The 119768-nt window shown below is 36.2% G+C and overlaps 15 protein-coding genes and 1 non-coding gene across 20 annotated transcripts; 8 read left to right on the top strand and 8 right to left on the bottom strand.

Moving 5' to 3' along the window:
* The first annotated feature begins 9009 nt into the window (after positions 1-9009).
* LOC132189787 (alpha/beta-Hydrolases superfamily protein) lies at positions 9010-10508 on the top strand. The gene is made up of 2 exons (XM_059604577.2): positions 9010-9691; positions 9792-10508. Exons 1-2 carry the CDS (start codon positions 9321-9323, stop codon positions 10219-10221), a joined length of 801 nt encoding a protein of 266 aa, XP_059460560.1. The 5' UTR covers positions 9010-9320; the 3' UTR covers positions 10222-10508.
* A 13297-nt stretch (positions 10509-23805) lies between these two features.
* Positions 23806-25963, bottom strand: LOC132189491 (ARM repeat superfamily protein). Its single transcript, XM_059604234.2, has 2 exons — positions 24730-25963; positions 23806-24178 (listed from the first exon to the last, which is right to left on the bottom strand). The coding sequence occupies exons 1-2, from the start codon at positions 25708-25710 to the stop codon at positions 24101-24103; spliced, it is 1059 nt and encodes a 352-aa protein (XP_059460217.1). The 5' UTR covers positions 25711-25963; the 3' UTR covers positions 23806-24100.
* A 6129-nt stretch (positions 25964-32092) lies between these two features.
* Positions 32093-32166, top strand: TRNAT-AGU (transfer RNA threonine (anticodon AGU)). Its single transcript has one exon. It is a non-coding gene; the product is annotated as a tRNA-Thr (tRNA).
* Positions 32167-32221: 55 nt separating this feature from the next.
* Positions 32222-36390, top strand: LOC132190468 (mitochondrial outer membrane protein porin 2). The gene is made up of 6 exons (XM_059605467.2): positions 32222-32454; positions 32547-32614; positions 34946-35056; positions 35138-35224; positions 35311-35519; positions 35977-36390. Exons 1-6 carry the CDS (start codon positions 32403-32405, stop codon positions 36281-36283), a joined length of 834 nt encoding a protein of 277 aa, XP_059461450.2. The 5' UTR covers positions 32222-32402; the 3' UTR covers positions 36284-36390.
* Positions 36391-39201: 2811 nt separating this feature from the next.
* Positions 39202-40614, bottom strand: LOC132190467 (F-box/kelch-repeat protein At5g43190). The gene has a single exon (XM_059605466.2). The coding sequence runs from the start codon at positions 40477-40479 to the stop codon at positions 39310-39312; it is 1170 nt and encodes a 389-aa protein (XP_059461449.2). The 5' UTR covers positions 40480-40614; the 3' UTR covers positions 39202-39309.
* Positions 40615-51197: 10583 nt separating this feature from the next.
* Positions 51198-53807, top strand: LOC132191038 (increased DNA methylation 1-like; the record flags this gene model as incomplete). Its single annotated transcript, XM_088510819.1, has 3 exons — positions 51198-51792; positions 51946-52514; positions 52599-53807. Coding segments are annotated over 3 exons (2358 nt in total), but the record flags the coding sequence as incomplete, so codon positions are not given.
* A 236-nt stretch (positions 53808-54043) lies between these two features.
* Positions 54044-61229, bottom strand: ATCSA-1 (Transducin/WD40 repeat-like superfamily protein). Of its 2 annotated transcripts, XM_059605355.2 has the most exons (10): positions 60940-61229; positions 59318-59578; positions 59053-59212; positions 57657-57835; positions 56595-56817; positions 55606-55760; positions 55413-55502; positions 54763-54834; positions 54583-54646; positions 54044-54279 (listed from the first exon to the last, which is right to left on the bottom strand). In XM_059605355.2, the coding sequence occupies exons 1-9, from the start codon at positions 61087-61089 to the stop codon at positions 54605-54607; spliced, it is 1332 nt and encodes a 443-aa protein (XP_059461338.1). In that variant the 5' UTR covers positions 61090-61229; the 3' UTR covers positions 54044-54279; positions 54583-54604. The 2 variants fall into 2 exon arrangements, with proteins under 2 accessions (XP_059461338.1, XP_059461337.1); XM_059605354.2 differs by lacking the exon at positions 54044-54279 and having other exon boundaries at positions 54318-54646; positions 60940-61228.
* Positions 61230-70434: 9205 nt separating this feature from the next.
* NPGR1 (no pollen germination related 1) lies at positions 70435-73949 on the top strand. Its single transcript, XM_059605639.2, has 5 exons — positions 70435-70855; positions 70961-71219; positions 71662-72893; positions 73002-73149; positions 73373-73949. The coding sequence occupies exons 1-5, from the start codon at positions 70664-70666 to the stop codon at positions 73681-73683; spliced, it is 2142 nt and encodes a 713-aa protein (XP_059461622.1). The 5' UTR covers positions 70435-70663; the 3' UTR covers positions 73684-73949.
* Positions 73950-74873: 924 nt separating this feature from the next.
* Positions 74874-78207, bottom strand: LOC132189706 (uncharacterized). 2 transcript variants are annotated; one of them, XM_059604479.2, is made up of 4 exons: positions 78006-78207; positions 76130-76235; positions 75828-75886; positions 74874-75418 (listed from the first exon to the last, which is right to left on the bottom strand). In XM_059604479.2, the coding sequence occupies exons 1-3, from the start codon at positions 78113-78115 to the stop codon at positions 75872-75874; spliced, it is 231 nt and encodes a 76-aa protein (XP_059460462.1). In that variant the 5' UTR covers positions 78116-78207; the 3' UTR covers positions 74874-75418; positions 75828-75871. The 2 variants fall into 2 exon arrangements, with proteins under 2 accessions (XP_059460462.1, XP_059460463.1); XM_059604480.1 differs by lacking the exon at positions 74874-75418 and adding an exon at positions 75542-75632.
* Positions 78208-78318: 111 nt separating this feature from the next.
* Positions 78319-82225, top strand: ZCW7. Of its 2 annotated transcripts, XM_059604477.2 has the most exons (6): positions 78319-78960; positions 79049-79190; positions 79854-80010; positions 81603-81800; positions 81879-81947; positions 82044-82225. In XM_059604477.2, the coding sequence occupies exons 1-6, from the start codon at positions 78432-78434 to the stop codon at positions 82047-82049; spliced, it is 1101 nt and encodes a 366-aa protein (XP_059460460.1). In that variant the 5' UTR covers positions 78319-78431; the 3' UTR covers positions 82050-82225. The 2 variants fall into 2 exon arrangements, with proteins under 2 accessions (XP_059460460.1, XP_059460461.1); XM_059604478.2 differs by lacking the exon at positions 81879-81947.
* Positions 82226-85982: 3757 nt separating this feature from the next.
* LOC132190300 (uncharacterized) lies at positions 85983-87250 on the bottom strand. Its single transcript, XM_059605247.2, has one exon. The coding sequence runs from the start codon at positions 87028-87030 to the stop codon at positions 86266-86268; it is 765 nt and encodes a 254-aa protein (XP_059461230.1). The 5' UTR covers positions 87031-87250; the 3' UTR covers positions 85983-86265.
* A 3346-nt stretch (positions 87251-90596) lies between these two features.
* Positions 90597-99538, bottom strand: QQT1 (P-loop containing nucleoside triphosphate hydrolases superfamily protein). The gene is made up of 11 exons (XM_059604254.2): positions 98947-99538; positions 98776-98820; positions 98603-98682; positions 98305-98379; positions 97961-98064; positions 97671-97827; positions 97477-97564; positions 91661-91733; positions 91448-91578; positions 90941-91020; positions 90597-90855 (listed from the first exon to the last, which is right to left on the bottom strand). Exons 1-10 carry the CDS (start codon positions 99036-99038, stop codon positions 90969-90971), a joined length of 897 nt encoding a protein of 298 aa, XP_059460237.2. The 5' UTR covers positions 99039-99538; the 3' UTR covers positions 90597-90855; positions 90941-90968.
* Positions 99539-102731: 3193 nt separating this feature from the next.
* Positions 102732-104669, top strand: LOC132189343 (LIM domain-containing protein WLIM1). Its single transcript, XM_059604049.2, has 5 exons — positions 102732-103069; positions 103567-103663; positions 103811-103854; positions 103923-104012; positions 104096-104669. The coding sequence occupies exons 1-5, from the start codon at positions 102935-102937 to the stop codon at positions 104321-104323; spliced, it is 594 nt and encodes a 197-aa protein (XP_059460032.1). The 5' UTR covers positions 102732-102934; the 3' UTR covers positions 104324-104669.
* Positions 104670-105379: 710 nt separating this feature from the next.
* LOC132189606 (F-box family protein) lies at positions 105380-107846 on the bottom strand. Its single transcript, XM_059604353.2, has 2 exons — positions 106678-107846; positions 105380-105981 (listed from the first exon to the last, which is right to left on the bottom strand). Exons 1-2 carry the CDS (start codon positions 107599-107601, stop codon positions 105505-105507), a joined length of 1401 nt encoding a protein of 466 aa, XP_059460336.2. The 5' UTR covers positions 107602-107846; the 3' UTR covers positions 105380-105504.
* Positions 107847-108903: 1057 nt separating this feature from the next.
* On the bottom strand, positions 108904-112126 carry LOC132190527 (exocyst complex component EXO70I-like). The gene is made up of 3 exons (XM_059605546.2): positions 111315-112126; positions 109552-110330; positions 108904-109486 (listed from the first exon to the last, which is right to left on the bottom strand). The coding sequence occupies exons 1-3, from the start codon at positions 112089-112091 to the stop codon at positions 108937-108939; spliced, it is 2106 nt and encodes a 701-aa protein (XP_059461529.2). The 5' UTR covers positions 112092-112126; the 3' UTR covers positions 108904-108936.
* Positions 112127-114117: 1991 nt separating this feature from the next.
* Positions 114118-119180, top strand: LOC132190707 (NADH dehydrogenase [ubiquinone] iron-sulfur protein 4, mitochondrial). 2 transcript variants are annotated; one of them, XM_059605752.2, is made up of 5 exons: positions 114118-114322; positions 115258-115346; positions 115980-116109; positions 118062-118091; positions 118797-119180. In XM_059605752.2, exons 1-5 carry the CDS (start codon positions 114173-114175, stop codon positions 118854-118856), a joined length of 459 nt encoding a protein of 152 aa, XP_059461735.2. In that variant the 5' UTR covers positions 114118-114172; the 3' UTR covers positions 118857-119180. The 2 variants fall into 2 exon arrangements, with proteins under 2 accessions (XP_059461735.2, XP_059461736.2); XM_059605753.2 differs by lacking the exons at positions 118062-118091; positions 118797-119180 and adding an exon at positions 117563-117764.
* The last annotated feature ends 588 nt before the right edge of the window (positions 119181-119768 follow it).

Here is a 119768-nt window from a genome sequence, read left to right as displayed (position 1 = left end):
TTTTAGAGTTGTAGGGATGATCAGCCGCCCTCATTTGTATTTTTTTGAGATGATTGAGCCATTCTATTGACTTGACCAGGTGATTTGATTACCTTTAAAACCTTATCTATACATTATTATGATCTTAATGATTTCAAAGTCAATGACTCAATCTACGTTTTATCTATACTCCCTTCAAGTTTTAAACAACTACTACAAAAATCTATTGTTCCTTGAATTGATAGGTCATTTGTAAATAGCTCTCAAAACTAATTTTTGTGATTTTTTTTTTTTAAAAAAAAAATTATTGATAACCAGTGTATCTAGAGTTTCAAAGACACCATGTAAATACCTTTCTCCACACAGGTTAGGTAAAGTTGAGGTTTCTGCTCGCAGGCGTGTCCCAATAAATTGTTTGTACTTAAAAATGGTTGAACCTTATACCCGATACTTCATAAGATACCAACGTCAAGTAATTTACCAATCAAACCAGCTCTAGCTTCTTGACGTTATCATTTATGATACTTAATTCTCTTAAATTATCATTTCTTTTCCATGGACACACTTTATTAGTGTTTAGCATTAAAATAAATGGAAACTTATGCATTGACGTTAACGTACAAATATTTTACTCGAAATATTTAAAAAGAAAAAAAGTTGAGGTGGTAGTTCGGCCACCTCGAGATCCTTCGTAAGATTCACTTTGTCAATGATAAGCAGGTTCCACGATGAATTTGTGGAATGCCACCTGTGTGCAGGAGAGGAGAAGAAGCTGGTCACATGTATAATTAAATATCCCACTCCCACCTTATCCAAGTAGGGCAAATCTAGGCAAAAATCGAATATGTGCAAAAAGGTCACCTCCTAACATAAGACCCCACATTGGAGTGGGGAGTTAGCTTCTACGCGCATGCATGGAAAAAGAAAACCTACACTTTCTTTATCTAAATCTATCATCTCCTCATGGAAATGATAACGAGAGGAAAAATAATTATTTTCGGTTTAAATGAATTAGAAAATATTCAGTTAGTTATAATAAAAGTGTATTTTTATTATTTTTATTTTTTGAAATGACAAAAATACTCTTTCAGTACAATTATCATCCATTGAAATGATAAAAATATCCTTACACTACAGGATATTCTCCAGTTCAAATAAAATGGAAATGATCTTTATTCCTACGAGATGAGGATATATTTTGACAATATGAGAAAATTAAATCTGATTTTTTATTATATATATATATATAATTAATTAATAGTGGAGATGATTATGTCGAAAACGATCAAAAATAATCTCCCAGGTAATGATACAAGGGAAATCATTCCTCCTCTCCCCCCTTCCTTTTCAGGTGGGTTGGGATTCAATAAAAACCATATTTTAATACGAAAAGTAAACGCACTCCTTTAACATTTGCTCAGTTTATAACAATAGCCACGTTTTTTTTTTCTTCCTTTTTTTTTTTTTTTTTTTTTTTTTTTTTTGCCCTTTTCCAGAAATGTGGAAAAATCTCAAGAACTTGGACCATAATTTCCTTCAAATAAATAGATAACATGTTTCTTCCACTTTTTTTCCAAAAAAAAATATTTTAAGCAAGTACAAGGAACAAGGAAGGGGAATAAAAACATCAAAGACAACCGCAAGATGGGTGGGAAAGCCCAACAAAGTTTCTAGCTCAACAATTAAATGAATGGGTTCTGAACCTATTCATTTACTTGGAATAGGTTAAATGAATAGGCCAACACATTTGATTACTGACTCATTGACCAATAAATAGTTGCCTAAAATACCTGTTTGTAGGGACAATTCAAAGACGAATATGTCTTAAATAATCTTTACTGTAATAATTAATAAGCAAACTTGAGAACCACGACAACTACAAGGAAGCGAGCACTTGTAGTGGCTAGACCGAAGTGGCCAAATAGGAAAGCACCATTGTGATGTCTGATAAACGACGTACTCGATCAGTGATGAAAGGGTAGAGGAGTGAGGACACTGGATTTGGATCTATAACTAGATTAGGATGTCTCCATATACAAAAGTAAGGTACCAACCATGCATGGAGATCAATAAGAGAATGAGTAGAGGAGCCAAGAAATTGTCATGAGAAAAAAAAAAAAAAAAAAAAAAAGGCGGGGGACGATGCTTGCAAAACACACTCGGTGTTGGATGAGGTTGACTACAAGTGGAGGAAAGGCCAATGAAGACAATGAGGTGGTGCTTTGGTGGCGGAGGAAGCAAATATATACAAGGTAGATTTGCTTTCAAGTTGCAAAACTCTTCCCTTCTCTCCGATTGGCGCTCACTATGAGTAATCAATGCACTCATAAGGAGATAAAACTCACTAGAGAGGGGGAGATCGAGAGACGAGCATTTTGGAAACTCTTATCTTCTTTCTTATACTGGAGCGGACCTAGGTGGTCTCCCAAAATTTTAAAACCCTCACCTAATTTTTTTTTTTTTTTTTAAATATACCCTTAAAATCATGTTTTTTTGCGCCCCCCCCCCCCCCCCCCCGCCCAATTTAAAAAATATATATATATAGTTTTGCCCCTCCCCCAAAACTAAAAGTCTAATTCCGCCCCTGTTCTTATATATATATTAATTATGGTTCAATCATAAGAAAAAAATGGAACAAATTTAGGAAATGACACCATATGACAGAATTTGATTTGAGCATCCCATATATATTTGGAAACACATGAATGCATTCACACATTAGGTCTTACTTATGATTAACTAAATTGGAAACCTAGATTCTCTATGGAATCTATCAAAATTAATGCTCAATTAAGTCAACCAACTGTAAACTGAGTTAATTACCACATATATAATATGATGTAATTAACTTTTGTTTTCAACTAATGAATTTGGTTTGCTCCATATTTCTTTTTAAGAGTTACCATTAATTCACTCCAATCAAACTTTTGTTTTAATCAAATAACCAGTACAATTAATATAATCAAGTTTACAGCATGTAAAATCCATATTAGTTGCCCAGGAAAAAAAAAAAAAAGGCCATATATATTAGTTTTACGTCTCTCTCTCTCTGTCTCCGTCTCTGTCTGTGTCTCTCTGTCAGCTACCACTATAATCTAGACAACGTTGAGAATATGGGTGCTAAACTACATGGAGCATAAAGAAAGAATCAAAAAGTGTAGATAAGATAAGACCAATGACTCATCAAACCAATTAAAGCCCTATACAAACCTTTGCCTCCACAAGCAATTGTAGTGTACGAATATATATATATATATATATATATATATATATATATAATGAAAACCTTTCTTTCTCAAAGGGTTGTTTTCACAATGAATATGCCATGGCTGGCAGGGGGGGGGGGGGGGGGGGGGGGCCGGTGGCCCAGTCTCTGACTTATCTGCAAACTGTCTAAAATGGCATCCGCACAAGTCTTTTTATCTCTCATTAACAAGACCCTATCAGGTATAGGAGTTATGAAGACAAACAAAGTTGGGTTGATTTAATCTGTCCAAATATCTCGTCAGTAGTACTACTCATGTCCGGGTCCCGGCACAAAGGTTCTCTCACTAGGTTTTTTTCCCCATAATTTTCGGAAACAAGTCCACGAAGACAAGTGCTAGCTACAATATATGTCATTTGGGGTTTTGATCTAATACTCATCCAAATTCGACACTTCCCGACTCTTTACATCATTCTTAAAACCTTATTAAAAAAAAAAAAATAGAAGAAATATGGTATTAATTAATTAATTAATTATATTTTGTTGTATTGTCTTATGAATGTTTTCACTAGATTTTCCTAGGGATGGTACTTGTAAATCTCTGTGCCATTATCCATATACATGTCACGACTTGGAAAGCCACCCTTTTATTAAATCTCTTTGCTATGTATTTTTTCTTGCCATCTTTGATGTATATACTTAACGAGCGACAGGTAATAGTGGCATATATTATATATATGGCCTTTGCCTAGCTAGCAATATATATACCAAAAATAGTTGTTAGTTTAGCTTTTGAAAAAGTACAACTTTATCTATTGCTTTTTTACTATACACTTCAACGGATTTTATAGTTTACAGTTTACTTCCTTTTAAATATTATTTATCATTTTTTTTATTATATATTTTTGCCAACACTCAATCAAAGTGAAAATAAACATATATATGAAATCAATCATAAAATCTAAAAGTTTACCAAAGCAATAAAAATGTCAAACGAAATGAAAATTTCTTAAAAAAAAAAAAAAAAAAAAAACTAAAACATACATTTAGACTAATTAATTTCCCAGAGAGTACTGCTTCCAGAGTTTCAAAGACAAAGGTATCCCTCGAGAATGACAGAGAAGAGAGAAGAAGAGAAAGTGGGAGAGAAAGAGAAGAAGAGGAAAAAATATTTTGGATGCTAAGAATGGTGTTTAATTCGGTGGAGTCTTGGAGATGAACCAAAGAGAAAGAAAACGAGGGAGAGAGAAAGAAGAGAGTAAAATAAGAAAATGAAACCCTTGGAAATGATATTATATTACTTAGAGTTGCTACAGTAAACTTTCAACTGTAGCAATTATAGAGAAAAATGCTATTTTACAATGACTGTTGGAGCAATTGTAGATGCTCTAAAGAAGCTAAGGCTACACAAAAATTTAAAAAATAATAATAATAATAATAAAAAATAAAAAAGGTTTGTAGGAGCTGTTGTTTAGCAGCTTTTAATTGCATGCACCAACAAGAAAAAGGAAAAAGAAAGAAAGAAAATGGAGATTAAAGCATAAACTGTAGAGCTTTTGCTCTTTAATTAGTATTGATTAATAAAAGTAGAAATCATGAAGAATTGTTCATGAAAACCCGCACATAACATTGTCCCATTGGCTTTAACTAAAAAAAAAAAGTAGTGAAAAGTTTGGAGCTAGCTAGCTAGCTAGCGTGAAGAGAGAGAGGCGTGGGGATGCAGTCTTTGTCAAAGATAGGGAAAAATAGAAAAGAGATGAGGAGCAATGTGTCGGGGTTGTCAATGGTGTGGCCAATGAGTAAGCATGGATGCGGCAACAGGAAAAAAAAAATGGGCCATGCAGTATATTTAATTTCCGGAGTGTGAAGGCAACCTCCATTGAATCAGATTCCTCTCTGACCCTACTCACTACTCAATTAGCAGTAGATCGATCGATATCGATGGAGAGAGAGAGAGATTCCATGTGAAACAAACCTTCACGCCCACCTACAGTATCCACCATTCCCAAACAAACAAACACACGCAATTTGATCATCTTCGACAGGGACATTCACATATTACTATGATTCTCCCATTGAACTGCGATGCATGGCGCCCGCCGGCCCCTAGCCTCTATCTGCTGCTCGTGCATGCATTTTTTGTTTTTGGAGTGTAATCATCAATGTATATATATATATATTCCTGCTCCGCACTATAATATGTCATTCTTTTAGCATCATCTTCTACGTCGGCGCTGCCATCATGGCCAAGCCACCCGATAACACCACCGTCCTCGTCGCCGTCATCATCATCATCATCCAACTTTTTTTTTTTTTTTCATCATCCACTTCGTGCGCTAACAATAATGATGATCACCTTGTCCATGCTCAGAAGAAAAAAGGAAAGAAAAAAAAGGCCATCTACTTTTTTTTTTTTTTTTTACATGTCCACACAAGAGGGGGGATTTGAACTAGTGACTTCCGCTTCATAAGGCGTGGTCCCCAGCCGATTAAGCTACCCCTTGGGGACAAGGCAATCTACTTTTCAACGGCTTTAGAATTTTCCCAAAGAAATCCCATTAATTGGTATGAATTAATTACGTGTTATTTTTATAATTTTTTTTTCACATGTTTTTCTCCATTTGTTACGTTTATCTACTTTAATTCTAAACTGACAATAATGCCAATGATTTTATAAAAGAAAATAGAAGGTTTTGTAGGGAAAATTACACTTACTCCTATGCAGCAGGGGCTGAACTCGGTAAGGCTTTAGTCCCTCCAAAATTTTTAAAATTACCCCTAAATTTTATGCTTTTTATGTAATAAGTCCCTCCAAAATTTTAAAATTACTCTTGAATTTTAAACTTTTTTTAATTATGTCCCCCACACTACAGTCCGCCCCTGCTCTTCTAAATTCAATCTATTATTAAATTTGCTATGTTTTTTCAAATTTTTTAATTTGGCTAATGTACTCCTATACCCTTGGGGTTTGCAATATCTCCTTGTTGCCACCAAAAATAGCAAAAATACCATGCATAAGATAATTTTATTTTTTTTAAAAAAAAAAAAAAAAAGGAAAAAAAAAATCTAGGGAAAAGAAGGCATAACTTAGGTCTATTCTGTGTTTTTTTTTTATTTCATTTTTTTTGTCGTTTCTATGCATAATATTTTTGTTATTTTGGGTGTAGATTGAGATGTTGCAATTCCAGTAGAGGATTGGTAATTTGGTAGGATATATTAACCAAAATGAATGATTTGGGGGACATTGTACATTGGGTAGTAAATTGAAGGGATACATGTAGTTTTTTTCTTATTTTTACTTTAAATAATTTAGATTTTACGACCTTAAGAGTTGTACAAAGAACATTTTTCTTATGAATTGAATCCCCCAAAACTATTTTATGGTGTTCAATGATAATTGTACATTGTATTTGTAAGTCTTACTATAGCCTCACTAAACCCGGAACCCATACTTCACACCTCTCTCAACAAGGACCGGTTGAGTCATGGGCTTCGTCTAAGAGATTGGTCCCAAAAGACAGTTTGCACTTAATGGGTTTCAAATTTGAGACTATAAAGAACAGTCAAAGTCCCAGAATTCCACCAACTGGGCCAACCCCTTAAGGTTAAATGTTAGTTTTTTTTTTTTTTACTAAAAGTAATTCAAATTATTCCTTTTTACAACCACAAAAACAAAAAAACAAAAGGAAAGAAAATCCAATTATTCCTTTATTTGAAATGAGGGTCCCGACTCCCAAGTACAACAAATTAATGGCATCACTGTCAAGGGTGTCACTCTTATAAGCCTGTAAAAATACATACTTTGCTAGAAAAGAAAAGGGAATGTTATGCTTTTTCTCAGGTGCATGGATGGAGGTCGGCAACATTGCAATTTGCAAAGTGGGTGATATTTCTTTCATCTTTGTTTTGTATCAAAAGAAGGTGGCTACGGGGGATCGTAGGGAATAGATAGCGATGTACAAGATTTCCAATTAAAGGAGGCCGTGCAAAATTGTTGGATGACACTATTCTCTACAGTCTACAATTCTGTCTTTTTTTACCTTTACTTTTTGACAGTGTCTACAATTCAGATACCTATTGTGCTTTTTCTCTAAAAAAATGTTTTTTTTTTTTTTTTTTAACATGTTTCGTACAAGGAAAAGGAAAAAATGAGAGATATTTAAACTACTGATATCCGCTTCATGAGGCGTGGTTTGTAACTGATTTTTTTTATTTGACATGTCCGCACAAGAGGGGGAAGGGAGATTCGAACTAGTGATCTCAGCTTTATGAGGCGTAGTCCTAGCCGATTGAACTACATCTTGGAGACGGTTTGTAATTGATTAATCTACCACTTTTGTACTTAAAAAGGGGGAAGGGGGGGGGGGGGGGGGGAGGGAGGTTGAATATGTTAGAAAATTGCAAATTTCATTCTAAACGTTTTTATGCAAATCCTGCCCAATTGTTATAAGTGTACTTGTAAATATTGAGTCTCACATAAATAAAATATAAAAAAAAAGAATAGTTAATATATCTAAGTGGATCCAAACCCATTAGCTTAGGCTTTTGGACTAGTGTGGTATTCAAATTGCAAATTTCATTCTAAACGTTTTTATGCAAATCCTGCCCAATTGTTATAAGTGTACTTGTAAATATTGAGTCTCACATAAATAAAATATAAAAAAAAAAGAATAGTTAATATATCTAAGTGGATCCAAACCCATTAGCTTAGGCTTTTGGACTAGTGTGGTATTCAAATTTATATATTAATGTACTTTAAGTAAAAACTCAATAGTAGTTAATATATTTAAGTGGACCAAAACCCATTAGCTTAGGCTTTTTTTTTTTTTTTTACATGTCCGCACAAGAGGGGAGAGGGGGATTCGAACTAGTAACATCCGCTGCATTAGGCGTGGTCTTAGTCGATTGATCTACCTCTTGAGGACCATTAGCTTAGGCTTTTGGACTAATGTGATGTTCAAATTTATATATTAATATACTTTTGAAGTAAAAACTCATTTATCTCCCTAACGCTAACAGACCCAATTTTAGTGTTATATCTTGACCACATATTTGAAGTATATGCATTAATGAATGGGGTTCATGGAGGAAGTTTTTTGTTGCTGTTGCAGATAACGTACATCAATTCCCTTATAGTTTAATGATACTTTTACTCTATTAAAGGTTGTGAATAATGGCCAAAAAAAAAAAAAAAAAAAAAGGAAGTTAAATGTTGGGCTTGAATTTGGCTCGTATGCCAAACAAAAGAGGGCTTAATCACCCAAGTATGTACATAGTCTATGACTTTCAAAACACAACAAGTCTTTTAAAAGCCAGCATTTGTCAACATAAAAAACCCTATTCTTTTGTTTATTTATCAGTGACATTATCATTGAATTTTGACGGCAACAATTATTGTTAAAAGAGATTTTTTAACAATGAACAGGAGATTTAATTTACATAATATTCAATACTATTAACAATGAAGAAATCATGCAACAATTTCAAAATATAAAAAATTTGCCAAGGATAACTTAATAAATTAACGCTAGGCATGAAAAAATAAATTGTAAATTGCTCTATATTGTTAAGTAAACATTGACTCTCGTGATGAGAATCCTTGTACGTAATTAGTGTTAAACATATTGGATTCTACTAATATTTTGATGATCAGGTCCGAAGAAGTGTCTACCGTTTCGACTGTCTTTTTTATTCTTTTTTTTTAAAAAAAAAGAAACAAGGAGTTGCGAAGAGTAGAGCCAGCGTGACAGCCATCGTAGTTGAAGGGGTGACGGGCAATAGTGATCACATTCCAATACTACCATCCCAGTGGACCCTGTCCTCTGAATACGACCTCTTTTTATAAGATGAAGAGTGCGAACTCGACTGTCACTCACACAAAGTGAAAGACAGGTAAGAATAGAAGATTATACAGCCCAAGAAAAATCAAATACACTCTCCCTCGTAGCAGTATAAATAGAGCCACAAATCTACGAAGACTTTTTAACAAGGGAAGCTCCAGAGAGAGAGAGAGAGAGAGAGAGATAACATAAACAACACCTACCCACCTATTTCGCTAGCTTTTCTTAAATCAATCGAAAACAGAAACCTCAAAACCCCCATTTTCATTTCCCCTGTTTCCAACTGTATCCACCAAATGGGAAGCACCCTTCTAGAAGCTCTCAACGTCCGCGTGGAAGGCTCAGGCCAGAAGGTCCTCGTCCTCGCCCACGGCTTCGGCACCGACCAGTCGGTCTGGCAGCGCATTCTCTCCTCCTTCACGCCCTACTACCGCGTCATTCTCTACGACCTGGTGTGCGCCGGCAGCGTCAACCCCGATTACTTCGATTTCCGCCGCTACACCACTCTCGACGCTTATGTCGATGACTTGCTCACCATCCTCGACACCCTCGGAGTCGATCGCTGCGCCTACGTCGGCCACTCCGTCTCCGCCATGATTGGGATTTTGGCTTCCATTCGCCGCCCTGAGCTCTTCACCAAGCTCATCCTCGTCGGCGCTTCTCCAAGGTAATAAATAATTTGAAAAAAAAAATGAAACCGGCTTATTAATTAGCTTAAAATTACTGGAAAAAACATTAATGGGTCTTGGGAATTTGTGCATTTTAAGATTCTTAAACGACAGAGATTACCACGGCGGATTCGAGCGAGGCGAAATTGAGACAGTGTTGTCCGCAATGGAGGCCAATTACGCGGCGTGGGTCAGCGGGTTCGCCCCATTGTCCGTCGGCGCCGACGTCCCGGACGCGGTCCGCGAATTCAGCCGTACCCTTTTCAACATGAGGCCGGACATCTCCCTATTCGTCTGTCGCACCATTTTCAACAGCGATCTGAGGGGCGTGCTGGGCCTGGTCAAGGCTCCCTGTTGCATAATCCAGACCGCCAAGGACGCGTCGGTCCCGGCCTCGGTCGCCACCTATTTGAAGGACCATTTGGGCGGGCGCAACACCATAGAGGAGCTGCTCACCGACGGCCACCTTCCCCATTTGAGCGCACCGACGCTTTTCGCCGCCAAGCTCCGGCGAGCCCTCTCGCGCTAGCTAGGCGCGCACCGCAGAATTAGGTACTGACTAGTGGGGTCCTGAAAACTGTAATAAGGGTGGAGATCTCGGCACCTGGCGAATAATATGTGGACTTCGGATTATATGATGTACAAGAGGATAAGAGTCTCCACGTGATAATCACGTGCTGACGTATCCCTTTTTTTGGCTTCTTTTTTTTTTTTTTTTTTTTCCGAATTTTTGGAGTGTTCTTGTGTTGATCTTTATTTTGGGAAATCAATGGGATTGAAAAGAAACGAAAGAAAATGATTTCGGCTTTGTACTCCCTCACTCTGGTCAGGTGTACCTTAACTTCCAATTTTGCTCTTCTTGTTATATATCCTAACGTGTATATTTTCTGAATAGGGGTTGTATGCAAAATATGGGTGTGGCCCACCCATTGATGGGCCTTGGCCGGGGGCCAGAGATTCTCTGTCCTTCCCACTTCTCCATCGGACTTTCTTGAACCACCCAATTTGTTTTCTACCTGCAATTCAAAACTAAAAACAAAATTCATTTTATACGGAAAAAGGAAAAGTGGGATTCTTGTTGCTCCTTTTTTCCACTTCAGGCATTTCGTTATCGTCATTCGCGACAAAAGTTGTTTCGGATATTTTCAATAAGTTTTGTTTTTTTTTTTTAATTTTAAATATTTTAGACTTATAAACTTTTTATAACTTATTGATACGTCATTATATGATTGAAGAGTGTTAATGTTTTTTTAAGAAGATAACGTGACTTTAATTATATATTTATACATGCCAATAAAGCATAAAAGAATTGTAGGTGTAATATTACTTCTTTTTTTTTTTTTTTTTTTTTTGCCATTGGCCCATTAGTAATTATGACCAAAAGTTCGAAAAATTACGAAAGGGGGCAAAGCATTCATGGTGTGAGGGACCTAGTAAAAAATGGGGTGATATGGAGAATCGGGAATGGAGCTAGTGTGGAAATGTGGGGAGATAGATGGGTTAATCTACCACATATGTACCAGGTTTACTCTCCACCAACAATATTATCGGCTGAGGCTAGAGTGAATCAACTTATTGACCAAGACACTAAGTGGTGGGACACATCCTTAATAATATTTTTAGCCCTGGGAAGGTAAGGGCCATTCTCTCGTTAATGGTGAGTCTCACTAACGAACCAAGCAGACAAGCACATATGGAGAGGAACTGAAAAGGGCATTTTTTCTGTGCGAAGTGCCTACCATCTAACAAAGGAGATGGAGAATTTACTGAAAGTGGAAGGATCAAAACAGAAGCACCATAATAATGTGTGGCGACAAAGTCTGTGGAAGATGAATTTGCCCAATGCAGAAAAAACTTTTATGTGTCGTGCTTGCCATAATTTACTTGCCACGAAGGAAAACATTCTTAAGAGGAAAGTAGCAACGGACCCATATTGTCCAATCTGTGAGAATACAGAGGAAACTGTCTACCATATATTGTGGTCTTCCCCTTCAGCCATGGATGTGTGGGGTATGAGTAAGAGAATTTTTTAGAAATCTGGGGTGCCTGGTCCTAATTTCTTCCAAGTGGTGAAGGTATTCTTTGAAAAATGCACGGAAGAAGAGTTGATTTTGTTTGTGCATACTACCAGGAAGCTTTGGCCAAGGAGAAATGAGTATGTCTTTAATGGGCTGTTCACACACCCAGGGGACTTACTAAGGGCGGCACAAAAGTCAGCAGATGAATTCCTTAATATCACAGGGGACGACCACGAGAAGGAGAAGAGAAGTGACGAGATTCTGCTAGAAAAATGGAAGGCGCCGGCAGCTGGATGGCATAAAACAAATTGGGATGCATCATTGGACCTTTCAAGCGGTCACCTGGGTGTGTGCATTCTAATTCGTGACTAGGTGGGTGTAGTAAAGGCAGCCAAATGCATGCACATGCCGAGACTATTGGAACAGCCGCGGCAGAGGCAATGGCAGCATATCACGCAGTCACGTTCAGTAAGGAGGTAGGTGTCACTCATCTCATCTTGGAAGAGGACGCTAAATCTATAGTTGATGTGTAAATGCCACAGAATCCTCATCATTAATGTATGGACAGCTGGTTGAAGATATTAAGATGGCTCTGAAATTTATTCCCAAATGGGAATGTTGTCACGTTAGTCTTACTTTCAATACGGTTACACATGGGCCAAGAGGCTTGTAAACGATTCATACAAAAAACCTGAAGATTTATTACCAAATTTTGCTTAACTATCCTTAAATGTACATAATAATTAATAATTGCTCAACGTTTAAATAACTTAAACATAAAATTATATTCTTTGAATTGCATTAAACACTAAGTTAATAGTAATTAATGCTAAAAATAAAAAAATGGTGAGTTTCGGTAATGGCTAATTAAGGATTTGTATTTAAATCATCTAAATTCTCGTGAAAACGCACGGAACCATTCAATTTTTTTTTTTTATTAAATGTGAGCCGTTGATGTGTAATGATTTTTTTTTTTTTTTGACATGTCCGCACAAAAGGGGGAGATGGATTCGAACTAGTGACCTCCACTTTATTAATGGTAGGATACGCATAAACTCAAAAGGCAATAATCTTATGTCCCGCATGTCCATCACCGCATAAAGATCCAACGATTTCATTTAATCATCAACTAAGATCTTTTATTCTACGGTTCGGATCAATCATTGGGCGATGTGGAGCGTAATTGCGTGCGGAGAAACTCATAGTTAATAATTTCTTTGTGCCTGATACTCACACTGACCGAGGCCAAAACTCGCACCGTTGATTTTTAATATGAGCAGTTAGATTATTTTCTGTTTAATCTGAACCGTTGGTGAAGGGAAAATGGGATCGAGCTGTAGGCCACCTCATGCTCTACAAATTATATGGTGCTTTAAATAACCATGAGCTCAATCTTATAAATTTGATCAAACGATTTAAGTTAACTCTTGAAATTGATTATCATAATTAACGCTCAGGATCACAACATCCACTCATTTAAGCTATACACGGCCATATTGAATCATTAATATTTAGGGACATCATATATAAAATCCTTAGGTCAACGCGTTTTTTTAAAAAACTCTCTGGGTATTTTTTTTTGAAAATTTAGTTCATGGTTAACTCGAAACTACTAGAAAACTCCCTACCGTCAATTTTTGTTAAGTGTCGTTAGTCCACTCAAAACTCTCCGTTTTATCTTATTAAAATATTCATTTTTTATTAATTTAATTTAAAAAATTAAATCTTAAAAAAAAAATAAAAAATTGAAGGGTGGCCGGTGCCACCCCTGGCCACCCCCCCAACCCCTATGGGGTGGCCGTAAGCCACCCCGGGGGTGGTTTGCCCACCCCATGGGTGGAGGGGTGGCCTGCGGGCCACCCTTCAAATTTTTTTTTTTTTTTAAGATTTAATTTTTTTAATTAAATTAATAAAAAATGAATATTTTAATCAGATAATACAAGGAGTTTTGAGTGGACTAACGGCAGTTAACAAAAATTGACGGTAGAAAGTTTTTTAGTAGTTTCGAGTTACCCAAAGACTAAATTTCCAAAAAAAAAATACTTAGGGAGTTTTTAAAAAAAACGCGTTGACCTAAGGATTTTATATATGATTTCCCTAATATTTAAGCTATTCCCAAAAATTAAGTTTTCTCTCTCCACTTTGCCCTTCCCAAAATGCCCTTTAATTTTAAACCTTGTTTTTTTTTTTTTTTTTTTTTGGATGAATAAGCAACTTCATTAAAGCACAAAAACAAAACACCAAGTATATATATATATATATATACACTTGTGCTTCAAAATCGCTCAATCCAAAATGCATTTCACTTCAGTTCCAATACACTAAGTTTTGAGGATTCAAAAATTCAGGTGAAAATTTTACTTTATATATAAGCCAACCCCTGTCATTAGGCCACGTTCACATCCCACCTCCACATACTAGAACAATCGATGTTCTAAGTAACTTAGTGCAAGAATTTGATACACACACCATATGTTGTTAACATGTTGTTTTGAAAGACAGCATACCAACCCAATAAACGTAAGATCCTTCTCATCGGCAAAGGAAAGAGTTTATTGACCCATAGACATACATTTAAAGGCAAGAGTCAGGCATCTCAATGTCTCTTTTCCTATAGAATAGAAATGCACTTCGCTTTCAAATTTATGCTCGATGTATGGCTTCATATATTTTTTTTTCCTAGTCAAATCCTAGCTAATTTCGTGTTTGTCATTAGCAATCTCAGTTCTATTTCGTAAATGAGAAAAAACCAACGAAAATTGAAGAAATGTTCTATCTTGTAAATGAAAAAAAAAAAAAAAGAATACAAAAAGAAAATAGAAGAAATGAAATCGTTCAACATATCAAGTAGTGCTCTTAACAAATGAATAATTGTTCCCAAGAGGTAGTTCAATCAGCTGGAACCATGCTTTATGAAGCGGAGGTCACTAGTTCGAATCCCCCTCCCCCCTCTTGTGCAAACATGTCAAAAAAGAAAAAACAAATGAACAACTGAAACATAAACCGTATAAACGAATTGCTATCGACTAATTAATTGAATCGATCACCGATTTTGCCATTCCCACATAGATGGCTAACACTGGAGGACTGTCGTCAAAGTTGCAATTTGCAAGAATTGATTGAAGCTTGCCACGTGCTTTCACGAATTTCTTAAATAGTGTCAGTCTTATCTTCTCATAATCATCAAGATTGTCGTCATTGGCACTAAAAAGAAACACAACATGATTGGAATTTATAGAGAAATGGGCGTGAACATTATTTTTGAAATTTTGGGGATCCAAAATGGTCATCAGTGCACATACAGCAATGCAGAGGCGAACATCACGTTCACCTTTTACACGTTCCAGGAGCGGCACAGCGGCCATAAACATTGCGCAAAGCCATTCATGGCCAACGACGAAATTTCGCTCATCAATCAACGTCTTCGCCAGGGAAACGTGAACGGCTTCAACATGCACGTGATGTGTTTCAAACAGTATTTGAAGGTGTTGAAGCACAGTTTTTCTGCTGGTGACATGGCACACCTGCCGAAACTCGCCACATGCTTTCATGAATTTCTTAAATAGTGTCAGTCTTATTTTCTCATAATCATCAAGATTATTGTCATTTGTGCTAAAAAGATACACAGCATGACTGAAATTTATAGAGAAATGGGCGCGAACGTTATTTTTGAAATTTTGGGGTCCAAAATGGTCATCAGAAGTGCACATACAACAATGCAGAGGCCAACATCACGTTCACCTTTTGCATGTTCCAGGAGCGGCACAGCGGCCGTAAACATTGCCCAAAGCCATTCATGGCTGACGACGAAATTTCGCTCATCAATTAACGTCTTCGCCAGGGAAACGTGAACGGCTTCAACATGCACGTGATGTGTTTCGAACAGTATTCGAAGGTGTTGAAGCATAGTTTTTCTGCTGGTGGCATGGCACACTTGCCGAGTCCAAGTCGACTAACACTCAAGAGATTTGAGTGCACAACAAAGAAAAAGAGAAGGATCGAAGAGAAAAAGAGAAGGATCGAAGAGACCAAGTCAGAATTTGAGAGAAAGTATAAGCAACAAAGGAAACTTTAAGAGCCAAGGTTGCGCTTACCCAAATATGAAGAAATAATCTGTCTTTTATAGGCATGAAGTAGTGAAAGTCCCCTAACCAATGACTTTCTCTTCCCAAAGTTTATGCGATGCAGTTACTAACAAGGGATTTGAGTGCTTATCCTTACCGAGATCTTAGGAGATTAAGATCGTAGGATTTGGTGGTTACATGTATCACTTAATTTGAATATTTGTATGCGATCATTGGATAATACATATGATTTGTATTTTAATTAGATGTGATAGCTTTTGTATAAATAAGTGATCTTATCTATTAACAGTTGTATCTTCCAAGATATCCGAGTTATCCTTGCTACTGAGACCTGTGTGTCCTGAGTTAGTCTCGGACTTAACGATCTTGGCTTAAAGGGTCTCGGACCTCATGGGTCTCGAATCTAAGGGTCTTGGACTTATAGGTCTCGGATCTTGAGGTTTCGGGCCTGGTTATCCAAAACCTTACTGGGCTTGGACCTTTCCAGCAAAGAATGAGGAAAATCACACAAGCCGAAGGGGGAGGGATGAGGCAACGGAGCTAGGGGCATAAAGTAAATATGCTAGCTCACCATGCGGAGAGGGCAAGGGGAGGAGGGATGGCCATGGCCACCTCCTCCAAACCAGGGTTTCATTCGCGACCAAAGTTGTTTGGGCTATTTTCCAATATGTTTTTTTTTGGTTTTTTTTTTTTTTTTTTTTTTTTAATTTTAAATATTTTAGACTTACAAGTTTTTTATAACTTAATGACACATGTCATTATGTAATTGAAGAGTGTTAATGTTTTTTTAAGAAGGTGACGTGACTCTAATTATATATTGATACTCTAATTATATATTGATGCATGCCAATAAAGCATAAAATAATTGTAAGGGGTAGTATTACTTTTTCTTCTTTTTTTTTTTTCGCCATTGGCCCATTAGTAATTACGACCAAAAGTTTGAAAATTGAACTTTAAAATATTAGTAGAAAATAAAAACCTCAAATATTATAAAAATGTAGATAGAGGCTAGAAAATTAAAATTGGGTCTTGGTATTCAGTTTCGATCATTAAGTTCAGGAGGCATTCCGAATTTGGGTTTTCAGCTCGAAATAAGGTGATTTCTGGCTGAAAAGAAAAAGAAGAATAAAAACAAGGAAATTTTATTATAGATTTATCATATTATGTGTGAGATTTTAATTTCGTCGTTGAATTATTATTTTTTTCAATCTAATTATTTAAGTTTAAAATTGTTTTGTTATATTTATCTCTTTTATTTACTATTATTATGTGAATAAGAATTGTTGACGTGGTAAACATTTTTTATACATACATCATTATAAACATTTTTCAATTGGGCCATATGTTAGTAGGATTAGCCTACAACACCTATGTTGTACTTCCTTTAACGGCTTTGATTCAATTTCAATATTTTATAAAATAGAGAGAGAAAGTAAAATTGAATCCAGGCCCTTAAAAGAGCTACAAGATAGGCGCTGTAGAAAAATTTACAGCACTTAAGCCAAATCCATGTTAATATTATAAAATTAGAGCATATGAGGATGTGTGTTAGCCTCATATAGCCCTTAATCAGCCATCGGCCCATCACTCGTAGTTAAATGAAAGATTTTGCCAATCATTTCTCACATTCATGCTCCATTCAAGTCTTTTCTTTTTGGGAAGCTAAAAAGGTTTACAGAAATCCTAACCATTGCACCTACTTTGCGGCAAAATCGACCATCTCCTGATCCTTTTCAAGAAGCATTCCTATCATCTTCCTCATGTTTCGTTTATCAATTTGGCTAGATAGTGGAAATGACCCTTTGTTGACTTCTCTTTGTTCTCTGTTCTTGAACTCTTATTTATTATTAAAAAAAGAAAGAAAAAAAGAACCCTTAATATTTGGGATTTGTGGTGACTTATTTATTGCTTGAGCATATATCTTAGGTGTAGCCTGACTCTTTTCGGCCCAGCCCTTCACAATCACTTTTATTTATATCCTCAACCTTTCTTTTACTTTCATCTCTCCCCTTCACGAATCTACTGGGCTGCAAGGTGGAAGCGGGAGCCCAGCACTAGACCCTTCGACCCAGAAAAACCATCCTCGCCAAATCCACTTCATTCCAAGGAAATAATTTATTTTGGGCCTAAAAGAGAAGAATTAAAAAAAAATACTAAATAAAAAGGCTGTAGAAGCTATGACTATTGGGGAAGATTGAAGAGCAATCATATTTTTATCTTACAACTATTTCATAATGCTAATATCTATTTCAACCAACTACTAGATCAGTCATTATATATATATATATATATATATATATTCAACAATTGGTTGAGATTATTACATTAACATTATTTGAAAGTTGTAAGATAAAAATGTAGTATATGACATTGCTTTACAGGAAAAATGCTAAATTTTTTCCCTCTAGTTTGGGGTGTTGACAATACTTCTATGAGTCTTAAAAACTGACTAAACATTGCTTTGGGTAAGCAAGAAAAACAAATAGTTGGTGGACCTTGAAGAGCAAAACATCAAACAATTACAATTCACAAACTCTCATGGGGTGGTTTGACCACCCTTATTTGACTAAAGGGGTGGCTCGACCACCCCCCTTCACTCTTTCTCTTTCTATTCAAAACATGTCACAATATGATCATATTGATATTAATATGGCACATTAACAATTATATCAACTTTTTTAACAACAGTTAACTTTTTTTTCTTCCTTACACAAGAGAGTATTTAGTCTCTTTTTAAACTCTAAAGAGCTATTTGTCACAATCTCAAACCACAATGACCAACTTAACATTTTTCCCTAATTATAAAGCAGGCAACTTTCTCTTACATATAGAAACCAGAACTTAGGGTGACTTGGCTCATTTGTAATGATCTCAAACCCTAAAACTTTCACATCTTCGCCATCATATATAAACCCTACTCATTTTCTTAAACACGAAAAGTGAGAAGTGGATTCCTCCACATATACAAATACAACATTGAAAATTCTTTTACCAAAAATTTAGAAAAACTCTTGTTAACTTCCGATCAATCTTTTCTATAAGATTTTGATGGCTTCATTCCTCCCATGCTTTGCTTCCACTTTGTGAAAGGGGAAATTTTTAAACCTCTAACACAATAGGGTACCATAAAAGCCTCAAGGACAGATGGTATAACAACCTTCTTTTATAAAACATTATGGGAGATGACTTTCTTTTCAAGGAGTTGAACCATGCCAACATCATCCTCATCCCAGAAACTAGTGTGCCCACAAATGTTTTTTTCTTTTTTTCCTTTTTTTGTACGTAATGAGCCCACAAATGTTAATTACTCACTGTCTTCCCATTAACATTTGTAATGTCATCGAGAAGAGAAAATCTTCTCCTAAATTATGGCAAACCAATTGAAATCAACTTTTTATAACATTATTTTTTCAGTCTCTAAATGGTAGATCAATCGGGTGGAGATCATTCTTCATGAATCGAAGGTCATTAGATCAAATCCTCATTTTTCTTTTCATTCTGTTATGTGAACATGTAAAAATAAAATAAAAAATAAAAAAAATCTCCAATGCAATCTATTTTATTCCTATAGTAGACTGATCCAAGATGATACAATCATGAGGTCTTCCATTTCATGAAGAACAAGAGTGGGAAAGTAGTGTTAAAATATTGATTAGGTGATTAAATTTATCTTTTCCTATCAGTTTAAGCTTTTAGGATAACTGATGATTTAACAAGGAGGACTCATGAGTCATGGCCATCAAGGTGGACATGACAAAGATTTGGCATCCATCGAAATAGAGCAATTGGATGCAAGGAATTTTTTAATCATCCTTTAACCATCATAATAAATGGATGAATCCACCATTAAATTCATGTGGAGTTCACATGAGTCTATAAATATAATAGTTGATCTATTGAATTTGTAAAAAAATATTGTTGAAATACCTTCGTCCCATTGAACTGATATGACAGTGTCCATCAATTTAGATTAATACTTGTGAGATGTGGTGCAGTATATTAGTATATATCATTTATCTTAATTAATTTATTTACTTGTCTTGAGTTAAATAAACTTAAATTTGTTAAGATAAATACTGATTTAACGTAGTATTAAAACAAAATTTAAGAGTTGAAAGGTTCAATGCCCTTTTTTCAATTTGATTAATGGGAACTAGAGGATGTGACGTTAGACAATTATGGCTAAAATAAGATGGAATATTCCTAGTAATTATGATTATTAATATTTGGAAATCTTTGAGCACTTTTTGTGGTGAAGCACCCATCCGGTGAATGATTGGCCACTTGTCCCGTTATCCATAATTTTCCCCCTCCTCAAACCCTATCAAGAAAGAAACCAAACATCCTAGTGTGAACGAAGGTTTGTTTAAAAATTGCGTGTGGAAACTAAACAGCTGGTGCCTAATGGAGGCTTTTACTCTTCGACGACCGGGTCATGTTCATGGGCATGTGGGTCTATGACTGACTCCGCTTCAGCCTTGAGAAGTAGTTGATGACGCAACTAACTAACTCACCGACGCCCCCCCAAGAGATCACATTTGTCTTTCCCCCAGTAGAAAAGAGAAATGATAAATACAAGATTATATTTTTCTTCATAAGAATGTCATTTTTTTGAAAAAAAAAAATATTATTTTCATTTTAAAAAAAATACCATATAGAAGAAGGATAAAAAATAGATATTATTGCTTCAGACATTTTTTTCATTTGCTATTTAGTTTTTTTGTTTAAAATAAAAAAATAAGGCAAAAGTTGGACTTAAGTTGGGCAAATTGTAAGTTAGGACTCAATCATTTTCTTAACATCCTATGCTGTCCTTTTTTTATTTGGTATTTTTTTTTTTAAATGTCTTTTTCTTCATAATAATGACAATTTTTTTTTAAATACCAAATTAAAAAAAAAAAAAAAAGACCACATAGGATGTTATTACTTTATAAATTTTTTTTTTTTAAATGACTACATAAAAAAAAATTATTACTTATTTTAAAAGCTTAATTGAAATAGAAAGTAAATGACGAAATTAGGATTCGAACTCATCAGATTTGACTCCGATATATTGTTAAATCACTACTTACCTAAAAGCTTAAGCAAATTCTATTAAAAAAAAAAAAGTTCAAGCAAAAAAAAAAAAAAAGTAAATTTAATAATTTAGTCAAAACTTTAACAGTAAGGTGCAACACGTTAAATATTTAATTAAAATAAAGTTTCAAAGTGAGAACATCTGCTCCAACAACATGTTAAATTATATAATGCCCTAATATATAGAATAAATGGTTTTAATAATCACTAATTATATTTTAAAAAATAAAACCGACAGTCGACAGAAAAAAACGTTGTAATACTAAATACTAATGGACCCAAAAGCAAAGAAAGTAGGACGAACAATTCTAAAGTAGGTGAGAGATAAGATAATGACATAAAGTCTATGGGATTAATCCATCTCTCGCTTTCCATGTGTGTGTTTTTTTTCCTCCATTTGGTCGCAATTATTGACTTTTCATTTCGAATATATATATATATATATATAGCGCTATATTTGCTATTTATTTTACTTATTTGCGGAGAAGCCCTTGAAACAAAGACTGAATCAGCGGGATGAAATGGAATATAATTGACGACTTTATTACGCAGAAGCCGTCTGTCTACTTCAACTACCGAATGTATATGTGGGACCAGTTCACCCTACAAATGATTGAAAAATTAAATGAAAAATTGGAAGCATGAAAAGTGTGTACTACTTTCGCATCATTTTTATTTTTTATTTTAAAGAAAAATGTTATTTGTAATTTCTAATACTTACTTGTTACGTGCTAGTAAAAATTACTATCGATTTTTTTTTTTAATGATGTGGATTGAGTAAGACTCTCGCTTCGCGAGCGAGCGTGGCCTTAAAGAATTTGAACCTTAGACTTGATAGGAATGCTATCAAGACCAAGGTTTTTACTTTTTATTTTTACCACTTAAACTAACCCCATACTTGAGCCAACCCTAGACTAACCAAAATTTCTTAAGGGTAGCACTTTTGCTTCCCTTTGAAGAGTGGCGGAGCCACGACACCCTCAAAGCTTTTTCTTTAAAAAAATTTTTTGCTGTTTTTCTACCCAAGTTCCACACCACACTCCAAAAAAAATATATATATTTTTTTTCTCTCCTATTTACGCAAATTACCACTTGGCACTCTCAAAAAATTTTTAGTAGCACTCCCAATATCAATTGTTTGGCTCTGCCACTGCCTTTAAACACCAAGAGAACGCCAAGAGAGTCTCTTTTATGTGATTTTGTTAAGGGTTTTTCTTCATTTAGGGGGAAAAAAAAAAAAGAGAGAAGAGATTTAGGAAAGGTACTCTTTGGTGTTCTAAGACCATAATAAAGGTGCAACATCGACTTCCAATAAAGAGCAAGGCTGTAAGGCTTTATATATATATATAGGCAAAGTAAATATTATTAAAAAAAAAAAAAAAGAAGCCAGGAGAAGTATGTGGCACTTGTTTCCTGAACAAAAAGACATCCAATTATAAGAAGCAGCCAACTGCACCAATTTTACTAATTTAGTTAGTATAGGTTCATGATTTGAAGAGCAGAAATCCTTAACCTTTAGAATTGAACACACATGATACAAAGTTTCTTTTTTAAAGCAACATATGCTACAAATGTTATTGTAGGATTGCCTACCCCTTTTGTTATGTTTTTTTATACGTTATAATGGTTCTCTTCTCCTTTTCCATGTTCTTTGCTTAGAAAAAGCATAAAACATATGATACCAAAGGTTATTGATTACATTTGATAACAAATTAAATAATCAGGGCCCACTCAATTAAAGATTTCTAATGGTCTAAAGTTACTTGCCCATTAAGCTTCCAAATATCTTGAATAAGAAGGTTCACAAAACTCCAAATATATATATATATATATATAGCTTAAAAACTTTTTTGAGGCTCTTTTTCTCTCAAAAAAATTATTTGGTTTAACAATTCGAGACTTTCCTATCGGTTCTACTTTGGCATCACTCTAATGGTCCATTTACTTGTTTTGCCCGTCGCTCAATCCAACCATATGAAAAATCCAAATCAACAACATATTATAGATCAAAGCATGTGAAAGTGTTGGGGAAAAAAAAAAAAAAAATATCATTTGTCCATAAATTAAACTTAGTTTAGTTAATTATTTAATTAATATCCAAAGTTGTACAAGGAAAAACAAGCCTAAAGGCTACAAGGAGAGCAAGCCTCCATCGCACATCACAGAAGATACTCTTTCTTGATATGTAACGAAGCTTTCTGTCATAGATTTTGACACGTGTGGGTAGGGATTACTTGTTAATCGCACATGCCGAAAATAGGAACCCATTCCTCCAAACCAATGTTTATTTTTATTATAAATGAAATTAACGAAGTTAAACTTATGTAGTTTCCGACAAGATAAAAGAGAAATTTGGAGTCTATTTTTGTTTCTAGCAGTTTTTCAGTTAATTAGACAAAAAGAAGAAGGAGAAGAAGAGAGAAAGAGAGATATTTCGGTAATTTTGTCTGAATTTTATGATAGAGGTAAATACAGAATATGGAATAAGCATCGAAATACTCTTGGCCAAGAGAAAGTGAAGAAAAGATACCACAATAGCCGTCAACACAGGGACCCATCGGTTGTTGTACTGAACGACTAACGGCAATCAATAACGGATTTTTTGGGTGAGGTGGCAAGCGAGGAGAGGGTTTTTTTTTTTTTTCTATCGTCCTTGAAAAATCAATGTTGTTGTACGTCACAAATCACAATCAACGGCAACGCCTATTCATGTTGTCTTTTGCACGCGACTCTCGTGCACTCTAAAAGATTCTTTTTTTTAAAAAAAAAAAAAATCAAAGTGAAGGACTAGTTCCCGGCTGCTTCCATTTGATTTATAATTCAATCATTTCTTCTTTTTCTTCTTCTAAATTCAATTTTTAAATGACTAATACTATATATATATATATATATATATATTCAATCTCATAATAATGAAAGCTTATAAAGAACATGTACTTCAAGAACTCTTATATAAGAAGAAAGTGTGTTCAAAGGGGGAAATGGAACTGGTACGGAGAGATTATCCATTCTCAAAGGGTAAATTAAAAAAAGAAAAAAAAGGAAAACAGAAAAACAAAACAAACTCGGATCACTTTTATCACAAATTTTACAAACTTCGCTACATAGATATTTACAAGTTATCTTTTGTTTTCTGTTTTTTTTTTGTTTTTTTTTTTTTCTTCACTCTTTCTCATTGTGGGCTAGAGCTACTGGCTACATCGCAACTCGCAAGCACGGGTGGGGTATATTATACTGACACCTCTGACGCTCTGGCAGCGACGTTGCCGGATCTTGGTTGCCGTAGAAGCTCTATGAGTGTCTCCGCCTGTCGCCATAAAGCAACACACAAAACGACAAAAAACCACTCCTCCGTCAGATTTCAGACACGCCACAATATTTAAAAAAAAAAAAAAAAAAAAAACTAAGAATTAAAAAGTGAAGAAAAATCAGAACTAATTTTTTAAAAGTAATCCAAAAGATATGATGGTTGGGCGCGGCGCAATGAGCGGTGCCCTCCCGCTGAAAGACATTTCTGTCCCCAAGGGGGCACTGTCATGTTCCATATCAGAATGATATGTACAGAATCGTCGTTTTTACGCTTTGCGAACAAAAGTGCGCCGCCCGTATAAAAATTATTGCATTTCAGAAATCACTAGAATATGTATTTACATAAAAAGAAAATAAATAATAATAAAAAAAGCGTGTGATTAACTTCGGGAGGAGATTGACGTGGCAAAACTGCGGCCTCTCTTCCACGAACAAATGACAAATGGCGAAAATAGCCCATTGACATGAGGTGGTAGAGTTTTAAACAAAAAAAAATGTCATGCCACGTCATCCCCCAACCCTGATCACCGGAATCTGTGCTTCTCTTACCTTTTGCTTGGCGCGATTGGTGCCGGACTGGGACAAAGCCACCAAGGGAGGAATCGCTCCTTCGCGGGCCACCATAGAGCGGTAGGACACGCTATCCTCGCAAATCTGAAGCAAGATGGCCACCGCGATCTCCTTCTGTCTCTGCGACCCCACCTCGATTATCTCCACCACCACCGGAATACCCCCTTCGTCCACCAACGCTGCCCTCGCGTCCGGCACCGATACCAGCAGGCCCATCACGTACGCTGACTTATCCACCATGTTTGAGCTGAAGTCCGCCATCAATTCAACCAGCGGTTTCATAATCCCCGCCTGGACGGCCCTGATCTTGTTCTCCTTCACTGAACACAGCAAGTACAGAGCCGTTGACGCATCCTTTTTCCCGCGGAAACCTCCGGTCTCCAGAAGGTTCACCAGCAGCGGAATCGCTCCCGACCGTCCGATTGCGATCTTGTTCTCCTCTAATTGCGAGAGCCGGAGCAGAGCACACGCTGCGTTCTCTTTGGCCGTCCAAGTCCCCGTTCTGAGGGCTCGAACCAGAGGCTTAATCGCTCCCGCCGCAGCTATGTGCTCCTTGTTCTCGTCGCACAGCGAGAGATTCAAAATCGCCGTGACGCCATTTTCTTGGAGCTGAGGATCAGAGGAAGAGACCAACGAAATCAACGGCTTCAGCGCACCGGCTTTGGCAATTTTAAGCCTATTTTCCGGCTTGTTCTTGGCGAGGAGTCTGATCTCCATGACCGCTTGCTTTTGCTCCTCAATCGAACAGGACTCTAGGTCCAATACGAGTTGACGGATCAGCTCGTCCGAGTTCTCCGCCGCGCAGGCGAGGAGGAGTCGCCTGCTCTCCGAAGACGCCGTCGGAAACTCACCGGATCTGTCGCTATTACACTCGCTAAAAGCTGTGGAGTCGCCGTTGATACTCAGATCACTGAAGTTCCGCCCCATGTATGTGTAATTCGCCCCATTTTCCTCCTCCATGGCCTCAAATTTGTATTCTCACAGCATCCAACCTCGCCAGAGGGCAAACCGGTATGTCTATTTCCGGTAATTGTCGAATTCGGGTTGGCTTGCCGTGAGGGTGAGATAGACTCAGAGACACAGAGGAGATGATATAAAAAGGGCTGTGGAGAGAGAGAGAGGACTAGTTAGCGTTGGGCCTTGAGCTGACACGTGCAAAGTTACTCGCCATACTACCAAATCCCAGTCGTCCGAGCACGTGCGAGAGGTCTCTTGACTCTCTCTCTCTTTAAACGCGTGCATAGAAGGTTCGCTCTACGATAAAAAGTTGTCGTTTTTCTCTTTCTCCAGTTCATAGATGAAGCATTAGGTTTTTGACTCCATTGTCGGACTTGGTACATACAGGATACAGCTATTATAATTTTTGTTTCTTATCACAAATTTGATATCAATCCATGTTATAAAACCTAATTCGTTTAAATAAATAAATCATATTCAAGTTTTCTTACGTTCATGCATCGACACGACACAATCTAACACGCGACATTTAAAGTTGATAATTTTTAACACGACTCACGAACTCAAAACATAATTAATAGGTTAGTATTAAAGAGTCTAACTCGTTTAATTAAATTATTCAAATTATAATTAACCTACAATACACATACTTTAACACGTAAATATAAATTGTCACCCCTAAATATGCTTAACCACTCATTCACCTTTACTTTTGCCATGTGTCTAAGTATATGTTACTTTTTATTTATGGAAAGTTAATATATTATTTTGTTGTATTCAACTATATGTTTTCACCTTCTTTAAAAATTTTAAACGACTTAATATTCTGAATAAAATAAAATAAAATTTTAATCACGAAATTTATTTGGCTTGTGTGCTGTATCTCCTTCTTAAAAAAAAATTAAAATTAAAATTTCAACCAATAAAAAAACTACAACACATATATACCTGACCAAATCCGTTAGTGAGAAATGGCTGATGACCATGCTGCACGTGGTTGGATTAATGATGAGCATCTATACAGGTCAGGCCACGCCCGGTGCAGATGATCAGACAAGATTAGGCCGCTCAATAATTTGTCCACTTTTAAAGCAAAAATTAAAAATTAAAAAGATTAAAAAAAAAATCGTTTTTAAATTTTAATTAAGGCTTCTAGTCAGACAGAGTTTTCTTTCAAATTGGATTTGAAGAATTTTCTTCAACCCAATTTTTAAAAATGACATGTGTTTATTTTTTTAATAACATGTGAGATGCACATGAATTTTTAATATTATTTATTTCAACTTTATTTCTACTATTAAAAAACATGTGCATCTAACATGTTCAAATAACACGTGTCTTGAAGGAAATTTCTCTAATCCAATTTAAAGGAAAACTCTGTCCATTCTAGTCGATGTAGGGGGCAATGAAATAAACGAAAGAAACGAGTTAAATTAATTTCGGTTGCATAAAGTAAAAGGCGGTTCAAAAGAAATAATTATATTCCCGTTTTTTAGCGTTAGCTTTTTTATTTTTTTCTCTTGGTTGGAATGATTCGTTGGGTGGGGGGAGGGGGTTTGTTTGAAATAATGAGAGAATTGGAAGCATTGCTTGATTAGGAGGACACGGTCAAAGGTGTTGTCCGATTCAAATTTTTCCTCTTTCTTTCTGCTTATATTCAACTTCTCCATCATTCTTACTCACATCAAATTTCAACTTTTAACAAAGAATATTCTTTCCCAAACAAAAATAGAGAATGTGTAATACCTTTTACCTTGGGTAATAATGTAAACAGTGAAGTTGAAATCCGTTTGAAAATGCTTTGTAATTTTTGAGGCTGCTCCTGCAGCCGCCTTTAGTGGAGGGGCGGCTCCTGCAGCCAACTTCAGGCCTAATAGTTACCTTTTCAATTGGGGCAGCCGCACAAACCCACTCTTTCACCGGGTAGTCGAGCCACCTATTTTTATTCGTTTTTAAATCTAATTTTTTTTTTAATAAAATAAAATTTTATGTGACGTTGCAAAATTGATCAGGAGGCATTAATCCCATTAGTACCGTGTAAGTATATTTAAGTATATTTAAATTACTTGAAGAAATAGTTCAATCGGCTCGGACCACGTCTAATGAAACGGATGTCATTAGTTCAAATTTCTCTCCTCCTCTTGTGGGGACATGTTAAAAAAAAAAAAAAAAAAAAAAAATTATATTTTCTCTTAAAGTTTTGACTGTGAAGATGAATATACATGTATGAAAGTCAGTAACCTACCGATATTATAAAAATATCCTGAGTGAATAAAAAGATATTTTCATGAACAGGATGGGAATAAGGGTAGATGTTAAGGAAATACAAATTCCACCTAATCCTCCCACGTGGTAATTTAATCAGTCGGTTTTATCGGTAGCGTGAATAACGCTACTAATAGTACATAATCTTGAATCATGTAATTAAGAAAAAAAAGAATACACTTTTTGCTTTAAAGGAAAGAAAAAACACACACACAAGACTTTTCTTCTATCTGGTGGTGGGGTTAACAAGCCGTTGATTATTTATTTATTCTTTTAATAAGATTTGATTTATTGACATTTGTAACGTTAGCATGCAGGTAAAATAATGATGAGATACAAATATTATTTTTAATATTATTTTAAGGCATATATACTAAATTTAATAGTTGATTAAGGGTCTGTTTGGGATTGCATTTGAGAGGCCTAAAAGTGTTTTTAACACTCAAAAAGTTCGTTTGAAGAAAAAATGAGTGTTTGGTAAAAAAATTAAAAGCGCTTTTAATGATCCAAAAAACCTAAAAATAGCAACAAAAAAAAAAAAAAAAAAAAACACTTTTGACATACTTAAAAATGAATTTTTTTGACTTAAAAGCTTTATTTTTCAAACGTAATCCCAAACAGGCTCTTAGAGTCTAGTTGAGATTGCATTTAAGAAATAGAGCTTTTAAGTCAAAAAGAGCTTTTGGACAAAAGCTTCATTTTTTAAGTTTTTGCCATTTTTTTTTTGTGGCAATTTTTAGGTTTTTTGGACATTTAAGAGCGCTTTTAATTTTTGTACTAAACAAGTACTATTTTTTCAAACAGACTTTTTGAGTGTTAAAAGTATTTTTAGGCTCTTCAAGCGCAATCCCTAACAGACCCTAATACTAGTCATATTAATAGGCCAACATGGCAAAATAAAAGTGTGGCTTCTAGTATAACATTACTCGTTTTATATATATTTTTTGTAGCGTATATGCATGCTTGTTATATACAAATACTTGCCATGATACCGTCTTTTTCGGTCATTAGGTTGTAATTTTTTTTTTTTGGGTCCATTCTTGGATAATAATAATACAGTACAAATTGCTGTTTTTAATCACAGAAATTGTAGCTCCACCAAATAATGTGAAGTATTAAATAACCATAAAGAAAACGAGTTCTATCAAATATCATAGTGCAAATTTATTTGTGTGAAGTATTAAATAACCATAAAGAAAACGAGTTCTATCATAGTGCAAATTTAATTGTGAACTTCAGCCTAACCAGCAAATGATTGGCTAACAACTATATGGTGTAGTGTATAATGAGGGTCTTTTTGTCCCTCTAATTTTAATATGTGCATTTTGAAAATGTGATTTTTAAAAACATAGTTGAGCGTTTGACAAAATTGCAATTTAACAATTTATTTTTTACAATTTGGTTTAAAATCACATTATTTATCTATAAAATCGCTATGTCAAACGCACCCTAAGTGAAAAATAGGGTTTTAAATAAAATTGTAGACAATGAAATGCGTTTTTAAAAGCACACAGTTTTAAAGGCCGAATCACAATTTGACCAAACGCTTAACTGCATTCTTAAAAAAAATATGTTTTTATTAATTGCATTTTGATTTTTTTGTTTTTGTTTTTAAATCACGCACTTTGAAACCGCTAAACCAAACACATTCAAGTTTAAAAAAGGCTATTTTTTAAAAAGAAAAATTAAATGAAAAAGCCAAGACAATATATATATAGAGAGAGTTGGTTTGTACCAACTCATAAACAAGTGAATACTAGGCTTACTTTACTTCCCATCCACTTGGGAGGATACAAGGATATAAATAATGAAAGAACAAAAGAGCCATACTTAATTATAAAATTAAGTAGTGGACACTTAGACCAGACCAAGGAGGTTGGCCTTTTCTATTTAAAATTTCTGTCTCCATGGTTACCTTTGCTGCAGTGATGAGCATGTGTGGAACAGTGGAAGCCCAGTTTTGGACGGCGAACTTTTGTTCTTTCTAGACAACATAATTTATAAACCTCGAAACTAATATCTACCCATCTATAATTATAGTATGTCTTGATGGAGACAAAGGAATAAATACATAAGTTTTCATCAAAATCCATGAAATCTTTGAATAATATGTTCACCCATAAAACTAGCTGTGGATATCGTCGGCAGCTTCCAACCAACCCCCTCCCCTCCATAAAAAAGCCCCTAGCTTAAAAATTCAAAACTTTGAAGTTTTATTCAAAAAGAGAGAAAATGATAGATTGAGAGAAATGAATAAAAATCTTTCAGGGCAAGCTACAAGGCTTTTTCCAAATTTGGGGAAGGACTATAGCTCAATGTTAGTTTAGATTGAGAATAGATAAGCCAATGCGTACAAGTTTTTTATCCAAATTTTAAATAAAAATGGAGACTAAGAAAGCCAATGCCAGTGACGAGACTCCTACAAAACAAAGGAAAAATTACCCGAGTGATGTATTCCTGAGAAGGGATTAATAGGAAACTATGATACTTAAGTCAGTAAGTTGTCTTAGAGCATACTGAAATAGAATAGTATAAGAGAAAAAACGTGTGTACCTGACTTTGGAGACAATGATAACTTTTATGGGAGATGCTCATTGTCCAATATAATAACGTTGATATCAGTAAGATGTGATTTTTCTTGTAGAGTATGATGTTCCTTATAGGTTGATTAATAACCACTTGGGGAGTGATGAGGGTGTATAGTTTCCATATGGAGAAGATTTTAAGAACTAGGCGATTAAGCTTTATTGTGAAGGCGATTGTGAAATATGTTACTAATTGTCCCAATTCCCATGATCGGCTTATTTTGCTGATGAGTGTTGATTGTTGAGAATGTAGTCTTTACTTGTAATTGGGTTTGTATCTGGCCTTTAATATTGAGGGATCTGGAGTTTTGGGAATGCCAGGCCATAGCATAGCATATGCTTTTGTCTCCCTAGCTTGTGGTTTGGTATATGTCGAATCATTGTTCCTAGTTGGGTCGTGTAAGAGGCAAGGTTTTTGTTTAAGTGTGCGGATTGAGGGTGTGTCTTTGGAATCCCAATTTGGAATTTGAGTTTGTTGGTTAGTTTAAATATAGGTAGATCAATTTAGAGATTAGCACATAAAATACTAACAATTAATTGATGTAGAAAAAATTATATGCACAAAGGAGAAGAGAAAACAATTGCTTATTAAAGCTAAATGAGTGCAATTGTCCCAAAAGACGTATCCAGTATTGAAGATTGTTTGAGGTCTTGAATGCTTTTAGAGAGTATCGATCAAGGTCTTTGAGATCTCGTTGGTGGCGTGACCGAGTGAGGTGCCCTACTGAGAGGATACTGAGAGAGATATTGGGTGCCTTGAGAGCGTATCAATCAAGGTCTTTGAGGTCATGTTGATGACATCACTTAGCAAAGTTTTGGCGGTATCAATCAAGGTCTTTGAGGTCCCGTTAGTGACGTGACTAAACGAGATGCCTTATCAAGAGAGTATTGAGTAAGATTTTGGGTACCTTAAAAATATATCTATCAAAGTTATTAAGGCCTTGTTGGTAGCATGAGCGATCGAAGGTACTGAGCGAAGTCTTGAATGCTTTGAGAGCATATTGATGTTGGTGGTGTTATTGAGCTAGGTGCCCTATCATGGGGTCATGTCAAAATTAAACTAGTTGAAAGTCCCTGTTTTCTCCATGTGCAAGATCATCCCAAATTATAGGAAAATTAACAAAGATGGCAAAGTAGAATTAACAAATATGTATACCGGGCGACACACAACAACCATAGGAGCTTTCCTTGCTGGTAATTTGGAATGGTTGGGATGAGTCACATGCTGGGTCGGGGATTTTTTGATATCCGGGAATATTATGACTTACGTGGCAACAAATCCAGATGCTGCCTCTCATCAAATAATTAGAAAAAACATAAAAAAATAAAACTACTCGATCTCCACCTCCACCTAATTTGATTAAAGTATATTTGTTATATGCTGCAATAGCTGCATGTTGCGGTCTATGTTCATGAGTTTAAAAAGGTTAGGTGGGGAATCCCTCGGCAGCCTTGTAATTTTTTTATCTCTGGAAGGTGGAACTACTCGATAAACTGTGTATTTGATGGTAAAACTCCGTAGTGTTACCAAAAGCGCTCTCGTAGCTCAGTTGGTTAGAGCACCCGTTTAGTAAGCGGGAGGTCTTGAGTTCGACTCTCAACGAGAGCAAGGTTAAATATTTTTTGGCAATCTTCCTAAAAGACGGTACCGTTCTAGGTTGGAAGATGAGTTACAGAAGCAATCTGAACGTCATGTCGTTTGCGATGCCATCTTGGTTAAACCCCAGCAAAACCCAAAATTAAAAATAAGGGTTTATATAAATTTCCAGCCCTCTCTTTTCCCGAAGCTTACAAAACCCTCCATTTCTTTCGTCTCCGCAAAGCTCTTGGTCTCTCTCTGCAAATATGGCGTCCAAAGGACCTGCACTCTTCTCCGAAATTGGCAAGAAAGCCAAAGGTTAATCTCTCTCGCTCTCTCTCGTAGTTACGGCTTTTTTTTTTTTTGCAATTAATGTCGTTTACGAGTCTGATATCTGCTTCGATTTGCAGACTTGCTCAACAAGGACTATAGTTGCGACCAGAAGTTCACCATCACCACTGAATCCGACACGGGAGTGGTACGGTCAATTCCTCCTCTGTTCCTTTCATTTGCTATTTTAAAATCTTTCAATGTGTTTATTACTATTGTTCTTGATCGCTGACGTTCTTGATCGCTGTGAATTTTTTTGTTTGATTTTAGCTCGATTACATTTTTTTTTTCTTTTTTTTCACTTGAGTGCTTCTCAATATGGAAAAACTTTTCCAGATAAAAATATTAATTTTGATATATCTCCGTATTGTCGTTACAGTATTTGTTCAATATTGTTCTGCTTGATCTATCAATTGTGTGTCTCTCGGATTTGTTTCTTTGTTTAAGGTTATGATTGTTTGGTTCATACAACAGCCCTGGATTTATGTTTATCAGAATGTAATTGCAGTCTTTGTCCTGAATGCTTGTTTTGATCACCCAGAGCGTACTTGTCTCCTACCGCTTAACCTTAACGTAATAAAAAAAATTGATTTTTCAATTCGAATGGTTCAAAGGGTCAAAGAAAAAAAGAAAAAGAAGAATGAGAGAAAAGTGAACTTGGAAATGAAGATAAATTTTTAGTGTCAAGAACTCTGTTCTTCCCAATTTTCCAATGAAGATCTACAGGGTATCTCCATATAAAAACAACCATATATGAATTACTTACCGTGTATTTTCAATATAAAAACAACCACATATTTTCGAATGAAGATCTACAGGATATCTCCATTAATGGCAATCATAAAACTGAAAGGGGATAATGCTTTTCGCAAAAGCAACTCACAAACTTAGGGCACATTTAGTATGCAGAAATGGAATAGCTATTCCATTATTTGGTTGCGACATCATTACTAGGAATAACTTTCCCCTAAAATGAGAAATAGTTATTCCTCTAAACAAGGTGGGGAGTAGGAATAGGTCTAAAAATCATTTCTCCAACAAGCCAATATTTTTTCTAGGCACCCCAAAAAAAGTATTCGTCCTCCATAGGTGGCCAACCACCCCCGGTTAGTCACCCCAACAAAACCTCCGAGGGTGGTCGTGGCCACTCCTGATGCCATCGGGCCCTTGGGAGTGGTCGACCACCATGGGGGATGAACACTTTTCTCTCTTTTTTCGGGTGCCCAGAAAAAAAAAAGGTTTTTTCGGAAAACGATTTTTAGAGCTAGGGTATTTTAGCAAATTTGGTTTGTTGTCACTAAACGAATGAACATGAATAGTCATTTCATTCTAGCTTCTTATATTCCTAGTAATACTTAGTCTTATTCATATTCATGTTCCTAGCCTCCTAGGTAATCGTCATTCCAATGTACCAAACATACCCTTAGTGTCTACCTATTACAACACTGAATATGAATTATTTGTTTTAAACTAAATGAGCAGTAGGGAGAAGATGAGGTCCCCAAAAGAGAGAGAGAGAGAGAGAGAGAGAGAGAGAGCAATGGATATGGCTCTAGATATAATAGAATGGATAAAACTTGTGTGCTGAAGTCGTACTAGGTAAGCTAGGGTTTGTGAATAGAGTCAAGTTGATGATTGACTAATGAGTTGAGGTACTGGCTCATTTCTTGCTTTCATCTGCATGATTCTTGACAAACGTAGCATTGAAGGATGTGGTGGCCGTCGGTTTGATTCTGTGCGTATGATGATTAGGTCTCCGACAAGAAGTATGATTGATCTTGGATGCATTGAGAGAGAGCCAATTTAGAAAGGGTAAGAATATAGGGTTTGGAATTTTACTGTTAGTGTGGAATACGAGGAAAATAGAATAATACAGTGCCAAACTGTGTCAGTTACACAACAAAGAAGTTGATCTCCTACTCACTTTGATTTGGTTTGATCAACGATGTTTTAGTCTAGCATATATATGTTCTCTAGCAACAATGAATGGGTTCGATAAACTGACCTGCTTGTTGAAAAGAATAGTGATTCCATTTGACATTTTCTTATCATTGACGTTGTTCTAAAATCATCATTGGCTGGTTTCTGGAAATTACATGTCCAACATCTTCTATACTGATTGTGCTTACATCTTGTACTCAGATAACATATTTTAGTGAGTTCCTATATCCAAGTCACCTTTTTGCTGAGGTTTGCCATGTCAATGCCTAGTTAGAACTGTCTTGCCTAGAGGCAAAGCCAGGCCTGACTGTTCTCGATTGACAAGGCTTCTGCCTCTGTGTTACATGTTATTTTTCTTGAGCTTATAGTGTATATATATATATTGATGAATACTTATAGTACACATATATACACACATATGTATACATGTATGTATGTATGGATGCCACTGACTAGAGTCATATTGTGGATGCTTTATTTTTCAAAAGCACCTTTTGTATGATATCAGTTGACAGTTATCTTATTTCTTTAACTTCAGGTCCTTAGTTCAACGGTGGCAAAGAAGGGAGGTCTCTCTGCTGGTGATGTCGCAGCACTATACAAACACAAGAATGCTGTAGTTGATGTCAAAGTTGATACAGAGTCAAATGTAGCTTCTTGCCTTTTTTCGCTTTTCAAAATTTGAATTACGATTTTTGTTCTTTCTGATAATAGTTTCATTTTTAAGCAGGTCTGGACAACCTTCACTGTCACAGATATCTTGCCAGCCACAAAAACTGTTGCTTCATTTAAAATACCCGATTACAAATCTGGCAAGGTACCAGTTCTCTTGCTAAATGGATATGTAAATCCAAATTTCTGCAACAGTAAAATTTTTATAGCTATACATTCTTTCTATTGCAGTTGGAGGTTCAGTATCTCCATGAACATGCAACTTTCACTGCAGCTCTTGGTCTGAACCAATCCCCTGCTTTTGACTTTTCGGCAACCATTGGTACCCCCAGCATTGCCTTTGGAGCAGAAGCTAGTTACTTCACAACTTCTGGCAAATTTGCCAAGTATAATGCTGGTGTGAGCTTGACAAAGCCAGATTCCAGCGCTTCAGTGATTTTGTAAGTTCCCGCTGTTAATGAGCCAGATTAGATGCTTGAGTGATCTTGTTGTCCCTTCCGTGAGGTAGTTAACAGAAAAGTTACCAAAATCAGTTAACCCTTAGATGTGTCGTGAAGTGTTCCATTAGCACAAATTTGTATCTTCTGTATTGTTGTTTTACTGAAGAGAATAATTTGAGAACAATTATATTCAGTTTCTTTTGGTTCATATTCATTTCAGAAGTTGAAATTATTCCTGCAAGGGAACTTGGGTTACAGTATAGGACTTAGGAAACAAACTTTAGATAGGGTATTTTGTATTTGTACATTGCAGGATTAAATTGTGTTGTAAGCATAGCGACACCAAACGGTTTTACATTTACACTTGTTTCAAATGTAAAATATAGTAGAGCAGCACAACATAGGCACAAGTCAGGTTTTATAGTTGGTAGTTGATTGCTCTCATATCTTTTTGTAGGGCTGACAAAGGAGACTCACTGAGGGCGTCGTACTTACACCATCTAAGTCGGCTAAATGGAGGGGCCGTCGTGGGAGAGGTGAGTAGAAGGTTCTCCACAAATGAAAACACTTTAACAGTTGGATGTTTGTATGTGGTTGATCCTCACACAGTTGTGAAGGCAAACCTCAACAACCACGGGAATCTTGCGGCTCTTTTACAGCATCAGCTTGTGCCCAAGTCCTTCCTGACAATTTCTGGAGCCTTTGACACCAAGGCCTTAGAGAAGAATCCCAAGTTTGGGTTGGCGCTCTCTCTGAAGCCTTGAAAACTGGTATATTTATTTAAGATAGGGATAATGCAATTTGATTCATTTCAGACGGCTTAGTTTTGTTCACATGTTTCAGAATGAGAATGTTCAAACTGCTAGTTTTACAGTTTTTTTTTTTTTTTTTTTTTATACGCATAATTCTTGATGGATTAATTGGATTGCTTGAGACTCAGCCTTCCCAAGCAACTCAATTACTTCTTTCACCATCATCAAATTGCTGATATACTGAATGGCTGTTTGGATTCTATCAAAGGTTTCATTGTGATTATTTTAGTTTATTGCTTTTAGAGTTTCATGCAGATCAGCTTGATCAATTGGAATGTCTCTGGTTAGTTTTCTCATTATCAAACTCCTTGAGCGATTTGTTGGGTCTCAAATATCCGGTTGGAAGAAGCCCTAAGTTTGCGGTTTCTCTTAATCTGAACACCTTTATCCTTCAAGGAGACTTCTCTAATGTTAAGGCTTTATCCTCTGGAGTTATCTATTGTTGGAATATTTCTCCACATAGTTTTTTCTCTTTCTTTTTTCCTGGGGAGAGAGTATTGTCCGGGAAAATTTCCCCCCCAATAGATAAGATTGGGGGGTTGATGTGAACTGTCAAGAGTGTGACGTCGAAAAAGCACCGCGTATCTCATTAAAAGGATTGACACCAAGTCCTCCGTCGTCTATTTTTGATACTATTGTCGGTAGTACAATTGCTGTTATTGTCGTGGTCGTCTTTATTTGAAGTCAATCCCTGAAGTGCTGGTGGTTGTACTTTAGTGGGCAGCCTCTATGGTGCATTATAAGCACCTTTGTCCGCCGACTACCGCATCTCTTGTTTGCACCACCCCCCCAGCTATCATTGAGATCCCTCTAATTTTTATCATTTTAGTTTTTGGTGAGCGAGTAAGGTTTTTATTGTATTAATTAAGAGCTTAAATGTTTTTTTTTTTTAACCACGTTTTGTATTTTATATTTTATTAGTTAATTTAGTCTCCACCTATGTACATAGGCCATTACCCCATGAAAAATTATAGACAAGAAAATCAATAGCTACCGGATAGTCTTCTAGAAAACCAAGCAAATAACGTTTAAAGATATACAAATGTGGTAAGCCAGAGAAAGGTCAAACAAATAAAATTTCTTCATACCAATTTTATTTATTTATTTATTTATTTTAAAATAAGGTATAGCTTTTGAGAAAAGAAAATGGCATAAGCCCAGTCCCAAATATCATAAGCTCAATCTCGTATTGTGTTATGTCATAAGCCTACTACAAAGAAAGTCATAAATTTTTTCATATGGTGAAATTAGAATGACATGTCCTATTTTTGATATTTAATTTAAAAAATATTTATCTACTACAAAGAAAGACAAAAGAGTTGATTTTTATAACAACTTAGAATAATGGGAGTATCTTTTGAGGAGAAGTCTACTTAGATTATTTTAAAGTGTTTCTTTTCCGGTTGGATAATTCGGAACTTGCTTCAATGGTTCTAATGCATGAGACAAATCAATTTGTTTTAGCATCAAATGAGTACGACGTAGAGTGCAAGTGGCCTAGTGGTTTTTTTTTTTTTGGTTGACTTTTTTTTTTTTTTTTTTTATTATGTCGGAAAACCTCTCTAAAGTAGGGCCCTTCGGACCCACTCCTGTAGAGCAAACCCTGGTCCCGTGCACCGCACTCTCAAAAGTTTCTCTACACGAAACTGGTTAAATCGCTGATTTTTCACCAGTGAGTGTGGCTCCAAGAGATTGCTTGCACTCATTAAGTGTTGAACTTGGACCTTGAAGGAATATTCAACAGGAGTAAGTAAGCTTCATTGTTTCTCATAAATTGAAAAGTCTTCTGTTTATAATTTTCTTGATGATGATGGCACATGCAATTTTCTGTCTCTTAAATGATTTGGATGGCGCATTTTTCTGGGTGTTCCATTTAAAATTCGCAAAATACTAATAAACAGGTTTACATATGAAGATAATTATCTACCCAAAAGAGTAGTGGCTGAGCCACAAAATTATTGTTGTAAGGCCCAACTAAAATATAATAAATACAGTTTAAAGTAGAAATGAAGTAATTGCTCATTCATTATATACTATTTATTCATCGGAACCACCAAACAATAATATTTTAAAAACTTGAAAGAAAAAACACGCAGTATGAGTTCATTAAGAATGACAAAAGCTTACCTAAATCTTTGTTTTCAACTTGGTTAATTATAAGTCTCTTTATGAGTAATGCTAAGAACCATTATTTTATCCTCCTAAAGTTAATGTGATTTTCAAAATCATCATTGGATCAAAATTCAAGTATGATTCATATAAAATTTAATGGTGATTTTAAAAAGTACATCAGTTTTAGGAAGATAAAAAGATAGTTCTCTAATATTACTCTTCATTTATTAATCAGGTCTGTTTTGATTAGGCAATCTAATATTGTGAATTATGACATGAAAACAATTTAAATAAGATTATAAAAGGGGTTAAATTACCTTTAGAGAGATTAGGCCATTATTCATTAGAAATTAGTCAATTGTTTTGTTTCAACTTTTCATTTGAAGTACGGAACAAGATTTCGTGTAGGGCCATTTTGAAATAGTCAAAGTAGGCCTCCAAACATTCCAACACTGCAAAGAAGATGGATAAGGGAATTGTAGCCTTCTCTGAGAGAGGACTCCTTGCCGGAGTAAGTTGATCGGACAGTGGCCCCCTTAGCCTGAGTGATGGGATGCGAAGTTCATTGAGTTTGTCAAATTTCTGTTAGTTTACTGCAATATGACGATCATATTTGAACTGTTCATTTGAAAATTATCATTGTATTTGACCATCGCGGTCTCAGGAAACAGATTCATTTGATATGAAATTCCAGTGAGACTTGACAAAAACTTACAGGTCCAGAATCATAGAAATATGTTTCTGTAAAACAGAACCCAAATCTCAAACAAACCTTCATTGAAATCTCCATCATATTTACATAAAAAAAACAGCGAAAACAAAGCACCAACAAGCGTCAATTCAAGAAATTCAAGGAGAAAACAGAGTTAGACAGGAGCATACAGCTCTGGAACAAAAGAAAACCACTTGATCCCGCAGCTCCATTCATCGGGCAAGTGAGGGCATTTGGGCAGCCAATGCCAGGTCCTCCTTGAAACCTTGTAATACAGAATCTCCGGCCATGTATAGCAGCAAACACAGATCCTCCCCTGATGCCAAAAGCAATAAACATGCTCGTAGTTGTGGTAACAAACCGACACAAATTTCCGACACATCATCTCCGGCAATCTCTCCACCTCCACCCAATTCCCTGCTTCAGTCAATTGCCACAATCTCAGGCTCCGTGAAATCCCATCAACCCCGACTCCGCCGATCATATACAATTTACCTTCGCCGGTCACCAACCGGACAAATGTGAGCTCGCCGGGCAATTCAGTATCGGACCTCTCCCATCTCCCACTCTCCAAATCAAAGCACACGATTGAAAATGGCTCTGGCGTCGTGAAGTACAAACACCCATTATAGCAGGCGCCCTCCTGCTGATGATTGTCGATCAGAATCGGATCCAAACCGTCGTATTTCCGCCAGAGGAGAGCGTTGGAATCGTAAACAAAAGCGGAAGTCGAAGAAGACCCAGTACGGATCGCGAAGAGCTTGTACCCAACAGGGGAACAAACCAAAGTGAACGCCTCAAAATCAAAAGGGTAAACCGGGAAATCAACGAGTCTTGAGGTTCCGGCCAAGAGGTTGCGCACAAGAAAGGAGGATGAACAGGGGAGGGAGAAGCAAAAGAGTCCATTGGAGGTGGAGAGAAGAGAGAAAGACGGCGGTTTCCGGGGTAGTAAATCAGAGAGGGGAAGAAAGTTGCGCCAAGTGGAAAGGACAGAGTCGTACAAAGGGAAGTGGTGGAAACACAGAGGGTGATACAGCAAGAGAAACGAAGATAAAGGGGAAGAAGCAGAGGAGTGTTTGGATATGAACGGGGGAGAGAATACAAGGGACTTGAAGTGCTTACAGGTTGATCTCAAATTCAACAAGGTCTTGAGAGGGAGAAAAGAGAGGATTTGCTCCAGAAGTTCCTTCGGCAGCCGGCTCCAGATTTTCGGATCCATTTCCGGGAAAGCGGGTTTAGGCTTCGCCTTGGCGGTGCCGGTGATGTGTTGCAATTGGTCGTTGCTTCTCTGCCCACCCACAATTGGTGAATTCTTCTTCTTCATCGGAAATCCAGAGCCAGAGAGAAGGCAAACTGGCCTGATCGTCTTGCCTGCCTTCAGCACCTGCTAAAATGGCCCCCAAAGTAATCTGGTAGCGGAAAAAACATTGACTTGCATTTGCACCGGTTGTTTTAAGTTGTTACTTATTAGGTTTTAATTCTATTTTTTCTTGTGACAGAATTTCTTCCATCATTATCGATTCATCTTTAATTTACTATTATTATTATTTTTCACTATTTTTTTCTTTCAAAATTGGGTTAGAAATTTGACAGACTAGATTGTCCATTTTTATTCATGTTGATTTCTAATGGATAACAACTTTGGGCATGGATTGTATGTAAATATAGAAATTGCTATTTTTTTTTTTCTTGGTTCTTCTCTTATCTTTTTACTTTTTAAAATTATCATTAGACCTGTCAAGCCATATGCATCCTATACATAGATTCAAAAATTTAATAATAATTTTGAAAAGTAAAAGAATGAGAGAAGAACCCGTAGAGAATTTATAACCCATTATATAAATTTATATATATGATAAATGTAAAAAGTTATATATTGAGATTGATGTAAGAGTGTCTATTAACTCTTGGATTTTTTTTTTTTTTTTTTTATTAAAAAAAAAAAAAACATTTTAAGGGATGACAATCATGACATTACTCATAATAGATGGTTGGTTTTAGCAACAAGTGCAAGAGCCAATACTAGAGCAGCTAGAATCTCACTAAAGATTTTTTTTTTTTAAAGAAGGAATGAAGCAAGATGTGATGAAATTGAATAACATCTTAATTACATTTGTCAAACTTTTCTTTGGTTTATATATATATATATATGGTATTACTTAATAGACGTTATGTCCATTTAGATTACTATGTTGCATCTATATGTATTAATTAATTGCAATAAACACAAAAGTAACTTATAGGAGACCTTTCATATAACCTACTCCAATTCTCTTATAAATAGAAGTATTTTGTTTTGTAAATTTAATCAAGTATAATAAGAGCAACAACGTAGCCCTTACGAATTTATCATATGGATATAAGTTATAGACCGAACCACATAAATTCTTTTTTTTTTCTTCTCATATATATATATATATATATATAATAAAAAATAAAAAATAAATAAAAAACCTAAAACACAAAAGACTTAAAATTATTTTGGACATCAACTTCAATAAGTGCCAAGTGTTATCTCTCACGTATTTTTTTTAATATTCTTAACAATCATTTATTGTCATTCTATTAACTTAGGAACCCAAATATTAATTTTTAAAAAATCTAAAGATGTTAAATGACACTTGACACTTATGTTTAAGAAAATTTCCTCCAAATGTCCAATTATTTTTACATTTATATTCATAACTCTTTTTTTAAAAAAAAAAAAAAAAAAATACAAAATACAAAAACAAACAGAGCAAGGTGTTCTACTTAGTTTTTTTTGTCCGTTGGAAACTTTATAAATATAGAAATGAAAATAAAAGAAGCGTCTAGTTATGGAATTTATGTCCTTTGCATTTTATTGATGCTTTTAATCAAATAATTAAATAGAGATTAAAACGTGATTTCAGGTCGAGTAATGATGAAGATATACACCGTCAAAAAGTGGACAGCATGGAACGCTTCATTCACTCCCACGTGCACTTGCTCGCTTTCCTTCCTTTCAAACCATCTTTCATCTATCTTTATATAGTGAACAAGTGAATTTATTATTCCTAGCAGAGCTTAAGGAAGTGCCACACAACTTAGGAGGAGGGGTTTCTCCCCCTCCCCCCATCCTCTCTTTCCCCCTCTCTTTCCTTGATCTGTTCCCCTCTCTCTTCCCCATTTTCCTTCCCCCCCTCTTTTCTCCGATCTGTGTTTCTTTTCTTTTTTGTTTTTGTTTTGGATTTCGCTTTCTTTTCCCTATTGTTGCTCTTTGTTTATTTGTTTATTTTTTCTTGCTAGATGTTTGTTTGGGCACACTTTGTGGGTGCCGCTCATGGGGGATTCACTCAAACTTCCTCCCAATTTCTTTGAGTGCGCCGCTGATCTCCTCCGCGCCAGCTTTGCCGTTTACTGTCTTCTGCTGGGTCTTTTCACGCGTCCCCACCGCGATGTGCTTCCAACGCCATCTACGCATCGGTTTCCGGCAAGCACGTGATCGGCTTTTCTTTCGGCTGCTGTTATCCGCCTAGTGTGCTTCTATTTTTAAATTTTTAGTTGTATTGCTTTGATTGTCCCTGTATTTTTTGTTGTTTTTCTTGCTGCTTATAATAAGGTCATGTCCTCTTTCTTGATCTCCTCGCTTGTTATTTTGGTCCAGACCCCTAGGGTTGTGAATGTGAACAATATCCTGGCTTTTTGGTTCAGGAGGATGTGTGTCGGCATGGGATCCTTTTAATCCTAGGGTCGAGGAATAAGAGCTATCTATGCATTAGTTTGTGTCTGCCTAGCGCAGATCTGTTATTCTAGCTGCAGATTAGTTATTGGTTAGCAGATGTTTGGCGTCTATGATGTGTAATCTTTTAGTTACGACTTTGATCTTTTAGCTTCGGCTAGGATCTTTCAGAACGTTATGTTCTGTGATTGTAAGAGTTTTAATGCTCTTGATTCCTCTATTAATGAGATAAGAATGATTTTCCTTCAAAAAAAAAAAAAAAGTGAATTTATTATTAATTTTTTTTTTTTTAAACTCACATGAATTTATAAATTCAATGGTGAATTCATTAGATTTGTAAAAAAAACAGTTGAGAAAATAATATATAGGGTAAATTCTACTTAACCACTTCAAACTATCACCCTAATGATAATTTACCCCTCCTCTCAAAACTATCAAAACAATGACAATGTACCTCTAATTTTTAAAAAATAACAAAATTACCCTTACTAAAATAAAAATACTAATACTAATACTAATTTTTTTTTTCTTTCAAAATTTCAAGGGTATTTTTGTCTTATTGACAATTTTATAAGGGTATTTTTGTCATTTTGCTAGCATCGGGGATACATTGTCTTGTTTTGGTAGTTTGGGAGATAAATTATTACTAGGGTAGTAGTTTGAGAGGATTAAGTGGACTTTATCCTAATATATAACATGTCTCTAAATATTATTAAAAAATTTAGCTCAAAATTTGATTATGTTTCCTTTTGAAGTAAAAATAGTGCGGACCAAATACTTCTCCATGCAAATGAAGGCAAACCTCCCGATCTGGCTTCAAGAATAGTTCCATTTGGGAAATACTGTGGTCTGAGAAGCTTAAAACATGATACATCTCAGCAGCCCAATCCACTCATCCAGTGTATCTTAGTATCCTTCTCCATATTGTGTCTTTTCCCAATTTTTTATGTTTTTGAAAGCTATATATATAGAAATCGATATTCTACACAGAAATAAAATCTATTTTTTAATATTATAATATATTATATTTTTTATTATTAATATTTTTTTTAAAGAAAAAATTTGCATTCTCTCTTTAAACTACTATTCAATTGACAATGTACACCTTAAACTTTTAATTGAGACAATTTTTTTTCACAAAGTACCAAACATTTGTCAATATTCCTCCTAAGGCTAGAAAAAAGACTGAAATAATTCAATAATTTTTTTAATAAGACAAAAATATTTTTATAAATTTGAAAAAAAATAAAACAGTTTAATAGATTTTTTTTTTCTTAGCTTTTTTTTAAAGATTTTTATTGTAGTATTATTTTATTTTTACTAAGAAAGACATTGACAAATGTTTTGTAGTTTGTAGGGATATTGTCTCAATTTAGATATTGTCAATTGAGTAGTAGTTTAAAGTATGAGTAAAAAAACGGTTACAATTAGCGGTTAGTGCGGACAACTGTTACGATTAGTGTGGTTAATCTCCTGCCTTTTCACCCTTAGTTTGAAGGGATATATGCACTTTTTCATTTATTTATTATAATCTAATATTATTATAGTTAAGTTATATAATAGTTTGGTTTAAGACAACCTTTTGGTAGGGGAAACAAGCTTTCCTTCTTGGGAAGCTTCTAAAGTAAATAGAAAAGCCATAATCATCGATCGAGCTCATTTAACCGTAAAATGGGCGGCTTCTCATCTGTTTTTTTGGGTTGTTTCTTAGTTATTTTTATTTGTTTTTTAATCTTTCTCTTGTTGATGTTTCTTTCTGATGAATGTTACAGTTTTTCTTTGCGTTCTCCGATCCTATGTGGATAATATTAACCTAGGATCAGAAAAACACATATCATTTCTCTTCCTTCCCTCTCCTTTTTATTTTTCTTGTGTGGCTTAGAAAAAATTAAAAAAAAAAAAAAAAAAAGGCTAGATTATATATAGTGAATAGTTATATTCCAATTCAAAAAATAATAATAATAATAATTGCTTGAATATTCGTGCGCGATAATGAGATCTTTTGAATGTGGTTGGATTTATAGTTGAGCTTTAAAAAAAAAAAAAAAATTATGAACGAGCATCTTTTTCATTAATTAACAACCGAAAGAAAACTGGCATATATATATATATACTCCGGATAAATTTCAAAAAATCCATGTCAGCCGTGTCAAAGCTTTGGCACTTCTATAATTTACGTGGGCCCACCCCCCATACATCCTGATCCGCCGGACACTGCCAAATTACGTGACTGCAGGCGAGGATTAATTGTGTGTATGTATACTATATATATATATATATAGTCTAGAATATTATTACTAAAAATCACAATGTTATTTTTTAATGACATTGAATAGTTTAATTATCATTACAATATGATAAATATATCAAATGGAAAGCTTTATATGTATAGTGCAGTAACTTGAATAATTTGTACTTGAGCAACAATTGGATCGATCTCTTCTTAACTACCAAAACTAAATAAATCATTATGAAATATAACAAAATTATTATGAAAACTAAATAAATCATTTTAGTATATATTATGGAATTACGAAGAGATATTATTAGTATAAATAATATTAATGGAATTAATTATTTGGACAAAAAATTAGTAATGTGTCAGTTTCACACGTTACCAATTCGTAACGTGTTAAAATGACACGTTACAAATTGGTAACGTGTGAAACTGACACGTTACCAATTGGTAACGTGGCAGTTTAACACGTTACTAATCAGTAACGTGTTGCATTTCACACGTTACTAAAATATTTAGTAACGTGTCACAAATTGGTAATGTGCCAAAAAGTGATGAACTTTAGACACGTTACTAATTAGTATGTTTTTTGTAGTGACGTATGTGTAAAATTACTCAAGATTTTCCAACATTGTTTAGCTAGCTAGCAACACCTTATTAAAACATACCAAACTTTAAAAGCCACTTAGTATCTTGCTTGATATTGTGTCTTTTCCCAATATTCTATGATTTTAAAAGTCATATATATAGAAATCGTTATACTAAACGGTAATAAATTATATATTTTTTTAATATTATTAATATTATAAATCCTAAATTTTTTTTGCAGGAAAATGTCTAAATACTCTTTTCCAAGTACCATTAAATTTACAATGTTTCCCTAAACTTTTAGTTCATATAGTATTATTATAGTTTGAAGGGGTATGTGAATTTTTTTATTTATTTTCTATTATAGTTTAATATTGTTATAGTTAGGTTATATAATAGTTTGGTTTTTTTTTTTTCTAATTATATAATAGTTTGGTTTAAGACAACCTTTCGGTGGAGGAAAGGAGCTTCCCTTCTTAGGAAGCTCATTATAAAGTCAATAGAAAAGTTAATCATCGAGCTCATTTAACTTCTAAATGGGCCACTTCTCATCATTTTTTTTGGTTGTTTCTTAGTTCTCTTCTTATCTGTTTTTTTTTTTTAAGTATTTTCATCTTGTTGATGTTTCTTCCTTGCCCCTTTCTCCCAACTGGGATTGAATATCCATGAGGATGCAAAAATAAAAACTTTTTAGGATGCATATATTTTATAGGACGCCAAAAAAAATTTAACGGCACCCTCAATAAGAATTGTTTAGCTCCGCCACTGCACATGAAAGAAACTAATGAAAAGTTAAGGGTAGAGCGATATATGGAGCCAACCCAAGCGAAGATCTGCACTCGAACGTTTGAGGAGAAACCCTCAAAGGGAAAGTGGTGGAGACGATAAACTTCGAACCTTTTGAAACAAATTGGGGCTTCTGGCTCGGACTCACTCTCAAATAGCGAACAAGACAGCTTGGAGTGAGAATTCTATTTTGATGGGGTTTCCAACTCAAGCAAGGTGGCGGTGGACGTGTCCACCTCTCAAGGCCAGGGGTGAGAATCGAACCGAATGTTAACATTAATGGGTGGGCCACCAATAGGCTGAGGTGGAAGCCCTTTAGCCTAGCGCTGACTCACCAACTCAACCTAAGAAGTAGGGTTGTAAGGGCGATTATCCTATTTTAATAATTGTCACCGCTTCGTTAGGCAATTAACGTTATTTAATTGCTTTTTATTTTCTGTTTTGTGTTTTGAGCCTTCTGGGACCTATTTTTTTTTTTTTGCCTCTTTTTAAGGTCTTAAGGTCTTTTTTGGCTTGACTTATATATATATATATATATATATATATATATATTCCATGAATCATAACAAATTTGATTGTTATAACAAATGAAATGAGGAGAAAAAACAAAAAAAAAAAAGATGTGTCTTAAAATATATATTATATATAGGGTATCGCTAACCGCTTCCGCTTAATCCTAAAATCGTTAATTGCATTGTCTTAGGCAATTAGCAGGTAAATAATTAATAACCTCCTGCTTTTACACTCCTACTTAGGGAAGTGTATATATATATCTTTTGAATGTGGTTGGATTTATAGTAGAGCTTCTTTTTTTTTTAATAATAAAAAATAAAATAAAATAAAATTATGAATGAGGAATGACAAACTAACACCAATACAGACAAGCTCAACATCGAAGCCCGCTGAGAACAAGAAAAGGGCTACACCAAGGACCGTAATATATATATATATATATATATTTATATTTTACACACGGCATGCCTGTGCTCTTTTACTTCACCCCTACACCAGTAGCCTTGGCTGTTGGCCAATTTCATGGAATATTTGGGGTCATTGTCATCAATGACTATGAGCAAAGGAAATGGGCAAATGTCAGATATATTAAAAAAGGTTGATTAAACGTACGATTGAAGGAAAATATCAATATATATATAACGAAATATATGATTCCCATATATTTTGGTGACATATACACAAATCCTTGCCGGCCTGCAGCTTTTGTTACATCTGTAGAGGCATATACACTTAAAAAATATGGTTATGATTCCCATTTCCCATCAACCACAATCTTGTAATTTGATGGGTGATTATGTGTCTTTCCAATCAAATTAATGAAAAGCTTTATTTTATATACAAATGAAATCTATATATAGATAGAGCTGTCTATGGTACTTCTCCAAGTATTTCCCTATTTTCTTTTTCTTTTTTATCACCGGCATAAGTGAGGAAGCTTATGGCTAAGACTCCAAGGAAAATCATTGTTAAAACTTCTAAGTTTGTTTCCTTCTCCACAATCCTTATTGCCATTCTTCTTTTGAATGTGGGTACGTGATTTTACACCCTAACTATATACACAAAGCTATATATATATATAAATTCCTATATGTAAACATGGACTTTTGATATAGAATTTGCACTTTTAAGACAACTATCTTTACACTAAACGCATTCCAATGTATATATATTGATCTCTTTCTTGTCATTTACAATTTGTTTATATGATGATGAGATAGCAACCGTAGGAGGAAAATGTAAGTTTTTAAGCAAAAGGTGGCACGGGAGATGCAGGAACAGCTTCAAATGTCTGAAGGTTTGCAGGGAGCAGGACGCTGCATCTTGGGGAGCATGTCAGGGGATTTTGCATGCTAAATGCTACTGCCACAGAAAAGGATCATGTTTACATAATTGAGTCCAACCAATCCCAAAGCGTATGCCATTGGGTTTTGTACAAGATTGTTGTCTTTGCTGCTTGTATGATTCTCCACGGAATTTTGGATGTTTGACGAATGAGTAATGCTAGAAGTTCTTTTTGTGTCACTTTAACAATGATGTGGCTTTTAAAATTATCATTGAGCTTGTGATTGATCATTATTGAATTTTGATCAAATAGTAATTTTAAAAGACACTTCATGTTTAGAGGAACTTTTAGAATTATTCTTGACAAATATAATATACTATGTTTGTGTTTTTGGGATGTTGATTGTATAAATTTCGCAATACTTTTTTTTTTTTTTTTTCTTTTTTTGCCGGGTACTTTCCATATACAATGTTTGGCCAGTTTGGGTTGTCCTTTCTTCTTCGATGCCATGCTATACTATATTTTGGCTTTGGTTTATGTCACGTATCGGTGTGTATACACGACGGAAGCCGAGGGTGTGGGAGTGCTATGCATTCCTAATTATTAATGTGGTAGGTAGCCCTACTTTTATTGGGAATTGATTTTTTCAATCTATGCCGGGTCAAGATTAATTGAAGGGTATCATACATGTTTTGATTGATGATGTAAGTGATGATCACACCATAATAAGTGTGTTCATCTCCACTCCAAATCATCTTCATGAAAGATGATAACTTCTATATAGGTTACAAAAAGAAAAACAATGCATTATGCAACACTAGGTCAAAAGTTGCATTGCATTCTATATCGTACATGTTTTTATATAAAAGACTTGTACTTTTTTTAAACCCCATAATCATAGCTAAGAGCCTAATTATGATTAATGGGCTTGTCTACAAGTATAGTCACCAATGTCCCCCCTCACCTCCCTCCCTCCCCCCCTCCCTCACAAACTACCAATTGTGTCAAGTCTACTCTAAACTACTAAAAGTTAATGTCTTTCCAAGGTCAGCAAAAAGACACAAAAAAAAAAAAAAAAAAAAAAAAAACCAAGGGGTAACTCAGCCACCCCCTTTGCTTGCGAGGGGTTGGTCCTCTCAAAAAAAAAAAAATTTTATCAAAAATGATGGGGTGGCCGAACTACCCCATTTGGTCAAGGAGGTGGCTATGTTATTCTTCTCCTTTTTTTTTATTATATATTTAAAAAAATATAATTTTAAGAATAATTTTTAAATTTTTTTTTTGAAGGGTATATTTGTCCTTAGGGGGTATTGATATTTTGTTGGTAGTTTATGGGAGATATTGAGATAATTGATAGTTTGGGAAGACATTGACAATAAAGTGGTAGTTTGAGTGAGGTATTTGTACTTTTTTCCTTTATTATTATTATTTTGGCAATTTTCTTTCTCAAGGATATTAATAGAATTTTACATAAACGTTGCTAGAAAAATAAAGGAAAAAAGTGGAGTAAACGATCAAGCAAATCTCATGAAGCCAACTGAAAAATGTAGTAGGAGCTTGTGTCCAATAATGAGTTTATCTTCCTTCAACCGCTTGTGATATTTTCTATTTATCACAAATCTAATGATAATTTTAAACCAAAGAATATTAAATATGTGATCACCTTGATAGGCAAGATTACAAGCCGTTGAGGGTAGATAAAAGTCCTTATTGGACACAGGCTCCTACTACAGTTGAGGAGATTAACTCCTTATTGAAACGAAATTCCAAACTCCTATTAGATAAACCTTAAATAGATAAACTTTAGCATTACTCCTCTTAAATAGATAAACTTTTCATTTTATTAGATAAACCCTGCGCCGTGTACTGTCATAATAACTATGAACGTGTATTAGTGGATATATATGTATTGCAAATATGCTTGGATAACTATTATTTGTTAATTTGTTTTAGAGGGTGTCTTTTTTTAAAAAACAGAAAAAAAAAAAGTGTTTTAATGTGATATAAAGACAACAAATATTTTTAAAAGTGTTTTCTATTAAATCATTAGTTGTCCCAAAAGCAACTGCTTCCGATAGATCGAATAGGTGGAAGGTTTATCAAATAGGTGAGGCCCAACACGTGAAATATTTAATTTAAATTGGGTGATTTGACGAAGTCAAAGTTCGATTACAGGACATTTGGCTCTGATATCATGTTAAATTATTAGGGTACATTTAATCTCTTAATCATATCATTACTTTAACACCCCCTTACTAGAATATTTAATTTAAATGAGGGTGATTTGACGGGGTCAAAATTCGATCCCAGAACCTTTGACTCTGATACCATGTTAAATTACCAGTTATTCCAAAATAATAAATTTAATTTTAATCATTTAATCATTACTTTAACATTTTTTGCATGGTCCACATATGACGAAATGTCTTTTATAGAATACATTTTGCTTATTTTGAAAAATCCAAACTGACGTAGTCATAATTGTAAAAAAATATTGAAAATTAAAAAAAAAAAAAAAAAATTAAGAAGAGAGAGAAAAAAAAAATGCTAGTTAGGGTGGCGGCACGGCCACCCTAATTTTTTAAACAATAAATTAGCACTTGTCTCTACAAAAATTAAGCACTTGGGTTCTCAAAATATTCTTATATATAAGAGAAGAATATAAATTTGTAAAAAGTATTATATATTTGAGAATTATTTTCTATTTTGAATTGTTTGTTAGTGTGTTTCTTTTAAGAACCAAAAAACAAAGTCAATTAACAAACATGAGATTTTGGACTGTAATTCTCATCTTATTAAAAAACAATAATTGAATGGGACTCTTTTATTCTCCAACGCTTTCCGGGTTTTATCGCTCCAAAACGCGGGTGGAGTGGGTCCCACGGGCGTTTGAGTTTAAATTGGTGACTAGCCGTTGGGACGTCTCCCTATTAAAATCTCATCTCCAAACCCTACACGCATAATCTCATTCTCATCACAGCATTACTTGTTCTGCCCTCCACCGACTTTCGCCGAAACCCTAGAAATCCTTCTTCTCCCTCCTCGCTCAATGCAACGATGGAGAAGAACCCTGTGACTGGTATTTGTCATTCACCTTCCGATCTGCTCGTTGTTGAATCCGAGTATTGCCCCCAGGCCGTTGTGGATTGGTACATGTTGGGTGAAGACGAGGGTTATAAGAGTAGTTTCAAGAAGAAAGATGGGACAGAAAAGGCAAGAAAGCATCTTGCGGCGATGGGGTGGGTGATCTGGTACGGCCAGAAGGGACTAAGGCGTGAGTTGCGCTACACTTCGCCCACTGGAAGATCTTTTTACTCGCTTCGAACGGCTTGCAAAGGCTGTATTGATCAAGGAGGGGTTTCTGGGATTGCTGGGTCGTCTGATCCTGTTTCCAAAACAGAGTCCGTTGCTTCTACTTCTGTTTCCCAAACAGAGACCCTTGTAATTTCCTCCGTTTCTGAAACGGTTGATCATAATCGTAAGCCTGTTGAATGCATTCATCTCGGCGATGATAAGACAGAGACCCTTGGTTCTGTTTGCCAAAGGGTTCCCTCTAGCTCTGTTTCTCAAACGCCTGCTCGTAATCCTGTGAAATTCATTAATCTCGGCGATGAAGTTGAGGGTGAGTTATCCGGCCATCCAAAGAGAAAAGATTTCATTAATCACGGTGATGATAAAACAGAAGCCCTTGCTTCTGGTTCTGTTTGCCAAGGGGTTGCCTCTAGCTCTGTTTCTGAAACGCCTGCTCGTAATCGTAAGCCTTTGAAAGGCATTAATCTTGGCGATGAAGTTAAGGGTGAGTTAGCCGGCCATCCAAAGACAAAACCCAGAAAGGTACTGGCGGATTTGAAGAAAATAAGGAATCATTCAAGCGTTAGCCAGTCGAAAAGTGTGCTTCGATCGGGAAAAAAAAGGAACGGAAGAATTCATAAGTTCCAAACAACTTTATCTTGGTTGGTGGACAACGAGGTGGTGTTGCCGAGGACAAGAGTACATTACCGTGGCAAGAATGGTGTCCCTCCAACAAAAGAGGGGCACATAACTCGTGATGGGATCGAGTGTATTTGCTGCTGTCAGGTGTTTACTCTCTCTGGTTTTGAAGCTCATGCTGGTAGTACAAATCACAGACCGGCTGCCAATATTCTACTTGAAGATGGGAGGACTCTGCAAGATTGTCAAAGGCAGGCGATGAATAGAAATCAGAACAAAAGCTTCACAACAAAGCTGCAAGAGAGTGATGAAATAAGCTCTGTTTCTCTACAAGATTGCCAAGGGCAAGCGGTGAAGAGAAATAAGAACAAAAGCTTCACAACAAAGCTAGAAGAGAGTGATGAGATATGCTGTGTCTGTCACTATGGGGGTGAGCTGGTTTTATGTGATCATTGTCCATCCGCGTTCCACAAGAGCTGTCTTGGCTTGAAGGATGTTCCGAATGGTGATTGGTTTTGCCCATCATGTGCTTGTGGAATTTGTGGTTGCAGCAAGTTTCAAGAAAACAAAGGAGATTCTGTGGAAGATGGTTTCATTACTTGCAAGCAATGCGAGCACAAATTTCACATTGGGTGCATAAGGAGTAAAGGGGCAGCGACCAACAACAAAGATCATTGCTTTTGTGGAAGAAAGTGTGAAGATATATTTTTGGGCCTCCGCAAGCTTTTAGAGAAACCAATTCCAGTGGGTACTGACAATTTGACTTGGACATTATTAAAGTCCACAGAAGATAAAAGCTGTAATCCTGATGCTCCTGATATTGAGGCCTCGAAAGAGAAGTGTAGCAAGCTCAAGAAGGCTATAGCTGTGATGCATGAGTGTTTTGAGCCTGTGATAGATCCTCAAACCAACAGTGACCTTGTTGAAGATGTGATTTTCGGTAGAGGGTCTGAGCTTAACAGATCAAATTTCAAAGGGTTCTACACCGTGCTTTTGGAGAGAAAAAATAAAGTAATTTGTGTGGCTACTTTAAGGATTTATGGAGAAAAGGTGGCGGAATTACCTCTTGTTTGCACCAAGTTTAAATATCGTAAACGTGGAATGTGTCGCATATTGATGGACGAGATTGAAAAACAGCTGATGGCACTAGGAGTGGAGAGGCTAATTTTGGCTGCTGCTCCTGCTGTTCTGAACACGTGGACCACTTCATTTGGGTTCGAAAAGATGACAAATTCTGAGAGGATACAGTTGCTAGATTATGCTTTCTTGGATTTTCAAGATACGATCATGTGTCAAAAACTCTTGAGGAAGAATCCTGCTGCAGAAAGTGTGGACCAAGGACTTGAGGAAATTGTTGCGAGCCATGGAAAATTTAATTCCGAGTGTCTGGATGAAGAAGCTAAATTTCAGAAGCCCAGCAAGGGCAGCAGTAGTAATATTTCCAAGTGCTACAAGAGGAAGTACATATCAATATTTGGGAGCCAAAGCAATGACAATTCTAAGTGCCACAAGAGGGGTGAGATATCGGCCTGTGAGACTGGAGTCCCATTCCACGATGCTCCTTGGAAAAATCAATTTAAAATTGTTCAAGTGCCTTAAATATCACTTCATGAGATCTGTAAATTCTTTGTACAGAATATATGAGAAAGTGAAGTGTATAAGTTTTTCACTTTCTTTCTGGTTGATGTCTATGTATATACTAATTAGTTAATGTTTACATGTTCTTTTCAAGCTCGTTGTCTTCTTCTTTTTCAAACTCTCCAACACCGCCCGCTGCCCCCCCCCCAATTCATTCCTCTATATATATATATATATATATATATATATATATAATACTATAGGATTTTGTTACATTGGAGTATAAAACATATTACCATCAGTAAGTACGCATGGGCCATTGCTATTCGCAGCAAACAATACACTGAGTTTGGGAAGAAATGATATTGCAGTGCGCAGCATAATTTACTGCAGCTCTCCACCATAGGGGTTGTAATTCTATGTTTCTGGCAAAGCTGCAGCCATTCTTTGGAGATAGTAGAGTGGTCTTGGCCCGCTAAATGTATTCCATCAGCTGTCAGCTCATATGCTGTAGCATAATTACACATTTCGATTAATAGCCACTGGTAGACAAAATAATCATCTTAAATTCATTAGAAGATCAGCATAGAAATCTATGTTACAACTGTGGCAAGTCACTATAAGAACTGCATATATATGACCAAAACATTAACGATGACTAATTACAAGAAGCAAACTAAAAGTCGAGTGTATATTCATGCTAGGGACTATAGCATAGGAACTTATGAGGTCACGCTATGTATTAGACACAGATTCAAAGAACTATGAGGAATATCAGAGAGCTAGCCATCCAGAAATCAAGATTAAATGCCTGAATGTAACAACTGCAAATGTCAATCACTCCAGTTGTCCTGATCCTGAGCAGGTCCTTCATCCTGCAAGTCCATCCAATCCACATGAGATACTGTCACATTGTATCTATTATGATTAGTGCATATATGCAAACAAACTCAATAAAAGGAGTAAATATACGAATTCGAAGGGTATATACCGCTTCATCAGCAATCAACCTGGATGGTAACCACAAAAGAATTTGTCTATCATTTCCACCTGTATATAATTCCTGCAATATTGGACAAATCAGTCAAACAATTAGGGAAGATTATATTGGGCAGATAAAAATCAACCTTCCATATGAAAAATGTTTGATGTTTCAATTTATTTTCTATAGATCCAGGGCATAAGAATCGATCTTTTTGTTTCTTGGTTAATTTTTTTCTCCACTCCAGCTGCAGGTTTATTTTGTCTCTCTCCCTCTCTCTTCCTAAAGTTACAAATTTCATCACTACCTGAAACACAAGCTTTATCACTCTTCACGTTTTTCTTTTTCCCACTTCTGGAAACTCAAAAAATGATTTACCAAGGGCAGGCGTTTTAGATGCCTTAGTATAATTACAGCTTACAAAGTTGGGAGGAGATATTTTTAAATCAAGGCAGATAACACAATGAACTCAGATGATTAGCTTTATTAAATTTGGGAATAGCATTATCACAGTTTCATGTTCCATAAATCAGATTCCAAAGTAAAACAGAGGTTTCAGTACTCAAATTGGATGACATAACCGTCTGATAAAATAGCAAGTTCACTCCCTATTCTACTTCGCATGGCACTGATACCTAAGAAGAGGATCATGATTGTACCTGATCCTGTGTACTAAACCAGCAACAGTTCACATATTCATAGTGTCCACGAAATGTCAGGGATGTCTTACCCGACCATACATCAAATGCCTGAAAAATCCATCAATCAACTTGAGGTGAGGTTTGCATAAAACTCTAATATCTTTCATTCAAATGTAAGTTAAGCAGATTGAAAACTACAGAGGATGATTACTTTCACTGCTGTCATGCATGGAACAAAAACTAGGTCTGAATCCTGGGTTGTCGCCAACTGTATTGGCTTGCTGGTTTGCAGGCGCACAGTTTCATAGTTCACAAGTGTATTGCAGCCAGATTCAATATCCCACAACCTTAATCTTGAATCAGAACCTGCAACCCAAAAGCATAGAGAGAGAGAGAGAGAGAGAGATTACACTTTCAGTGTGATCGGTTCATTATATCTTAGTAATTTAAAAGGAGGCAACTACAATGATTAAGAAAATGTTTAGGAGAGGAAACAAGATGAGTTGATTAGTTTCATCAATGATGACACTGGCAGTAAAGATGAGACTAAACTTGGCCCCATGGTTCATTTTGTATGGCAACAAACAACAGGTTAAGGAAACTGCTTAAAGTAAATAACAATAACAACTGCTGTGAATTCTCATTATTGCAAAGCCATGATCCAAGTATCTTTTTACCGTTACTAATAATTTTAAAGGACGCCAAAACTCTTGCTTAAAAAGTCACTACAAGCACTTTCTTTATCCACCTAGTCAACAAAAACAGTAAATTTTTTTATTTTTTATTTTTTTTATCAAAATTCAAATAATTTAGTACTTTGAAAACAACGTATCAATCATGTTGTACATTACACACACACACACGATAATATATATATAAGGAGAGAACCCAGCTGTCCATTATTATGATGTTGCAGACCCTTTATGGACAGCCTACCAAGAGGCAAAAGCATACTAACGACTTACGACATCTCCTAGTTGATAATCTCACAAAGAGCACGCATGCAATTAACCCCATAATTGATTTTTAGACCATCTACATTCTCTCTATTTATCTATATCATGCAGATCTAACCATGCTGCATGGCTGCATCTCCACATGCTTTAATTAAAGCCACAAGACCATCCTGAATAACTTATAAGGACTCTTTTTATTAAGCATATTTAACATATACAAGATAAGAACTTAATGAAAACCAACCTGCACTTAGAAGATACATGCCATCTTCAGTTACTTTTAACCCATTAACAGCACCATAATGAGCGGTGGCACGATCCTGACTAGACAACATTCCTGGATGTAATCTCTGTCTCCTACCAACAAGTGACTGTTTTGTACCATTCCCACCAGCAACCTTCCTTTGTTGTGTCCGTGGTTTTGTGTATGAACTTTGGCCAGCTGATAGGGACTTTGATGTCAAAACCTGAGACAGAATAAAAAATAAACTTATTTACAACTTAACAAGCAGCTTTTAACATAATTAGACGATTGCAATTCAAGGCCACAATCTACAATATTGTTTACATACTACAGCGTTTGCTGCATGTCCAATTATGAAGAATAAATATAAAGATGTAAACCAAATAAAAATAAAGAAACAGCAGCCATGCCTAGATGCCAGCTATGCAAGAAAAAGAACCCTATATGCGCCTTTTTTGGCCCTCTGTCCACTCTTTAGTCCTCCCCCCCTTCCCCCTCTCTTTCGTAGTCACGTCACATTTTAGTTAGAATGTCAGCCTGTTAGAAACCTCAGCTACATGTTGCACACCAAGAGGTATAGCTGCGTTCTCATAACTGGTTTCATATAAAGGAAAGGGATAAAGAAAAAAAAAAAATGAAAAGCCAAACAAATTTTCATAGAACACTGCTGTGCTATGATGCACAAGCAATCACAGTTAAGCATATAAAGAAATATGTTCACTCTATATAAGATGAGTTTTGATATGAGAAAGTTATGCAAGACTAGTCCATCATGAGATATACTGATACAGGTGATTTGCAACTACATATACATATATGCATAACTTATTCAAAAGGTTGTTCTCCTATATCCATCTCAAAATGGCTGTTAGAAAGTACATTATAAAATTCAACAATGAGGACAAACGATATAATCAATATTAAATAAATTTTAGGTGATAACTGAAAACAATAATGACGATCCTATTAAAATGAAAATTTTAAAGTGGACCCAAGTTTGCAATTTAAGAAAAAGAATAAAGCAAGCATTGCTTTTTGGAAGAGAAAAGACATCAAGAAAACCTTGTTAGTGGCAGAGCATTCCAGGATTTGTGGGCGTCTCCCAAGCTGAGAATGGGACTGATCTAAAACAAGAAAACATCCAGCACGTCTGATGTCCCAAAAACGTATTGCACCATCACATCCCCCAGTAACCAAAACCCACTCACTAGAAGTTGACCATTCCACCGTCATCACACCATCTACCATCAAAGACGCTCTATCACAATTAAATGCAAGGCAACTTTCTTCTATGTCATAAATGTAAGCCAAATACAGAAGAATACAATTGAGACAAATTATACATCAATGTTTAGCCATTAAAATAACATTTTATAACTTTAGGCTCTAAAACATTTTCCCAAAAAAATTACTGATTCTCCAACGTTTAGCTGTAATCCTGAAAATATTTTTCGTTGATTGGTTCGCATTGAAAACATTTTATGCTTCAGTGAGGACAGCGTTGGTGGGGTGGCTCTGGTAGGGGTTGGTGCCATTGAGAGAGGGGATAGTGTCTGCAAGGTCCCATGATGTGGTGGAGGGTTTGAAGAAAGGAGTTATGGATGGAAAATGTTTTAGACCTTAAAAAAACATAAACCATTTTACTGAAAACATGGGGTGTTTTTCAATTGACCAAATTTTCCAAGCGCAACTAAACACCTGAAAATACTAAAAAAGTTTTGTGAAAAATGGAACCTTAAAAATAAATATGATTTCTAAAATGTATCAAATATGAATAGAATAAAAGAACAAAATGCAAACAAGAGTGGACACAAGCTGTGTAGGACTCCAAGCACAAGCAAAGATATTATAAAATGTCAGACTGCAGTAGAGCAAAAAGATTTGTACTTAAGATATATCCATTAATATTTTTTCTTTTTCTTTTTTATGAGCACAACATAAATCTTCAAATTCATGTCCCAACTTTCAGGAGTGCATGCATGATGCAACCTAGAAACTTAGTTTATTGGATCCGTAATACTCTCACACATTTATGGAATTGACTTGACATGTTGCATTCTAGATCCCATTTAAGAGTCTTATGCCGGCCACCCTACCGACCAAACATTGTTCTAGGAGGAAGTTAGTACTTGTCCAACGTGAATACTGCTGCATCTGAACAGCATTGGTACATGCGCATGCCAACAGTGGCAGAGCCAGAATTTTGGTTCACAGGGAGCATGAATAAAAAATAGAGTTGATAAAAAAACTAATTAAAAATATTAAATAAAATAACTAAAGATTGATTAAAAATATTCAAAAAAAAAATTTTAACTCCCATATCCAATGACGGTCCCAAGGGTCAGTGGGGTCATGGCCCCCTCTCGCCCCCCGGCTTTGCCCTTGCGTGTCAACAAGGACCTCAAGGAACATGCACATGAATTAAAAGGAATAATAAGTGCGTGAACCATTGGCATACCACGATGACCAGATAATGTGTGAGCGAATGCCCCTGAAGCAATATCACAAAGGCGAACTTGAACATCTTCTGTTCCGGCAGCAATTAGCATGTGAGATGTTGCCAATGAGGACATGGCAGTCCTATAAACCTTTCCAGGCATTTTAAAGTTCATTACCACCTATAAAATAACATAATAAATAATGAATATCAAAACAGATTTCACGTACCAAACAAGAGTGCAAGACCACATAGCATGACAATAAACATCAAGAAGGATGCCTACCTGAGTGGTATTTGTATCCCAAACATTTATGTGATGATCATATGAACCTGTGATGAATAGCCCAGTGTCAACAGGATACCATATGGCCGAGGATATGGCGTATTTATGCCCACTTTCATGTTGCTTGTCAACAACAAATATGCACTTGTGCTTTGCTATGAGACCACCAGCCTCGTAATCGGTGGCACGTTGAACATCATAAACAGCTGCTGAAGCATCTGATGCACCGGAAAGCAAATATCGTCCCTCTGTCAAATCAACCTGAATTCATCGTCAAAATAGGTAGGCCTCTAAAGCTTCTTAAGGAAAGTCATTTTCTTTTCTTTTTCAAAAAGATGATATTTGTAGTCTTCCAGTAAGCAATGTTATATATAGTTGAAAAAACAAAAACACAGATATGTCTGACTATCTTGTCCAATCACAAGATTCAAATATTTAATCAGCCGTACAGTAACAAATTCAACCCATAATGGCATCCTTGTGCTGTTTAGTCAAAAGGGGTGATACAAACAGCATCAATAGTGGGTAATGAAAATTCTGATTTAAAAGTTCAGGGTGAAGAATCCAAGTAGCATGAATCAATGCCGCACATACATTCAATTTCTCCTCAATTTTCCACTCTTGATCATTGTGACAACTTACTAACAATTATGGACATGCCTCTAAGACACCAACATTCCACTTTGAGAAAGTGGTAATAATTCCAGAGTTTGAAACAGGAGAGAGAGACAGAGAGAGAGAGAGACTTCTTGGAACAAGTTCGAGTCTGTGTGCAATTGACAATGAGTAGAAATATTTTGGACAAACATCATAACTGGGCCTACCTATTATAACTTTGCCCTCCTCAAAAAAAAATAACATGTCACCGAGTGGAATGTACATTATGTACACAACACAAGCTAAGACCCAATGTAACTCTCTTTTCAAAGACACTTCCATCGATTGAAGCGAGTACTATCATGGCAAAAATGTTAATCACCAATTATTCCAAAAGCTAAAACTTATAGAAAATTGTGAATTTAATCATTTAATTATTACTTTAATACTCTCCTCGCCTAGGAGCTTAAACTCCCTTCAACAAGGGGATAAACTGTAAAGTTGGGATTTGAACTCCCATGTTAAATAATTAATTATCCCAAAAATTTTAAGCCGATAGAAAATGATGAATTTAATCATTAATTAATACTTTAAAAAAACAAATATATCTCACAAGACGACAGCACCTGAAAACTATTTGCTGGGAAAATGATACCTCTCATCCAACTCAAACCAACTTTTTTCTCTCCGGGTAAATAACTCAAACCAACTAAACAAACCTTATCTTCCAATACTTGGAGCCTGATATAATGTTCGCAGTTTCTTTAGCTTCAATTGTTGTCAAGTTTACAAGGTAAGATGGCACAACCGTTCACTTCAATTTGATTCGTGTTGCAAATAACATAACGAGTAAGCTAATAACTAGTTTTCAAACAGAAGGGGGAAACATCATGAGAGAGATGAACAACTATCAATACCTTATATTAACAAAAATGAAAAATATAATTCATGAGCTATAACTAAACTGAACGAGCATTATCCTCGGCATACTTCGGGTAATCTGGTACCGAATTCAAGAAGAGTACCTGAAGAGAGTTGATGGAGCCACGGTGAGGGGAGACGATGTCTTTGTGGTTGGAGAGTTGGAGAGTGCGGATTCGATTGGACTTAATGCGACTTGCGAACGATTTTGGGCGCAGCTTGCCCGCTTCTCTGTCTCCGATCTCCTTCCACATTTTCCAAGCATCTTCTGATTCTTCTTCCACCTCTATCTCTCTCTCTCTCTCTCTCTCTCTCTCTCACAGCCTTCGTCAAATCTCACAAAATTCAGAGTTGCTGGGGCCTGGTAATTTCTGGTTCTCGATATCAAACAAAAAATAAATAAATAAATAATCGTATTCTCTCCTATAGTTTTTATTTATTTTTTATTATTTTATTTTTAGGCTGATCCATTTCTTTGTTGATGCGTCTCGTTTCTACTGGTGCATGATCCGGCCTATAAGCTTAAGATTTGCCTCTGCAAGCCGAACCATGGCTTAGTGAGGCCCGGGAGAGTAGTTGTCAGCCAGGCTGGGCCTATATTTGCCTTTTTTTTTTTTTCTAAACTCGGCAAATATATATATATAAAATTAGTGAATTAAGATTGATAAATTTAATATATTTAATTAAATGAATCTGGGTTATAATTGATTTATATAGTTTTATATTCATGCATTAATATAGTTTGAATCTGACACACGACATTTAAAATTGACAACTTTTAATACAACCTACGAACCCAATACGAAATTATGGTGGTAAAATTGAGAAGTCTGACCCATAATGTATTTATATCAAATTCCTTGCCCAAATTTCATTTCCCTTAATACATACAACTTGGTTTCACAATACACATTCTAACACATGGAAGCTCATAAATTTCGACAAAAACAAGTACTATTGGGTTGACATTGAGTCATTTAAATTTATGGTTAAATATTTTTTTTAGTACATGTGTTTGATACCAAATTAAATAGCTCCCTCGGTTACATATGAATAACTTATAAATGTAATCGGTACTTTCGTTTATTTTCTGTCAAAAAAACTTAATGGTCGCCTATATATCTCAGAACATCTCTTAAAAAGTAGTCAAACCTCTAATAATAATTAAATCTTATTATTATGGGTGTTTTTTCGTCTCCAACATAAGCAATTTAACTTTTTTACATCTAATGCGAACAGTAAATAGGATGATTAGCCTATTCACTATTCACGCTATAAACTTTGTTTATTATTTTTTGTCTTACTTTCTTTTTTTTTATTCTCTCTCCTCCTCTTTCTTTTACACTCTTTCCCACACAAAATAATATTTAAGGAAAATAAATAGTAGAATCGAGAATCCGTTGGAGTTTGTAGGAGTGCTCAAACAGTTATAACTGGTAGTTATTGGCTATAACCATAACCACCTTGGGCAGTTATCGATTTTTAATAATCGCAACTGCTTCGGCATTTAGCGGTTATTTTATAACCGGCAGTTAGTGGTTGTTCAATCCAATAACCGGGCTTTTTTATATGAGCTTTTAGGCGTTTTAAATGTTTTGGGCTTTTGACATATTTTTTGGGCTTATTTTATGGGATTGGCCTTTTTATGGGGCTTATTTTAAGGGTTTAAAACCATGGAAAAAACAAAAAAAAAAAAAAAAAATGCTGTTTTTTGGGCCAGCCAATATTTTTGAATAAGACTTAGCCCAAAACATCACATACCACATTATATATTTCATATAAATAGTCATAAATAACCCAAATCCATTAATCCAAATACAAATGAAAATTTTAATATATTTTAATATTTTATTAATATAAATATTTAATATATATTTGTGAGGAGTACTAAGCTTACAAACAAATTTTAAATAAAAACTTTTACAAACTGATGTGGCACAACATGATTAGGTTTTTCAAAATTTGAATTTATCTTATATCTAATCATGTTGTGCCACATTAGTTTATAAAAGTTTTTCTGTAAAATTTGTTTGTAAGCCTAACATTTCTCCATATTTATATTATTATATATAAATGAAGGTGGTTAGCAGTTATATCCGCCTTACCCTACCCGTAAAACTGCTAATCGCAACCGTCATAGGCAATTAGTGGTTTTTAATAATCGCCTACCAAAGCGGTTAGCAGGTAAATTAGTTTGAGTAGAAGTGTGTATAGAAAAATGAGTAGTTCAAAGTAAAAATTTGTACTTTTAAAAAATAAGTAGTTAAAATAAAAATTCTTAGATAAACCCCATGCCCAGTGGCGGAGCCCCTTGAGGCTTTGGGGGTGCCCATCCCCAAAGCCTTTTTTTTTTTAAAAAAAAAAAAAAAAAGTTGTTGTTTTCTTACCTAAATTTCACACGGCACTCAAAAAATAGAATTTTTTTTTTTTCTCTCTAACTTACTCAAATTACCACTCGACACCCTCAAAAAATTTTAGTGACGCCCCAATATCAATTGAGTGCCTATGTCCACCCCATGATGGCCATAGCAAGTAGCAACAATGAAGAAAGGCTAGGAATTGAAATGATTGCTGGCTTCTCTTTAATTCACAAGCCTTTTGTGTGCATGGAGGAAGTTGGAGGCTTAAAAGTCAACTTTAAATTTAAGTAGTACTGGTATTTGATAAACATTAAATCAAATTATTAATTAATATGTGGTTGAAGAATCAACATCTCAAAAAAAGAATAAAGAATGGAGAATAGATATACAAGGATGACAAAAAGAGTGGGCGAGTGGGGGGACTTTCACAAAGCTGTAAAGAGAGGGAGGAGTCAGGAAAAATACAAAGGCCTAATTATGTCAGACTTAAATGGAGAAAATGAGGCGTAAACGACAACAAAAGATTCACAACCCGTTAAAGCTCCTAGTACTGCTTCTAGTGAATTGATAACGTATTGGGAGAGAGAAAATGGCACTCTATCACGTGAACAAAAGAAACAAATTAATTAATACAAATAATTAACATGTCTACATTGTCTATGTCGTTCTCAGACAGCTCACCAATTTTTTTTTCTTTCTTTTTTGGTAAGTGAGATTGCATTAATAATAAAAGAAATATGATAGGGGTGAGGCGTAATGATAAAAGAAATTAGAAGGTTTAGGAATAGGTCCGGCTTGTTTATGATTTTTTTGAGGTCATAGATAAAATCATTGTTTACTGTTTGGTTCATTTAAATCATTCGCTGTATTTGGTCATTTTGGACTTCTTCATGTATCCTTGTTGCATTAACTGTTTAGACTTTGTTGTTGGGGTGTCCATCCTTTTATTGTTGTTCGATCATATGTAACCCTTTTTTTCCCTTATTTGATTAGGAAAAAAAAAAAAACAGTTTTTTTGTTATTCTTTAATAATAATGTGGCTTCTAAAATTACTATTGAGTTTGTGATAGATTATTATTAAATTTTGATAAAATTATAATTTTAAAAGTTACCTCATTATTAGACTAAATTAGAGTGACTTCTATAATTACTCAGGTAAGGCACTTGACGTATTTTATCACAAGAACTGTTAAGTGTTCTACTGGAGTTCTCATGATCATACGTGGATATTGTTTTATAAAAAAAGAAAAAAAATTAACAAAAGTTGACCTCACTGATGCCTTATATATTTTTTAAAAAATAATATTCATGCTGACATGCATGATCACGAAAACACGAAAAAAAACACATAATATTTATCTTTTATGATCAAAACAGACATAATTTTTAAAATTATTATTGAATTAATATTTAATAGTCATTCTTTCCAAAGTTAAAAATAAAAGTAAAACAATAATCATACTTATAATATTACTCATGACACATAACCCCAAAAAAGGATTGTAAAATCCACAGTTTTCAAGGCAGTCAAAGTTAATAAGTCGCATGAAAAAAAAAATGCTTACTACAACTATAAGACAAACTAGAAATATGGTGGGGGGGGGGGGGGGGAGGGGGGGGGGGAGGGCAATTGGTGATAAATTAACTATAATTTCATATATTTAATTAAAAAGGGTTATATTTCTTGATCATAATTCGATAATTTGATATTTAATTTGTATATGTTAAATCACTAGTTGTCTAAAAATTTTAAGTTTATAGGAAGAGATAAATTTAATTATTTGATCAATATTTTAACATTCTTCTTCACGTATGGGCTCAAACTCCCTTTTATTATGTGAGGCCCAACACGTTGAATATTTAATTTAAATGGAAGTGAATTGACAAAGTCAATGTTCGATCCCAAGACCTTTAGTTCTGATGCCATGTTAAATTACCAGTTATCCTAAAAAGATAAGGTAATAAGAATAAGTAAATTTAATTACTTAAGAATTACTTTAACATTCTCCCTCACGTGTGGGCTCAAACTCTATTTTAATAGGTGAGGCCCAATAAAATATTTAATTAAAATATGATGAAATTGAAGGAGTCAAGATTCGATCGCAGGACCTCTGACTTTGATATCATATTAAATTATCAATTATCCAAAAAACTTAAACTTATAAAAAAAAAAAAATTAATCACTTCTTCAATACTTTAATCGAGTTCAATAATTACTAAAAATTGTCGGTTCTTAACCAAAGTTATATATATATATATATATATATATATATAACCATCACCAACTCTAAACAGAAGAAGACTTCTGTGGGATCAATCATCCATACGATAACCACTCTACAATAATAGACAGCTCTCCAAGCTTTTCAGCTCCACTTTCTCCTGTCATGTCTGACATCTTTTCCACGTACAATATGGATCATAATTCATACATGAATTAATTAAACAAAAAATATTGCTTTATTATCAATAAATTAAATCATAATTACAACGATAAAAACCCATCTCTGTTTATTACTTACAACTTACTCCAATAAATGGGTCTATTACTTCAACTTTTCTTGCTCTAAAGCTTATATTATGGTGGATGGATGGATGAGTCACAACTAATAAATCCGCCAATCTCGCATTTATGTTTGGATTTTTGCGTTTATTGTCAGTTCTTTGTTGAGCACCGTGCGTGCATGATGCTCTAGGAAGCTAAAAGTTGGTGAAAAAGTCCACGAATTAAGTCAAAAAAAGATTATCACTAATCATGTTACCATGATCCACTGTTTAATCTTTCTTTCTTTCTTTTTGCGTAAATTAATCCGTGAAACTTAACGTGATTAAACAATACGATGTGCTGGACTAGCACGTGTGGCCACGTTATTAATAAGTTCTTTCCTTCTTCTTGTTTAGTGGGATTATCATTCGAGCAAGTGGTGCTCCAATTGTTTAGAAAAAAGTTTGAAAAAAAAAAAAAAAAAATCTGAATTATGTTTGTTAAATATATTGTTAAATCTATTGAAGAGCGGAAGAATGAGAGAGGGAAGAGAGAAAGCGGAAGGAAACAAAGGTCCCCTACAGGTAGTTACATTGTACTCATTGACTTTGTTTTTTTGTCTACAATACAATCGTCCCTATTTATAGGATAAGGTCTAAATATAATTATTGTAATCAAATCCCCTTTATTTGATTACAATCATCCCATAAATATAAAATATTTGATATTAGAATAATTATGGAATATACGAAAAATATCATATATTTTCCGTATATTCTAACATCCCCTCAAACTCAATGTGAAATATTATGGAACTTTGAGTTTGAAATCATAAACTATATATTTTCTGTATACTCTAACAATGTTATTTGTCACATTTATTTTTTATTTAAAAAAAAAAATCACTTAAAATACGTAGACAAAGTTTTCCTTTAAACTGGGTCCGAGGAAGTTCCTTCAACCCAGTCTATAAAAGTGACATGTGTTCATTTTTTTTAATAATATGTGAGATGCACATGAGTTTTTAATAAAATTTATTTTAACTTTGTCTCTACTATTAAAAAAACATGTGCATCTTACATGTTCAAGGGACACATATCACTTTTATAAACTAGGTTGAAAGAACTTTCTCCAACCCAGTTTAGAGGAATTTTCTTCAACTTAATCTATAAAAATGACATGTGTCAATTTTTTTAATAACATGTGGTATGCACATGAGTTTTTAATAATATTTATTCAAACTTTATCCATACTATTAAAAAAACATGTGTATTTCACATGTTCTATGGACACAAGTTACTTTTATAGACTATAAAATTTCTCCAACCTAATTTGGAAGAAAACTTTGTCCTTCAACATTACTCTTTTATTAATTTGTGAGGGAGATTATTAGGTTTGATAATCATTTTTGTTTTTATTAAAGTCTTGATTCCATATGGATATCAAGCATCATAGTAGATGGAGACATGTGGCCCACAATTTTAGTTGATTAGATCTTCCAACCTATATATAGAAAGGCTAAACTACACCCCAATTATTAGCGTTTTGAAGTTGGGAAATTTAACTAGTTTAAAAATGGATAATTATGATGATGTAATTAGGAAAAAAGACAAGGTCAAACTACTTTGTTCAATTAATATCTATATGGGTTATTAAAAATAAAATAGAGTAATGTTATAAACCAAATTTGTATCTCACAAATTTTATTTTATTTTTTAAAATTTTATTTTAAATGAATCAATTTAGTCTCATTCATTGATAAACGAGCATAAAGCTCAAATAATATAGAACATAAGCTTTGAAGCAACCATAGCCGAAGCTACGAAGTTACAAGCGTCAAATATGACGTATTACATTATAGACTCAAACAAAATCCGTTAAGCTATGACTAATTTTCAAATTAAACAGCGGATCTACGCCAAACAGACTCAAACCAATGCATAAGTAGCTCTTATTTCTCGGCACTGAGGGTAAAGAACTCCAAGCCAAAGCTCATCCTCCTCAACCCGAAAATTAGGATAATGTTCAGTATCTCACAATTATTTTATAATGATGACTCGATAGTTTCAACATCAATTACTGTCAAAAAAAAAAAAATCAATAAAAAAAGGTGTTAATTAAGACCGTCATATAAACATAATAGAATCTCTCTACAAATTGTGAGATAAAATATGTGATTTATAACATTACTTAAAAAAAGATAGTGAAAATCATGGGGATCAAGGACGTTTTAAAACTTAATTTGGAAAACACAACGACCAACAAGTGAAGTTTCTTTTTTGGGGTCTAAAATAGCTAACAATCCCATGCCCAAATAGGCTATGTATCGATATTTTTGTGGCTACAAAGGAATAGATGAACTTGCACAACACCATATTGAGTAATTATATAAATCACTCTCCAAGACTAGGATCAATGCTGTTTTCCCCATTTCCCAGGCAGACTTAATCTGCCCCTTATGCAAAGTAGAAGAGGACTCTCTTCATCACCTCTTCTTCAGATGCTTTTTTGCTAGAATTTCTTGGAGATCTTCCCATTGGCCTCTTGATTCTCTGAAATGGTCCACTCTTACTTTGCCAAATTGGATTATCGGTATTCTTTCTCCTAACAAATATTTTGGTATCCCCTTAGTTGACACTCATCTCTTCCAAATATTTGCAACTGTTCTGTGTGATTCTCTTTGGTTTGCCAGGAATCAAGCTATTCACAATGGAGTTTTCCCCAAAGCTTCTAAATTTGCTGACAAAATCATGAGGCTCTCCTTAGAACACTATGCAGCCTGGAACACCACCTCTCAACCAATGAAAGAAAGTTGGAATCCCCCTCAACAAGGCAGTTACAAGGTCAACTTCGACATTGCTACTGCAGACCTTTTCTCTGTTCAAGCAGCTGTATGCAGAGATGCTAATGGCCAAATCATCAAGACCTTGTATCAATACAGCCCCTCCTATGAGCACGCCTATGGAGAAGCTCAAGCAGCCCTGCTGGCTGCAAATCTGGCCACCTCTTTGAAGATAGAATCCTTTGTTTTAGAAGGAATTTCTGATATTGTAATTTCCTCTTTGCAGCAACCTTCCTCTGTTTTGGATTGGCAAATAGATAGCTTAATTTCGGATGTTATTTCTCTTATTCCTTCCTCCTCTCACTGGGAGGCAAGGAAAGTTACCAGAAGTGCAAACTTCTGCGCCCATTACGTGGCATATTGGGCCGCAGCTAGAGTTTTCTCGGGCTGCATTCCCATTTTTTTTTCTCCCTTTTCTCCCCCCATTTCCATCCCCATCTGTAGTGGAAAAGATCCACCTCCCACCCTCCCCTCCTTGTGAGGGATGTGTTTTTTGTTGTGTTTGTAGTCCTCTTGGTTTTTCTATGAAGCAGTTTGTTACCAAAAAAAAAAAAAAAAAATTATATAAATCACTCTTGTGTCAAGTAGTTTGGGGTATCAAATACAAAGTTTTAAAACTTGAGAGACATTTGTTAATAGTTTTTAGACTCTACCTTTTGTTTTAAAAAATTGTTATAACATTAAAATGAAAATAATTATAAGTATTTTGTGTTATGAATCACTTGTTTTTTTTTTAAAAAAAGAAGAGAAAATGACAAAATATATTATCAAATAAAACTATTGTAATTTATGTGTAAGAGCGTCTTCAGCAGAAGTAAGTAAAATAGCTATCGAAAAAGTATAAATTTTTACTTTAACTACTTATTTTTTTTATATTCATTTCAACATATTCTCTATTGTACTATTTACTTTATTTAAATATTATTTTGTGTGAAAAATAATGTGAAAGAAAGATGAGGAGAGATAAAATAAAAGAAAAAAAGTGAGAGAAAACAATTAATAAATAAAGTTTAGAATAGACTAATCATCTTATTTACTGTTTACACCATATGAAGGGGAAAAAAGAAAAAGAAGTGAAGTTGCCTATTGGAAATGAAAAAACTCCAATAACATTCAAATTTGACTATTATTAAGAATTTAATTATTCTTTTAAGAGGACTTTCCAAAATAATTACCAAAAAATAAAGAAAACAAATGCAAAAAGGTGCACACATCTATAAAACAAGGAGTCTTAAAGAAGGGTAGTACCCTCTTTCCAGGTAATTACAGAGGGCATGTCCCCAATGGAAGTGTGGGGCCGGGTAACCAGTTATTAACTTATAACCACTTTCAAAGCAAAGGGTGCCCAAATCATTTTCCTCTTTAACAGATTGCACAGTTAACAAAAATTCAAACGAAAACAGCGCAAAGAGCCAGGGAAAGAGAATCTATGAGCATCAGTGACTCTGCAACCACCCTTGCCCCTACACATTTTGTGTGTGAATAAAGTCAGCACACATTAACAAATCCCATTTCAAATTCAGATCCCTGAGTCCAGCTGATAGATTTTTGTTGCTTTCCCACCATTTTGATTTCGTTTGGAACCAGAAAAAGATCCAACCCTGCAAAACCCAATATCGAGAAACGAAGAAGACTTGGGCAGCAGAGAGGTAGCTTTCATGGATTCGAGGGACTGCTACAAATCGCGTCTTTGGCTTCTGGTTTTATTTGGGTAAAGTCCAAAGTCTTTGCTAGCTTCTCTTCGTTTCTCTCGCCCTCCCGCCTTCTTTTTTCCAACCTCATTGTCTTCTTCTGGTTCGTCTCTGCCAAAAGTTCCCTCGTCGTCTCCGAATTCATTTTTTTTTTTCTTCTTCTTTCTTTTCAAAAGTTTAATGGGTTTGCTATAAACTGTCTTTTGGGTTTCTTCCTGTACCACTCCTTTTCAAATGGTATGATAAAAGCAACATTTATGGCTTTTTCGGGTTCTAGTAGCTGGTTTGAGTAAACATGTTGATTATTGTTGTGGAAAACTTACAATGACCCAAGCTGCAACTATCTATTCGTTGAAGGGCTTGATATTGTGTCTTTTACACTGAGAAGTGATTTTGTTACTCCATTTTTACAAAGCAAGACCTGCATTTTCCCGTCTCTTTCTGGGCAAGATGTTGTGTGCTTGCTCGGGAGAGCAATTTAAGTTCGACGAGCCACCGCAGTCGCCGGAGTCGCTGGCGACAAGGGATTTCTCGGTAAATGGTCTTTCGTCGAGGACCGGTGACTGGGAGTCGAAATTGGAGGATACCCAGGTGGACGAAGCTGAATCCACTTTGAAAGAAGCTCTCTCCTTAAATTATGAGGTGGGTTTGTTTCTCTCTCTCTTTGATACCAATCAAACTAGCTTGCTGATTTTGTCGCTCTTTTAGCTGACCAGTATTAATTATTGATTGAATGGGTTTGATCAGGAAGCTAGGGCTCTGTTGGGGAGGCTTGAGTTCCAAAGAGGGAATTTTGATGCAGCCCTTCAGGTATTTCAGGGTATTGACATAAAAGCTTTATCCCCAAGGATGACAGGGGCTATTGTTGAGAGAACTAGGCTGCGAAAACCTCGTGCTAAAGGTGATAACATACCTCCCGGTGTGATGTCGATGCATTCGGTGAGCTTACTTCTTGAAGCGATCTTGCTTAAAGCAAAATCACTGGAGGAACTTGGGCGATATATAGGTATGAACCCTTTTTGTTTCTTGTCACAGCTTAAATTATCTGTTATATGATGATTAGGAGGGAGTTTTCTACTTAAGCAGAATTTTTGGAATGCATTGGTACCTCTTTGCAGTGTGATGTTTCAGTAACATAACTGGGATGATCATGTGGTTGGTGTATCAGATGGTTTGGATTTGAATATTAATTCAGATTTTAGCAATAACCCATGGCATGTCAATGTTCTAGTAATGCTTTGTATAGCAGACTTCTGTACTAAAACTCGGATTAGTAATTGTAAAAAAAAAATCAAGTTGTGATTTAAAAGGCTGATTTTTACTATTTCGTCATTCATGAATCTACTAAATAGAGTTAATCAACAGGACTGCATTGACTTGAGTGCATGGTTTTACTTGTATTTTTTATTACAAATTTATAGGGGATCTGATACTTTTTCATTCATCAGAGGCTGCAAAGGAGTGCAAAATAATTCTGGATACTGTTGAATCAGCAATACCCCATGGAATGTCTGAGGGCATTGGTGAAGACTGCAAGTTGGTAGAGATGTTTCACAAAGCATTGGAGTTGCTCCCAAAAATGTGGACCAAGGGAGGCGTTCTTGATGAAGCTATCACTGCATATCGCCGGGCTCTAGTCAAGCCATGGAACTTGGACCCCCAGAGGTTGGCTGCTGTACAGAAAGACTTAGCTGCCACGTTACTTTATGGTGGGGTTGAAGCAAGCGTTCCCCCACAGTCACAAGCATGGGGTCCGACAATCCCTAAGAATAGCACAGAAGAAGCAATCCTTTTGTTGTTAGTACTCATGAGAAAAGTGGCATTACGGGAAATAAAATGGGATGCCGAAATTATGGACCATCTGGCCTATGCACTCTCAATTACTGGCCAGTTCGAATTATTAGCTGAGCATGTGGAGCAGGTCCTGCCAAGTATCTATAACCGAACTAAGAGGTGGTACTTTCTTGCTCTTTGTTACAGTGCCGCAGGACAAAATGAAACAGCTTTGAACCTTTTAAGAAAGGTTTCGGGTTGTTCTGAAGCAAAGCACAAACCCCATGTTCCTTCTTTTTTGCTGGGAGCAAAATTGTGTTCCCAAGATCCAAACCATGCTCACCAAGGGATTTACTTTTCTCGTAAAGTTATTGATTTGGATGATCATCTGAATGAGCATTTCATGGGCCAAGCCCATAGATTCCTTGGTGTTTGCTATGGGAATGCTGCTAGAGTTTGTGTCTTAGATTCTGAGCGAAATCTCTTTCAGAAAGAGTCTTTGAACACTCTAAACCATGCTGCTCTTATTGGGAAGGAGGATCCAGAAGTGATGTTTAGCCTTGGGCTAGAGAATGCATTGCAGAGGAATCTGGATGTAGCTTTTGACAATGCAATGATGTATTCTGGGACAGTGGCTGGCAGCTCAGGAAGAGGTTGGAAACTTTTAGCTCTTGTACTTTCTGCTGAGCAGCGATTCAATGATGCTGAAACCATAGTCGATTTTGCTTTGGATGAGGCTGGGATGATTGATCAGTTAGGACTTCTTAGATTGAAAGCTGTGCTTCAGATTGCTCAGGAACAGCCCAAGCAAGCAATAGAAACCTATAGAATCTTGTTAGCTCTGATTCAAGCACAAAGGGAGCTTCAAGCGAAGAACTTTGATCAAGCGAACTACTTGGTTTCCGATGTGCGTGTTCTTCAATCTTATAATAAATATAACCCTTCGCCTCATTAAAAAAAAAAAAAAAAAAAAAAAAGTTATTTTCTTCCTGAAAATTTCCTGCCTTTTTTGCAGGCATTAGGAGAAAGAAAATTGGAAATGACAGCCTGGCAGGATTTGGCTTCCATATACACTGAACTTGGTTCATGGCTTGATGCAGAACTTTGTGTGGGCAAAGCCAAGTCAATTGAATTTTATTCCTGCAGGAGTTGGCATACAACAGGTTGAAATGAAGTCTCTTTATGCAGTCTTTTGTGCATTAACTGAAATGTTTAATATGTGTGCTTCTATTCATCCAAATGCACACACACATTTGCACTTCATTTCACGATATTATGAATATTCACATGTAATGGTTGTAAGACAGTGGAATCCTAATTCTATAGTGAATTCTTGCAAGTACATATTTCAAAATTTACAATTTTCTCCTCTCCAAAAATTTGCAGGCATGCTGTTTGTAGCTCAATCACTCTACAAGGAAGCATTAGTTTCCTTCGCAGTGTCGTTGTCAATAGAACCGGATTATGTTCCAAGTATTGTTTCTACTGCAGAAGTACTGATGAAACTTGGTAGCCAATCTCTCCCAATTGCAAGAAGTTTTTTAATGAATGCTTTACGATTAGACCCCACAAACCACGAAGCATGGTTGAACCTTGGATTGCTTTCAAAAATGGAAGGCTCCTTACAACAAGCAGCAGACTATTTTCAAGCTGCATATGAGCTTAAGCTGTCAGCTCCTGTTCAATGCTTTTGGTGACATTGGTTTTCCAATACTTTAAGCAGACAACTCTATGACAGAAAAATGGGTGCAAGATCTGAATGGTTATTGCTTATTCCACTCAGCATTGTTTCGTAATCAGTTTCCTTGATTAAGAATGTATAGAAACCCTAGCTACTTGTTCAAATCAAAATGTACATTAGATCAGGGTTTCCTAATGAATCATGGGATATATTCGTCTCTGTAGCACTGTATTGTAGCAATTTACTCACGTGGTAAATTAAGTAGTGAAATATTGTGCTGAATTCTTGCTCATCTCTCACACCATTTGCCACTTATTTTGAACTACGAAAGATAAAGTTGTAACTTACTTAATGAGCTAAGTTGGGAAGACAGTTAGTTGCAATGCAGCATGATTTGTTGCAGCTTTAATTTCCCCATAGGGGTTGCAGCCATTAGGTGAAATGAGTGGAGTTAATAATGGGGCTTGGCATGCCGAATGCTGCAATCAGGACTCAAGAGTGAGGTCTTTTTATGCTATTAGGGTAGCCCATACCCACTCAGGTCATCATCACAAGTTTCCTATGAGAAAAGCCTTGTCCTGATTAAAATGTACAATGATTACTTAACGGAAGAATTTATATCTACAAGTAGGATTTAATCATTAAGGTGCCGTGGGAAGGCTGTTTTAAATGAAAATGATTCTCCTGAGTCATAAAAGAGTGACAAAATTGTACTTGTACTATTTAAGTTTATCAATTTAATATCTTCATTCATCTGCCATTTAAAAACTTAACAGAATTTTTGTCATGTGTATACAAAGTCATCTAAGATTAATAAAATGTTGCTACATGTACAAAATGCCATCCCAACTTGATACTCAATAATTTTTTTTTTTTTAAAAATAAAAATAAACTTAAAAAAGACAAAAGCGACAAAGAGGAAAAGATGACTCTTTTACCACCTAGGGTCATTTGACCACCTAGGGGCCGGTGGCCACCCCCAAGAGCTTCTTCAAGGGCGGCTCAACCACAAGTGGTAAAAAGCCCTCTCCCCTCTTCGCTACGCCTTTTTAAAAAGTTTTTTGTTGCACTTTCTTTTTTCTTTTGCATATTTTTTTTAGGTGTCAAGTTGAGGTGATGCTTTGTGCATGCGTCACCATTTCATTGGTTTTAGATGGTATTTTATACATGTGACATAAATTTCCATTAGCTTTTAGACAATAAACAGACAGAAGGCTCAAATTGATAAACTCAAAAAGCTTAGAAATCCCGAGTACCTTTTCAATAAAGACTCAAAAAAAAAAAAAAAAAAACATGTATCATAATATTTACATATTCGGCTGTCCTTGCGATCATATTGGTCTAATGAGAGATGCTAAAAGCCGTAGGGAGATTTGATGGAGCCTCGTGCTGGAATTGGGAACAAAACTGAAGGCACGAGACATTACTCTATATTTATAAATGACTAAAAGTCATGGCCAATACCTATACCCTTCTACATCAGCAATTTTGAACCTACATAAAGCCGGAGTTAATATATACAAGCTAAAGGGGCTAAAAACTTGCCGCACAAAGATAACAAGAGGAGATAGAATCGCCAAAGGCATGGGTGGAATATTACAGAAGAAACAAACATGCATTTTAGCTTATTATAGTGCTTTTTTACATCATAATCAAAACATAAGAATAAACTTTGTTGATGTTGCATTTGCTCTAGAGTCATATCAATTGCGGGAACTCCAAGAAGATACATTTAAATCTTATTATAAACACTGCACGGCGAAAAAAGGAATGTAGTTAAGTGAAAGGCACTAATCTCCTGAACTACAAAGTAAACTTTCCACTCTTCTCATGGTGCATACAAGTAAGTAATTGACAATGTTGCTTTGCATGCATGCATAAAGCTCGATTAAATTTCATTAAACTGCTTGCAGCAGCACAACAGAATTAAAGTCTGATTTGCTAATAGCATCATCCCGCATCGTCCTGGGACATGGCACAAAAGGTCTTATGCGAATACATAAGAATAGCCACAATAACATGTCACAAAATGCAACTTAAAACTACAGGCATGATGCATACTAAAGAAAACAAAACTTCATTGACCTTCACAAAGGTCCATCTCATCCTGCATAACTTAGAATGAAAGGCTAACTAGAATTTACTAGGTAGAATACTCACCAACTTACACGGACAATTGGGTTGAAAAAACAAAAAGCTTCATCTCAAGTCATCTGCCACTGCATCCACAACACCAAACCAACAGAAGGTCAAAGTTGTGTCTTGTTTGCGATTTCAAATAAAAGGATCCACATTAAGATTAATTAGAGAAGGATGTTTTGTAAAGAGGCATGAAATCCTTGATCAAACGAACTGAAGTGCCCATAGCAGTATAAGAGATGATAAAAAAGCAGCTGGTATTAGATCAGGAACGTATGTTACAACAAACAAGCAGTAAAAATCAGCATCTCAATAACTAAAACCTTTAGAGCTGGTTCGCCTTTGTTAGAGTTTGCAGCTTGCTTTGCAAGCCCCTGTTGCTGTGCACGTGCAGCTCTTCCTGCAGGAGATTTTTCAAATTGCTCTTGCCTGCAAATATGACCACCACATAGAAGTTGATTCATGTAAAAAAGAAAAAGAAAAAACGAAGAAGAAGAAAACATTATATAAGAATCTGAATTTGTTTCACATGCTGCATCCTGAGGAAGATTGCTATAAGCCAAAAGCGACCCATTTTAGTGCTAGCCTCATGTGCTAATAAGCCTAAATGGCACCAGATATAATATGCCTCACCTTGTAGACATGCACACACTCAGCACAAAGTGGATGCATGTCCTTTGCGTGTGGTAACAAATCCACAATTCTATCACTCACCAATTCTAAAATTTGTAATCACAATAATATCAATGTGCATAATGGGATAATCTTGGTTCTAACTACTCAGAACCCTGCTGGCCCCAAGTTTTCTGCTATTCTAAACAATTGCTTATACCTATACTTAAGAATGTGTAAATGCTTTTATGAAAGGTGAATAGAGAATTGGATTAGATGAATCGGAATATTTTGATCATGTAAGTTCTCCTAACATGGTCTGTTGTAAAATGTTGTGCACCAAATTACATAATCCAATTGTTCAAGAATGAAATAAGATGGACAATTTTCAATTATGAGGTTTCAATTAGAAGATATAGGACTTATCTACCAGTGGCCGTGGTAACTCACAGATCCCAAAAGAAACCTCAGTTTTCCAATAGTCAAAATCAAGAAATGAAGCATTAGCAGATTATAGACCAGGTTTTGCCATGATTCTGTTAGTCGAATACCATATCATATTTGTAAAACTTTGAAATTCAAAATTAATAATTATTTTTAGATTCAATTTCCTAAAACAAACACCGATTGATATATGAACACCATCTAGAATTTAGGTCATATAATGAAGATATGATTATCCTACCAGACAAATAAATGAATGAGAGTGTAAATATCATATTTGAGTAAAAGATACCATCCTGGCCATCTATTGCAAATATTTTATGGGTTCAAGAAAAAACAGACATTAATAAAAGAACTAAAATTATGCCTCGTGCAATCGAATTATGCTTAATGACAACAATTTATCATGAATATCCAGATATCACCATGACTAGTGGGCAGGACAAAAAACACCAACTTATTTGAAATACTTGGGGTCCTTTTAGAAATCGAATTTAATGTACTTAGGAAGGTACATATTAATTTTATAGTAACTACAACAAAGTCTCTTACTATTTACAATATATGTCATATAGGAAAGTCAAGTGTGATAATCTTCAATAACTATGAATTTACATTACTAGTTATTGAATTTGGTTGGGGCTATCTTACCGGGGGATTAATTAAAAAAAAAATTAACCCTTCTGTTCCTGGAAAGTACAAGGGTTGTTTGTCCCTCCAATTTTCCACAACCCATTAGAAACAATTGCAATATTCTAATGCTCATGATGAAGATGAATGATTCCATGGGGACTTGGACTCCCAAGGAAAAAACTCTGAAAGAATCCCAAATTCTAAAACTTAAAACCCATGAGCCATATGCTCTCGATTCGCCACAACTGAGGGCATAGTCGGGTGTTCAATTTCAATCCGATCTCAACAACCACTGAGGAAAAGAAAAAGAAAACGAAAAAAAAAAAAAAAGAACTTTCACTGTTTTCCTCAAGTTGGATAATTTTTCAATGTCGCATGATTCTCTAGCACCAGATTAATGTATAATTATATTGGATAAATCCCAATCCGAAGAATTTAATAGGCAACGCAACCACAGCAAATCCAAAAGAGGTTAGAGAGAGAGAGAGAGAGAGAGAGAGAAGAAATTGCCTTTTCTGGGCGGCTTCAGCGGCTTTAGCACGAGCTTCTTCAGAGGCCAGCCTTTCTTCTTCCCTTCTCCGTTGCTTGTTGCCGCCGTCGAAGCAAGAGAAGCACCCCATCTCTCTCTGGTCTCTCTACTGCCTAATCTCCGTACAAGGTGTTTTGCGCGTTGACTTTTCCTTTTCTTTCTCCCACATTTTATAGATTTCGTTTGGGAATATGCCACGTCAAATATGACACGTTAAGCATTTGGTAGTCTTTCTACAGCCGCGTTGAGCTAGAAGAACGACGTCGCATCTACCAACCTCTTTGCAGAAATTATACACGGCGCCGTTTTCGGTTTACCTCCTTCCCTTCCCTCGTTCCAAACTCTCACAGCTCACTGCACTGAGCGAGAACAAAAGCAAAAGCTGCAAAACCCTAATTTTCGGAGAAATGAGCAACCAACCCTTAGATTCACTTCCCCCTACAGAAAGCCTAGAATTAGAGAATGGGCTCACGCTCGTGCCGCGCGTGAAGCTCAGTTTCACGGTCTACCCAACGAGCCCCTCCGTGACCAAACCGGTCGACGAGTGGAAGGTGAAACTTACTCTCATAGATTTCTTCCAGACCTCGCTCTCCGTCCCCGTCACCGTCCCCGAAGAGGACCTGGAGATCCAACCGCTCGGAGACCTCAAGAAGCGCAAGCGCGAGGACCCCGTGGCCCAAGGTTCCCTCTTCATTCGCGACCTAGGGTTTCTCAACCAGTCCACAAGAAAGAACAACGATGAGGAAGAACAAGAGGACGCGAAGGTCTTGGAGGAAAAGTTCTTGGATTGGAGAAAACACACCGTGGAGAAAATGGACGGGATGGAGTTGAACCTCGAAGGTTTTAAGTACAAGCTCAACGTCGTCGTTCCCGCGTCCGACGATTTCGAGGCTATGAGGAAAGATTGGGAGGAGTTTTACGCTTTTGGAAATCGGGGTTCGTGGATTTTGAAACGAGTTTGAGAGTGATTTTATTTTGATTTGCAGGTAATTGTTAGAGTTAAATTGATATATTTGTTGGGCAGGGCATTCGAGGAGTGGGAAGCAAGAGCCTGATACGATTGTAGTGAGGGGGGTCCCGTCGCGGTGGTTTGCGGAGCCGCTGGTTTCGTCTAAGCCTTCCATGTTGGTTACACATTCCATTTTTTCTGGACTTGGGAATATAAGGTATGTGATTATTTCTGCCTGTTATTTTGCTTCTGCTTATTTGTACTTGCTCATAGACCTTTTATAGATTGTTGATTTTGTGTTTTGTTGAACTTTATTATGCTGACTTCTTGGTTGTTATTGTCCTTTTGAATACCTTTACAACGGACTTGAAGTGGTGTAGATTACTTTGTGATACTTGTATTATAATTGAGAGCTTGGAAACCATAGATTTGGAGATACTTTCCAAGTTTCTATGTTTTTTTTCTTTCTCTTTTTCTTGTTCTCTCCGTAATTCGGCGGGAAAGATTGCTTGGTGAAAAAGGATAATGGATATCAGGCATCATTGAAAACTAATGAGTTTTGTGTCCTTGTATGCTCCTGTGAACTTGGTTGAATTCGTTTGACCCTTTCTAGTATGTTTTTCGCTTTCAAAATAAGTTAAAGAAAGGGAGATGATTGAAGTGCTTCTACGTTACGTTTCAGAAGCTGTGAATATGATTTTGTTGTCTTTGAATACCTATGTTCTATGTTTTTATGTGGCTTCGATGTCACTTCATGATCTGTATGACATGTTTCCATTGCCCATTATGAATAAATCATATTTATTTGTGCCAGCAATGTAATGGAATTAGCTGATTATGCATCATCCTTCTTGTTTCTCCCTTTACTCGCACTCTGTAGGAATCTTAATGTTGCTGAGGACAATGATCTAGGTAAGGAAGCAGAGGAAATTGGGAACATAGTTTCTGGTCTTAATTGTAAGATTGTAGTTCAGTTCGAGAAATACAAGGACTTCTATAATGCTCTAAGGGTGTTATGCGGCCGCTCATTGCAAAAGGTAGGAAGTTTATTTCTTTGTACATGTTCTTTAGTTTTGCAGGAGTTATCTACCATGCTATTTGTTCTTATCATTATGAGTCAGTGAGCGTAAATACCTGGAAGCATCTTGCATCTGAATGTTAAATCTAATGGGTTAGTTCTTAAGCATGAATGGCAGTTATTAGTAAGTGCATTGGATGTCCTTGGAACACCAACTTGGGTGTCTCCTTCCTGAGCTTCTCATCAAAAGGAATAACATGCAATTGTATAATCCTAAATGATTTCAATACTCGATTTTAACTATGTCTATCTTAGTGACCCATGTGCTACATAAGTTTTGCTAACCCACATGAACAAAAGATAAGATGCTTATGATTCTATAGCTTCCTAAGAATCAAAGCGATTTGAGTCAGATAACTAAGTTTATGACTGAAGCATGAATTTTCAAATTGTTCAAAGTTAATCGCAAAGTTACAAGAATATCTACTAGATCATAGTTAATAAGTTAGCTAGGGCTGAAAATTACATGTAGAATAGATTCAAACTGGAGTCGTTGTCCTAGGGGTTTAAGGTTGTTGTCCTAGGGGTTTAAGGTTTTAGTCCGCCGCGGGGGGTGGGGGTGGTGTCTATTTAAGCATGTTTTGTAGTGCAATGGAGATAGACTTTAATATGGTTGGGTGGGTTTGGTAAATACTTTTGTTGTGAGTTTTTTGTTTGAGTAGTAATAAGAAGTGACTGATGGGAGATAAAGGTGAAATAAGATTTGATTTTTTTTTTTTTTTTTTTTTGGAGAAAAGTGAAAAAAGTTGTTTAGTAATAGTTTTGAAAATATGTTGACTTTTTGTTAGAGAAGTGAAAGTAAGGAGGGAGAGAGGAGGGGGATTTGCCAAACACTACATAGTTCTAAGGCTTTTTCTAGTCTTCCGTCTTCTATCTTTCTAGGCTTTTTCTCTGGCTTCCTACTCTCTAGCTTCTTCCTCTCTCTTTGGCTTGTTTCTCTCCCCTCTCTCGGCTTCTCCCTCTCTCCTTAGTCTCTTTTTCTAAGCCTTATTCTCAAGTGCTTTTGTCCTGCATCACACTGATTTTACTAGATTTAGTTAGAAAACTGGGAAATCACGTATTGTTGTTTTCAAATAGTTCATGTAAAGAAATCAGCTTCTATTGTGAACTAAGTTAGGCTCCAAAAGATAACCAAGTTAAACTCATGGAATCAACTGAAAGTTGCAGTGATGAGAAGAAACTCATCCTAGCTATTAAATTGGATATAATTTAGAGTAAATATCGGAATCAGGTATAGTAACTCAAAAGAAGACGAGTTCTTATCTCAAACTGCATCCTAATACATATTTAGGAGAAATGATAAGAAGTTGAGAAAGTATCAGCTCCTAAACTGAACCACGGTTAGAAATAATTACACATTAGCTTTTCAGACATCAAGTAATGAAGAAGAGAATTGCCATGTCTTGAGATTCGAGGAAAGTCCGAGTCTCAGGTGGTGGCAGAAGATCCTTAGCTGGGGCAAGAGATACCTAGATTAGATTGTTTGATTTAATTGTTAATTGGTGAACTTGTTTTCTCGTTGGTAGCTGAACATGGCTTTTTGTTGAGCAGCAAGGATCTCGATTGAAGGCCAATTATGTGGTTACTTGGGAGAAGGATAGCTTTTTCCAGAATTCAAGAACTCACACACAGGAGAGGACTAATAGGATGCAAGAAATGGCAGCGAGAAATTACAGAAGTGAAGCTCCTAGACATCAACAACGAATTTCTCGCCTCAGTCCAGATGATGCACGCCGTAAGAGGTTTAAGGTTAGCGACCAAGTACTTCAATTGACAATGAACTTGTTTTTTTTTTTTTTTTTTCTGAGCTACAATGAACTTGTTTAGGTGTTAACAAATGCTTCTTGTTTTCTGCAAACCGTCTCTTCCAGCATGAATATATATTCGGTTCACTATGTTCGTTTTCCTCTTTTTCCCATTTCTTTTTTGCACGTTTTTGAGTTTTTGTGAGTCTTCTTCAATGATGCCAAAAATGTTTTCTGCACTGTGCAGGATTAGGGAATGGGATGCGCATTTTGAGATTGTTTCATAGATAACTTTTGAGTTTGAGAGGCCAAATCCTTTTGCATGTTCGAGGATCAAGTTCATTCCAGTATGTTGTACAACAATTTACAATCCGATGTTCAGTTACTGTTACAAAATTTCAGTAAAGAAACATTGCTAATTCTGCTGCATTTGTATTCTTCGGGCTTGCTTGGGATTGCGTTTGAGACATAGAGCTTTCAAGTCAAAAGTTTCATTTTTAAGCTTTTGCTAAAAGTGCGTTTTGACAATTTTTAAACTTTTTAGACGCTTTTAATTTTTTTACCACACGAGTATTTTTTTTCTTTAAACGAACTTTTTGAGTGTTAAAAGTACTTTTAAACCCCTCAAATGCAATCCCAAACATGCTAAAATTTCTGGCGCACTAGTAAGATAGTTAACAACGATTGATGAAACCAAAATGATATCTACAAATATTTTCAAAAAAAAATTCGTTTTTTTATTATTACGTTGTGCTCGTTAACTTGATTTGTTTACGGCACATGTTCTATTTATAGGGTAATGAATGAATATTTATAATCTCAATATTTGATTACAATTTAATTTACAATCAACTTTTAAATAGAGAATATTATAATATCAACCAAATATGGAATATACAAAAAAATATTATATTTTCTAACATTTTCAATGTGCATATTTGGCAAACCACTAAAAGACTTTTGAGTGTGTGGAAATGATATTGAAAAGCTTTAGCAAGCGTAAGATCCCCTTACCACCCCTATGCAGGTCGAAGTCAACCTGAATAACTTCTCCATCGGCGACAGCTTTCAGTCTAGCTCTACTACAAGGGCCGCTTACCCCTTTCTGGCGCGCATTCTCTCCATCTGTAGCGCTGATGTGGCACTAGCAAAACAAAAGTTTTTTTTTTTTTTTTTTGGCAAAACAAAAGTTATAACTGTTATATGCATTGAAATGAACAACAAAAGTTTATATGATTCCTAGTGACTAAAGTTATATATATACATTAATTACTGCTGGAGAAGATTACGGAGATATATATGGATTTTTATTTTTTATTTTTTATTCAATGATGGAGAAGGGGGAAAGGGAATTACAAGAATTGGTCAAATAAATGATTTAACCCATCAAACAAACCGATACCACCTAAAAAGGTCGTTATAGAAGGCAAAGTTTCGAAAACAGAACAAAATCCTAATAAGTTTGCTGCACGAACTTGAACGACCATAAATAATAGGGTTATTTTTTTAAAAAATTAAATATATGTCACGTGTCGACGTCTGATTGGTTCACGTGTCAGTCCTAACGGTCAATTAACGGTCAACTAATGGATGGACTAACTTGGTCACTTATCAAAATTACAGGGACCTTCTGTGATAAAAATGAAACCACAGGGAAAAAAAAAATAAAGTTGGGAAACCCTAAGGGGGTATGGAGTATTTAACCCTAAATAATAATAATAATAGATGTGGATCTTTTGGATGTTTTGAAAGGAAAAGATGTGGATGTTTTGAATAGAATATATATGGATGTTTTGAAAGGAAAAGATGTGGAGAGTTCAAAGGGCCAAAGGGGAAGGATTGGGTGGAGATTTCAGAAGGGAGAGAATTAAAGTTGATGTGAAATGAATAAAAGAGTCGAAGATCAGATATTTGTTTTTCATAGGCTTTTATGGGTTGGGTATTTGTATGGGCCAAGAGTAATAACGTCCAAGTAAGCAGTTGTTAGAGTCTGTTGGGCTGAACTTGACCCGGCTATTCTCCCACAATTACATCAACTGTTTTTTTATTTGTTGGAAAATAAAGGGACAGGTGGACTTCAGCTGCAACGGTTACCTCACTTACCTAAAACTATTAGGTTTTATGGTTCAGTGTGGAAAGCAGTTAATTGGGTTGAAAAGCTGACAAAGATATAATATTCTCTTGTGAACATGATAGCATCCCTTGGAAATTAACGATACCAATTCATTGACCTTTGGATTGTGACCTAAGCAATGAAACCATCATCTAGAAGTACTTACGTTTTTAGCAAAGCCAAAATCCTTTGATGTTATCTTTTAGTGTAATCTACTCATTTCATATTGATTAATGTGTCTTCTAAACTATTTATTTTAGTAATTGATATGAAAAATCACTTAAAATACGTCACGTTAATCTGTATAAAATCAGTGTAAAAAGTAGTATTACTCTATATTTTATAGCCAAAGAACTCTTTCCGCATAAGATTATATCTGCAAGAGTGGAGAGACTTATCACTTTCAAACAAATATAACGTGACAATTCATAAGAATCTTATAAAATCATTTGTCTCTCAAGACCTTATCGGCCAAGGATAAGGTGGTGGTGAGTTTGGTCATGTGAGTGAGCAAACAACAACAAGAAGGGCATCAACGGGAAGAGATGCAAGTGGAGAACAACCTGTTCGTAGTGAGCGCCACGATCAACAAGCTGCCAAAGCTCGTGGGTAGGTTCAAGAAGAGTCCTTTGCGACCCACCTTCGAGTAATGATATAAATAGGATTAGTCTTTCTAGAATCCTCTCAAGTGTGATGTGGCATTTAAAATCACAATAGATTAAAATTCAATAGTAATTATTTCAAATTTAATGATAATTTTAAAAGTCACGTCACATTTGGGATGACTCTAATCCTCCTTATATTATTACTTTCCACCTTCTCCCGTCTTACAAGAGCTCACCAATGCCGCATTTTTTTATGTTTATCTTCTTGCATAAGTGGCAAATGGATCCAACGACTAATGAATGAAAAGACTAATATTATAAACTCATGAGAACGATGTAGATTATTTTTAGATTTAACCCTAAAATTTATGATGAAATTCTTTGATGTTATCCTATTTTACTTTGACATCTTATCCTAATCACGCCAAAACATTATGACATGGCATGTTGGCTTACATGGACAATATCACGTCACCCATAATAGAAATTCCCGAGGCCTTACGAATGTTAATATGGTGCCAGGGAATTGATTAACATGCTACCAACGTGCACATTTGGCTCAATTTTTGTTTTTTTTTTTTTTTCTTCTATTTTAGTTATAATTTTTTTTTAGACATGTCAGAAGATGATGAAATTCGAACTAGTGACTTCCACTTCATAAGACGTGTCTACAGTCGATTGAGTTACCCCTTTGAGATGGTTATCATATCTTTAAAGCTCTTATATTTCATTCTCTTTTATTCATTTCATCCAAATTTAGTAGGCCAATGTGAATGATCTCCTACAATGTGGGTGCAAGGGAATTAATGCAGCGGAAAATGCCTGCAGATTGCGTGGCTTTTACAATTCTTTTAAGTCTTCTTCTTTTAGAAGCAATATTCTTTGAAGTCTTCCCTTCAACAGCTACATTTTTAAATGATTCATATACAACATTATACCTTCTTGGACAATCCATCGGGAATGTATATACTATATATAATACCCTTTAATTTTTTTTTTTTTAAAACAAACCCCAAATTAAATAAATTAACAAACATATATACCTGCATGAGTTTTGTCTTGTCTTTCTAATGAAATTATTGGCTGTTGAATAAAAAATTCTGTAACATTATCCCATAGTTTTTTTTTGCTTTTTCTACAAATGAAGAAACAAAGTATAAAGTAGGGGGTCTAAGCTAAAGGGACTTAATTAGATCACTTAACATAAAGAGGAAAAAAAGGAAATAATAATGCTTAATTTGGTAAGTAAAACTCCACTCATTAACCCCACGATGGACAAAAAGTTTTCTTTCATGCATCATTATATTGTCTTTTGCTTTCCCAAAGTGGAAATATTATCAAGATAATATAACCATAAAATACTTATGAAAAAAATACAAAAAAAAACAGTTTATCTTTTATATCCCATCAAAAATAAAAAGACATTAATAGAAAAAGAACCGTTATGTTCAAATCAGATTCTCTGGAAGAGATGATAAGATTCCATAATCACAGGCTCACGATTAATTTTTCATTAATCAAACGAACTCGTACACAACATGGATTGTAGTCTGTCCTAGTAATTAATAAGATAATATACATTTCTTGAACATGTCAAATTAAACAACATGCGAAAAACAAAAAAACAAAAAAATAATTTACATCTATGATCAACAGATCGATTCAACACCAACCCACATGATCCTAATACGCTAAATTTTCTAATCCCCTCGGAAAAAAAAGAGAGAAAGATCATCGTTCATAAATGATCTTCACCAGCTTTTCTGATGGCCGCGGGGTCGCGTTGACTTTCCTTCCACGTCACCCGACTTGCTCCTGGTATATTCCTTCGTATGCGCGCTGATCATCACCATTTTATTCTCGCTCAATCCTCGTACATATTCCTTCTTCTTTGTCGATTTTCTTGTATTTTCGCTCTCCTTCAAATTGGGAACTACGTACCACCCGAGGGAGGTGCAGAGTATTGCAAAAGATCGCCCGAAAACAAGCAGGAGCAGCAAAATGAAGATTACGGCCACCGGCAGATAATACGACGGCCGCCTCCATTTTCCCATCTCCATATTCCACCACAGGCCGCTCATCTTAGCCTTCTCGTTTGCTTCTTCCATTATTGGCCGCGGCTGCTGCGGCTGCGGCTGCGGCTGCGGCTGCGGCAGCTGCTGCTGCTTGACTTCTTTCAAATCGGCTGATGGGTCCTTCTTTGTTCTGGCTTCTTTTTTATCCTTGGATTTTACAACAATTGGTTTCCAATCGTTGGAGCTGGAGTGCACAAATCGCACGAAGGAGATGTCTTGGGAGTCGGCTTGCAAGTAAATCTTCTGCCTCTTCTCCTCAAGATCAGCTAAAAGTGCAGAAAACTTGTCAAGCCCGCGAGTGGAATATGGGTTCTTGCTGCTTTTGCTGCCATGGCTCTTTTTTCTTGATTTTCTTGGTGATGAATATGGGCTGTCGATCCATATCTCTTCTTCTTCTTCCTGATGGAAGCTTCCGGCGCCGCAGATCAAACTACTCAGCATCTGAAACAGGGTTTTGGGAGGTTCTGAGGAATTTTGGAGTTCATTCAAGGACAGAAAAGAGGGAGAGAGTCTCAAGGACTTATATATTCCAAAGGGTTTGCTTGGAAGACCAGATCCAAGCAAGCTTTAGTCAAATTAAAGGTTTGAAATGGCAAAATCCTATAGAAGCTTCCCACATGGATCTTGGCATCAAATGTTTGACTTCTTGGGGAGGAAGAAATACCACATTAATTGTTATATATATATATATATATATGACTTGGAGAAGGGTTATTGAATTGGTCCATGTCCATCATCAAGAATATAATACATATCAATAATTACTCCTCTCATAGAAGTCTTAAAACCAAACTTCCTTCTAGAAGCAGTTACCACTCAATCAATTGTTAGTTAAAGGTTAGTTGGCTAGCTAGGTGAAATAATTTTAAATGTGCAAAAAATATCCACTTAATGTAGATCTACCTGTTTCTTTGACATCGATCATGGAACAAGATTATTTCCAGTTCAATTAGAAGGGTATTTTTGTTTTTTTACTTTTTAAAATGATAAAAATACCCTTCTATTATAACTAATTAGATATTTTTTGGTTGAAATGAAATAAAAATAATCCTAATTCATCAATCATATCATTTGAAATTTTCATTTAATTAATATTTTAATACTATTTTTACTGCGCTTATGCAATTAAGTAATGATTGCATTAGAAATACCACAAAGTTTATCTTTGGTTCGGTTTAAATCAAGATTTTACATTAATTAATGTTTGTTAATTAATTCCCAACTACTCTCTAGCAGAAGCGTGAAAAGGACAAGGATAGTAACACCCTCTAGATGGGGGGGGCCTCATGTTAATGATGTAGGATTATCTGTGATTGAAGTAGAAGAAAAAAATATCCATCCCCGTTGTCAAAGGTTATCTGCAGTGAAAGGCCCCCTCTTGTGGCACACATTAATGAATGTGAAATTTCATATCTAGATGGAAGAAAAATTGGAAGATGACAATGACGTTGAACTGTTGAAGTAATAATTCTCTCGGCTTTTTTCCTTGATTATTTTTCCATATTGGAAGCACCGATGACTTACCACCATCAAGTCCACAGGACCATAGCTCTGCCCTCATTTCAACCTAACTCCTATCCTTTCAAATTAATGACAATCAAAATGAAATCTTTTGGATAAATCTAGGTACCTCTCAAACTATTATTTAATTAATAATATTATTTTCAAACTTTTAATTATCATAATGTTCTCTCAACCTATTAAAATGTTGTCAATATCCCCAATTAATGTAAAATAAACACAAAGGATGCTAAAACTTCTTTAAAAAAAAAAAAATAAAATAAAAAAAATCCTTTTTATAAGAAAAAAATTAAAAATTTCGATTTTTTTTAATAAAAATTGAAAATTTTCTTCCTTTTTTTTTTTTTCAAAAAAATTAAAAAAATATTTCTTTTAATAAAATTTTCCGTTTTAAAAAGAAATTAAAAATTTTCATTTAAATTTTTAATTTAAAAAAATCATTTTTTTTTAAATTAAAATTTTCGTTTTTTTTTTAAATAATTATTTTATTTTATTTTTTTGAGGTATTTTTGTCTTATTGAGAAATCTATAAGGACATTTTTATCTTTTTGCAGGTCTTGGAGGGACATTGACAATGTTTTGATAGTTTAGAAAAATATTGTCACAATTGAAAGTTTGAGAGGACATTATCAATTGGGTAGTAGTTTGACTGGAATTGGCCGGGGAGGACATTAACATTAACAATGTTTTGGTAATTGAGAGGTGTGAATATTGTCACAATTGAAAGTTTAGCAAAACATTGTCAATTTAGTGATAGTTTGAAGAAAATATGTGAACTTTTCCCAATGTTCTCTTTTAATTTTTTTTATCGTTTATGTCTTTTGCCGCTTTATATTTGTTTTGTTAATCTGGGTGTTCTTCCTCACTCTCTAGAAGAAGGCATTTCGTCAAATATCCTCGAGTGAAACGAATCCGCAAGAGAAGAAGAACATCGGCGCACTCTCACAAATGTCCACTCACTTCCAAACGTAATGTGGGACTAGAAACCAGAGCGCCAAAGTAATGGAAAATGATAGGCCATTATGTATGTACCAACCTAAAATAAGGATAATGATATCCATTATCCAGCAATTTTTGTGAACACATGAGAGAGAGTTTACATAGAGCCCACCCAGGAGCGGAAGCGTGTTTTCCACAATTTTTGTTTCAATGCTCCTATAACCTTCTAAAAATTAAATGTTTACCCCTCCAAATATTAAACTTTTATTGTTACCTTCCAAACTTTAAATTAAATGCTAGTTCTGACCTTAGACCCACCTGTCCGAATAGGTGGTTGGGTAGGTCGAAAAAATTTATTTAGACAGGTGAATTACATATGAAATCTGTCACAATGTGCTGCTTAGATTGCTGGAGATCCCAATCCCAAAAATAGAGTTGTCATGTATCCCTCTTCTTTGTTTGTGCCGAGTAATGTTAGGGACCATTTTTTTATCTTCCTAAAGCTGATGTGGCTTTCAAAATCACTATATTTTTTTATCCTCCTAAAGTTGATGTAGCTTTCAAAATCACTATATATTTTTATTCTCCTAAAGCTGATGCGGCTTTCAAAAACATTACTCTTGTTTGCCTAGTCACCAAGACCAAACTCCCAATCACCTCTTCAAAGGAGTAAAACGATAATTAGCCACTCCTAAAAAAGAGTGGCCAACGACGTCAAGGGAGGTGGCCGGCCACCTGTTTTATTTTTATTTTTTTTAAGGTTTGATATGAACACAACACAAACCCAACTCATAGCCAACTTCTCTCTTACGTGTAAAACAAATTTGAATTTTAAACCAAATAAATTGTCTTTTTTTTTTCTTCAAATTTTCAGAATCTCAAAATCCTCTCAATTTTTTTTTAGATGACACCTAGGAGAGAAATTGACCATAAGTAGAATTTGTGTCGTGACAGCAACATTTTCCATTTTTTTTAAGGCTTACGTGGCTTAATATAAATCAGTTCATTTTGAATGAATAGTATACTAAAAGATTGAAACGCAATTAGGATAGGTGAGAAGATGTTAACTTTTGGTGACTCTCATGGTCACGGAAGAAGCGAAGGCGTGGTTTCCATAAACAGTTGGGCATCATCCTCAGAAGCATAAAGTGGTGTGTGGATGTACATTTAACGGCTTTTCATCTTCCCACGCAACCGCGTCCGTGACTTCCATATGTTAAACATGATAACCCTTACTACTTGTAATCTTCAAAGACTATCGTACGTAAAAGGTCTTTATATTCCATAGTTTGAAGCTCCAAAGATCAAAAAAGAAACAATTTAATATTTTTCCCCGAAACTGCTATTACCTACCACATTTTTTTCACAAAACATCCCATCTAATCAAACTTACCTAATATTTGTTAATTAATTTGAAAAACAAAACCCCATTTGTTGACTATATATATATATATATATATATATATATATATATAAGATTTTTGGTTAGAGTATCTCCAGCAGAGTATATTTGGTTAAGTGACTAATAAACCAATCTAAAAACTGTAAAAGCATAAGCGTTTTTCAATCTCATTCGACATTTTCCCAAATTTATGCATCTGCTCAACCGTTTTAAATTATGTTACAAAAAGAAAGTCACATAAGAGTTGGTTTAGCCCCCTATACACAACCCTTTTAAGAAAAGGGCATGACGAGGGAGGGAGAAGAAGCTGGTTTCTGCCACCCATAAGGTACTTGCCCAACATTACAAAATTGGTCGCTAAGAACCTGTGTTAACACCAGTAGTGAAAAACAGTCGAGAGCTTTCTGAAACAGAGAACGATGACAGATTAGCAGGCGCATAAACATCTATCCACGCAAGCACAAACATATGGGAGTGTGGGTAGCTTACCAAAACAGAGCTTTTCCATTGATCATTGTTAATCAGAATTTTCATCGTCTTTCATGTACTTCTCTTGCACTGCAGCAACTGTGAACTTATTTGTCAAGCAAAACTCATGAAATCCCATTCCAAGTAACTAAAGATCAAAGATATTTGGTAAGCTAGACTTGACGAAATATTTCGTGTGCGCAGAAATGTAATACAGCATACATAATACCAGATGATTGCCAGATCAAACTCCTTTTCAGAAATTGATCTTCCTTCTTAAATCATGTAGTTCAAAATTTTCCTCAAAAGGAAGGCAAAAGTTGTTTCTACAGTTTTGCCACGGCTTGAAGAAGATATCCATTGACTTCACCATTAAACCATGAAGCCGATGAAGCAGCAAAATAATTTTCTCATTCACTAAACACAGGTTGAAAGACATTTCGAAAATATGCCATAATGCAAGCTATGAGATCTTGTACATGAGTAAGTGCAAATATGATATTAAGAACCAAAAGAGAACAAGGATATCTGTAATAATCCCAGTCAAGAGGACCAACTGCAATCTTGCTAAATTCAACCGCGCTTGCTTCGATTTCTGCAAAAATGTACCCGTTGGTCTTGTCTATCAGCTTCACTAGATTCCCAACACTCTCTCTATCCTGAAAAGCAGCATCTAACTAAGAACACAAATATAGACTATTCATGCAAACTCAAGAAGAAAGAAGAGAGAGACTGGCATGCCTGAATATCTAAGGTTGTAAAAGTAACGAGATTGTAGTCTTCTATAACATCACATAGCTCCTTAGTGAGTTTTCTGCAATAAGAACCACAAATAGTTTACTTATATGAATGCTAACCTCTGAAGACAAATTTATAAATAATAAAACAGCTTACTTTCCCAACTGCATAGTCAAGCTATTGTGCCGTACTTAATTATCATTCCATTTCTCATATGCTCACCAACGGCAACACCAGAAAGGTAAGAAATTACAGATTGATATAATGTCTTAAATGCCTTGTTCTTCCAAACAACATAGATTTGAGTTATGTCTCACAGACTCAGGTGTGATGTAAGAATCCAAAAATTCATACTAATTTGTTCGTCTTGCATGTGTCATCACTATATGACTAAAAGTTGAACACAAATTGTCTTAAGAGGTACGGCATAAAATTTAAAAATTTGACATCACTAAAAGAATCAAAACCAAAGGCCCACAGATTGAAGCAGATGTCAAACTAAGTAGGTATTATGAAAGCCTTCATTATGTTTTCTTTAGGATGCACCGCATTCAGTCCAAAAAGGAGCAAATTTAAAATTTCTATGATGACCTCGAGTTGAAACAACTTATTAATTGAACACATTTAAAATAATGTGAAAATGCATATCATTCATCACATCCCTCAATATCTCGTTTCTTCAGGAAGCAGCATCTTGTCTCCATCAATATATCTATTACAATAAACTGAAAATCTAAAGCCATTGTCATACCTGAAATTGGCGTCACAATTGACCATCTCTTGTTACCTTTTATTTTAGTTATTTACTTTTTGATAGTGGCCTTTTGGTGCCAAAATTGTCGGAAGAGAATTCACAATTACGTAATGGTGTTCTTCAATGGCAACACAACATTAAACATTTCAGTGAATTTTCAAGTATTACCAACATCTGCCTAATTTTCACAGAATCCTTCCTTAATTATCCACAAAAATTTTCCACTAAAACTATCAAAAGAGATCTATGGTTTCAATTTTTAAACTAGACCTGGACCTTGACAGTCACAAATAGAAACACCTGCTCACCAGTCAACTTGAGCGTAGCATAAGCCAGTCATTAAACCGTAGCATCGCCACTTTAACAGTCAAAAGAGATCTATGATTGCAATTTTCAAACTAGAACTGGACCTTGGCAGTCACAAATAGAAGCACTGCTCACCAGCCAGCTGACCCTAGCACATGCCAGTCATTAAACAATAGCAATCGCCATAGGCTGGCCAATCATCGTGGTTTTCATTTTCTATTTGTTATAAGTTATCACATTATCATATACAACTTGTAAACAGGGTTGAATTGCCAATCAAAGCAACCCAGCCCCCCATGGATGTGCAGTTACCCGAGCTCCAACTTTACAAGAAAATGGATCAACCTTATTACTACAGTTCAAGAACTCCCATCTAAATCCATAAAGCCAATAAGTGTAATAACGGTAGGTGACAACAAAAGTGCCATGGGCAGGTTGCTCTTACAATGAATATTAGGTGTCCCCAGATATAATATTCACACAGAAAGCCAACAAAAGTGCCATGGGCAGGTTGCTGTTTAAGTCTATTGAAGATGCCAGGAAGCAGTTTGACTCTGACTTGGGGGATTTTTCAGGGAGTGCAATTCTTGTAAACAGAAATCAGACGATCTCTATGCAAGGCAGGGGTCGTGGGAAGGGTCAAAGTGGTGGATCATGAAGCTTAACATCATCGCATGGAACGTGAGAGGGTTGAATGCCCTCAAAAAAAGGTTGCGTATTAGGGGTCTTCTGAGAGAATGGAAAGCAGATATAGTTTGTTTGATTGAGACGAAGATGGAGACTATCTCCCGGGAAGTGGTTCACAGTCTTTGGGGTGGCCAACATGTGGGGTGGAAGTATAAAAGGTCTAATGGTTTGTCGGGGGGGTTGTTAATGATGTGGGATAGGAGGGTGGTGGAGTGTAAGGAGGAGTGTGTGGGGCAGTTCACCTTGGCATGCTCTTTTCAAAATGTGGAGGACAACTGGGTGTGGGCTTTTGGAGGGGTTTATGGTCCGAATGATGATGTGGAGAGGAGGATCCTTTGGGAAGAGTTGGCTGGTTTATTGAATGTGTGGGAGGTTCCTTGGTGTTTTGGTGGGGATTTTAATATTGTTCGCTTCCCTAGTGAGTGTTCTAGTGATTCGTATTACTCTGCGGGCATGATGGATTTCTCAGACTTCATCTCGGAGAATAATTTGATGGACTTTCCGATGGTGGGGGGACAATTTACTTGGTCCAATAATCAAGAAAACGAGACCTGGTCCAGAATAGATCGGTTCTTGCTCTCCTCGGATTGGGAAGATCATTTCCCTGCAGTGTCTCAAAAAAGACTGCAGTGTATGTTCTCCGATCATTTCCCTATTGCTTTGGATTGTGGGGCTCATTGTGGAGGTAAAAAATATTTCAAATTTGAGAACATGTGGCTCAAAGCCGAAGGTTTTCTTGACAAGGTTAGCTCTTGGTGGGGATCTTATTCTTTCGAGGGTCTTCCGAGTTATGTGTTAGCTAATAAATTGAAATCTCTCAAAATGGATTTGAAAAAATGGAATGAGGAGGAGTTTGGCGATATTGGGAGGAAAAAAAAGGAGTTGATGGGAGATATTCAAGAGTTGGATGAATTGGCAGAGTTGAGAGGGTTAGATCAAGAGGAGAAGTCTCGAAAGGCAGATTTGTTGAAAGATTTGGAGAACACTTTGTTGTGTGAAGAGATTTATTGGCGGCAAAAATCTAGAACTTTGTGGCTCAAGGAGGGGGACCGAAATACTCGCTTCTTTCACAAGATGGCAAATTCTTATCGCAGGTACAATCGTGTGGAAGTGCTTCGTATTAATGGAGTCTTATCCGATGACCCAGTTATGGTTAAAGATCACATGGTGCAGTATTATCAACAATTATACTCGGAGCAAAGTTCATGGCGGCCTAGAATGGACAACCAGCCATTCCTGTCTATTGATGAGGAGGATTGTAGGTGGTTGGAAAGAGAGTTTGAGAAAAAGGAGGTTTGGGAGGTGATAAAAGGTATGGATGGTGATAAGGCACCGGGTCCAGATGGTTTTTCCATGGCTTTTTTTCAAGCTTGTTGGGGTGTTGTTAAACAAGATGTTATGGCGATTTTTGATGAGTTCCACCGCAGACAGAAGTTTGGTGAAGAGCTTGAATGCTACTTTCATATCTTTGATTCCTAAAAAGGTGGATGCGGTAGAGATGAAGGATTTCTGGCCCATAAGCTTGGTGGGAGGGGTGTACAAAATTTTTTCTAAGGTTCTCGCCTTCAGATTGAGAACTGTCTTGGGCAAGGTTATTTCCTACTCTCAAAATGCTTTCATAGGGGGACGACAAATCCTAGATTCGGTTCTTATTGCAAATGAGTGTGTGGATAGTCGCATAAAGCAAGGGGTGCCAGGTGTTATTTGTAAGTTGGACCTGGAGAAGGCGTATGATCATGTAAATTGGGACTTTGTTTTGTACTTGCTGCATAAGTGTGGTTTTGGGGAAAGGTGGAAGGCTTGGATAGAATGGTGTATTACGTCGGTAAGATTTTCCATTCTAGTGAATGGCTCTCCGGAAGGGTTCTTTAGCAGTTCGAGGGGAATTCGGCAAGGGGATCCCCTTTCTCCGTTACTTTTTGTGCTTGTCATGGAGGCGTTGAGTAAGATGGTGAATGCTACGGTTGACCAAGGTCTTTTGACAGGTTTCTCGGTGGGAAATAGGGTGGTCTCGGATTTGGAGGTTTCTCACTCCTTATTTGCGGATGACACCTTGATTTTTTGCGAAGCTTCTCTCGATCAAATCCGGTATGTGCGCCTCATTCTTTTATGTTTTGAAGCTGTGTCGGGTTTGAGAGTTAATCTTGGAAAGTCTAAAATTGTGGCTATTGGAGAGGTGGAGAACATTGGAGTGTTAGCTAATATCCTGGGGTGTAGTGTTGCCGATTTGCCCATGAAGTATTTGGGTCTCCCTTTGGGGGCGCCATATAAGGACACGATTATGTGGAATGATGTAATTGAGAAGATGGAGCGTCAAATGGCAGGTTGGAAGAGGATGTACCTCTCTAAAGGAGGCCGTCTAACTCTTATTAAGAGTACGTTGTCTAATCTTCCGACTTACTTCTTGTCTTTGTTTCCGATTCCCATGAGTGTAGCTAAAAGGCTTGAGAAGGTCCAAAGAGATTTCTTGTGGGGAGGAATGGGAGATGAGGCTAAGTTGCATCTTGTAAAGTGGGATCAAGTTTGCCGTCCCTTATATTACGGTGGTCTTGGTATCCGAAAATTGCATCAGTTTAACCAAGCTCTCTTGGGGAAATGGCTTTGGAGATATGCAAACGAGAGTGAGGCTCTTTGGTGCAAGGTTATCAAAGCCAAATACGAAGAACAGGAAGGCGGGTGGTGCACGAAGGAGGTTTCGGGTTCTCATGGCGTGAGTGTATGGAAGCATATTCGTCAATGTTGGAGTTCCTTTGCCAAAGGGTGTAGGTTTGAGGTGGGGGCGGGTTCGAAAGTTCGTTTCTGGCATGATACTTGGTGTGGGGAAACTCCTTTGAAGCAAGCTTTCCCTTCTCTGTTCAGCATTGCAAGACACAAAGAAGCTTGAGTGAAGGACAATTTAATTTGGAGGAGTGGGGTTATAGAGTGGAATGTCACTTTTGTGCGACATGTTCAGGATTGGGAGATGAGTTGGTTGCTCCTTTTTTTGAGCGATTGTATTCGTGCAAGATCTCTGTAGGTACGGTGGATCGTATTTGCTGGGCCTCGTCTAGGAAAGGTAAATTCGAGGTTAAGTCGCTTTTCAAGGCCTTGTCTAATTTTGGCCATGAGATGTTTCCTTGGAAGAGTATTTGGCGCTCTAAGGTGCCTTTGAGAGTGGCTTTTTTTGGGTGGTCCGCGGCCCTTAGCAAAATTTTGACTCATGATAATCTGCGGAAGAGGAACCTTGTGGTGGTGGAGTGGTGGAGTGGTGTTGTATGTGCAAAAAGTCAGGAGAGTCAGTAGATCATCTTCTTCTCCATTGTGAAACCGCAAGAGCTCTTTGGCACACTATTTTCAGTCGGTTTGGGTTGCATTGGGTTATGCCTGGCAGAGTAAGGGACTTGTTCTCTTGTTGGTGGTCGGGAGGCCGTGCTAGAAGTGCGGTAGTTTGGAAGATGATTCCTCTTTGTCTTATGTGGTGTATATGGATTGAAAGAAATGCTAGATGTTTTGAGAATTCTACTAGGACTATAGAGGAACTGATTCATCTTTTCTTCTTTACTCTTTACTCTTGGACAGCCGCTTGGCTAGCTCCTTTAGTAATTAGCTTCTCTGATTTCCTCTTTCATTTCTCCTCTTCTTAGGCGCTCTCTTGTATACTTCCCGTGTATATGGGTTGCGCCCCTCTGCGCTTTTGATATATATTTTTACTTATCAAAAAAAGATATAATATTCACACAGAAGTTCTAAATAGCTTTATATCATTAAGTATTAGAGGAACCTTAAATCGTAGAACTTTAAAAGCTACATTATAAGACCCAAATGTTAGTGTTTGTGCCGCCATCATAATTTTATAAATACGGAAGATATAAAAACAAGAATGACTGCCATATTCACCACCATATGGCACTGGATGGCAAGGGAGATCCAAGAAATAATCAATGGGCAATTTTTTTTTTCAACATTCTGATGGAGAAAACACGTTGGAAATTTTTTAAGATAATACCCAGGTGACATAACATCTTATGCATGGTTTCAAGAGCAAAGACTGATGCATACAAATTTGCATAATGAATTTCACCATAAATCACACCTGTACTTGGCAGAGCGAGGATCCTGACCAATATGGTGCTGTAAATAAGACAAATCTTGCACATCGGTATAAAAGTCAAGATTGAAAGCTGCAATACATCAAAAAGTAATTATTAGAAAAGATAACTAACATTTCTGTGATGCTACATTATATTTTACACTTCGTGTCAAAGGAAGAAGAGCTATAACCCCCACCTAGCTTTCCGTAGCTCTCAATTAAATCAATCTTGGATAAGACATTAACGTGTGGGAGTTCTAGATGTAGCATGGTTGACAAAGAGAGAAGCAATGCACTAACATACTTCCCAGGGTCACTGCAAAGATGGGCGTCAACTAAATGCACTGCAGTCAACTGCATAAAATGAAGAACCCAATGGGATTTTTACAATTAAAGCATTAACATAACAAGCTGAAGCCAATTCAGCTGTTCAGGGTCCAGTGGAAGATGCAAAAATACCATATCAAAGTAGAAGACATAATCATACCCTCAGGTTCAACTTCTTTTTGAGTTCCATGATAACTGTCCTGGCATTGGCGTGAAGGAAAAATAGTTCCACCTGGCCGGGAAAATCAAAGAGAAGATAGTGATCTGCAAAGCTAGTATCACTGTTAGGCAATATTGCATTACATTTTACTATTGTTCAGTGGACCAACTAAAAGAATGAAAAAATGTAGTTGACACTAAAAAAGAAAAGGTGGGAGAGAGAGAGAGAGAGAGAGAGAGAGAGAGCCCAATTTCTAGATCCTACAGATATTGATCCTATTAAAAAAAAAGAACAAAATGGTCATTTATAGAGCATATTGAATAAGTTAGGCATAGTATACCGACCTCGCACAAGAGGTTCCAATTTCGATTGCAACCAATCAATATTTTTCTCCAGATAATCCATACAATACACAAGGCCTGGTTGAACATAACAAAATAAAAATTCAGAAAACAGCGTAACTAGTAAGACATAATTTACAAGCATGTTGAGCTCAAAGTCAATTGAAACAGATTCTGACTCTGATACTCCCATTTACAAAGTCACTCACTCAATCTACCAAGAGCACACACCTCACACAACTCTCGGTCCAATCAATGAGCATTACATATATTATTAGCTTGAAAAAGTAAAATTAACAACCTCCATTTGGACCAAGAGAATGCTCCGCCATTACATCACTTAGTTTTATAAGCTCCTCAATGTTCACAGCACATTCATAGCTATAATTTGCGTCAAAGAAAGCAAACTTCAAATCAACATAGTACAAGCAAAAGAGACACCTTAACCAAAGTAAATACAGCGAAAAAGGATACGGCAATGCGTCATTAGCAGGATCCAAATTGATAATCGCAACCTTCCTGCACACCAATAACAAACAAACAAACAAACAAAAACACTTCAATAATATACACAAAATTGGCATAAGATTACCATTAATTCCAACGTAGAACGACATGAAGATGGTACAAGTCATCGGGTGTGACCTTCCGATAAGTTGGAGGAACTGAGACATGCCGTTGCAGTAAGTGGTCTTGCCGGAGCCCGGCGGACCAATCACCACCTGCCCGTACACCATCTCTCCCTTTTCTGTCTTTGTGTTTTTTTTTTTTTTTCCTTTTTTCAGAATCGATTCAGCGAGGTAATTGGAATTTGTGTCGTTAGAATTAGGGGTGGGAACGGGTCGGATCGGTCGAGTATTGGGTATTCCTGGTACCCCTGCAGGTTGCGGGTATTAAATGAGACCCGCAATCCAGCTACAGCGTATAACAATATTCGCCGGGTTTGGGTTTTGCAGGGCGGGGCGGGTCGGATGATGCGGGTTTGAACCTAGGGTTAAAACCAATAAATATTTGTTGCTTTCTTGATGTTTCCTCAAGCAGAGCCGCAGATGTTCTTCAAGACTTCATGTAGCAGCATTAGCCGCAGTCGAGAGAGAGGAAGAGAGCGCAGAGAAGAGAGAATGGCAGCACAGAGGAGAGAGAGGGGTGGCGCAGATGACAGAGAGAGAAAGATGAAGAAGAAAATGAAAGAAGACAAGAAGAAGAAGAAGAAGAGAAGCTGAAGCGGCGAGAGTGATTGTGAAGAATCAGGTTATTGGGTATTAGATTTTTAGGTTCAGGGTTATATTGCGGGGCGGTTCGGTCCAGGCACCCGAAAATTTTAAAATTTTCTACCCGCAACCCGCCCCGGTGGATATCCTAATATTTAACCCAAATTCGCGTATTTTTGTGAGGAAAGCTTGGGTTCTCCCAAATTCAAAGCTGGCTCCGTCCCTGATTCACAATATACATAAGAAAACAATCATTTATCCACTAATCTCTCATTTGTTTGCATAGCAATTTTTAACAATGTTCATTGCTAAAAAATGACAGATTAGAAGCATTATTTTTTCAAATTGTCTTTGTGGAAGATTATTGTTAACTGGTTGACAAGATCCTTTTGGTAAATATGCTATTCGTATTTGGTTCCTATAATTACGATGACAATCCAAAATTGTTCTTATTAAGCAAAGATATGCTACCAGATTTACTAAATTTACTTCAACATGACACGAGTATATTTACTATTAGACTAATTGGTGCTCAATGAAATCATTGTTGTATATAATATCAGCTAACTACATGTAACACCACACTTAAAAAGTGATATAAAAAAAAAAAAATAAAGAAAAATAAACTGAAAAGTACATAGAATAACTGGTTAATGGAAATAAACAATTAGTGAAAATGAACAGGCAGGCATTTGATCATTAGACTAGGTATTTTTTTGGTGTTTGGACACTTACGCATTTGATCAAAAGAAAAGGTGCTATCATTAGAAAAACCATTATGGGACTAGCTATCAGCCCAAAATAATGGTGCTTAGAGTTTGAATTTTTTTATTTTTTATTTTTTTATTCCTTGTAGTTTGATTGATGAAAATCAAGGAGAAGTTTGTATCAATTAACACTTTTTAAAGTTTGATAGTAACTACAAATAGGGTTTGAGTTCGAGAGCACTAAATGCAGTTTTCCCATTTGTAACGTATGTTGAAGTTATTGGAGAATGGAGAGGAGCTGTAATGGAAATACAGTAAATAACATTAGCTTTCATCAAAGATGTGGCGTTTGGGAGATGCGAGGGAGGCTTAAAAGTTGAACAAAATAAAAATAAGGAAAAACTTCACAAATCACAAATGACTTCTGAACTACCATACATTTTGAGAAGATCATTCAAATTTAAAAAACTCTCAATTTCACCCCCTCGAACTTTTAATTTGATACAATTTATCCCATCCATCAATTTGTGCCGTTAAACCCTAACATAAACCCTTAAAAATACTAAATTACCCTTCAATTTTTGTTTTTGTTTTTTTTTGTTTTTAAATGAAAAAGAAAAAGAAAAAAAAAAGGGTCACAAGGTGACCCAACCGTGGGTCACGAGGTTGGGTCACCTTGTATTTTTTATTTTTATAATAACCTTTTTTTAAATTTTAAATTTAAAATTTTATAAAAAAGTTAATAATAAAGTTATATGATCACTTTTAATGTTTAAAAACTGAATGAAGGTAATACATTACATCAAATTAAAAGTTCAAAAAGTAAAATTAAGAGTTTTTAAAATTTAAAAAGTCTTCTCAAAACCTTCCCCTTCAATGTAATGTTCTCCTCATCATCATCATCATCTTGTTCAGCTTCTGCAATTACTCTTCGGTCTTAGGTCTTAGGTTCTTCGAATCAGAGGAATGTGTAATGATAGAATTAGAGGCAGACCATTGGTTTTTTCTTCTAACAAAATAAATAAATAAATAAATAAAACAAAAATAAAGGCCCAACCAAAATAATGAGTCCAACTTTCAGGTGGCCCACCCCATCCCAAAGATGGCCATGGCAGGCTGGTCCCGGGACCAGTCCAACAGACCCACCTTAAAAATTGCACCTCTCAGTTTCACTTGATAATATAAATCAGATTCGGGTGCAGAAGATATGAGATTGGACCACAGCAATTTGAAGCATTCTCTGGGTCCAATCAATGCCAAGTTGTTAACCACTAGACGTGGAAATGAAAGTGAAATAGTAGATCTTTCATCTGGCCAAGTTGATGAAGCCAGATTGAATTCGAGTGTGGGACATTGATGGAGCATATAAATAAAGCTGCCAGATATATTCATCTCTTTCCATCATTATTGAGTGCGGTGGAAAATCAAAAAGACTTGGTTTACTCCATCATTTCAGCCTCATGTGCCCTTGCCTCAACATATCATGTAACATATAATGGCATTTCAAGTGAAGGAGCCTCTGCCTTTTTGGTGTTCTTTATGCTTTCTCGGCCGGATAAGGTCCTTACCGGACACCGTGGCAAAGCTTCTCTCCAAGAATACAATTATTCGTGGCTGTTTTAGTGTTTTTTTATGAGTCGGGTCATTTATTTAACCTATTCTCAATAGTAAAAAGGCCAAGTGACGGTGCGTGAGATCATATTATCCTTTTGGTAAAAGTTCACCATCACATGGCCCTGTCCAAGACATCTTCTACAAGGCCTCATTGTCCATGGCTGTAAAAAGAAATGCACTTTAGAGACTCTCTTTGCTTGTAAACGAAGAGAATATAAGAAAGAAAATGCTTTCATAATGGAAGTAGGCCAGCTAGGAGTTGAGTGATGAAGTGCTGGCATTTGACAGCACACGAGGCCTCATATTTTGAAAAAGAAACAACAGATTTATTAGTTAATGAGAATCATAATTTTTGAACTCCCAATTCTTTTTTAGAGAACGTGTCACTCATCATTTCCCCATCAGTTTCATTTCAATTGGACAAGATTATTGTTTTTCTTTTTCAACAAAACCATTGCCGCCTCACATACCTATTTACCCCGTCTTCGAACAGAACGGAGTTGATCTTATTTTCATTCCATTCCCGATTCCTTTGTACTAGAGACCAATGTCATTTTATCGTTCAGAATACGAGTCATCGTCTCTAACAAGACAAACTCCGAAATATACCTTCACACTTTGGTCCGGCCACATTTTTAAGCTAAATCAATGTCTATGTTGGAAAAAGGTAGGCCACATACCTTACTCTAAATTTAATTTTAATTTTATCATTCTGATTTGGATTTTAATATCAAATTTCTTCAGTTCCTTTAATATAATGTGAGATTATGCACAATTTTTTTTTTTTTTTTAATGGGTTTATTTGAAAAAGTTAAGAGGTCAGAGAAAGTAAAAAATATCTGAGAGACAAAGGTGGTTAGGTGCTTCAAATTTGGACAAAATGATTGCCAATTGCCAAATGCCACTAACTTTAATCATCTGAAAAGTCTACTTTTGGTCTCCGCAATCTCCTGCAACTCTCACTTCTCCATCATCTCCTCTTCTTATCTCCCTCCCCACATGTTTTCTCCTCCCAGTTAGTCCCTCTTGAACAACAACTCCAAAACTCTCTCAGAAGCGAGCAAAAACAGAGAGTAAATTAAACTCCAATTCTGGTTGCAAATGGCATTTGCAGGAACAACCCAGAAATGCATGGCCTGTGACAAGACTGTCTATCTGGTTGACAAGTTAACCGCCGATAACCGTATCTACCACAAAGCCTGCTTCCGATGCCATCACTGCAAAGGAACTCTCAAGGTAAAACGCTGAGTTTAATTCAACTTCCAGGCCATTGATCTATTGGGTACTCATACATGTTCCATTGTGTGATGCTAGCATGAAAACTATTTACTAATTACTACCATTTTTTCCACATGTTTTTGATGTTGTTCTTGTCTCTGTGTTTGAGTTCCGATCTGTTCTTTTCCCTTCTTCTTCTTCTTCTTCCACCCCACCCAAAAGAAAGAATTTACGAAAGTTGGGAAAATTCATGTTGATTTGATGCTGCTTAGCAACAAGTTCTTACATTTTTAGACAAAAAGGAGGCCTTCCAGGTATTGTTCTTTTGGTTTGCCTCAAAAGATTTATAAGGATCCAGGTTTTGTGCTCAGAACCATCTAATCTTCCATCGAGTCGATCGATGGCTCTAACCCACCACAGATTAGGCCAATTGCCCAATTCATATCGAAGGATAATATGATTTGATCGCTTACAGATTTCATATACGACCCATTAACGTATAGATCCATTTGCAGCTCGGCAATTACAATTCCTTTGAGGGAGTACTCTATTGCAGGCCACACTTTGATCAGCTGTTCAAAAGAACTGGCAGCCTTGACAAAAGCTTTGAAGGTAACAAACATGAGTTCAGCTAGAGTCCTCGGTTTGGGTTTGCGATTTCAAAACATCCGATTTAAAATTGCACATTTTGTCTGCAAAAATCGCATCATCATACGTACTCCAACTCTGACTTCTTTCTGTTTCAAACCATGGTTTCAGGGACACCAAAAATTGCAAAACCGGAGAAACCTGTTGATGGTGAGGTAGGTGCTCGCTTGCGCATCCTAAAGAGGTCCTAGTACTTGCTACTGATGTTGATTTGCTTTTACAGAAACCAACCGCAAATAAGGTTTCAAGTATGTTTGGTGGAACTAGAGACAAATGTGTCGGCTGCAAAAACACCGTCTATCCTACTGAGAAGGTAATGAACAATTTTCGATTTTCCCAATATATACAATTCATGAACATCATAAATAATATTGGAAAATGTGATCGCTTTCTAAGGTTACGGTAAATGGGACTCCTTATCACAAGAGCTGTTTCAAATGCTCCCATGGAGGGTGTGTAATCAGCCCATCAAACTACATAGCACACGAGGGGCGACTCTACTGCAAATATCACCACACTCAACTCATCAAGGAAAAAGGAAACTTAAGCCAGCTTGAGGGAGAACATGAGAAGGATGCAATGAATGAGAAATCCAATGGCAGGGAAGTTGCTGCTGAGACATGATTTGATTGACATCTACTTCTGGTTTTTTATTATTATTTTTTTTTACCTTCCCATCATGTGTTTCTATCCGCCCTCCGATCCGTGCTATTGGTGTATCGATTTTAGGCCTTATGCTTAGATTGCAGACAGACTTCTTAATATTTTTCTGTTGAAGTGTGCGAGCCTTCATTTGTTTTTTTTTTTTTTTCTGGGGTTTGTTGCAAGAAGATCGTGGATGCGCAAATGGATGCCAAGACCTACTCGATTCTCAGCATGTGATACAGTGAACAAGTATTGATGTTCTGTGGTGAACTCTTGATTGTGTTCCATTTTCAATAAATGTTGATGATCCCACACTTTTATTTCCTTTCTGCTTTACTGTATTTTCTTCTCGTTTTATTATCGCTTCGAAGTCTAATTGAAGATTGTGATGCTTTCTTCCTTGCACCAGGCTTGATCAAACCTATATATATTATGTATGTGTGTCTCATTTCCCATCGTTTCTAAATAATGGGGTATATTCCGGCTGCTTACCTGGGCAAGAATTCATAATTGGATGTCAGCATGGCAAGAACCATATGTTAAGGGTCATTCTCCTTAGAAAGATAGCGTCTACTGCAACAAACAAATGATAAAAGGGAACGCAAGATGAAGGGCCTCTTACAATTGCTTGCTCGATTGCACTTGTTTTTAGGACCTTCTGCAATTGCTTGCTCCGATTCAGTGCAATCGGGGTGCCAATTGTGAGAGGGCCCCCATTGAGGCCTACACACTCATTAGAGGTCTTTCACATTTGCAGTCGACCAAGAAATTGCAGTCAATTATGATCTCGATTCAGTGCAATCGGACTACCAATTGTGAGAGGCCCCGATGACGCCTACACACTCATCGGAGACCTTTCACATTTGCAATCGGCTATGGGAAGTCTGTCCAAAAATTTAGAACCTCCGTGGAATTAAAAATTATCATCATCGATCTGTAAGATCCATATAAAGAAACCCACAAAGTGGCCTACAAACAAATTTCACGATCAGGAAAATGCAGATACCCTGATGCTAAGAGAGAGAGAGAGAGGGAGGTGGTATATCAAGACAGAAGGATATTATCAAAAGAATTGATATCCATAATACATATAGTACAGAGTACACAAATAGCATCAGCTACACAACTGATCTATACAAGAATGATCCCAAATAAGAAAGTTAATCACTACAGAGCTCCATCGTATCGAGAATGCAACCATTTTGGGCAATACTTTTCAGGTCTATAATAAAATTGTCCCGAAGAAACCCAAAACCAAATGCACCATTATTGTACTGCCAAATCCTTCCTTCCACATGCCGAGGATTTGCAGTACTTCCTGCCAAGTCTGGTATAACTAAATCGTAACTTGAGTTGATGTAAAGAATGCGAGACACCATCTCACTTTCTGCTGAGAGGAGGAGTTCTCCGTGAAAGTAATTTGCTGCTTCAAGTGGTCGAACATGCATGCGAGTATCATACAAATATTCTTCCTCTGGGGAAAATGGAGACTCTATAAACGTCGCATTTGATGTCCAAAATACAGGAGCACAACTAGAAAATCGTTTGGAGGAGTCTCCGACCCTTCGGCAGGCAATGCCCCCTATGTCATCATATGTCACAAGATAGAAATCCAAGCTCATGTCATCACAAATTCCCTGCAACCGGCAGGAAGATGAGCTGTGATGAAGATCGATCTCACATGCATTAACCATCTTCCAATCATGATACTAAATGAGTAAAATGTGAGAAAGAATGGAAAAGGCAAACGAAAAAAAAAAAAATTCAGTTTGATGACACCACAACAGTCCATACTAAAATTGTTTCTAAGACAGTTGGGTCCTAGTTTTGTCAGCTCATTTTCAGAGCTCTCTCCCTTCAAGGACACCACAAAGTCCATAGACAACGAGCTCGATTGACCAATGATCGATATAATGGCTTCCAAAAATAGACGCAGGGTTCCCTCATGCACATATATACATTCCCCACTTGCTTTCATGTTTCAAATAGGTAACTACAGCTCGGTTTTATTTGATCCTCACTCTCATGTGGTTTCCAAGTAGCCCACATATTCCTCCATATTCGAATCGAGTCTTCAATAATACAAACTAAAGAGAAGCTTTGAGTCATTACCATGAGCAGAGGGGCGGACTGCCCCAAACTTGCTCGGCTAATAAGTAGCCACTCTCTAATATTTACTGCTAATTTACTGCCGAATTGTTAGCAATCGGCCAACAAAATTGGTGGAAATATAGGACAACATTTTTACCAATATGAACAACAACATTGTTGCCTAAAAACTCCAACTATTATTTGATGAAGAAAAGCACGACAGGGAAAGCGTTGGACCATACCTTCCAGAGGCCCTGCAAAGGCCGTGACGGCATGGGCGAGCAATTCACAATTTTGACGAAATGCTCTGGCTCCCACCTCCTCCTCCCCTGCCTCTCCTTTTCTCTCCTCCTCTGCCTCCTCTTATCCCCACCATTTGGGCTCGTCCGGTTTGCCAAATTCTGATAAATCTCCGACATTAGCCGGTCCGGTAAGCTACCGGGAGACCCACTCTCCGCTCCGATCACGTCCTCTATATCATCGTCCCCGCCCCACAGATTCGCCGAGCTCGAACTCCTCCGAACCCCGTTTTTCTTTTGCTCCTGAGGACTCCAACTCGCAGAGCTCGTGTTCTCCTCCACGACCAAATGGGTCTTTCCCATGAAACTCACATTGGCCTGGACCAAATCGTTGTCTGAGAAATCAAATTCGGTCCCGAAACCATCCGATAAGTCGGAACGACCATCGGGGTCGAGAAAGTTCACGACCTGGCCCTCCGGTGAGATGCCCATCCACAAAAACGGAGACTTTCTGACCCCGTACGTCCCGTTTTTCGACGGGGAAACCCTGAAACCGGTGAGGAACGACGGGCCCCACTCGAAGAAAACCAACGGCGTAGACCAGATTCCGGTCGCTCCGGGGCCGCTCCGGCGCCAGAATCCGATGAGGTTCTCCCACTCGTCGAGGGCCTTGTAGAGGAGTCGGTAGGCGATCTTGCCGTTGCCCCATTTCTTGATCTGGGTCTCGGAACCCCACCGCCGGTCGCACATGGTGAACCACAGCTTGCCGTCATCCCGGCAAAGCGAGGCAAAGCGTTTGGAAGTGCAGGCGAAGGCGGCGATCTCGGAGGGGTTCAGGAACGAGATGATGCAGAGCTGGACGTCCTCGGGAAAGTCGGTGAAGGAAATGGAAGCACCGCCTGTTTGGTCGGTCATGGTATTCGCCATTTTCTCCGTCGGAATTAGAAAATATTCTCTCGACGAACATTAGAGAGAGAGAGAGAGAGAGAGAGGGGATAAATGGGAAATTTTGGTAGATTCTTTAAGAGGTGGGAATTATTCTTTCAAGTGATTTGAGTCTGGGACTGTGGTAACTTCCGAAGTCGTACAAGCTACAGACAACGTGCGGCCCAAGGATGTGGGGAGTAAAAATGTAACTTCACCTATCTGATCCAGTGCAGTGCAGTTAGTGTACGCGACAGTAACGGTGCCCATGTGTCCTTCTGGGCGTTGATCTCTTTGATTAGCCAATCACCGGTGATGCAGATGAAAGTTTTGATTACAGCAAAGCAATTCTAATAAAAAAGCAAATATTCATTTTTGGATCCGGCTTACATCCATTTGTGAAAATAATTATATACATCTCCTATTAATAAATAAAATGGGCAGTCAAAGAAACACCGTTAAGGATATCTCCTCCGCTCATGGGAACTCGCGGGAATCACGGCACTTGTTAATTATTTTTTATTATGGTAACATCTCTTTGGAAAATCACAAGAATAACAAAGGAAAAAATTGTAAATTAGTCCATATACTTTACTTAATTTACAATTAGCTTATGTGGTATCAAAATAAAGTCAAAAGTTCCTGAGGTATGTTAAAAAAACAATTTAGTATCTAATAATCAAATTACATCCACTAATTTAACATATTTTGTTAATGTAAACCTGACTTAAAAATGACAAGTATCACAATTTTATTACCTTTAACGTTTCACGTTATCAGAAGCTGTTAAGTCAATAGACAGAATTTGACTGTAGGGACTAAATTATTTTTTTGACAAGCCTCATAGACGTTTGAGTTTATTTTGATAGCACATGGAGTTAATTGCAAATCAGATAAACTACATGGACTAATTTTGTAATTTTTTCCAATAACAAAAGCACCTAACTAAAAAATAATTGTTCATAATGGAAAGTTGTAATATTGTTTATATTTGCTCTAATAAACCTTGATGCCGTAGGCCGTTAAATTTTTAGAAGGAACATTAACATCTATTATTTGTTATACTTTTGTAAATCGAGGGTTTAATATATGTATTTTAATATTATTTTAATAAAAAGGGAAAAGGAAACTTTGTTTATTTAGTTGTCATATATATTTTCAACACTCTTAGTCTTTAAAAAAAAAAAAAAAAGGACAAAAAATGATACAAATTATCTACAGTCGATACCACCCAGACGCCCATATCTCTGCGGCCATGCACAATCTTTACCGTCCATTTAATACATCTAATTTCTCATACCTATTAATCACCCGACGACGACCAGAATACTATACCAATCAGACAACATCGCTATTATTTGATATGGACCGTCGAAAATCCCTGATCTCCCGCTCAAGCGTCAATGAATTGCCCCCACCACCACCCATCCGACCTTTGGAATACCGCCTCTTGAGCTTCACATCGTCACCCTCAAAAATCTGAGCCAACAGCCCTTCGATTGGCTGCATGTAGAGTTTCCCCTGCAAGACAGCCGAGTAGGTGTTCAAGAACTCAGAATAAGGCGGCACCAGAAACTTCATGGTGGACTGCTTAATCTGCTCCCTCATATCCAAATCAGGAATGCTGTAGGACCATCTGTGCCGTTGAGATATCTCATCCAAACCCTTCAAAAAGTCGTCCATTTTCTCTCTTACCATTCTTCTCAGAAGCTCTTTGCTTTGCAGCCTCTTCAACTCTTCTTTGTCTAAAATCCTCACCAGATGTCCCCACGCTAAATTCTGATACGTGTACGCTGACTCCTGCGCAACCACCTTGTACTTTGTTTTCATGTATTGCTCTCCCAAAAGGTCTCCTAGCTCTGTGTTTCTTGTCCTCATGTATATGTACCTGTTCCATTAATATTTAATTATACCATCAAATTGTTTAATTAAATTTATGTAATTTAACCATACCAGTAGGTGTTCATGGAGAATATGTGGGGGAGGATTTTGTCCTTGTAGCGCGACCTTTTGCTTTCGACGTTTCTCTGAAGAGCGTCCATGACGTTGGAAATGGCATCTTTGAGCAAATTCTCGTTCGTTTCGGGTTTGGAAAAAATTCCCGCTTTCCATATTTGTTCCGTTCGGAGAACCATGGCCATGGGTGCTCTGTAATTGTCCGCCGCAAGGTTTTTGAGGAAGTTATTGGAGTATCTGACGACTTTGGGGACGGAGCCGTCTTGTGGGGGAGGAAAACCATCGGAATTGCCTTCGATTTGGAGGCCGAATTCCCAAAACACTTTGCTTGAAGAGTTGACGAGGAGCTTTGTAAGTTCTCGGAACCGCGTGCAGATATCTGCTCCGGCTTCGCCGTCGAAAGTCTCCGAGAAGTCGGGCTTGAGTTTTTCGAGGGAATCGAACATGTCCAAAAGCTTGAACAGCTTGTGGGGCTCTTTGCTGCTCCTGGCAACGCCCTCTCCGAATCGGAAGAAGACAGCCATGATTTTGTCGGCGATTTTGACAAAACATTCTGGCCAGACCAGTCCGTCCATGATTTTCCCAAGAACTTGGTTGCAGAGTTTCTTTTCTGATACGAGCACTGTTTTGAGTGCGAGTTCCAAGTGTTGGATCCAAAGGCTTATCGCTGTCTCCAAGCTCTCCCATTCCATCTCGTCGATTTCTTCGGGTGCGTATGTTCTTAGGTAATCTGGGCTTAGCCGCATCAGTGCTTTGGCTACTCTTCTGTATCTCACCTGCCGGATCACAAAAATGCATCAACCAATTAACCAAATCATATGTTAATTTGTTGGATTCAGCAATTACATGCCACTAATTTGTACACCTAATTTAACAAGACTTATATGAGACCCACATACATAAATAGGTGACGGAACAAAATTTATTTAGACATATGAGATTCATCTAGCGTAGACATGTGAGATTCATAGAGTGTCGTGAATCCTTATTTGTCATGAATCCTTATTTGTTCTTGTCTAGTGTCATGAATTGATAAGTATTACATAATTGCCATGTCGATTTATAAAAAAATTTATAGTAAATTTTTTTGTTATATTTTTTAGGTTCTGACCGATGATAGTATTATAGTTTTGAAGATATCCAAAACATTTTTTAATATATAGTAAAAGCTAAAAGAGAAATGTTAGGGTGGTCAATATTTTTCTCATATTTAGCTAATTTCATCTTATAAATCAACTATTAGATTTGTGAACTTATGTAGACCCCACAAATTTAATAGTTGATCTATTAAATTTTTAGTAGAATATAGGCCAAATATGAAAAACTTATTGACCCACGACATTTTTCAAAGCTAAAATACCCGCCAGAGTTAGCACTTTTTTTTTTTAATCTTTCGGAGGAATAAGCTAAATTAGTATTGAATGTTACAATAGGAATGCTACAGTTCCTCGTGATGTTATTCTGCGTGAATATTGTTCTCATGATTCTCATATTTAAAAAATAATAATATTTACATTTTTTCATCTTACAACCATTGGAAATGACAATGCTTTAGAAATGATCCTCCGAATTTCATATTTTCAAATATAATCGGAGGAGACAATTTTTTTTTTTTTTTTTGGAACCAATTAATAATTAAGAGCACTGTCTCAATATGTCAACTTGAGTGGTTGATCAAGATCAAAATCAAGCCATGATCAGACTAAATCTTATGGTTATTTTCTAACTTTCTAATCTGAAAGAGGAAGAATTTCACGTACCTTGACAAAGATGCCAATACATATGTCCAAACAATCATTGGCAGCTAAAGTCTCCGAAATTCGTTGAAGAACTTCAACCTCCAGCTCTGTACCCAGATCAGATTTCACTGTCTCAGCTTCTTTATCAACTTGCAACTCCCCTATATTCCGATGCCTCAACTGCTCTAAGATATTCTCGTACTCGTCCTGCAAATTCAGTAGAGCCTCATCAAGCAGCCCATCGAATTTCATGGCATCAACCTCAGTTTCATAGAGAGCTTTGAGAGTAATCAGAGTTTGTCTGAGCCGATGCGTCCGGTACTGATCCGTCGCCTTGGTCCTGCTCAAGAACTCCACCACTTCTTGAAGCTTCTGAATCGCGGGTTCTCCCTCTTGACCGATCGCGTTAATGGCAGCGTTCAGCTGATCAACGCACTCCACGTATTCGAGAAGTTGCTCGAGTCGATTTTTGGGCGTTCGCTCGGCCGACAAATTGGATGATAGTTGGACGAGGTTGTCCTGCAGAGACTCGCAGAGTTTGAAGGTGTCGAGAAGAGCAAGAGCGGGGGTGACCGCGCGGTTGATTCGCGTGTCAAGGGCTTTTGTGGCCATGGCCAGGGACTGTAAAGGAGCCACTCTTCTTGAGGTTGTTGAAAGAGATTCATCTACGACGTCAAACTTTTTGTCAATCTTTTCAAGACTTTCGTCCATTTTGGCCGATGCTTGCAACAGGGTTTTCAAATCTGAACACGCTAGCTCCAGCTTAGCAAGCGTTGAATCCTCTTCCTTGAGCGCCATGGAAACCGATCTTCACACACAAGAGTCGGCTCTAGTTTGCAGTATTTAGAAAGAGTCGGATTGTGTTGGGGTTGAGCTGTCACAATGTCTTTTAGTGAGACAGAACCGAGACTCATTCTCGATAGAAACTAAGAACAAATGGCATCGCCTTCGTAGAAACGAACAAATGGAAATTGGAAAATTAGGAATATGTACAAGCCGGTGAAAATGACCAAAAAATAAATAAAACAAAAAGAATTCAACCTGTTTTCCGATTCCCAAAACCGGCCATAAAGTTTTCGGCCAAATATTAATAAAATTCACGTACACACTTTCTAAAACTTTGCTAGAGAGTTGAATATGAAATTGATGCTTCTTTTGTTTTTGTTTTATTTGCTCTTAGGAATATTAAATGCAATCTTATACTGTCTCTTCTTTGGTTGTAAGAGACAAGAAAATTGAAGATAATAATTTTTTTCTTTAAAAAAATTGAAGACACCAAAAGATATGCCAACAAGCTTCGTAGAGAAAATCCCTTGCTACCATATCATATCAAATATTAATTTCACTAAAATTTATGGATTACCCATTAACATTGCCTTAAATAAATTGTAGGTTCTTACACAAGCTATCTAATGAAATTGCATAAAGTATGGAGATTTGGATGTTTGGGCACAACCTCGCAGCTCATGGAATAACTCTAGTGCAACCTTAAGTCTTCTAACCCGACAAAACCCACTTATAAGAGTGTTGTGAGTGACAACATCGGAAATTATTTCATAGTTAGACATTTCAGGAAAGAAATAGATTCTTTGTCTTGTCAATTCTTCTATTTTTACAATGTCTATTCATCAAGGTGCCATAGCCAACAACATAAGGTGAACAATCTTATGAAATGTTATGAGGATGGGGAGTTTTGGGATTTGCATTACAGGAATGGCACGATGCCGTTTCCTTTGGATCCTCTCTATTTCATTTCATTTAGGCAAAAAGATGTAAAATAAAATCAGACTATATTGTCCTCACCTTTTTCAATTATGATAACTTTGTCCTATAAATTTGTCTAATTGGCTTTAGGGGTGTCAACTCGGCCAGTAATAACCAGCCACCAACCGGTTACCGGCTATCAACGGGTAACGGGCTCTCCCAGTCTTTACATTTTAAGACACTAGGTTATAACGTTACCGGATATATATATATATATATATATATATATATATATATATATATATATATATATATATATATATTAGTTGTAGCTTGTAAGGGAGTATCTCTTTTGATTGTTGGTTTGTTTAAATACTTGTTTTTATTGTTTTCTTTGAGTTTGTTGTAATAAATATTTAGTTTTTAATCTCATAAGAATGAGATTTGTAGTTGATATATATGTAGATGCAGATGTTTAATCCCATGTATTATGAAAGCTTTTAAAATGATTTTTTAGGGCACTTTTAAAATGTATTATGAAAGCTTTTGAACAACCACAACAAAACCTAGCTTATTGGGCCAAAAAAGTCTTAATAGTTTTTTTTTTTTTTTAAATGACCAAAATTGGCTAAATTAAGCCTAAAAAGTAGACCCAATACCTAAAATAGGTCAAAAATGCCCAAATTTTTTAAAACCTGGCTACCGGTCCGGATAACCGAGTACTAACCGGTAACCGAATGATTATTACATAACCGGGTAACCGGTAGCCAGTTACCGGTTCTGATTTTCTAAATGCAATAGCCAAGTAACTAGTTCTGGTTAATAATTTTAGCCAATAAGTAATAACTAGTAATCAAACCGAGTTAACACCCCAAATTGCTTTCAAAATTTCATTTGAATAGAAGATAATCCAGAAAACACGTTATCAAGCATTAAATGCGGGCAAATGCGCGGTTCTTTTTGAAAACATGGCACTTGGCAAAGGGACAGAAGTGCTGAGATGGCAGCCTAGCCTGCGAATGCCAAATAGACGATGATAGGAGAAGCCACGTGAGCATCTTCTGGTAATCTCCATGACGACACGTGCGACACTTATTCTTTCTTCGCTCATTCTGGAATCCTCCGGAACCGAAAAAATAGGAGCAGCGTAGTCCACGGACCTTGGTTAGGCAGAAATGGCGCGCTCTCTGCAACGGGGCCTCAACCTCGTTCGATCGGCTTTCATGTCCACAACGAGATCGTTCTCTTCGGACGCTTTGGTGGAAGTCAAGCCCGGTGAGATCGGCATGATTTCTGGAATCCCTGAAGAACACCTTCGAAGAAGGGTATAGCTCTTTAATTTTCCTTTCAACCACCAGTCTATTTTTTGGCTTGGTGATTTGATTCATTCTTTGATTCCCGTTTGCTTGCTGGGAAACAGTGGGAAAAAGAGAAAGAAATCGAAATTTCAACTAATTGTTCTTACTATTAGTGTCGCTTGAGTTGAAGTTGTTGATTGAGCTTTGCTTTTTTGTTCCTTAACTAGAATTCTTGGCTATTTGACTGAGGAATTGTACATTTTATTTTCCTCTGGAACTGCTTAATTCGAGCTTTCCTTGAAATCATGCTTATTTGTTAATTTTCCTCAGCAATTTGTGGGAGGTAGCATGTTGTTTATACCATAGAAGTGTCAGCTTTTGATGCATTTGAACATTATGAAGAATAACACTCTTGTAATGGAGTGGATCAACGGTAACCTCACCTTTCAACTCACATGGTTTAATATCTCCTCACACTAGTATTATAAAACTAACTCATTTTTTTCTCCCATTTATCCGTTCTGTAGCCCTCATTTGATGTATTTCACTTGCCAATTTTTAGGGTGCTATGCTCTTTAAGAAAAACAATTCTCGTACTGACTTTTCATGCTTGCCTGATTTGGTAGAAAGATTGACACAGCACAAAATAAATGTTGTTGATCTACTAAATTTCTGTAGAAATGTACTTTTTTGTTCTGGTATTGATTTTAAGGAGGACCATTCATGAATAATGAATGTCGTATCAACTCTCTGTTGCATGTTCTTGTTCTATAATTGTCCATTCAAGCAACCTTTAGTGTGATGGTCTCAAATTTTTGGTTAATCATGATATATTCTTGAGCACCACCTTCAAGATTCAAGATAATGTTAATTCGTTTTGCCTTTTCTTTCCTAGGGGATTCTTGAATTTTGTAAAATTTAAAATATTCCGGGTCACAATGTTTTAAATTTATGCATGCCAGGTCATAATTTACTCACCGGCTCGAACTGCAACACAACAAGGCTCTGGCAAAGTTGGGAGATGGAAAATTAATTTTCTGTCTACTCAGAAGTATGTTCTGTCCAGTCATGTGGAAAATTAAAATTGTTTCACAAAATATCTTTCAGTAAGCATCAAGTAATATCTATGTTAACACTGGTTAAGACTTTACTAATCATTTTAATAACATGAGTAATAAGTATCTATAGCAATGCCCAGCTTAACTTCATATTATCTCCATTTATTCTGTGTAATTCAATATTTAGAGCACTCACTTCTTTTTCCCCTCTTACAATTATCTGAAAGTAGAAGTTCACTGTGAAAATTGCCACCTTCACCTTGTATGGTGTGATTGCTAGAGAGGTGGGGTGTGAAAGGAATGCCCGTGTCAACCTCATATGGCTTGATAATGTGCGTGCATGAGCTAGTAACATTCAAACACATGCGTAGCAAGCGGATCTCCATGAGACCTGTTGCTTTGTACATGAATCACAAGGCTAAAAGGTCCTTGGTTCTAGGACCAGTGGAGAGAGAGAAAATACATACAAAAGAATAATAAATGTAGTTGTAGTAAGTAAATAAAGCTGAAGAAAAATGTTCTTAAACCTCCAGAAAGCATATTTTATAATATTACAAGCACTTGCATTTGTTCATAATAGTTAACAACATGGCACTGCCAATTCTTCTCTTTTAACATCTTTACAGGTGGGAAAATCCGTTGATGGGTTGGACATCAACCGGGGACCCATATGCCAATGTTGGTGAGGCAGGACTCAGTTTTGATAGTGAAGAGGCTGCCAAAGCATTTGCTGAGAAACATAGTTGGGAATACGAGGTATGTGCCTATTCTGTCAGCAATTTCACAGTGCATATAAATTTCACCTGGATCTGAGTGTCTTTGAATTGTTGATATTTTGTTACCTTATGAACATATTTATAACTTCACTGACCTCTATTTCAGATGTTATCACATTACTTCTATGTTTTGGAACTTTCTCTTCCCATAGGCGGGGAAGTGATGCAAGGGATGAGACACAAATTTTATCTAAATTTAGTCTTATGTAATTTTAGAGATCAATCCTATTTTTTTTTCTGGTAATATTGGTCCATGTAGATTTATTTAGGTCCTATTACTTAATTCGGTGGTTAGTATTAGTTTTATGTTTTGTTTAATTTTCAAAAGTCAAAAGTGTTTTTGTAATTCAATAAATGGGCTTTACCCAAAGTCAATTAGATTAGGGTTTTGTTGTTAGTCTATTTAAGTGTGTTTTGTCCTCCAGAGAGAGGAGACTTTGATGAAATAAAAAATATGTAAAATTTATTCTCGATCTTTCTCTCCCCTTAGCTTTTTCCTTATTTCTCCTCCTTTTGGCTTTCTTTCTTTCTCTCTCTCTCCCCTTAACTTTTTCTTTCTTCTTTCTTTCTTTCTTTCTTTCCCTTTTAGCTTCTTTCTGCTCTCTTTTTCCTACTTTCTCCGTGACATTTTTGTGATTATTGTTGGTTCTACATCAGGAAGCTGAACATAGTCGAACAAGGCCTTTCTATTAAAAGCATGCTTATAGATTGGATGAATTGGGTCTTCCCTGGACAATTTTATTTAGTGCTCAAAGCTGATACATTGCTTATGTTTGCTCAAGGATGTTAACATGTCTTAGATGATGTATCACTTAGATTCTATTAGAAAAGAAAGAAGTTTAAAGGGAAAACCCATTACAGAGAGAACAACTCAATTCAATTTAATTAAGCCTTAATCCTTTTTTTTTTTTTTTTTTTTTTTCTTTTTGTTGATAAATAAATCATTTCATTAAAAGGCGTAGAATGACGCAACCCTAGTAAGACAGTATGTATACAAAGAAAGGCCCCAAGTGCAAAGAAGAACAAAATTTTACAAATTGAGATAAAGTAGAAAAATAGGAAATATTAAAAGCCCCGTCCAATTGAAAAGGGATTTGACCAAAATGTTGTTGAGCTCATCTTGCGACTTTTCATGGTCTTCAAAACATCGTGCATTTTGCTCTCTCCATATGGTTCACATCAAGCACAACGAGGCTTGTCTCCACACATCCATAACTATGATTACCCCCGTGACTTCTCGAACAAGCTAACATATCTAACACCCTTTAGTGGAATCCTAATTAAACCTTAATCCTAATTAAATCAGGGTCGCCTATGGAGCCTCATCAATGGGTTGATCACATATATTCTTTTCTGTCATTCTATTCTATTTAAAAACGTATTTTCTATTGCCTTCGTATAACACATATCCTGCTTTGCTCATGTTATTTCAGATATTAAGGAGAATAGGATCAGACAAAATTGTGCACAGCATAAACTATTGACATCTCATTAAGAAGTTAAGAGTATATTGACTTCTTCTCGATATGCATGTAAATGAGTTGATTTATGAACTTCAGTTTTATCCCTTCTCTTGTTTCCAATGACATTTGTTTATCTGGGTTGAAAAATACTTGCACACACACAGTACCCACAGGTATATTACTTATCAAAAGAAAATTATCGTTATTCCCTTTGAAGTATCCTGCATCAAGCCAATAGTAGACAATCATAATATTGAATTACTTGTAAAAATGCATTCTTATAATTAGATAGAGTTAGAATTGTAGAATAAAATGCATTCTTATGATTATGTAAAATTACTTGTAAAAAAAAGTGTATAATTATTAACTCAAGTAACTTTGTTGTGACCAGATTTTTATTGGTATTGTTACCTTCAGTCTGTTATCCTCGTATAACACATCATTGACGCACCATTTGTTTCTTCTGCAGGTCAAGAAGCGTCACACACCTCTTCTAAAGGTATGAAATTTTTGCGCTTACCACCTTCTATGAAATGAAATAAGTAGCTATATTGAATGGATTAGGGGAATGATCCCCATTCCATTTCCAAAGATTGGCTTTGGGGCTCTCGCTCAATGGATCAAAGGTATGCCGGGGATAACAGGCTGATCAGTGACTTCTGCTCATCAAAAGTGGGATTTAGTGATCTTATTCTAACTAAATAACAGAGCTGCTGAGAGCAGTGGACTCTTGGCTTCACAACCAGGACACTATTCCCTTTCTATTCTTTCTAGTAGCTGTAGCTAGTAATCTCTGTTCTTTCCTATTAGCTCGGAGTCCCCACAACAGCTTCCTCCCACACTCTTGCTACTAAATGTAAGAAATCTGGATGATCCGCTCAGAAATCAAAGAACTTCACATAATAACGTGTTGTCGGTCTGTAATCAAGAAGACAAAAGATTTGCTATGGCTTCTTTAAAAGGAAATCCTAGCCCATGTTTTCTTTACAAAGAACCGAGAACCATGAAAAGTAAATGCTTAAAAACGCGGTAGACAAGGAAGCCTATATCTCAATTTACAGCTTCTCTTTCACTTTTTCCCGTTCTTTCTCGAAATGGAGCCTTGTGTCAAGTTATAGTAGTATTTGACTGTAGTGTCTACAATGAGTCATGGCTCTGGTTGCGGTTGTTATTTGAACACATTATCATCGTTAATTATGTGCAGGCAAAGTCGTATGCTGAGAACTTCAAATGGAAGGGGCTGCCAAAGAGCGAGGATGATTAATTTGAAATTTTCCAAGATCCTGTTTTTGGTGCTTATGAGTATGTATGCTAAATTGAAAAGCTTGTTTTTCTTGGTATCACCTGTTTGTTAGTTTTGTTTCCTCCGGTTTCATCTGAACCGCTGGGGTCAAACTTGGGTCTTCGTTGATTGAGCCAACGCTTATACTGGACCCAACCGGTCATATTGCCTGAGGTGCAATCACATTATTAATATTAATGCTGCCGGTGGTGGCTGGGTGGTGATGGCAGGAATGTAAACCATATCAAGAATTAATCCTGATCCGCTGCTGACATATATGCCAGTACCTCAATATATTGAGCATCATCAATTTGCATGCAATAACCAGATTTCTCATATTTAGTTTCATATAATGACATTGCACTCAGTAAAGAAAACTTCATTCATCAAAAAATGCACTACGCAAGTGTTAAACATATGACAGAAAAAGAAAAAGAAAAAGAAAAAGAAAAGGAAAATGTAAGTCAAACTAGCTAGCTAACTACTGAAGCAATCATTGGCTTCACCAGTGGCTAAATTGACCCGATCGCAGATTTGGCTTGCGCCACAGCATCGTCAAACTCTGCGCTGGTGTCGAAATTGCAGTTTTAAAAAGTTTCCAGAAGGTCTTCAACGTTTTTGAATGAACCTCCAGTGAGATAAATACCCCGAAGGTGGCTGACAACCCAAAATGGTAGTGAGCAGAAGACAAAGAGCGATGACGAGTTCACGGCTACCTTCTGCTTCTGCCTTTTCCAGAATTCGTCCAAGTGCCTTAAACAATTGGCCAAGTCTTTCATTGCCCATAGGAGTTTTGGCAATTATTTTTTGTGCAAGTGAGGCGTGAATCGGTTCGACCGGTCCAGTTTCAAAGGATTCACAAATACAATCCCAAAGCTTTTGCTTCCTGCTTGT

This window comes from Corylus avellana, chromosome 9 (genome assembly GCF_965113065.1).
Source record: "Corylus avellana chromosome 9, dhCorAvel1.hap1.2, whole genome shotgun sequence".
Classification (NCBI taxonomy): Eukaryota; Viridiplantae; Streptophyta; class Magnoliopsida; order Fagales; family Betulaceae; genus Corylus; species Corylus avellana.
The sequence above is the reverse complement of the archived record's forward strand: the minus strand, read 5'-3'. Positions and strand labels throughout refer to the sequence as shown.

Excerpts from the sequence above, each read along its gene's own strand:
- LOC132189787 (XM_059604577.2), top strand. The coding sequence starts at position 9,321 with ATGGGAAGCACCCTTCTAGAAGCTCTCAACGTCCGCGTGGAAGGCTCA. Across the intron at positions 9,692-9,791 it reads CTCGTCGGCGCTTCTCCAAG|ATTCTTAAACGACAGAGATT; the intron begins GTAATAAATAAT and ends GTGCATTTTAAG.
- LOC132189491 (XM_059604234.2), bottom strand. The coding sequence starts at position 25,710 with ATGGAGGAGGAAAATGGGGCGAATTACACATACATGGGGCGGAACTTC. Across the intron at positions 24,179-24,729 it reads CCAATCGCGCCAAGCAAAAG|GCGGAGACACTCATAGAGCT; the intron begins GTAAGAGAAGCA and ends TTATGGCGACAG.
- LOC132190468 (XM_059605467.2), top strand. The coding sequence starts at position 32,403 with ATGGCGTCCAAAGGACCTGCACTCTTCTCCGAAATTGGCAAGAAAGCC. Across the intron at positions 32,615-34,945 it reads CTGAATCCGACACGGGAGTG|GTCCTTAGTTCAACGGTGGC; the intron begins GTACGGTCAATT and ends CTTTAACTTCAG. Across the intron at positions 35,057-35,137 it reads AAGTTGATACAGAGTCAAAT|GTCTGGACAACCTTCACTGT; the intron begins GTAGCTTCTTGC and ends ATTTTTAAGCAG.
- LOC132190467 (XM_059605466.2), bottom strand. The coding sequence starts at position 40,479 with ATGAAGAAGAAGAATTCACCAATTGTGGGTGGGCAGAGAAGCAACGAC.
- ATCSA-1 (XM_059605355.2), bottom strand. The coding sequence starts at position 61,089 with ATGTGGAAGGAGATCGGAGACAGAGAAGCGGGCAAGCTGCGCCCAAAA. Across the intron at positions 59,213-59,317 it reads GGGATACAAATACCACTCAG|GTGGTAATGAACTTTAAAAT; the intron begins GTAGGCATCCTT and ends GTTATTTTATAG. Across the intron at positions 56,818-57,656 it reads AATGCTCTGCCACTAACAAG|GTTTTGACATCAAAGTCCCT; the intron begins GTTTTCTTGATG and ends ATTCTGTCTCAG.
- NPGR1 (XM_059605639.2), top strand. The coding sequence starts at position 70,664 with ATGTTGTGTGCTTGCTCGGGAGAGCAATTTAAGTTCGACGAGCCACCG. Across the intron at positions 70,856-70,960 it reads CTCTCTCCTTAAATTATGAG|GAAGCTAGGGCTCTGTTGGG; the intron begins GTGGGTTTGTTT and ends GGGTTTGATCAG. Across the intron at positions 73,150-73,372 it reads CAGGAGTTGGCATACAACAG|GCATGCTGTTTGTAGCTCAA; the intron begins GTTGAAATGAAG and ends AAAAATTTGCAG.
- LOC132189706 (XM_059604479.2), bottom strand. The coding sequence starts at position 78,115 with ATGGGGTGCTTCTCTTGCTTCGACGGCGGCAACAAGCAACGGAGAAGG. Across the intron at positions 76,236-78,005 it reads GCTGAAGCCGCCCAGAAAAG|GCAAGAGCAATTTGAAAAAT; the intron begins GCAATTTCTTCT and ends TCATATTTGCAG.
- ZCW7 (XM_059604477.2), top strand. The coding sequence starts at position 78,432 with ATGAGCAACCAACCCTTAGATTCACTTCCCCCTACAGAAAGCCTAGAA. Across the intron at positions 78,961-79,048 it reads TTACGCTTTTGGAAATCGGG|GGCATTCGAGGAGTGGGAAG; the intron begins GTTCGTGGATTT and ends TTTGTTGGGCAG. Across the intron at positions 81,801-81,878 it reads CACGCCGTAAGAGGTTTAAG|GTGTTAACAAATGCTTCTTG; the intron begins GTTAGCGACCAA and ends GAACTTGTTTAG.
- LOC132190300 (XM_059605247.2), bottom strand. The coding sequence starts at position 87,030 with ATGCTGAGTAGTTTGATCTGCGGCGCCGGAAGCTTCCATCAGGAAGAA.
- QQT1 (XM_059604254.2), bottom strand. The coding sequence starts at position 99,038 with ATGGTGTACGGGCAGGTGGTGATTGGTCCGCCGGGCTCCGGCAAGACC. Across the intron at positions 98,821-98,946 it reads TTCCTCCAACTTATCGGAAG|GAAGGTTGCGATTATCAATT; the intron begins GTCACACCCGAT and ends ATTGGTGTGCAG. Across the intron at positions 97,828-97,960 it reads AAAAGAAGTTGAACCTGAGG|TTGACTGCAGTGCATTTAGT; the intron begins GTATGATTATGT and ends CATTTTATGCAG.
- LOC132189343 (XM_059604049.2), top strand. The coding sequence starts at position 102,935 with ATGGCATTTGCAGGAACAACCCAGAAATGCATGGCCTGTGACAAGACT. Across the intron at positions 103,070-103,566 it reads ACTGCAAAGGAACTCTCAAG|CTCGGCAATTACAATTCCTT; the intron begins GTAAAACGCTGA and ends ATCCATTTGCAG. Across the intron at positions 103,664-103,810 it reads CCTTGACAAAAGCTTTGAAG|GGACACCAAAAATTGCAAAA; the intron begins GTAACAAACATG and ends CCATGGTTTCAG.
- LOC132189606 (XM_059604353.2), bottom strand. The coding sequence starts at position 107,601 with ATGGCGAATACCATGACCGACCAAACAGGCGGTGCTTCCATTTCCTTC. Across the intron at positions 105,982-106,677 it reads CTTTGCAGGGCCTCTGGAAG|GGAATTTGTGATGACATGAG; the intron begins GTATGGTCCAAC and ends TGCCGGTTGCAG.
- LOC132190527 (XM_059605546.2), bottom strand. The coding sequence starts at position 112,091 with ATGGCGCTCAAGGAAGAGGATTCAACGCTTGCTAAGCTGGAGCTAGCG. Across the intron at positions 110,331-111,314 it reads GTATTGGCATCTTTGTCAAG|GTGAGATACAGAAGAGTAGC; the intron begins GTACGTGAAATT and ends GTGATCCGGCAG. Across the intron at positions 109,487-109,551 it reads TTCTCCATGAACACCTACTG|GTACATATACATGAGGACAA; the intron begins GTATGGTTAAAT and ends TTAATGGAACAG.
- LOC132190707 (XM_059605752.2), top strand. The coding sequence starts at position 114,173 with ATGGCGCGCTCTCTGCAACGGGGCCTCAACCTCGTTCGATCGGCTTTC. Across the intron at positions 114,323-115,257 it reads AAGAACACCTTCGAAGAAGG|GTCATAATTTACTCACCGGC; the intron begins GTATAGCTCTTT and ends TATGCATGCCAG. Across the intron at positions 116,110-118,061 it reads AACATAGTTGGGAATACGAG|GTCAAGAAGCGTCACACACC; the intron begins GTATGTGCCTAT and ends TTTCTTCTGCAG.